We start from the raw sequence: 144,179 nt of genomic DNA on the forward strand, positions 1-144,179 counted from the left end.
CCAAACATATTGGAAGGAACCTTTGTCATCCCATTGCAACCATCTTCTAGTCAAAATATTTCAGCTTTCAAATAAGTCTTAACTTTGCAGCATGCCCAGAAGCCATATTAGCAAAGTTGGGAATCACTTTTACAACAAAATGAGTAAATTTATAAGAACAAATAGAACATGTACAACCCAAAACAGTCCATTCAAAAGCATTACGAATATAGGAATATGTTAACTTGTGGACTATGGGTCTGAGCGTGTTCAATTTTTTTAGTTATAAATTACAACTGCAATGGTACCATAATCTAGATCAATATGGTTAACTACCCATTTGTGCTCTCTTTGCTATGAAATGTATGTTGAAACATTTACTCCATATTGTGGTTATAGGTAATTCAATGGATCCTATTGATGATATAGAAGTTCAAGGAGCTATTTTTAGGAAGGTGAAGGTCATGCACATACTTGTTGTTTTGCTTGCTACCCTTGCAGTATACATAGTAGCATCTTTTGAAGAAGATAGAAGACATAGGCGTAAGCGAAGAAGAGTTGCATGTCCTTTTTATAAGTGTATTATCCATTTCAATAACACATATTTCCATGACCAAATATGCATGAGTAGAGTAGAGCAGCCTTCTTGGTCAAAATTCTAAGGCAACAAGGCACTGTTCAAGATACAATAAACATAACTTTAGAAGAACAACTTGTAATTTTCTTGCATACCCTTGGCCATAATCTAAGGAATCCTAAGATTAGCCACAACTTTGGTCACTCGGGAGAGACAATGAGTTGATACTTCCACAATGTCTTGAAGGCTATCTTAGCACTTCATAAAGATTATCATTTACCCCTTGCTCCAACTACTGCTTTAGAAATTGTTGGGAAGGACCATTTTGATCCTTTCTTCAAGGTAAATATCATAGTGGCATGCATTTATTTGCTAGAGACATAATAATAATAATTATGTATTTGATAATAATATATGTTTTTATAGGATTGTATTTGTTGGTGTAAATACATATTTACTATTTACACTTACTTAAGTTTACTTAGGTTAATGTATTATTTTAATATTTATTTATTAGTCTCCTAGGAGTATGTGCACTCTTGTAAGTTGTCATGTTGACAACACTAGAGTTCGCACCTCATTTATGCACATGGTGTCTACAACACAGAAGTTAGCACAATAATTAAGCACATGGTATCTACAACATCTCCACTTCAGATACACCTTGTCATTCGTACCCTATCATTTAGAATGATGGATAAGCCATGTGCTTAGTTGTCATGCTTATCTGATCTCCTGGTTCATTCTAGAGACATTCTAGGTGCTTCCTAAGAGGCCTTTATATACATGCACACCTAGTGTGTTTGTATATACAATACAGAAGGAATGTATGAGGACATACTCTGATATATTGATCATGCTCCTTTTTGGTCTATAGTTGTGCTTGTATTCGAGTTATTTGATCTTGGGTGGATATTACCTTGAGGCAAATTCTTACATGGTATCAGAGCTCTTGGAGAATCTCTCTTTACATAGTCGTTCGAGACCATCTTCTTGCTTTAACACCTCAATCGAAATCCAGCGTATCGGAGTCATTGGGAGTCTCTATAGCCAAATATGACCTCCCCATTTCGTCTGGAATGTTGATTCGATGAAAATCAGCTATAAAGTTGCCTAGCCTTGGCCAAAGTCGATTGTGAGGCAAATTTTTTTTGCAAACCAGCACCCGAAGGACCGATTTATAGAATTGGTATGATCATTTCAGATCTGTACATTTAATTTTTAGATCTGCATTTTTTTCATCTGCATCTCTGCTATTTTTTTGGATCTGCATTATTTTCCAGAATTTTTTTAGCCATCAGGCCATAGGAGAGATTTTTTGCAGGTGAAGATTGGTGTGTGCTGCTGCAAATCAGATATTTGCATCACATTCAGAAGGTCAAAAAACTTCCAAATCAAATGTTGTTTCATCCAAATCAGGCATTTGAGGCAAAATCTAGGAGCCATCTGATTTTTGGATGCACGACGGCAGCGATTCAGAAAAAATAACAACAGCAACGATTTTTAAACGGCGATATCTCCCTCATACAGACTCCTTTTTGCGAGCAATTATTTTTGTTTTGGGGTAGGATTTCGTGATCTACACATTGGTGTAGGAAGTTTGACATCTCTGTTTCTGATTTTTTCTACAACTTGCAAATCCTAATTTTTGCCACTTAAAATGCTTAGTACCATTTTTTTGAAAGTGCATTTTTTTTGTCTACTTCCCAGATCTACAATTAGATTATAGGTTCTATGGACAGAAATACTACTTTCAAAAATAGGCCCTAAATTGGCTATTATAATTGCACTAAGTATAGAGTGTCTGAATCATACACTAGGGGGGATTCCTTTGATTGTTCTTTGCATTTTGGGGGGGTTACATTGATTAGTCCATCATGGAAGAGGAAGATTTAATTATCTTGACACCACACAACTATCAAGGATGGAGTCAATTGGTTATGCCATATCTTAGTCAGTATAATGCACTACCATATGCGAGAGGGCTTTTATATGATGAGGACACATGTTCCATCATTTGTCGTGCACTCTTTCTATTTATGGATATGGAGGTTATGGATTCACTTGATGACTTGAAGTCAAAAGATTTATATGATGTTTGGATCCATCTTTGGGAGACGTATAGAGATCCACACATTCCTCCATTTTCCAAAGATCTTCTACCTCTAGTTGCAGTTGCATCCTATCTAGATGAGATGACACCTCCAAATGCTCCTATTGCTCCTACTGATCCTATTTCAGCCACAAATGCTTCAGATTCAGTGCAGCAGGACACTTTATGTCTTCCTACTTTACCTTCATGCGACGACTTCCTTCCTACCATTGTAGGCCTATTTATGGAGTCTCACATTGAAGATGTGGGAGACACTATTGATGATATTCATCTTCTTTTTGAGGCAAATTCTTCATCCTTTGCTGCAATGATAGATTCATGTACTTCAACACAACAGGGTACACTATGTCTTCCAGTTCCAGCCTCAGGTGATGACTTCTTGACTAACATTTCAAGTTTGTTCGTGGAGTCACACATAGCCGATTTGGGAGACTTCTTTGATGATATATTGCTTCTCTTTGATGAGGATGATCCTTCTACAGTTGTTGTGAGGGCTCACTCTGACCCTCATGTCCATTCTCTACATGATTAGTCTTTACAAGTTGAAGTGATTGTGGATCCTTTTGTAAAATAGTTGCAGGAGGTCTCTCTATCATTTGAGGAGACTGTTGGTTCTTTGGAACAGGTTCTACATCAATCCTTGCTAGATTTGCACTTCTTCTCAGTAGTTTTGGAAGGAGCGACCATCAGTATTGACACAAGGACACTTGAACAGGTTTCAAAGACACCTTTCATCATCGAGATTCTTCCCACACATAGGGGAAGCATCTCACCAGTGCCTCTACCATTGTTTCTTCCAAAGGGGAGAAACATCATTCAACGGTCATGGATCAGCTTCTACATTGGAGAATGTCTCACTGGTCGGCACCTTACTTTTAGGGGAGGGGGGACTACCTTGTCTTCTTCTTCTTGTCTTTTATGGGGGGGGGACTTTTCCCTCTTAGGGAGTTTTGTCCTTCTCCAATTTCTTTCTTGTATATACTCAATGTATGTTGTAATGCAGGGGTCTTGATTGCTCCATCCATCCATGCATCTTATCTTTTAATCTCTCTTTTTAAGGGAGGGTTCTTCTCATGAGGTTTTCCCTCTTTCTCCGCTTTATGAGAGATTGCATTTCATTATGTACATGGGTACCTAACATGGCCTAGTAGCTAGGACCCATCATGCATTTCATCCTAGTTCTTGTGAACTTAAGTGCATTCCCCTAAGTTGCACTTAAGGTGGAGTGTTGGTGTAAATATGTATTTACTATTTACACTTACTTAAGTTTATTTAGGTTAATGCATTATTTTAATATTTATTTATTAGTCACCTCATTTATGCACATGGTGTCTACAACATAGGAGTTAGCACATTAATTAAGCACATGGTATCTACAACATCTCCACTTGAGATACACCTTGTCATTCTTATCCTATCATCTAGAATGATGAATAAGATGTGTGCTTAGTTGTCATGCTTATCTTATCTCATGGTTCTTTCTAGAGACATTCTAGGTGCTTCCTGAGAGGCCTTTATATATAGGCACTCCTAGTGTGTTTGTATATACAATAAGGAGCAATGTATGAGGACATACTCTGATATATTGATCATACTCTTTTTGGTCTAGAGTTGTGCTTGTGTTCGAGTTCTTCGATCTTGGGTGAATATTGCCCTAAGGCAAATTCTTATAGTATTGGTGCACTTGATGGAACCCATGTGCCAGTTACTATTGATGTGAACAACCAAGCAAAATATTGTGACAAAAAAGGCAAATTGTCACATAATGTTTTGGGTGTTTGTTTGTTTGACTATAAGTTTCAATACGTTCTTGATGGTTGGGAAGGGTCTATTGCATATAGTTCGGTGTTTTCTTTGGCTCTCTCCAAAGTAGATCCTGTTGTGGTTCCCCCTAGTATATTAATTCTTATTTTATATGATTATATGAAATATAGGCTTGTATGCAATAATTTGACTAAAACTCTATTTTGATTTGCTTAGGAAAATTTTATTTAGTTGATGTTGGATACCCAAATGTACCATGATTTCTTGCTCCATATTGTTGTACATGTTACCACCTAAAAGAGTTTTGTAGAGCAAACCCGATCAACAATCCCCAAGAGTTATTTAACCATTGGCACTCCTCTCTTAGGAATGTGATAGAGCATACATTTGGTATTTTGAAGCAATGGTTTACTATCCTCAAGCATGTGACATCCTATAATATCATGACCCAAACGAAGATTGTATTAGCATACACCATACTATACGGTGTTCCATCTAAAGTCAATTTTGAAGAGGATTATGATCGTGCTCTGTTAAATGTGCCAATTCTCAAGACTTATGGCATGAATCAATGAGATAGAGATGATTAGGCAAATTTTTGAGATGAAATAGCTCGAGGGATGTGGGAAGACTACAACTCTTGCACTTAGTTCTACCACAAAATATGAACAATGTTTTGCACATTGTATTAAATATGTATTTGCTTCAAATGGTTGTATGATTCACCCATTATTGGATCTTTACTGTTCTGGCTATATGTGTATTGGACTCTTCAATGAGTTTTTATTGTGGTAGTATTACTTGTAATAGTCCATAACTTTTTTGGTATGTATGAATTTTTTGAAGAATGCACTTCTTTACCAGTACACCGTAACACTCCAAACAGATGTAGAAAACTTCACTTTTTTTGTTGAACATCCATAAATAGAAAGACCATAGTAAATTTATAATCATATAAGATATAATTATGTTACTAACAAACCTACTTATACTAAAATTTGCCAACTTCTAATCTGGACCGTTGACATGATTTTCAACAAAATGAGAAATGTTGTTGCCATTGGTATCATAATTGGAATTTGGAAGGAACCTGAAGAAATATCATTCATTAACAAACAATGTAGCCACACGATATAGTTGTTGCATAGAGTCCAACTAGAAACTAAATTTTGTTGATGGGATTTTTTGGAATTTTGTTTATGTTGAAATTTATGTGTTTAGCTGCTGGCTAATCTAAACTACTGTATAATCTTGTTCAACAATACTACACACTAACAACATTGTGTTTCAAGGAATGTTATAAGAAGACTCTATATTTATTTTTTATTTTTAAGCAACTGAATGGATATTCTCATGCCAGTTTTATGTGCATCCTACAAACAGTCCAAGAGGCTTCTATGTGCATCTTTGTCTTTTCGTACCTGAATAGAGATCACCAATATTTGATATTTGCAAGGGGAGTTGTTTAGACCCTAAACCTAGGTTAGTTAAAGATTTGTAAAGTATATACAATTGCATACTACTTGTAAAACTAGTACTCTTTTAGCAATAGCTGAAGATCTATACATAAGTTAATTCCTTCAATCAACTTCCCAGTGCATTAAAATTCTTAACAAACTTTCTTATCACAAAAAAAATAGTCTTTATTATCACATCAAAAACTAAATTTAATTCACACATAAGAGAATAATATTTGTATCACTCATGAAGAAGTGTGTATGCATCTGAGATTAGTACTTTGCTACAAAACATTCATTTCAACAAATGATTTTAAACTTCTATATGGTTAATACCATTCAATCATTGATAACATTTCAAATTTTGGTTCATCATCCATACACAATTTGTTGGCCACAACAAAAGAATAACATTTTGAACTTATCCATGTGTTGATTACCTCATTAATCTTATCCATTTCTCATTGTCAATCATCCCACAATGTTGCTTTTATCCTCTCAATTTTCTTTCCTTCTTTGGGAATAGTGAAAAAACTACCATAGGCAGTTCTAGTGATTAACTCACAATTATGTCTTGCAAATTGGCATTTCCATTCCAAATCCTAGACAATGAAATCATGTGTGAGGGGAGAGGAAGTGAGCAGTCTTGACACATGTAGGATGTCTTTTCACATTTCTTCACCTATCAGAAAGTTACAGTTACAGCTAAGAATGTGTTCCTCCTGTATATAAATAGATATATTAGTAGTCATTAACAAACAAACAATTAATTACAAGAAGTGTCACCAATCACAATCATATTATCTAACTTATGTTATTTTTTCCTTCATATCAATTTGTCTGGGTACTCTTAGCTATCCTATTAGTTACATTATAGCTTATTAGTGTTCATTAACCTTCTAGGAATTCTTCACAACAACAGTTTATGCATCACTACCCTTGTAGAGATAACTTTCTGGGAGCATTCCTACTTCTGCACCTTCACATGCTCTATAGAGATAATTTTCTAGGAGCATTTTAGTTCTTCTTTTTTTCACTTGTTCATACTTGTTGTATGCATGTAGTTGTCATTTGTTTTGTTTAAGTTCCACTGGCTTTAGCTATTCACCTCAAAATGTTTCTACGTGTATTTATAAGTTAGATGACTCTTGAGAAATTATTCTCCATTATATGTTCAATTTAAGTAGGATTTTGTATAGCTTATTTACATCAATGCTTGCTATTTGATGAGATCATAATAAAGCAAGTCTATGGACTCGAGATTAGTTCTAGTGTTAATTAGAACTGGTTCTTTCATTCTTTATGACTCTTAGTTATAATTTCGATCTTAGGATAAATGTAAAGAATAGTCTTAGTTGTTAAGCAACAAACCGATCAATGATCACATATTGTATGCACACTATTCAGTTTCACACCATGCATCATTTCACCACCATATTATTTGAATGTTCTAATTAATATTGTAGAAAAAGTCTTAGCTGTTAAGCAAAAAACTAATCACAAATCGTCTGCATATTGTTTAGTCTCACACTATGGATCATCTCAACATATTATTTTAAACATCATTTGATGTGTTGCCATATTTTTAGGTCTAGTATTTTGAGGCTGAAAAGCTATTTTGAAGTATCAAAATGATCATATATTTTTCTTACATCATCTATTTTGCATTTCACCTAATTCCAACGAGTTTAGAGAAATGTTTGGTGTCAATTAGAGGTAACTGTAGCTGAGGTCGGAACTTGCATCTGAAGCATCAGATCAACTTTCATAGAATCTACTTTTCAAACAAATAGACATTAGATTAGCTTTCAGACAAATAGACATTAGTAATAATTGAAGTAAAATAATCTAACTTCTTTGGTACTTTGTCCGATAAGCATGTGATTTGCAAGTACATCATTTCAAATTCAAGGCATTGTTTATAAGTCATATGCAAAGATAGGTATTCAATGAGTTTAAATATGAATCTCACCCAATGTTAATACATTCTAATGAATCCCACATGTTGATAGTTCCTCAAAAGTTTTGTAGCTAACAATTGGTGATAATGTCATTCACCAATCTCTTGACAAGCATTGATGAGGAGGTTCGTGTTAATGTTGTTGCTTCCTCACCTAGAAATGTGAAAGTTGTTTGGACATGAGAGATGGAGTGGAAACTGTTAGATTTACTTAATGAGCAAGTCATATTAGGAAGAAAAGGTGAAGGGGGGTTTCATAAAGAAGCTTGGACCAACATCAAAAGGAGACTTAATGTAGATATGAAGAGGAATCTAGTAAGAGATAACTTCACGAATAAACTAAAAACACGGAAGGAAGCTTATTGAATGATGAAAGACTTGAGCAATATGAGTGACTTTGCATGGAATGAAAGTACTCAGTGCATGGACATTGATGATAGTTTATGGGAAGAGTTGTTAAAGGTAATGTACTCTACACAATGTTTGTATGTAAGTAAAATATCTCTTAATCAATTGTAATGAAAGAGGAGATTTAGTGTAGATATGAAGATGAATCTAGTAAGAGATAACTTCAAGAATAAACTAAAAACATGGAAGCAAGCTTATCGAATGAAGAAAGACTTGAAAAATATGAATGACTTTGCATGGAATGAAAGTACTCAGTGCGTGGATGTTGATGATAGTGTATGGGAAGAGTTAAAGGTAATGTACTCTACACAATGTTTGTATGTAAGTAAAATATCTCTTAATCAATTGTAATGAAGGATAATATTTAATTCCTTTATTTTGCCTTCACGTGGCGAAAGGATTTCAAGAACGCCAAAGTGTACAAGTGGCAACCATTCCTCTATTTCAATGATTTAGCAACCATTGTTAGTAATGACATTGATAATGGAATTGTAGCTACAACAACCCAAGAGAATGAAGATGGGCACCTTTTTGATGAGGCAGTTGATCTTGATGATGATGGGGGCTTTAATACGCCTATGGATTGAACTCCTAAATTTGATGAAGAGTTCCTTGGGACTAATAATTCTAGTGCATCTATAAGACAAAATCTTTCCACACTATCATCAAGGAGGCCAAAGAAGAAGGCAAGCATGGTTGCATCTTTATGTTAGGATTAAACCACATACATAAGTAACAATTACATGCCAATATAACCAATAACAAAAAAAATATAGATCACACAGAAAAGAACACAAGGCACCAAGATTTAGCGTGGTTCACCCAAACCCTGGGCTACATCCACCAAATAGCAAGTCCAATATTTTTATGATCCAATGATTACAACCTAATTACAATCTGTAATCCCTTACCGCTCAATATCGCTGCAAGAACCAATTTTGCATCACACCTTCTAAAACAATCCCTAACCCTATGCCCTTTATACAAGTATTTTAACCGCTTTAGGGTTATAATTAATAATTACATGTTGGCCCAAAATGCCGATAAAATAGGGCCCAATTTTTTTTTAAAACCTGATTACAATTCGTAATCCCTTACAGCTCAATACCGCTGCAAGAACCAATTTCGCATCACACCTTCTGAAACAATCCCTAACCCTAGGCCCTTTTATTCAAGCATTTTAACCGCTTTAGAGTTATAATCAATAATTACATGTCGACCCAAAATCTTGATAAAATAGGGCCCAAAATTTTCTTTTAAACCTGATTACAATCTATAATCCCTTACAGCTCAATACTGTTGCAAGAACCAATTTCGTATTACACCTTCTAAAACAATCCCTAACCCTAAGCCTTTTTATACAAGTATTTTAACTGCTTTAGGGTTATAATTAATAATTACATGTCGGCCCAAAATCTCGATAAAATAGGGCTCAATTTTTTTTAAAACCTGATTACAATTCGTAATCCCTTACAGCTCAATACCGCCACAAGAACCAATTTCGCATCACACCTTCTGAAACAATCCCTAACCCTAAACCCTTTTATTCAAGTATTTTAACCACTTTAGGGTTATAATTAATAATTACATGTCGGCCCAAAATCCTGATAAAATAGGGCCCAATTTTTTTTTAAAAACCTGATTACAATCCATAATCCCTTATAGCTCAATACCGTCGCAAGAACCAATTTCGCATCACACCTTCTGAAAAAATCCCTAACCCTAAGCCCTTTTATGCAACTATTTTAACTACTTTAGGGTTATAATTAATAATTACATGTTGGCCCAACATCCCGTTAAAATAGGGCCCAAATTATTTTTTACCCCAAAGAATTTATGAGGTATGTACAGTAATTTCCCGATCAGTCATCACAATCTAACACTTTGGATGTCATATGTGACAGTATCCAAGACATTCGTAAGAGCATGAGGAAGTCTCATATTGTAAATGTTGATAAAGGACAAGATATAGCAACTGCATTTGCAACCCTCAAAGCCATACCTAGAGTTAGTTGGCAAACTATGATTGTGGCTTATGACACTTTTACTTATGAACCTACAAAAGATTGGGGGTTCTTACAAATGAGTAGGAGAAGGAAGAGTATGCCAAATATAAGTTTGGAGGATTTGAATGACTTCTGAGCACAACATTCCATGTTAGATTTGTGTTTCCATTTTCACTTTATCACACTTTTGCAATTGTGGTTGCTTTAACAGTTATGTGCATGAATAGATTTTCATCTGCTACCAATTATATCATTATTATAAATATGAGCAGATTTACATCTAATTCCATTTATATCATTATTGTAAATGTTGTTTCTTCAATTACCAAGTCCTTTTCATTATAATTGCAAAATGTTTATGGTTTTGATTTTGTTGTATGTTTTTGGTTTATAATTGTATAATGTTTATATCATTATTGTAAATGTTGTTTCACTCAAATGTATTATGTGTGTGGCTATAAATCGACTACATGAAATCATGTTGTTTCATCATTTGATTGTTGTTTTGAATGTAGTGCATTCCTTCACTTGTGAAAGAAATCAAACGTTATGATAAAACCAATGGACTATGGATTCAGGTTGAGCTATTAGTCCTCATGTAAAAATATTTCACAACCAACAAAACATATTGTAGTGGATCAAAGTATTAAATAAGGTGATTGAGAATCAATGCTTGTTTATTAATATAAAGTTTCTAAAGACTATGGAATCACTTTTCTTTGTGAGATCTGGAGATTGGATGTTTGGGCGAGCAATCTTGTTTTTATCAAGTCCTTCACCTATCATTTTATCCCGCAATCTCAATGCCTCTAGCAAATTGTTTTGATTAAGTAAAAATAGGTTTTAAAGGACCCGAAACCTTACAACAGCAGAGTTCTAGAAAGTAGCAAGAGAAAAGAACAACAAAGAGAAGAAATCAAAAACAACATGAAACATACCTTAGACAACAAAAAAGAGGTCACAAAAGATAGCGTTGGAAAAGACAACAAAAGTCCAGCAAAGGTACAACAATCGACTAGCTAAGGAGTATTAATCAAATTCACAACTTGGTCCACCAGAGAATACATGGTTTCAGCAACAACTTTCACCTAGTCTTTCTTATTGGTTTCCTCGATCTTCTTCGAATGGGCCCGAGTACGCTTGCTAGGTCCTTAAGAATCAGCCCCAGGGGGAAAATCTTGGCCTTTGTCTGCCTCATTCTTCTTCAGGAAATTAGTCATATTATCCACTAGTTGTTTAAGTTGTTTCTCCATGTTACCCAACCTGGTTTCAAGTTTTGACACCTTCCCTTGGATATTGCTAATGTCCTTGTCCATAACCCTCTGCTTAGCTTCCATCACAGGGATCTTATGCATTAGATTTTTCACTTCTTTCGCATTTCCTATGACCTCCGAAAGCCTATCAATGTGTTGTCCTAAGGTTCTTTCCCCTCTAGCCATTTTGCTCAATTGTTCCATTTCCTTGTTCAACAACACCATTTTATGCTTGAGGATGCCAATGTCCTTTGGATAGAGCTAGGGTTACCAAAAAGGCCTCTAGAGGACCCTGGCCCGCCACCAGCAAAATCACCCCCATCGGATTAGACCCCTGTTCACCATCATCAACATAGTCAGAATCCTCATTCGTCTTATTGACATTTTTATTATCTTGTCGCCGCACAGACTTCCTTCTCCTCTCCAATTATTGAGCCAGGGGCTCATCATCAGAATGAGGAGAAGCCCTCTCATCATGACAGCCCTTGCCCTTTCCTTTGCTACCTCCCCTATTTCCTCCTCAACATTCTTTTTCTTTTTTTTAAAGTGCTGCCACCCGAACCTTTTTTTTGGGCTAACCAAACCCCCTTCGGCCTCATCTTGCATATCAGAGTCATAGCCCTTTTCTTGAATGCTCCCTTCAGTATCTTGATCACCCCCTTTAAGGTTTCTAGGTTTCGAGAATTTTGTTTTATTTGAGCATATGCATAATCAAAACCATTAAACCTTCATGGCAGACATGTTCTCCAATCGGGTCATGTTGGATGGCTTGGGTAGAAATGGAGAGAGATTGCAACAGATAGGAAGGAAAATTCACCCTAATATCATGACGAATATGATTTGCCAGCACAAAGTGGTAACCATACAATTTTGTATATCTACCATCCATAGTTAAATATTCCATAATAACAAAGAACAGAAACCGCCACAGACGAGGCACAAAAGCCAAGTTAAAATAATAATTACCTATCTTAACCAGATGATTTCTTTCCTGTTCAGTCTCAACAAAGTCATCAATCGCCTTATCCGAGATCTTCCTTTCCCTATAAAAATTTGTTCCGTCCAAATCCAAACCAATAGCCTCTGCAATGATCTCTTCTGTGACCTCCATCCTCTAGTTCCCAACCAACATCGAGCCGTCCTTCCAAGATTTAATGAACTGGTGCGTGATAGTAAGGTTGTTACCTTTGAGTCTCTCCATGTAATTGGTAAAATTGCCACGCCTGAGGATGTCCCAAACCTCTGGTTTATTCTTCCATTCCGCACACCTAGGCGGTTCGACCTGTTTCCTCTTTCCCCCCATAATCTCTACTACAGATGCACTGGTTTGCTCGCACTGAAAACCCTCAAACACTCTACGATCACCACTACCTAAGCATGGATAGAAAGAAGCAACCCCCACATTTCTAAAAATAATTGCCCACCTCACTCCAAAGGAGTTAAAAACATAATTCACTGACAACATTGTTAAGGGATATTTGCTGGGATTTCCATTTGTCATACTTAACATGCTCGCAGCCATCAGCAGGTAAAGTGTCATATGAATCCCATATCCCATATGCTCGCGGCCTCTAACAAATTGTTTACACTACAATAGTAGTCAATAATAGTTGTATAAGTGATACAATTCAGAATAAGTCAATGATGTGAACACCCCTGCAACAAAAACACCATCCTAGTAAATTGTGCTTCTCAATCTCTCCACCTCCTATCTTTGTTTTATGATATAAAAAATACATGCATTAGTATGCTATATATATTATAGAGTGTTCAAGCATTTGTGACAATATACAGTTAAGATATAACAAGAATGCACTTAAACTGGTCTAATTCTCTAAAAGACTGCATACTTATTAGACATCAATTTGCAGTTGGAAGTACTTTTACGTATATGCCATATCCAGGCTACAGGAAATGCTTGAAAAGTTATCCTTGTTGTATATGTAGATTCATTTGGTTGAGATAAACTAATAATCATGTGTCAATAGTTGTAAGTCATGAGGTATTTGCATTGCTAGTAGGATTGGACTGAGAAGTCACAACATAGTCATTTGAATACAGATATTATAATAGATTGTACACTTTTGTAGTAATCTCTCATTATATTTGTTCATTATTTATATAAGGTCGATAGATTTGATGACTTTTCCAATGTGTCAATGTGGTGTTGGAACTGTAGCAATGAAGATGTCACGTACAAGGAATAATCCTAAGCATAGGTTTTTATGTTGTCCAGATAAAAGAAAGGTTGTTACTATTCTTTTATATGTTATTATTGTAGCAAGCCCTAATGTAGTTTTGGCATGCAGGGGGACAATCGCTGCAATTTCTTTGAGTAGGTTAAAGATGACTCATCTACATCAACCACATCAAAATCTATAGAAGAAGAAAAGAAGGATTGCAAGTTGTGCGCGGTGCAGGTGACAACTGCTAGAAAGATTGGTTCCATGGCGAAAGCCAAAATCATGTTTCAACTTAGACTTAATTTTGTTCTAGTTTTTATACACACTATTGGTTATGATGATTCTAATTTTAGTAATTAAATGACCATTTTGTTGTTTTGAACTTAATTATGATCATAGAGACTAAATCTTTTATGATTTTGTATATAAACGATGAGCAAATTTTACTATCATGAGTATATTATTGTGCATAACATTTTTATGTTTATATCTATTCGTTTCAAAATGTTAAACAAATTAATTTCTTATTAATTTCATTGAATAAAATAGAAAAAAAAAGTTATTTTCTTTACAATAAATTGAAATAATTAATGCAATATAATAATATATTAAAAATAAATAAAATATATTAAAATATAAACTTAAGTTTATTCCAATTTCAATTTTGTACAATCAAATAGGGGATCAACATATTACCAATCAAATTCTAGGGGAACCAAATAAGATTGGGATTGTCATTTTCTATTCACCCATTTTCCATTCTAATTTTCAATTTCTATGTCGACAAACAAACAGAGCCTTAAAGATTTTTTCCTTTCTTACATCATTCTGTCAAATGTCTCTTTGCGATATGAAAACAATATGATATTGTATATCCATAACATGTAACATGTCTCTTCCTGATTTGAATAGGAGTTTATACTATAAAAGCACCACTATTAAGATATTTCGTAAGTGTCATCTTGCATTTCCAAAACACTGTAAAAACTTTTTTAAAAGGAGCAAAAATTCGGCAGAAGCATCCTCATCCACTCTTATTTTAAAATTCATTTAAAATATACACTGGTGACAAATTTTTGAATTTGAACAAACATATAACCTAATTGGCAAATAATATTAAAATTTATGTTATCCATTTTTCCCGATAAGATCAAAACTTACCTCTCTACTAACCATGTCTTTTTGAGTTTCAACCTCATGGTAGGTTTACAAATATGAACTTCGTGACAATAAGATTCATTGGGCATTCCAGTCAAGTTTTCGAACTTGTGCACTGCCAGATGCAAAGGCTGAGTGGGCTTTGCTTCTAATATTAGCCTTTCTATTTATCATACATATCATTTTGCTAATATCAAGATGCATCAACGTGGATGCAATCAGCTTTTTAAACACCATTGCAACCATTGGACGCAATCAAATATTGAAACCTCTATTATGCTAGTGCTTTATATGGTATTGGACGGAGGCCTCTCAAGAGCTAACCGCCCAAATTTCCCTTTCCGAAAATCATATAAGATACGGAAGGCAGCTTGACTCACATCTCCATTGAACAAACGTTGTGCCAATGCCTTTACATATCTGTAAGAAGGCAGATAAACAATGTGCAAAAATCAGTGGGTGACATAACATTGAACTTAAATATGTTCTGAAATATCAATAAAAAGCTCACATTTCTCCTGAACAACTATCTGCATCTATCTTATAGCGATTTTGAAGAACTCCAACTCCTGCATCAGTCATAACAATGGTAAAAGTTAATTTTTGTTTCTTTCTGAATCAAGATGAAGATTTAGAGAATCAATAAAATAGGAGGGAAATTTATTCTAGAAATGGTATGACAAAAGGAAGATGATATAGGTGTATCCGTCGAAGCATGTGCATAGAATGTCAAAGAAATTTGGAACAGGTTATTGAAAACTGTACGCATAACAAATTAACGTCTGAAAATTGTTTGCCAAAAAAACTGGGAACCAATGGCTGCAAAGTTATATAAATGATCGTAAGTGAGGCAATACCATATCCAATAACTCTATTACTATTTCTCCCCAGATCTGTGCCAGACGATTCTGAAATCGGCACGGTATCAAGACATCACAATCCTTACTGTTGAATGTTAAAAGGATGCAACAAGGATCCTTATGTAGATTTGGGAAAACCAAACTAGGGACTACAGTACACCTTCAATGATGAATTCAGTTTTCTAGTTACTCTCCTCAGATTAAAGAGAATAATCTTACTTGGAGAAAAATGATTTAAAATTATAATATAAATCTAGAATTTCCAATAATCTTGTACAGAAGCAAATGTCATCAAGTGGGATCGCAACTATCGATGCATGTGTTTTCTCATGATGTGAAATTAATATTCCAACATACACTTCTTGTACAATAGAGAGTTTAAATAACTGATGCCCCTGATTTGAAATACAGGGCATGCATCATAATTGTAAAAAAATTTAAAACATTTGTACGGTATTCTGAGTAAGGACGCTTTCTACAACCATTGTAATTGCAGTGCTAGGAGCAAGCTCTTCCTCAACTTCTGTCATTTTCTTCCTTGTAATTAGGATCCCTAATGTTTCTCCTTGCATGTTATACCTTAAATATATTAGTTTTTATTAAACATGCTCTCTGGAGAGGGAAATATACTGGCATTAAATTGCAAATATTCTATTTTGAGTCTTGACATATTTAGCCCAGGGGTGTTATAATTTAGTTACTGAGACCTTACATGTCAGTGTCAAACTAACATGTACTATATATAAATTTAAAATGACTACCATAAATATATGAACTGTGTGTGTGTGTGTGTGTGCATGAGGGGGGAGAGAGAGCGAGAGAGAGACCTGCATTTGGATGCTTCTTCAGAATCTCTACAAGAACTGCAGCTACACCAGGAACAGCATATGATCTTTCTCCTATATCATCGCAAATTGCCAATTTGATTGCAGGAGCCTGATCATTAAACCGCATTGGCAAAATACCAGGGGAATCTAATAAATCTAGGTCTTGACCAATTCGAACCCACCTTTCAGAAAAAAGCAGAAAATAAGTGCAATACAAATAAGTTCACAACTTTTTTTTGCGATTCTGCTATTACATTTCCTTACTGTGTCATTGATTGAATTTTGAATCCCTATTACTTAGAGGTAACACGTACTATCAAAGATAAAGAAACAAAATCTTGGTAATGTGCAATGGTTTAGATAATAGACATGCATGAGAAACAGAAAGCCTATGTAACAAGGAAAAATGTTAACAGAACACTGATGATGCCAGGACCAGTTGAATGAAACACACTTCAATTGCCTGGTGACCCCTGGTCTAGATGCTGCTACACAGATCTTCCGCTTAAGCAGACGATTAATCAATGATGATTTTCCAACATTTGGATACCCAACCACTCCTGCACGGGTCTGCTTTTATCTAAAACACAAACATGCATAAAGAAAACTGTTAGCACCCCTTTTTCTCCACTCTCCCTAAACATATTTATAGTATAATTTTTAATTGTTACTATATTCTCTATTGTCTAAATGTAATTTTATATCTTGCTTAAATCCAATTTTTCTGAGTTCAACAATGAAATTGTCAAATGGGTAATTCAACCATAACATCCACAAAATAGCGATTCACCAAAACCTGTTATGCTCCATCCAAGCTAGCAATTATTTTGAGAGTTTTCCATAGTTACACCACCCTGGGGGACGGGGGGACGGCGAAACGAGGGGACAAGTTTCCGGGACGGGGGGACAGAGGGGCCTTAATTTGGGGACGGCGGGGGGACGGTGGGGGGACGGCGGCAGGGGACAAGAGCTGTGTATATATTTATGCATATGGTATTTAAAAATGTTAGTTATGAAAATATGTATTGCAATATAGGATGTAAAGATGTAAAAGAGTGAATACTTGAAACATTGCATTGAATTGGAACATCGAACATTAAACATAAATAGTCGAATTTGCAAATAGTGAATAGCAGGATGTCCCCCATCCTTGGTGGAGGTGGTGGAATCTAGTGGCACCGCTGGGGACGGGGAGACGGAGTCCCCAAGTCTCTGGTGCATTGAAGTCTCCGAGACGTCGGGCAAAAAGGGGGGGGACGCGTCCCCGTGTTACTATGGAGTTTTCAATACATAAGGTGTAATTCCAATTTCTTCATGCATTTCATAGAACACGCATTGCAGTTGATTGTAAATAAATAGAACATAGAAAAAAATGCAAGAACACACACAAATAGATGAAAGGTAATACATAATTCACCAAAACATGTTATGCTCCATCCAAGCTAGCAATTATTTTGAGAAAGTTTTCAATACGTGTAATTCCAATTTCTTCATGCATTTTGTAGAACACGCATTGCAGTTGATTGTAAATAAATAGAAATAGGAAAAATGAAAGAACACACACAAATAGATGAAAGGTAATACATAATCACTTAAAATTTGGTAAGTCCCTACCGCACGAGGAAGAAGTCCTTTAGCCCTCCTCTTTGCATTAAAATTGTTAGATAATGATTTTGCAACTCTTGCCAACTTCAATGTCCCCTGCACACTTCCATGTTTTCAAATACATTTAATTTATAAAGCACACAAGTCTAGCAGCAACACTAATGGAGAGAAAATTCAAATAAGTCATATTTATTTTGCCAAATGTTATTGACTGCAAATAATTGACCAGAGTAGGTGCAACATAGTAGAATCTAGGTCACTTGCCATTCCAAGCTGGCCATTTGCTAGGACTACAGTTATCCCCTGTTTAGAGAAATACGTAGCCCATTTATTCTTGTCTTCTGTTGAGATCATGTCTACTTTATTCAAAACTATAATTTTCTTCTTATCACCAATCCATAAGTCCATCTGTCCAAATTTGAAATTGTATTAGTCTGCATTGAAGGAATGATCTATAGATTCTATATAATATTTCATAGAAACACTAATTTCCAACCAAACTGATTTCCTAAGTTAAAAATTAAAACCTTGACACGTCTGAAATGTCCAAGTAGCCAGACTTGTCATCTGACTACTGGCATGCCAAACCAGATCTAACAATTAGACTTCACCTCTGGATGTCCAGTTGCCATAGGTATCCTCGCATCACGTACTTCGATGACAACATCCATCAACTTCAGCTGTTGCTTTAGTTCTCTCTCCGCTTTTGCAATATGACCTGGGTACCACTGTAAGGCTAGAGTCATGTTGAGTTTATTTCAATGAAATCCACTCATGAACCTACAAAATAAGAACAGTGGCATCATTTGAGCAATGGTGAAAGTCTTGTTATGATAACTCTACCTGAACTCGTGATGACCTTAGCCAGCGATTGATATCCAGATCGAAGTCTGCCTGTTCAATATCTGACTTAAGAAAACCACTACCAATTGTAGAAACTTTTGAGTCCTCTGATGACCATTCAAGGGCCCTTCCTCCAGCCTGAAAGTAGATTTAAACTTTAATTTTCAATGCAATTCTTTGAACATTATAAATCAACTAATGCCAGTAAACTAAAATTTAAATGCTACTTTGGAAGAAATAGGCAATGAATTCCAAAAAGCAATAATCAGGTCCCAAGAGAAAGCAAGCAGATATAGGCATACCATACAAATACTTTCTATTAAAAATTCAATATGCAACTAAAAATAAATTGCAAATGTAAGATGTATATTTTGGGAAAGATTTCAACTCATTACCACTAGACAAATGAATTTCTAGCCCGACAGAGGCAAGATCATTATTTCAATCAAATTTGACTGCCACTTATCCCTAGTGTTTATAAGGCCTTCAATCTATCTATTTTAGAGCAATAAAAGGCCTCTTATGATTGGGTTCATATTTTCAGACATGGGCACAAAATAACAATTGAACACATTGCCTCACCATCTACAAGCTTTCCAGTCAGAATCGCCTTTGAATTCATCATCATAAATAACATCACCCCCATAGGACCCTGTTTTGTGAGAGGGCATTAGACATTAGCTGTTCATGCGTTTGATCTTGCTATGACGGGCCAATCTTGACAATCTCCATTGCCGAATGGATGACGCACTAGCTTGACATTCCACTTTACCTGTTGATCTGTGTGTATTGGCAAGTGGTCTTATAGTCGACCGTCTAGGAAAGCTTACACAGACCAAGAGGATAATATAAGCAATTTTTGTTTTTGATTTTACAGCAGAGAAAATAAGTCATAGTCCTGAATTCCTTATTAAAATTGTTGTCTGGTATAATGCTATGTGTTGTCTAAAATGTTGTTAATGTCAATCATGTTGTTGGTCATTAGCATGGCTGGGGTAGGTAGTTATGGTCGTGACAGTTCACATCGCACCCCCTCAAAGGTTAAATGTACACTCTCAGATGGAAGAGGGCATCATTATCATTGGTATCATTGTTGTTGTGCTTATCACTTAATGTAAACTCTGATTGATATTAATGGAATTAAGGGCAGTTCTCTGATGTTACCTTGCATTTACATATATATGTCATAATTCTCTATCAGTAGTATGCATTAAACTACCTGTATTGTAGGTGGTAAACATTTGGCATCGTTGCCTCTACAATCTCAAGAAGCAAAAGAGTGTGGATGGCAAATGGAAAGCAATGGGACAACTGATAGCCTATGGTGAGAGTAGCCATCAGAAGCCCGAAGAGGATAACCCAGAATTATTCAAAGGCAAATGGGAGTTGACAACAGACTTCAACTCACTACTTCAGGCATCCATTGAGATCCATGTGTGAAGGGAAGCCACACAAGAAAAAATATCAGAGAATGTTGTGTCAAGTGCCCTTGAAGTAAACCTGGCAATGGATCAACTGATGTACCATCTCCCTCAATTGTTGGCACGAGCATTCCTTGCCCTTCAAAACTTATGCGAGGAACTCATTCAAGGGAATTGACAACAACAAGTACTGCAAGACTACTATTGCCAAAGGGAGGAAGAAGAGAGAGAAAACCTGTTGTAAGGGAAACATGAAGTAAACGCTGAGACAGAAATATGAAATAAGGAGAACACAGTGTTATGATTATGTCCATACGGTTACATATATTGTATACAAATAATAAATGAATACAAGTGTTCTTTTATATCATGTGTTGTTTCCATACATGAGAATAATGCATGACAAACTTTTTAAATCAAGATAGAAGTAGAAAAGAACTTACAAATGGGAGTGAGGCTAGTCAAAGGGCTTTATCACTACAACAATAGACAAAATAGAGGGAGTGTTTGAAGAGACTTGCCGAAGGACTACCGGAAGGGTTAGTGGAAGGAAACCAAACTGGTGCCACTGAAGGTGAAGAAGTCGAAGGAGAGCAGTACGACAGGGAAAAATATCGTCAAGAGCACGATGGACAATGCTAGGAAGGCGACGACGACTTCATAGAAGAGACAAAGAGTCAACTAGAGAAATTAACCCTTACACCGCATGGTAGTCAACACAACCCGTCAAGCTCAAACCCAACCAGTTAAAGGAGAATGGGCACACAAAGGGTTCGTGCTCCAGGAAAACATTTGGCGACATTTGTTGGGGGTTATGGGTCATTCCACCAAGGAATGCCTAGACAACAAAATACAAGGAGCCAACAAGTGCTCTATACATAAGAACAACCGTCTTCCTATGAGGCAAAAAACATTGCACAATAGACAAACAATAATGCATCATCTGACAAATTTTGAAATAACCGAAGTGGAGGGAGAGGAAATAATGACAATAGCAACATGAGTTGGATACAATATGATTCAAAGGAATGGTCAATGATCCAATGTCGGGCATACAACCAGTAGGGTCACTTTGCCCAAGATTGCCAAAAGGGGACACACCATAATGTTCATGCAGATGATGTGGCCCTAGAGATCATGAGGATGCTAATTGTCTAAAAGCTGATGATAACATCCTCAATATCGAGGGAAGCATGGGTGAAGAAAAAGTGTCTACCATCACTTATACCCAAGCTAACCAAGCCACATACCCCGATCTCAATACGGAGAAGCATAGGGTACGATAGGCTAGAGAGGAGATTTAAAAATCAATTAGGGTACGAAAGGATACACATCACAAGGCAGACACTTGTGGGCGGATAGAAGCAGAGAATAATATTTTAAGGCAGATGTTACAAATGGAGGTAGCGGCCAAAATCCAATACCTCATTTCGTACCATGCCTCACTTGAGGACAACACTATTGAGTACCTTCTTCCTACAAACTAAAACCACTGCACCAACCAACATCATACAACCAATGTATGTTATTGGTGGGTCAGCAATGGATCCTATGTTATTGGCAGTAAATAATGACCGACACCCTACAATCGTAGAAATGGGCATCTGTTGGTAAACAATTTATCCCTCACCTTGAATTGGCTTTACCTTGACTCTTTATGCCCAAGGTGATGAGAAACAAACTATCTACAACAAATTGGATTAGTGCAATTTGATGTAACTAATCCCTAAATTTAAGGGTACATCTCCCCTATATGCAAGATGTGCAATGAATTACGTTTTTATTTGATCAAAAGGGTAACCAAGGGTATGTTCTTAACCTGAGAGCAGAAGAGGCTAACCAGGATGCTCATAGACATAAGCAACCTAGGCGAGGTTTTATGTCCAACACAAACTCTACTCCTAAATGCATCTAAGACTACGAGATGCAAGGAGATGTAATGGAAGAAGGACATCTATGGCCCTAAGTGGCTCTCTAACTAGTCAAGGTTACCTAGTGGCAAACTCCCAACACACTTCAATCCTAACTTCACATCACAAATGTAGGATGTTATGCAACTCTGGAAAAGAGCAGAAATAACTATGAAAGATAGCACTCTGACTACCCGTACTATTAACACCGTACTAAAACTCTGATTAGCCCAAATACTAACAGCTTCACAAGTACTTTTCCTACAATTCCAGAAAGACTAATCTACATGCATGTTAGCTTAGTCGAAGGAGACAATGAAAGAAACCTAGGCATGCTAGTTCTAAGTGGAATTATAACATCACATTACCTGGTTACAGACATTAATTTAATCCTTCATTTTATACACCTCTCGATTCTCTCTCAGTAGTCTCTGCTACAGGGGGAGAAAATGCATGAAACTTGCCGATCTTTTCTATTAACTTAGAAAATTACATATATAGGCCCCCTCGTAGGGTTCTTGGCCAGTTGCAAATTCATCAGTTACATAAACAGAGCACTTGAATCACTCAAAAATCCAACAGTCATCGTTGTAATTTAACACATCAAAGAAAGAAAGAAGAAATGATTACAATCCCTCAAAATGGTTCATATTCTTCTCTGATCTATTGGTGCTAAATTCATATAATTTGAAACTCAATGATCACTACAGGTTTGAATCTCATCGTCGATCTTGAATCAACGATCATAATTAAAACATAATAAACCTCTTTATTTCTCCCTTGGCGCTTCTTCGCAACTGTCATTCATACGATGTCTTCTCTAATGCAATGATGCGATCGATTGATTTTCGTTGTTTCGCTATGTTAACTCAAGGTTTCATTTAACCCCTTGCGAATATGCGAACCCCTATTCGCTCTTTCGTAGCCTTCACCCCAGGTTATGATACCCATTGCGACAATGCAATCACTATCTTGGTTTACTGTTCGCAACTGCACCACTTAAACTCAAAATTAACTTTAACTCCTTGAGACCATGCAATAACCGTTTGGCTTAACTATTAACCCTTTCGCTAGGTTGTAACTTAAAAACCTTTAACTGCTTGATTACCCGCGACAATGCGATTGTTTGTTTTAAGGCTTAACTGTTATGATTTCACCAGGCTGCAACTTAAAATCTAAGGTTAATTTTAACACTGCGACGGTGCAGATACATGCTTTCGCTCTGTCACTGCTTTAACTCAGGGTTACTTCTAACCACCTACGACCAAGCAATCACTGGCTTTCGCTGCTTCATCGTGCTAACTCTGGGTTACGTCTAACCACCAATGACCATGCAACTGTTTGTTTTAAGGTTTAATTGTTAACACTTTCGTTGGGTTGCAACTTAAAATGTATTGAATGCTTCTTAGCTAGTGACCTTGCGAAAACTTTTCACCATGACCACTGTCATCTCTCACACTGTCGCAACCTTAACTTCAGGTTACCCTTAACTGCCAGCAACCATGTGATCTTCAGTTTTTGCTACTTCACAACTTTGACTTGTGATTAGCTTAACCTACTTGTGACCCTACGATCATGTGATTCATACACTTTCGCTCTATTGCTGCCTTAACTCTGGGTTAGCTTTAATCACTTGCAACCTTGCGATCTTTAGGTTTTCGCTTCTTGCAACTTAAAAGTCTTCTAAGCCAAAGCCAAGTGCGATCATGAGATCCTTTCAAATTTGGATGTGGATATTGAGATGCGATCTGCGCCGTTGATCTGAGAGCACATTTGGTCTTCGCAACCTTTGACCATTTTCTTCCATACTTTTACATATTTCAATACTTATTCTGCATCAAAGTCAACTAATCATTCTTTAGCTTGTTCACGTGTTTGCAACATGTTCTTTATTCTCAGTCCTTGTGTTCTACACAGCCATTTTGCTCTAGATATGCTCATAATCTTTTCATTCAATTTGCATCATGTTGTCAATGGAACACTTGATCATAGAGCTAGGATTTCTTATGAATAGAACTATTTCTTTCTCTCATTTGGGGAATGTATTAACTTACCCTTCCCATCCTAATCACCTAGCATGATTGAAAATATTTGCATTTGTCTTGTATTCCCACCTAGGTAACTCCAAGGGAAAGATGAGAGAGGAAACCCTAATGGCAACCTATACCAAGACAAGACATGAAACACTGACTTAGCACTTGACTTGAAAGCTTGAAAAATATGGGGAACTGAAATCATGGCAACACTATCCTCGAAACTATTTTGATGGACACCATCATGGACTACAAGTTTGGGGTAAATATCCTTACAGAAGAGACGTGGAAGAAACTTGGAAAACCTACCTTGTGGCTCCTGACCTTCATTATATTGGGTGTCAGCAAATAGGGAATCAAACCCCTCGAGACATAAATGGCCCAACAAGTGACCATAGGAACACAACCGTTTGTGTTAGACTTTGTAGTGATCCGCTAAAAAAGAAGGGATATGACGCCATTCTTGATAAAGGATGGTTACTAATGGCAAAAAGCAATCCCAATAGGAAGAAAAACACTCTCCATGGAAAGCGACACATGGAAGTTTGTTATTGACCTCCATATCTAGATGGCGAGTGAAGAGATTGAACCTTTTCCGACGTCGGAGTCTAACGGAGAGCATGGCAGGTTGGATGAAGGAAGGAATCGAATGGAACCTAACGATGAAGGGTTCTAGAGTTGGGAGTATGTTCAGAGAATGACACGAACTTGATGAATGGACTCTTCCATTGGTAGATGGAAGATTGCAAGCTATTCTACAGTTACAGTTACATTTAGGGGTGGAGGAAATAGAACAAGTGTCAAAAAAAGATGTGTTCCGACCACAGAATGAGGAATACAAGGAGAAGGAAGCCCACGTGAACAGAAGTCTAGCCCACAAATTTGATGCATAAAAACCAATTAAGAATGAAGAATCGTCCTTGCAGGTCATCAACCTTGGGAATGAGGAATATCCACGCAATATACTAGTAGGGGACGATTAGGATCTTGTGCTAAAGAATGCAACATTTAAAATATTTTTGGGTCGCAAGGATCCTACCCTCTCGACAAGTTGGTGCAGAAAGGGGAACCCTATGCTTGAGGGACTGAACAAGATTTCTTGTTTAAAAAATTAAAGACTATATTGGGTGGGGCACCAATGTTGGCATATCCCAACTAGGACAAGGAATTCCACTTGCATGTGAACGCTTCAAATTTTGCAATTGGTGCAACTCTGGCACAGGTGGGTGATCACGACTTAGACTACCCCATTTATTTTGGTGTTAGGTTGTTGTCGAGGGTGAAGAATTATAATATGATGGAGCAAGAGGCCCTCGAAATAATTTACATCATACAAAAGTTCAAGCATTGCCTGTAGGTAATGTCATTCACATTCTATGTGGACTACCAAGCCCTAATTTACCTAGTGGATAAACCAATTATAGGGGGAAAGTGAGAAGGTGGTTGGTATTGCTACAAGAATTCCCCTTCACTATAATCGTGCGGTCCAGGCAGAGCCACATCATTGCAGATCAACTCTCTTGGATCAACACCAAAGAATCACAAGAAGGAGTTAATGATGACTTTCCTAACGCAAACTTATTTCACATTGTCATCTTGCCAAAATGGTATAAGAGTATTGGAGAGTATTTGTCAACCTCATAGCTTAGGGGTGGTGAGATGCTTGAGGAGACAATACAAGTAAACTCATAGCTAAGTAAGTATAATATGGCATTGATGATGCCAATTAGGGTCTCCCTCACCTCTCCACAACACGACCTACCAGCCCCACAAGAGATAGTCAATTTGGATGCTAAGAGCTCACCAACGAGACCAATGCCCGTGGAGTTGGAGCAAATAGATTTTGAGCCCACCAAAGACCTAAAGACTCTAGCTAAGTTGGTCATCTATCCTTCTCAGGAGACACCTGCGATAGTAAGTGTATAGCAGGGCCTCGCACAGAAGCATAGTCGCATGGAGTCTAGAGAGGGTGATGTGGAGTAGTCCCTGCATACGATGGTCGCAAGAGCTAGAAGGGCGATAGGCTCTACTCAGTCATGGACTCAAGAGGAGGTGAGAGAGGAGTTGGGAGAGACTCTTGACATTTGTACGAGTAGGATGTATGGAGGAGTTCAGAGTTTGCTATGAATCTAGGGGGTGGCCTACAACAGAGTCCCTTTCCATGTTAGAGGACTAGGCACTCTCAAAGAGACCAAGAGAGACTCGAGTGGTTGCGTTGGTCAAAGAGATTTAGCAGGTCTTTAGGGAAAGCTACTACACCTTACGGCGCTCAGAGCATGTCATAGACACACGTGAGATAGCTAGAATGGAGCTAGCGACTGAGTTATGGATGGTGAAGGGAGATGTAGCTAGAGAGAGGGAGGCAAGGGCAACAGAGGGCAGCCATACAAGCAGAGGAGGAAGCAGCCATACAAGCAGAGGAGGAAGCCATGTAGATAGAGAGGGATATTTTGTTGCTCAACTAGAGGAAGCTAGGGTAGATAAGGTTGTGATGGAGCCACCCATCGTGAGTTCTATGGCAACGCTCAACCCCAAGGAAACACAATTATTAGAGGCAACTATGGTGGTGAAGAGGAAGATGGAGAGGAAGTTGGTCATAGATCGAGACTTGCAGCTCAAAGCACAACAGGTGTACAAGTTGCAAGCTCGCTTGCCAACAACTCCACCACCACCATCCATGGCTACAACATTAGAGATTCACAATCAGCCTCCCGCATCCCGATTTTGTTCTCTTATGTACAGTATAGTTGTGGGTTTTAACATCATTCCATTTTGATTGTACGTCATCAAGAGATGACTTTCTTTTCAGGGGTATGATGATGTTGAGTATATTGTAATGTGTTGTCTAAAGTTTATGTTAATCATGTCATTAGTCGTTAGCGTGGCTGAGAAGTAGGTAGTTATGGTTGTGACAGTTCACATTGCAACCCCTCAGAGGTTATATGTCCACTCTCTCAGATGGAAGAGGGCATCATTATCATTGGTATCATTGTTGTTGTGTTTATCACTTGGCGTAAACTCTGATTGGTATTTAATGGAATGAAGGGCGGTTCTCTGATGTTACCTTGCATTTACTTATATCTGTTATAATTCTCTGCCAGTAGTATGCATTAAACTACCTATACTGTACGCAGTAAACGAAGACCTCTAAATTACCCAAAATATTTTTCCTACCATCAAAAATCTTATCACATGCAAAGATAAATACAACCTTGTTTATGGTTAAGAAATGAAAACTTGCACCTAAGGCATATCACATGGCATGTTTCATAATCACAGCTTCAAGTCATACAATCTAGTAACAAACAGACTAACCAACCAATCTTCAACTATTCCAAGCACTAGGTACTAAAATAGAGAAAACACTGAGTGAAAGGTAGATGGTTGTAAGTCCATTTTGATTGATTGCCTCGTCAGGGTTTCTTGTGCATTGAAAAATGAGACTTCCTTAAAAGAGTATGGAAACCTTTTATAAATAGACGTCACAATGCTAGACAAAACTTAATAATGTTATCCATTGGTCCAGCTATTTATTTTTGCAGAATGAAGATCCTGGCAACCTAGGTGGTTTGGCTTCACCAAAGCTAACAATGCCTTTCATGAGTATCAAATAAATTCCAAAACAAAAAGTTCCAAACTGGACTTCTTTTATTTATTTAGAAAGGAGATCCACACAACCTTGGTGACTCGGGTTTCCAATGCCTTTCAACACTGTCACGTGCATTCAAAACCATTTTATCTCAAAGCAAGTTCCAAATATGGCAGTTCCATTCAAAATGGTACCATATAAAATAAAAACATATTTTTATTATTATAAATCGATATTTATATTAAACAGGTGAGATTAAGGCTCCTTAAATAGATTTACAAAGACAATGTTGCTAATTGAAACAATCATGAATCGAAGATGAAAATAGAAATTACCTAATGAACTAAGACAACTAAAATGACCATTCAAGAAACATTACATTATTTTAATACCCTACCGTAAACATCATCGTTCTAACAACCCTACAGAGAGCATAATCTGCAGGTCTTTTGGAAAGAAAGCTGGTCTTCTTCAGAACACTCAACTGCTGCTGAGATCCTGAATTCGCAGAATGTTATTACTAAGATAACCACAAACCATCCAACTTGACGTTGGTAAACAAAGGTATCACTCCTTGTAACCAAAGACACCAATATGAATTGGAAACCATGATTGAGTAAAAATCAGCAAACCTTTGTGAAGACCATTCCCTAGCAACTCTAGGTGCGACCAAACAGCTGCAAGAAACCACAATTTTTGTTGGAGAATTTGACAAAACCCCCCAATGAAAAAATTGAAAAAACCCTAAAACCAATAACACCAATCAAGATATTTTTAGGAAAAAAACAGAAATTCCATATATGACTTTTGATAATAAAATTAAAAAACCCGAACATGATTCTTGAGGAGACAAATAGAACAAACCCAACAAAATTTTAGGAGAAAATTCGATCAAAATTCAAAATGAAACATTGAAATATTAGCGAATAGATGGCACAAAAACTGAGACACAGTGAAAGACGCCAACTGATTTATCAGCACAATCTGCTTGGTATTCTTTAACGAGCGAGTAGTTGTTTGGGTTTTGATGTGGTTTTTGAAGTTTGCTAGAATTTTTTAGTGGCTTGAATGATGCAAAATGAAATAGAGTTGTCGAATAACAACTATACTAATGCTGAAAATTAAATTCAAAATTCTGATTTCTTTATTAAAACAAACAAAATGACAAGAAATAACATATTTATTCCATACAGGCTCAAACATGACATACCAGGTGTCCAGAGCTTGCCCGATTGAGTCTCGTATTTAAAGGAATTTCCAGAATATGCTGATATAGGTGCTTCTAGGACCGATCAACAACACCAATGAGTTTGATTATTCCTAAAATGAATTGTCTAACATGATTGCAGGATCTCAACCAAGGTCTATCTTGCTTAAACATTCTTTTTTTTCAGGTCAACTTATATCCCTAGCTATTTTATATTTCTTATTTTTATTGAACTTGTGATTCTAGGGCAAAATTTAGGGCAATCCCAAAAAGAGGGCATTGAAGTTGTTATCTGAAATGCTCCGGAGATTGAACATCTAATTATCATTTAATACTGCCATAGTTTTTAAGATTAAAAACTAACATTTCCTTGTTTAAGCTAGATCAGACTCTAGTATTCAGCCTCCTCCTCTACAATACAGTGTACACCAATTCTCTGATACTGAACCTCCTTATCTGAGATGGGTGAGACTCTAGTACTAACCCTCCTGCATGAGATGGGACCAAAATCTGTATTGAGCATTACTTTCTTTTGTGTATTCATCTGTTTATTGATTGCTACTTTGAATTTTCAAAGAGATCCCATTATAGTGATTTTCCAAACTTGAAAGGAATGAAAATCAAGCACAACTTGTATGTATAGTTTGGTTGATAAAGGCCTTCTATATCGATAATCCTTTAAAGTTGCTTTCTGAATATCTTACACTTCAATACTATCTTAGCATTTTCTCTTCTTGAGCAGGACGTTGGCAGGGGATGAACACAACATTCAGTCCACAGTATATATGATTGATTTGGCTATAAAATAAATAAGGACAGGTTTAATAATTAAAAGTTTCCTAAGAATATTACAGGTGGATAAGCTGCAGTGTGAAAGTAGATAGATTCCAACTCTTCATAAAAATAACAAACACAAAATTCTGCATCAAAATTTTGTAAGCAAACATTTTTCTATGCTTAAATACCAACGTTGATTGTTATTTACTATCTTCCGTTACATATGACCAAGCTATAGTGCTTTTGACTCCCCAAGCAATTCATATGGTTGCTCACACTGACATAAGAAAAAAGCACTAATCATGTACCCTTCATATGAAATAAGGAGCTCACCTTGGCAAGAGAATATCCTGCTCGTGATTTGAAAACATCATCATTTTCAAGCAACATTGTTGTGTTAACTGCAACAAATCAAGGTTGCATAAAACGTTACTTGGTTAAGGAATCTTAGATATAATTGCCTCCTTGATGGATGTTAAATTTATATTGAATGATAAAACAAAAGTAATCTTTAGCTACATAATCCTTGTAAACTTAAATGAATTGACATCTAGTATTAACCAATCTTAGATGGATATATAAAGTTAAAACTCAAATAAGAGATAAGGGAAGCACACTATGTGGTGCCCCAAAACACTTTGACAACTGAGACCCCAGTTAATTTGCAGAAGATTAGTCCCTAGCTCAGCTACATACAAATTAAATGAAACTGGACAGTGAGTTTGGAAAACAACTGCTTTTCATCAGACCCTTCATATGAAAAAGCACAACAAAATTTATAGAGAAACAGTGAAAGAAAGAAAAAAATGTAGGAAGAATCCATATGCATCCAGAATATTCCTTAGAAGTTTATTGATTACACTGGCCTTATAAGGTGTTGTGAAATGTTTCCAGGTATTTTAATTAGGGGAACTCGAAAAATCCTGATGGGGGCTCCCTATGATGTTCCCTGCAAACTCAGGTCCATAGTTTTCTACCAAATCTACAAAATATTGAAAAATTTACCGGACATAGCATAAACCAAGTGAATTTGGAGAAACGGCCTTGATTTATACAAGTTTACAGATTGAAAATTTAATCTTGCCACCGTCTAATCTCTTTAATGGCTATCCCACAGAGGAAGAAAATGGTGCTCTCGACCTAGGCTCCCTCTGCCGTTAGGGCTAGGGTTTCTCCTGCAGCTGTTGTTTCCAGTGCCCATTCTACTTAGGCTGTTGGTTTGGTCAACAATCTGCTGTTGAAGGCAGGTGACAGCGATGATCTGGGCTATCGGATGAAGCAGAAGCCTTTTGGAGGCTTCTAAGTGGGCGAGCCATCCAAAACGGGTGTTCTAAGGTGCCCCACAGCCAGTATTTCAGTAGGTTTGGAGAGTTCCAAGGCGGTCCAAATTCTGGGGTGGGAAAGAGGAATGCCAGTATTCCACGGAAAGGTGTGGAAACACAACACAGGGGTACGCAAGGGGCATTGAACAACTCCCTTGGACAAGTCATGCAACAACTGAGAGGCAGGGGTTCTGGCACGAACAGGGTAGTAGGGTTCCAGGCTGACAGCTTTGAGGGGAAGATCACAAATCCCTCTCTAAGCTGCGTTCAACCAATAAAAGCAGTGTCAATTTCTTTGGATGCATGTGCAAATGAGGAGGTAGTTCACAATGTTTCAATATTTTCTGATTTAGATAGGTCGGTTCAATGGTTTGTGGCCAAGCATGCAAAAGTTGCATGCATGGATATCTAATAACTGGGGACCCCTGCTCACAGGGACAGTTCAGAAATACCCTGCTGCTAAGGTTTTTTTTATTGTTGTGTTTGAAAACTGACAAGACAGACAAATGGTCTTGTGTGATCATTTCTGGTGCTGGAAAGATAGGCATGCTGTAATGCTGAAACCATGGCATCCAGACTTCCGCTCTGACTCAGAAGGCTTTGACAAAGTTCCCTTATGGGTAAGGCTCCCTTACTTTCCATTACATTTATGGTTTGATTCTTGTTTGGAGTCGACTGGGAATGCGTTAGGTGAATTTCTGATGGTAGATGATGGTTCCTCGAACCTGTTGCATTCCACCTTTGCTCAGATTTTAGTAAAAATGAATATTTCAGATGGGTTACCAGCAGAAATTGAGATTAAATCCTCAAAGGGTTGTTGGGTGCAACCCTTAGATTGTGATGGCATTCCGTTTAATTGTAGGAGATGTCACCAAGTGGGACATATGGCTTCAAAATATTCAAAAGAGAGATTCCAAAGGGATGAGCCTTGGTGGAAATATAGTGATTTGCAAAACTATACAGTGGAGAAGCAAGTGGAAGGGGGTGACAAACAAAAGAGTTTCTCCCAGATTGTTCCGGAGTCCCCGATACGGAAGTCTTCAAAGGCAATGTCAAAAGAGCCTCCAAAAGGGTGTTGCAACACTTCCATTGTGGATGGAGAGAAAATTTTGCTGCAAAATGATAATGGTGCTGGTACACCAGAAGGAAAGGAAAAACGCAAGCTACAAGGTTCTGTTGCAGCAGAAGAGACCTCACTTGAAAATGATAATATTCATCAAGAGGATATTTGCACTCAGAATATGACGGTTTGGCAGAAGAAAGCTGCAAGTGTTGAAGATGGATAGGAGGTAGTGAAAAAAAGGAGAAACATGGCATGAAAGAGCCTTTTGACACGATTCTTCAATCTCAGTCTCGGGGTAGGGAAAAGTTGAAGATTTAGCTCTTGCTTCTTTTGTTGAAGTGATTCATGTTTGTTTGAGCTTTCTCCGGGATGGTAGTACCACTTATTACCAATAAAAGAAAATGGTTATCACACTTTCATCTTGTATCACAATTAATTACACAATGCATATACAGTCGATGCCTCTGACGTAGATTTTCAATAGACAAAGAAGATAAACAAAGTCACAGAAAGCAATTACACAAAGAGCCAATAAACCATAATGCATTTGAGATATGAAATATACCATTTTTCTCTGAAGATTCAGAGACACACGTGACCACTCTATATCTTTTTAAAAGAGAAGATGCCTTTGCCAAGCTGTGAAACAAAACATTACATTTAAATTATTGAATTATTCATTCTTTTCTGAAAATATATTTCAACAATTTCATTCCAACTTTATTAAAAGTACCTTACCTGTTCAGTCACATCTAATATTTCCGTGCGTCCCCAAAAAGAACAGAAAGAATTCAGATGTGCTCTAATTAATAAAATTATTAGCTTTCACACGAGGTCTATTTGTGACAAACACAAAAAAGTAGCTGTCTGGCCCTTCAAATTACATGTTTATAATCATCCCGTGACAGTTACAGTACATAAAAGGATCTATCATCTAAAATGGTATCCAACAATACACCTTGATTGATGAAACAGAGAAAAATATTGGATATCAACAAAATATGAAATAAAATATTACATCAGAACTGGCAAATGAGTTTCTCCAATTACTCCTTCCTTTGAAATTTGAGAATATAAATATTAGCAGCTCTTAAATTGAGAAGGAAAATAATTACGTTGTGAAGAGTTACTTTATGGAAACACAATAATTAAACTGGACTGCACTAATCCTAAGAAAATAAAGCACTATAGTCAAATGCTAACAAGTATAATCAACTAAGATCATTGTCAAATTACTCATCTTGGAAGTGTCAAGCAGAAAGCCCTGTAAAGGACTTGGAAGAAAAAATTGACCAACGCACTGTTTTCTATCATCGCCCGTAAGTAATTATTTACCTAACAAATTAGCTTCAAAATGCATTATCTACAACAAAGTTCACTCCAGATTCAAAATACAAGTAGTACCATGTCAAAAAGACAACATATAAATCCCACTGTTTAATATCACTTCTGGTCTGTTTGGAGTAGTCAGAACTGTAAAGGTGAGAAGAAATACATAGAGAAATGCAAAGGTAAGCTGACTACTTCAAGTCGTGAACAGTAGTATAAAAGAGTAAATGAATTCAAACTATTGTATAATAACTTCCCAGAAGCTTCCAACATATTGCAGTTTAATGCAAACAGGGGATATGTGATGAAGTTCCAGGTTGAAATCATCATTGTAAAATAGCTCATAACTTCTACGGACGTGTGCAAAGGTTGTGAAGAAATGATAGTGAATCGTTATCCTACCTTACAGGAAAATATTTCGTAATTCTCATAACATGCAATTTAATATTCCCAAGTACGTCAATATTAATAATGAGATCATTCAATTGTATAATTCGTCAATATTAATAATGAGATCATTCAATTATATAATTCTTTGTAACCTATTTATTTTGCTAATACTGATTGATTTGGCTTTATTTGCAGCTGCAGCTGCATAACAGATGTTTAGAACTATGGTTCTGTAATGTCCCCTTTGAGGATATACTTGATTTTTGCCCCAAAAAACAATTCCAACAATACAACTTATTTACAAATTGTATTCTACAAATTAAGTATAGAATGTAAACATAAAGAAAATTAAAAGTAATTAACATCAAGCATTATGATCATTAATTACCCTAGATGCATCACATCCATTTCATAACATATTTCCAACAGCCAACCATATTAGAAATTTGATGGGAAAGCACAGCAGGACGACCAGAAACTGTACCCCACAAATAAGCCCAAGAGCATAGAATGACCATCAAGTCGATTTGACCCATTTGGCCCACAAGACAACCAACTTGGGGTGGGTTCCTTAATCAGGGGAACCGGTACTACTGCATCTCCCTGCCCTGTTTCCTCACTAATCCCAGAAATGATTGCTTGTAGGAAAATCAAATGAATAATTACTAACCCTAAGATTATTGATAAATTGGCAAGTTAATTAAATAATTTATTTTGTTCTTTACCAGATTTACCAATTAATAGATATTAGATTCAAACATGTAACATTCCAATCACTCCAGCAAAATAATAGTTATAATAGTAAGTATCTATTCAATAATGAAAGACGGAGTTACATTTATAGGTAATTACATTACAGTGTTTCTAGCAAAACAAACATAAGCAAAAGACAAAAATAGAAACTACCTAAACCAAGATGAATATTTAAGAAATGCTACAATATTTTAACACCCTCCCTTAATGGCCATCATTCTAACAAGCCTACAGAAGACAATCTGCAGGTCTTTTGGCAACACAGGCATGGAAGGCTGCTCCCTTCTGGTCATGAATGCATAGAGAAAGCTGCCCCTTTCTCTTCAGAATACTTCTGTAAAATGAATCTGCCATTGATACATCCCTGATTCTGCACAACTTTTAGAAATGACCACGATAACCAAAATCCATCCAACCTGATGTTGGGGAAACAAAACAGTTCCTCCCTGAAGCCAAAGATACCAAGAATAGCTTCTCAAACTAAAGCCACAATTTTGAGGAAATAATCACCAAAACTGTTTGCAGATGAGCAGTATGACCCAAAAACTAATTGTAAGAAACCATGTTTTGCTGAAAACTTTTACAGAAAAGCACTACAACTCAAAACAAACTGCAAGAAGCCACTATTTTTGTGGAAAAAACTGATCAAACCCTCCAAAGATTTCTTTTGGATATATTTTTTTTAAACATGAAACTGACAACACCAATCATGATTTTTTGGAAACAATCAAAAACCCAGAATCGATTTCTAAGGAAAAAATCAAACTGACTACAGTACTTTTGAGAAAAAATGATCAAAACTAGACACGATTTCTGAGGAGAAATATCGTCAAAACCCAGAGACAATTTTTGGGCAAAAAATCATGAAAACCCAGACACTGAAACACCAGCAAGTGGCTGATACAAAATTGAGACATAGATCAGAATAAAAACTTCGTTTTGAGGAAAAATGGTAAAACCCTTGTAGGTAACGATTCTTTGTTAAAAAATTATTCAAAACCCACTATTATTTTTTGAGGGAAATAATTATATCTTGAGTATGTTGAGAATAGTCCAGAGCAATATAAGGTAAATCCAGCATGTGATTAGGAGCCATAAGGAGCTGTCAGGAGAAGATGCAAAACATGATGCAAAATAATCATAACGGTCTAGCAATGGTCCAGAGCCATTCAAGAGTGATCCAGACCCATCAAGATCAGACAAAGAATGCAAAGATGGGAAATATTATAAATCTAATTTCCTAATATTTTCTACGTCTTATAATCAGCTTTTTGGAGGTCTCAGGAGCAGAATTTGGAGTCAGAAGTGTTGCAAGTTATTTATAATGATTACCAAAGGCATGGTTCAAAGGAGCTGAAATTAGACCTCTTCAATACATTTCCAACAGTGCAAACAGTTTCAATTTTCAACTACTGAGTAGAAAGTTATGAGCCCATCAAGTTGGGGTTCCTAAATTTGTACTTTTTTAAATATTTGTAATGCTATTAATTATTTTATTTCCTAAAATCTCTTTAATTTGAAGTTGCTTAGAATCCTAAGACCAAACTCATTTTGGAGCAATGGAGGAGGACTTTTCCTTGCAAACAACTCTTCTATTGTCCATTTTTCTTAACAATACTTGCATGTTTCCACATACCTATTATTGTAATTGAATTAACCATTTTAATTCATATCAGTGGTATCAAAGCAGATACACTCCTGTATATCACATCATACGCACTTTTGTTGGCAAAGTTTGGGATAGGAGACACTCACAACCCATTAATTTATTTTTCAGTGCAGTGCAGCCAATCAAAGATGGTAGATGTAGACCCTTAAAAGCCTTGGCGGAAAAAGCATTCACAAAACAAAGGAGACAAATGATGAGACAGTTCACCCAGATTCTTTGAAATGTTTAGCAAACAAGCACAAAAGAAAAACCACTCGTATTACGGGAAGTGTAATTATTGTGAATGTAACAAAGGAAAACCTTTCAATGGCTCATATTCCGGCGTCAAGCTTCATTTTATGGGGCCTGCTGGCCAAGGATTTGTCATGCATAAAGGCAAAAGTGAGCATGGAATGACTAATGCAGAAATAGATTCATTTGTAAAAGAACAAGAAGCTGTTGTAAATATGTTAAAAGATCCAAAAAAAATTATTAACCTCCATCCGCAAAGAACAAGATGCAAGCACCCACTGAACCAATTGTATCCTCCCAACATCGATTCTTGCAAGTACTTATACTAGGAGAGGAAGAGGAAGAAATGGAAATTACAGCCCACAAAAGAGAGCCATTCCACACCGCATTTAAAATGGAGGCAAGAGACCCTTCTAATGAAGCCATTACACATTGCCTCTGAGCCAATGGTCTTCCTTTCAATTTGGTGAGATCACCATATCGGAAGGAAATGGTGGCAGCCATCAAAGCACCCCCAGCTGTTACATAAATCCCGAGTATGAAAAGGTGTGTACCACTCTATTGCAAAAGGAGAGGACACATAGAAAAAAGGACTTCAACCGACTGAAAATCCTTGAAAAAGTTCGGGTGTATCTATTGTGTTTGATAGTTGGAAAGAAACAAAAAAATTGGCCATTGATTAATGTGATTGTAGTGTCCCCAAAAGGCACAATGTTTTTGAAGGTGGTTGATTGTGAAAGGGAGGTAAAGGATTCCCAATTCATTTCTAGAATTATCATTGAGTCTATTGAGATAGTGGGTAGTGAGAATGTGGTACATGTGGTTACAAACAATGCAAAAAATCACAGGGGTGCAAGTGCTTTGATTGAGGGTCGGTATGATCATATGTTTTGGCCTCCATGCATCATACACTCCCCTAACTTGATCATGCAACAGATTGGCCCTCAAATAGATTGGATGAAGCAAATACATCAAGAGAGGGAGGAGATAAAAATGTTTGTGACGAGCCACCACATGTGACAATCCATTTTTAGATTAGAATCAAAATTGGAGTTGCTGAAGGTAAATTGTGATTAGTAAATTTCATGGGTTTATTTATTTTGAATAAATTTTATGTTAATATTCAATTATCATATGGTTCTTTTCTCTCGGAGCTATTTTTCAACCAGTTATTATTAATATAAATAAATAAATAAAAATATTCAATTATCAAATTGCGTATAACTTTGTCTTTGTTTAATATTTATTGACATATTGTTAACTTGCTTAGGTTGCTGACACCCATTTTGCATCTCATACTATTTTTATGAGACAGCTTGTCAAGGTGCAAGACGCACTGAGCCAAATGGTCATTTCCAGTTAGTGGGGCTATGGAAGGCTTCAAATTCAAAAAGTGCCCAAAAGGTCAAGGCTTTGGTCTTGGATGACAGTTAGTGGCTCATGTGGCATTGTATTGGATATCAGCAAGCCCATCATGACTATGCTCTACTTTTCTGATACAAATACACCTTGCTTGGGGGATGTGTATGATGACACAGACACCATGGTTGAGAAGACAAAATTGTCCATACAAAAACATGAGAATGACCTCCCAACATGTGATGCCTTATTCAATAAGGTGGAAGCAATCATCCATTATTGTTGGGAGAAGATGACTACCCCATTGCACCTCCTTGCATATGCCTTATCTCCGAGGTACTATAGCGGGGAAGTACTTGCTATGCTGGATGGAGTTGTACCACATGCAAATGAAGATGTTGTTAATGGGTGCTATAAAGCTTTTACAGGACTTCCAAGATGAAGAAATGGATGAAAAAGTGAGGCTAGAATTTGGGCTATTTGCTTCGGGACTTGAGCATTCTACATATGCAATAAAGGACCAAAATAAAATGGGAGCTATCACATGGTGGTACATGTATGGTCAACCTTTCAAGTGTTGAAATTTTTAGGATCACTGCAAATATACTAAGCACTACCATTGTATTCGGTATGTGTTTTCCAAATGGCATCGACCTCTTATTTAAATTGAGAATAAGTCATGAAGAGACATGTCCCATGAATGAGACAAGTCTATTTGTCAATATAATAAAATTTAGTCATTGTTATATATATTAATTTCTCTCATATAATAATAAACTTATACATAAACTATATCTCATATATAATTATATATAGGTTTATCCGATAGAAGCTATCAAACATCAACACTCCCTCCTAGCTAGGGAGGATAAACACATGTATTATCTTAAAGTAATATCAAGTAAGAAATATTAAGGATATCTTTGATCTAGAGATATCCATAATTTTGATATCACATTTGATATCAAGAGTATTGGTCTCCTAGAATATCAACATATGATATTCACCAATACTCAATAAGGTTTGATATCACATCCGATATCATAAGTATTGGTCTCCCATATACATGATATTCACCAATTACACAAAAAATACTTGATATCACATATGATATCATGAGTATTGGCCTCCCAGAATATCAATGATATTCACCAAATACTTTTTAAGTAATGGCCTTCTAGAATGTTGAGATGCAAGATATTCACCAAATACTGTAATGGCCTTCCAAAACATCAAGTTGTGTGATATTCACCAAGTACTCTATGAGTAATGGCCTTCCAGAACATCAAGACGCGTGATATTCACCAAGTACTTTGTGTAATGGCCTTTCAGAATATGCATAACATTCACCACGTACTCAAACAAATGTTTATAAGGTATGTGCACACACATTCTCATAATGCTTACCATATAAACATCCACCATGCAAACTATAACTATTATGATCTGCATGGACATCATAAGATATCCATTATAATAGAAAATTAAGTTAATGTAAGATCATCGTCTTTCAATAACTTATGCAATTACAGGTGACATCATTTGGAAGTTGTTGCTTCCTCATGATGTGCACAAGGGGTAAGCCCATTAAACCATATAGTTAAACACATGATACCAAAAGTTTACATGAAGTCAATATTCCCTCTAATTCTAATATGATCAAGATCTTCAAAGATCAACTAAATCATATCCTATATTAGCTCCTTTAGACGGATGTGTCAGATTCCCTCTGAATCTGATATCAATCCTCCTTTTCCTGCAAGAAAATTCTAGGAAAAGATCAAGGCAAATAATTCTTATGTATAAGGGAGAAACTAAAATGAATAGACAATTGTAATGCTCGAGGAAAATAAATACTTATCAACATCCTTGATTGTCCTCGTTATCATTGATGTGGTATGTAACACTGAATTTCTTTCACCCTTCTTATAAAATAATATATTGATCTCATAAAATATCTATAATTTCTTAAATAAACATTATTTATCTATTATTAAGAAATTCACAATGTTCTACACATATAATGTAACCTACATAGTACCATATGTATTTGAATTATAATATCCCACTAAATGAATTTTAGCAACAAGACATACCTCAATACCCACCTTTAATGGGTCGGTGCTTGATGCCACTAATGCCTTCACTTTATAGTTTTTCAATGTTCTATGGTGGCTTGCTTTCACGAGATATCGGACTCAATTCTTAACTATGGCTTAGTGATAATATTAGTTATGCTTATAAGGTTCCTTGCACACTTCTTAGCATAGTGCCTAGTAACCTTTGTTTATATGTCCTTTGCGACCTTGTTATTACATATAATATAATTGCTTAGAGACACGTTACATGTGTTTGGGGTCCAATGCTTATGCCTATTGCCTTTTTCCCTTATGACTATTGTTGTTTCCCCTTGATAGTTATGCGGTCTTCCACATAGGCTTCTTGACCAACCGCTCAGGACTCTAACATGTCTCGATGGCAACATGTGATTTCCATGTTTTTGCCTCATTGACAATAAAGTTGAATACCTAATCAATGGTATGGGTCAACATTTTTTAACTTAATCTTTTCTCTCAATATTCCTCTCATGCCATGTATGACAACTGGTTCATGTCAGATATTAAAAGGTTGCTTATACCCTCCTTTACATAAACTTTAGATATCGTTTTTGTTTTTGGTAACTGTAGATTATCATGTTCATCATTCATTCAACATTATTCCTCCTGTTGTCTTCAGACACTTTTACTTGCCACAGCTCTATTTATGGACCGTTTTACATGTGATCCTTATTGTTGAGTTGTGTTCGAATATGAATATAGGTTACATTACGTTTTACCCGAGTAGAGAGGTTGCCCGTGGATTGGATTTTGCTTTTACACATCTCTTCTCAATTCCTATTCTACTATCAATGCGGGGAATACAGCTATGTCTACATCTTCTTATTGATAATCTCCTTAATTTACATAGATGCCACATGATTTATGAGCGAACATGTTATTTGTTCACCTCCTCAATACCTGCTACTTCTCACTACACGTCATAAACCTCCATGGAAAATATTTCTAATGTGTTGCGGTTGAAACATTTAATCTCAAAGTTCATCCACGAACAAATTATTTTGACTCTTGTGATAACAATTGACCAATTCCTAGAGTTAATATTCCGCCTATCTCTTATCATGTTTTTGCAATACTCATGATATTTGTGTCACGCTAGACTTGTATGTCTATTTGTGGGATCAACCCAAATAATACCGTGCCCTTCTTTATCAATACTCTGTCAAATTTAAAATCCTCCATTTTTGTTGTCTCAATAGTCTCCAATTACTATTCGATGCACAAAAGATGATCGTTTTGAGTGATATGTGAAAACATAGACAATTCACTATGGGTTCACCCTAGCTGGTGCAAACCATATACTTCATTATCCATACATTATTCCGCCCTCTAAATGTGTTCAATTGTATGTAGCTCCTTAGCCGGATGCTGATTGTATACAGTTCATCGATGGGATGTTCCCTCCCTTGTCTAAGACTACAATATTGTCTTCATAATTTTAAATTATTTTTGAAGTCTAACAGGCCTAGTAGGGAACCTACTCTGATACCATGTTGATTTTTTTAGGATTGCTGCAAATGTACTAAGCATTGCCATTTTATTTGGTAGGTGTTTTCCAAATGGCAGCAACCTCTTATTTCAATTAAGAATAAGCCATGAATGAGACATGTCTATTTGTTAATATAATTAAATTTAGTCATCGTTATATATATTAATTTCTCTTCTAAAATAATAAACTTATATATATAAAGTACATCTCATGTATAATTATATATAGGTTTATCCGACAGAAGCTACCAAACACCAACATCAAGAATCCACAACCTCTTGCAATCAAGATCCTATCACAAGTAAGTTTTTAATTTATTTTTTGTTTAATGTTTACCACTTGCATTCTAGAATGTACTGTTTAACAATCTTTAATTTGATTTTCATTTGTATGTTTTGTGAAGCATTATCCAAGTTGCTAGTTCTTTTGCTGCTGAAAGGAATTAGAGCACATACTCGTATATCCATTTAGTGAAGCACATCTGGTTGGGCTCCAAGAAAGCTGAGGACTTGGTCTACATCCACACCAACTTGCATCTTTTGTTCATGTAAGAATGACCAATACAAGGAAGGGGCAGCCAAGCTTTGGGATGTAGCCCCTAAGTGTGCAAATTTGGATGCATCACACTCATAGATGATGATGATGATACCATGACACATGGTGCATCTAGCACAAGTAAAACTATGTTTGGTTAAAATGATCTTGAAGCTGCAGCAGTTGGACGAGATGATGAGAATGTGGATTTTGTTGTGAATCCTTATGATTCAGAATCTGATTAGTTGATTGACTCTTCAATCATGAACTAAATTTTGATTTTGTTTGGAATCTGATTAGTTGATGAATCTTCAATCATGAACTAAGTTTTGATTTTGTTGGAATGTTGAACACGAACAATTGGTTATAACTTATTGTCTATTGAACTTATTTCTGAACTTCAATTTGAATATTTGTCTATGAAGTTTACTGTTTTACATTAAACTATCACATATGAAACATCTTGAATCTTGATCCATGGTGAAGTATCATACTCTCAAACGATTTATTTTGTATATTTCTTGATATATGTATGTGTGTGTGTGTATTTTTAAATATATATATATATATATATAGACACACTTCCTCCTACGTCTGCATCCCAAAAAAAAATCTCCCAACCGTTTCTAAACCTGCTATCAAATCAGCATCTTAGGAAAATAACATTAATTTAGTTAAAGCACAAATCATTGTGACAAGTCTTCCACACAGTAAGAAATGTTAGAACATGATGGCTCTCACTAAGATATGAAGATAGTGATTTCATCAACTCCTAAATGCCCATTGAATAAGGAACAAAGTCAATTTTGGGTTTTCATACAATAATGTGGAGAGCATAAATCATAGGTAATACAACTACCAACAATAATTACATAAATGTGCTTCAAAATAAAGGTTTAGTGTCCCTTAGTCACAATAACAATGATATATTATTGAATACATTCCAAAGCAAGAAGTCATAACATGGAGAGAATATCAACTATGTATAAGTCGATGAACTTGTATAGCAATTAAATAATCAATACGCAAAGTCAAACTATTGCAAACATGAGCAGTTACGAATTAATTAAGGTAACGCATGTGAGAGACTAAACGGCAATATAAACAACATCTATCTATGTGAAGGTAATGATTATTAAAAAGGCCAATCATTAGTCATAAAGATAGCCAAAAGATCACATATAGAAGGATGCAATTAATATAAAGAAATTGGAATACCGCAATTAGCAATGAAGGTGCTTTAGTTCTAAGGAGAAACTAGTAAGTCATGTCTCTTGGCATCATATCGCACAGTCCTTAACATAGGATATAAGAAGGCACTCACTGATTTAGGCATCATTTTGAGGAACTATAGGTAAGATGAGAAAATTACTATTTATTTCTAATATAAGAACAAGAGATCATAAAATATATTTGATACTCTTCATAAGGAAGAGATGAGAAAAGAAATGAATCATTCACATTGCAGGAAGCATTGTGTGACAGAAAATTATGTCATAATGTAACTATGAGTTAATAACTGATTTGCAGAATATTATACCCGAGCTCTATTCAACATCAGGAGCTCATGTATCACTAATATATATATATATATATATAGCCTAATCCTTAATCACTCGCGATAGTCCCTCAAGAGGATAGATTGGTTTTCTAAGGGAGAGGCGGAGTAATTCCTCACAAGGTAGGCGAATCCCAATAAGGGATAAGGACACGTATTTCCAATTTCTATGGGAGAGGCAGAGTAATTCCTCACAAGGTAGGCGAATCCCAAGAAGGGTTTAGTGTCATGTATTTCCGATGCCTTGGGGGAAAGTCTCGAGATGGGTATGAATATGTGTTCCCAGAACAAGTAATTCCCCATCCTTCGTAAGGTTGAGGTTTAGGAGAGAAGTAAGCAATTGTGCCTTACGTATATTCAGAATCAAACATATTATGAATCATTCGTTGTTTCTTAATTCAATTCAATCCAAAAGTGTAGATATGTATGTTACTCTTTGGGAAATGGTCAGCCTCCCAGTAAGGAACATGACAAAGACTAAATTGCCATTTCCAAGCACAATCCAAACCCTATTTGGCAATTTTTAGGGTAAACTAAGTAAAGTCCTTGTTAGGGATATTACAATCAACCCTAAGACTTGGTGATTTACAAGCATAGGTAGGCAGGAATAAAATGTAAAATGGTTACTCTTTCATCATTTGGTTGCAATTGAACTCAATCTAACACTTATAGCCCACCACAATGAGGATGACAGATATAGAAACTGTCTGCAAATAGATTAGATTCACACAATGAGATATTGTGTAAATACAGCGAAGGGAAACATTTTCCGCAGGAGCTATGTATATTCTGCAAAAGTCCTTCCACACCAGTCATACAGTAGCTGTAAAAGTTGTTCCACAACAATCACACTGTTGCAGCAGAAGTTATTCCACAAGTGTCACAAAGTTTCTGCAGAAGCTGTTCCATAGCAATTTTATAGTAGCAACAGTGTGGAGCTAGAGAAAAATGAAGTTCTAATAATGAATCTAATTGTTCCAGCAGAGTATGTTAAAGAAAACAGTAAGTCTGCATTGCTTAAACATCTCATGGCTGCCAAGTTCAATTTGAAGACCCTCCATATGGTATTGATGATATTGATGAAATTGATAAGCTTGCGATGAAGGCATAAAAGCTGAACGTTTTGGATGTGTCTCAAGCAGTTATCCTGTTGCTATTGGTTAAAAATGCTTGAAGGAATGGCAAAAGATATCATAGATAAGGGATCCTTCAACTGACACAATTTATGTACTGTTCATTTGTGGCAGTGTCCAAACGGACAAGCAATCCCTTCCATCAGCTTTAACGTGCCTGTGCATCATCATTATGCCAAATGACATAGCAATACTATAGTTCCATCATCTTTTATGGAGTTGAAAGTGTCACAGTTGTTTATACATAAGCAGAAGAATACATCTCAGACTGAAAGTCAAAGAGTTGGTACTACTCTGGAAATCAATGCCTATAATTAGTTTTGCTGGAGTAACTCATTGGCCTTTTCTCAAATGGAAGTGTCTGTACATAAATAATAATACCAATAATTTACCTGTCACATCTTCTGATTTGTAGCACTTACAAAGCCTGAAGTTTGTATCGTATCTGCCTAAATGTATCAACCTGAATGAGCGAGTAACTTCATGTCTTCAAACTCACAACGTGTCTTACTGAGAGAACTTGGAACTTGGCTACAAGGACGAGTCTGTCATTTATTTACAGCGGCACAAAAAACTTAAGAAGCATGAAATCCTGGTGAATTCTTTTCAATACCACCTTTAGTTTCTTAAATTTGGTGATGAGGTAAATAAAAAGTTGATGTTTCGTTCAAAAGAATATAAGTGGCTTTATGTTAAATCAGTTGAAACAATCCAGATTCTGAACGACATGGAGAGATGGGGATTAGCATTGTGCACACCACAGGACCTATAGGTTCAAATGCTAGAAAATCCATTAAAAATTCAACATGAGATCATAACTAGACTATGAATCTCATCCATAGAAATTTATTCAGTGGTAACTATATAATTCTAAAGCTTCCCTGGAACTCACAAAAGAAGTACACCAAAACTGACCAGCAACTAACTACGTTTCTGACCCAAGTCTTGTTGAACTTCTGGCAAGTACTCGCCAGGTTTTGCCAAACTTGTGGTGAGTACTCACCAAGTCTGTAACAAAAACTAGCCAGCAAGTAAAATTTTATTTCAAATTCTTTTTTGCCTTGCTTTGGATTCAAAAAATATATATAACATTCCTAACTCACAACAGCACCCACTGCAGACCAGACAGGGCCTTACATTCAATTCTTAGCCACTTGATGGAAAATAGGCATTTTACCCAAATTTCTCTGGAACTGTAAAAGAAACCTTTTAATTTAGATGAGAATTGAAGCTAATTTTCAGCCTTTTATAATAAAAAGATCAGGAAAATTTTGACAGAGTCACTTAGGGAACAATAGCCACTAAAATTAATTGCCTATAACCACTTTGTAACTAAAGGGCCAAAACTAAACTGGTGAGTTTATAAAAGTTAAGACAAATGTTCATATTCAAATGGCTACGTAAGGTCCCCTAATTGGAGTTTACTTGTTTCACAAATAAACAACAATTCGCGCTAATAAAATGTTAAAGTGAACTTTGTTGACCATCGACCATTTGAGACTAATGCACAAGGAGTTTAAGATAAGCATTACAACTATCTTGCAACCAATCATAAATTCTTCTCCATAAGAACTTCGAGAGGGCGCCAAAAAAATTCCCCACCCAACTAAACCCTAAAGCATTTAAAATTCACATCATGGAAACTTGCCCTTATCAAACAAGCTGCAGGATGTTCAACTATGTCCAGTTCCATCCCTTGGGGCATCTCACAAGCAGCAAGAATTTCCAACTATAACCAAGTCCATCCCATGGGATGTCTCTATTGGAAAAGTAAAACAGCAGAAACAAAGAGGAGAAAAAAAGAACTTCCAGAATTTTTTTATTGAATAATAGATGCCAATTTATACAATAGCTTGACTCAACAACATTCCTAAATGACTATTAATTAAATTGACAACAAACTACTTCATGATTGACAACACACACAAACTTGACAACTAACTGAAATTTATGGACACCTAACGTAACACATCTACAATAAGAATTTGATTCAAACTAAACTCTGACTCAATCCTAAACTAAACTTGTGTTGCTAACAACTCAACAAGGCTTGCCACATGTGCAACAATTATTATTGACTACCGTTGGAACATTAACTCCAACACCCCCACTTAATGTCACAACTAAAGGAAACATTATCCAAAAATTGTACTTCGAAAACATGTCATACAGGAGTAAGACTTTCTCATAGTTATTCAGCTATCATCGAACTTCAAAACACCATTTAACACACCATCTCCACATGAAATGTCTCATAAAACGATGCCAAGCTTCCAGACTTTTAGATCTCCCTGAACTATTGGACACACCATCTCTACATGGAATGCCTCATAACCCTCATAAAGGTATAGCCTCTCCAATCCTATAGCACCTCAAACTATTCGAGCATACATCTAGCCTCTACCACATCTTTTCTATTTTCAGAGTATAGACTTCTTCAAAATAAAACAAGATCTTCATTTTCAATGCTATCATCATCACTAATAACATCAGCTGATTCAGCATGAACAACTATATACATTGTTGATTCTTTAATTTTACCTTTGAGAAGGTAATTTGCACGAATTTTACAATTCATTACAATATGTCTTACCTTTTTACAATAGAAGCATTCAATTTCATTCTTACCATACATTCTCTTTCCCATATTGTTCTTAGAGTATATTGTATGAATGAATTGAGTATTTTCTCTTGAATCTCCTATAATTGTTCTCTTTTCTTCAGCCAAGAGTGCTGAAATCACATCTTCTTAAGTCTGTGATGACATTTGACTGAGAGTAAAAATAGCATTGCTATATTTTGAAGCCAAACTATTTAGCAAGATAGCTTTAGCATGATCTTTATCAATTACAACACCAACTTCAACAAGTTGTTTAATTAGAGATCTCAAACTACTAATTTGGTTAGAAATAGTAATTTCATCAGACATTTGAAAACTAAACAGTTGCAACTTTAAAGAAAATGTTACATTTGCTGTTTTTGCTCCAAACAACTTAGTTAGTCCATCCCAAATTTGTTTAGATGATTTCTCTAAATCAACATGATGTAGTTATGAATCTGAAAGAGCAAGACCAATAATAGACTTAGTTTTCTCATCTCTACTTTCCCAATCAATCTTCTTTTTAGCATCTGTAGGTACTATTTCAGTGCCATTAACTATGCCCCACAAACTTTTATTCATCAGCTGCATTTGCATTTTCACTTTCCATGTATGACAATTTTGACCATTATATTTTTCTACAAGCATATCCATTTTCAGAATTTCTAAAATAAAAATATGAAGATACCTTCCACTGTTGCACAACAACAAAATCTGCAATAGCACGAGACTTATATTCTCACAGCCGCAACTTCTTTTGCAATGAAGATGGCTCTGATAACATATTGGAAAAGTAAAACAGCAGAAACAAAGAGGACAAAGAAAGAATTTCCAGCTTTTTTTTATTGAATAATAGATGCCAATTTATACAATAGCTTGACTCAAAAACATTCCTAAATGACTGCTAATTAAATTGACAACAAACTACTTCATGATTGACAACACACAAAATTGACAGCTAACTGAAATTTATGGACACCTAATGTAACACATCTACAATAAGAATTTGATTCAAACTAAAACTCTTTGACTCAATCCTAAACTAAACTTGTGTTGCCAGCAGCTCAACAAGGCTTGCCACATGTGCAACTATTATTATTGACTACCATCGGAACATTAACTCCAACAGCCTCTGAGCCCACAAGAGGTGAAAATGTCCAACTATAACCAATTTCATCCCTTAGGGTGGCATACTTAGTTCAGGGAAGCCAGTAAACGACATATCCATATCTTACTTCCTCCAATGCGTATCATATATGTCAGCATAATAAATCCGTAAACATATCATCCAAATTACCATATGCATCAAGTATAATAAATGCATAACCATATCACCCAAATTATATAATATTGTTGACAATATTAGCATTGTAGTAAATTGAAGCAAAGATTTTACAAGTAAATCCAATATGAAAATTGTTGATAAATCATATTATAATGTTTTGGTGTTATATATATATATATATATATATATATATATATATATATATATATATATATATATATATATATATATATATATATATATATAAACCTTCATAAAACTAATATCAAAATCACAGATTATCATCAGTTGTTTGCAAGTGATTACATATCGGGCATGTCATGATCAACAGATTGTGTTTCGGCAGTATTATGTATCTGCCACCCAAACTAATCATCGGCAGGGTATGTGGCATGAGCCATGTAGGGTAATGCCCCTACATGAGTATGCCTTCTCATAGTATATTTATACTTGCTATTCAAGACTGAAATATCATCAATAAAACTGCAAATGCATATTCTCAGTCTGCAACATTAACAGTCCACTTTCAGATTTATACATCTGCTATCAATATAACAGTAACACAAGCAAAAGACGAACACTTATCATATCAGAATTATATTGTATTCAATCAAATATTTGCAGGAATAATTATTTCAATCTCCACCAATTCCAATCTATATAAACTTTACATGGTATCAGTGCCAAATTGGTAGAGAGATTACTAAACTAATTTCTTAATATTAAAAGGTGACATCATGTCAAACAATGTTGTTGAGGACAGGCTTGAAGGGGCAACAAACTTCTTCTCATGGAAAATTCGAATTATAACTATCCTTGAAGAATTAGAATTAGAATCATTCATTGAATTAGACATATCAATACCTGAAGATGAGGCAGAAAAGACCACTTGGAAAAGGCGAAATAACAAAGCCAGAAAGATCATTGTTGATTTAGTAAAAGATCATATTCTCCCTTCCATATCAAACCTCAAGAAAGCATTTGAAGTATTTAAAAAACAATTAGGACACATTTGAGATCAACAACTCAAGTAGATTGTTTACATTAAAAAATCAACTTATTAGCATAAAAATGAATAAAGGAGAGTCAATCTCATCCTACTTTGGAAGACCTAGGGAGTCGATACCAGCTTTTAATCAACTGAAAAATGATTGTACCTCAGAAGAATGAAGACTAATTTCTAGAGGGATCATTTCAGATCAAGAGGGAGAAAATAAAGCTCTTTTCTTAGTCTTTAATAACAAAGGAAAGAAAAAGAAATAGTAATTACAAAATAAATGATTTCTCCGAGGTTTAATTTTATAAGTGTGAGAAATTTGGATGTACCTTCAGAAATTGTCATGAAAGGGAAAAATTTCTAGCTTCTTTAGCTGAAATAAAAAAGCATGAAAATTGTTATTTTACTCAACTCTATCAAGTGAGATGAAATCTAACAAAAATGTGTGGATCATTGACAATGGTGCATCTCGTCACATAACAGGATTCAGAGATAAGTTTGAACTTTTGGAAATTATCTCAATGAAGGAGTCGGCATTGGAGATAACTCCACCTATCCAGTAAAAGGAATTGGGACCTGTTCTATACAACTAAGAACTGGGGTTACTCTAAAATTGAAAGATGTCCTTTTCGTAACTGCCATAAAAAGGAACCTAGTATCCATCTCTGAACTTCTCGATGAAGGATATCAAGTCACATTTAATGAAGACAAAGTTTTACACTAGCCTAAAAGTACTAATCTAAAGCAAGCTATCACCATAGGGATTAGAGATGGAACCCTTTACAAACTATGTAACATTCAAAAGCAAGCCCTAAGTCATGAAATAACAAATTCAAATGAAATATGGCATAGAAGGCTCATATATATTGGATTCAGTACACTACCAAAGATAACAAACATCACCACCGAAATACCTAACTTAAATTCAAATTATATAGGCATTTGTAAAGGATGTGCTCTAAGGAAGAATGTAAAGAGACCTTTCCTCCTAGGGAACACATGTCTAAAGTAGTCCTGGACCTAATCAACACTGATTTATGTGGACCTATGCCAACAATTTCCCTAGGAGGATTCTCATACTACATAATCTTCATTGATGATTTTTCTAAAAAAACTTGGATATATTTTCTAAAAGTCAAAGAATCAAATGAGGTTCTATTAAAATTTAAAGAGTTCAAAGCAATTGTGGAAAATCAAATGTCAAAAAGAATAAAAACTCTAAGATCAAACAATGGAGGTGAATATTCCTCTGAAATTTTCAAATATTTCTGCACCTCTGTTGGGATTAAGAGGGAGTATATTGTACTTTATAATCCTCAACAGAATGGGGTAGCAAAAAGAAAAAATGGAACCATTTTTAAAACAGCAAAAGCCATGCTTCATGATCAAAATTTACACTTCTCATTTCGAGCGAAGGCTACTAATACTGCTGTATATATTCAAAACAAATGTCCACACTCAATCCTAGAAAACATTACTCCAGAAGAAGTTTTTACAGGAATTAAACTTGATCTAAGTCCTCTCAGAATATTTGGTTGCCCAGTTTACATTCACATACCTAAAGAAAAGAGAACAAAGTTAGAACCATCCAGGAAGAAAGGAATATTTGTTGGGTACTATGAGAACTGCAAAAGTTATAGAGTCTATGTACCTAGGCAGAGATCAGTTGAAATCAGAAAAGATGTCAAATTTAAAGAAAACACTGCTTTAAAGCTATCAACAAGTACAGAAGATGAGCCCATCACAAAATTAGATGAAGATCTGCAAACTGAAAATCAGAGGGAGAACATATCAAAACAAAATGAATTATTACCAGATGAAGAAAACAGAGACATTTCTAATATCAAGAAAAGGCCATTATGGGCAAGGAAAATGATTGAAGAGAATAATGTTGAGCCAAATGAAACCCCCAGGGAGAACAAGAAAACCAAAAATAAATCTTGCTACACTACACTAGTAACTGAGCTAACAAAAACTGAACCATCAACTGTTGAAGAAGCCCTATCTTGTCAAGCATGGAAAGATGATATGGTCAAAGAATATCAATCCATTCTACAAAACGATGTTTGGGATACTATACCTAAACCAAAAGACAAATTAGCTGTCTCATTAGAATGGTTATACAAAATCAAGTATACCTTAAATGGTAGTATTGAAAAACATAAAGCAAGATTTATTGCTCGAGGATTCTCTCAAAAAACTTTTGCTCTAGTTGCTTGATACACTTTAGTAAGGACAATTATTGAAATTGCAACATCCAAAGGATGGACGATACATCAAATGGATGTCAAGACCGCATTTCTAAATAGTGTCCTAAATGAAGAAGTATATATCGAACAACCTCAAGGTTTTCTTATAAAAGACAAGAATCTATATGTCGGTAAACTAAAGAAAGCTCTTTATGGTCTTAAACAAGCAAGCTATGAAAGGATAGATATCTACCTCTCCAAACTAGGATAATCCAAAAATGAAGCTGATCCTAACATATATTTCAAAACATCTAACGGTGACATGTTAAATCTTGTTTTATATGTTGATGATCTATTGATAACAAGTGAAGATTACTTAATTGAAAGATGCAAACAAGATCTTATAGCTGAATTTGAAATGAAGGATCTATGTCTACTACACTATTTTTTGGGTCTAGAAGTATGTCAAAAGAAAGATCAACAAATTCTAAATCAAGGGAAGTAAAACCCAAGCATTTTGACTAGATTTGGGATGATGGACAGCAAACCTCTAGCAACTCCGATGGAAACAAATCTACACAAGCTAAAAGAAGAAGTTGTAAATTCAAAGTCTATTGACACCACTCTCTACAAACAGATCATTGGATTACTTATGTATCTAATAAATACTAGGCCTGATATATGCTATGCTACAAATGTTTTAAGTCATTTCATGTGTGAACCAAAGAAGATTCATTTGATGGCTGCTAAACATATCTTGAGATATCTATGTGACACTATTGGTCTTGGTTTGAAGTACAAAAATGTTGAGATCAAACTTGAAGGATATATAGATTTTGATTGGGCTAGATGTTCCATAAACCGCAAAAGTACTACAATATGTTGCTTCAATCTTGGATCAGCTATGATATCTTGGTTCAGCAAAAAGCAACCAACAGTTGCTTTAAGTTCCACCAACGCTGAATATATGGCAGCCTCCAAGGGAGTTCGCAAAGTAATACGGCTGACAAAGCTCTTATTTGACCTCTTTGGAAAGCAACTAAGTCCCACAAAAATTCATTGTGATAACAAGAGCTGCATCAAACTTTCTGTGAATCTTGTCTTCCACAATCGATCTAAGCACATCAAGACTCCTTACCACTACATAAGAGACATGATTAATAGAAATGTTATCAAGCTGATTTATATTAGCATTAATGAGCAAAATGCTGACATTTTCACCAAGCCTCTTGTAAGGTTGAAAATAGAGTATTTCAAAGGTAAACTTGGTATGAAAAATTTGTAGATACATTTGTAAGTTAACATATTCATGAACAATTGAAATTTAGATTGTTTATAAACTTGTATAATGAAAGGTGGCAACCTTTCACTTGTGTTAGATCACTATTGTCAGGTGACGACCTTATTAATAGTTGATCAATCTCCTAATCATTAAATGTGTAGGAGCAAAAGTGTTATCATGGTTCTTTGGGCCAGATTTTGCTAGACACCTTGATAACCTTCATGGGTCTTCAAGCCAGATTTTGCTGGACAAGATGAAAATAATTGTTATGGTTCTTTGGACCAGATTTTGCCGGACATCATAACTTAATAGACCACATTTAAGGTTGTGTTTAATCTTGTATTACATCTGCTTCAAATTCCCTCCTTGCTAATGAGGGAGTGTTGAGAATATTAGCATTGTAGTAAATTGAAGCAAAGATTTTACAAGTAAATCCAATATAAAAATTGTTGATAAATCATATTGTAATGATTTGGTTAAATATATACTCATTTATGTATATATAAAAACCTTTATAAAACTAATATCAAAATCACTGATTATCATCGATTGTTTGCAAGTGATTACATATCGGGCATGTCATGATCAACAGATTGTGTTTTGGCAGTATTATGTATCTGCCAACCAAACTAATCATCGGCAGAGTATAATCAAAAGGCATGACCACGTAGGGTCATGACTCTACGTGGCATGAGCCACATAGGGTCATGCCCCTACATGAGCATGCCTTCTCATAGTATATTTAGACTTGCTATTCAAGACTGAAATATCATCAATAAAACTGGAAATGCATACTCTCAGTCTGCAACATTAACTATATAATATCTTCTCACAGTCCACTTTCAGATTTATACATCTGCTATCGATACAACAGTAACACTTGAAAAGAAGAACACTTATCATATCAGAATTATATTGTATTCAATCAAATATTTGCAGGAATGATTATTTCAATCTCCACTAATTTCAATCTATATAAACTTCACAAATATCACATGCATTGAACATAATTATACCCTCTCATGCATACCAGTCTTTAAACAGAATTTCTGACATAAGCTGTTGTATATTAAATGCATAACCATAACACCCAAATCGTATAATATTGCATGCATCGGGCATAATTACACCCATTCATGCAAACAGAATTTCTGCCATAAGCTGTTGTATATCTGAATCTGATTCCCTTGTATCAGAATACTCTCTTAGATTGATTTGCTTATATCTGATTTGTCCTTGATTGATCTTTTCGTATATTAGCAAATTAAGTTACCAGTTCAGATTGGAGCTATCTATCTATCTATCTATCTATACGTACGCGCGCGTGTGTGTATGTGTATATATATTTATATATACACACATATATATGTGTGTATATGTATGTATGTATGCAGCTGCAAATAAGTTCATACACCAATATGCTAATATAAATAGTAAAGCAGCATAACAAAGTACACCATCATATATATTAATCTTTTGATCCAAATGACATATGTTTTATCTTTTTGGCCTTTTTTTATTTTTTAATGGTCTATTTTAGGGTCAGAGGATTGAATTGACTAAAGTATACCAGAAACACATTTAAATGGTCAAAAAAAATTGTTGGCCAAATTCAGTCTGGGTCCTACTGCAGATTTGCACATTCACCATAAAAATTTGTAACAGGTTCGTCTGACAGAACTTGGGCAGACTTTGAATGTCTGTGGCAGACTTTTGCAAGAACCAAACCTGAACAAGACATTAGGATTTCCAGGGAAGAATTTGGCAACATACTTAGTGAATGGTAATTGAACGATTGTTGATTTGATGATAGATCAGTGATGACTGAATGATAGTTCATCTGATGATTGTTGAATGATTATTAAATGATGTTGATTTGATTACTGTATTGTTTGTTTTCTAAAAGAGTCACAACCCTTCATAATTTCTGCCCTTAAAGAGAGTCACAACCGTTTATAATCACCGCCTTTCACAACCCTTCATCATTTCTGTTCTTAGTGAGAGTCACAACCTTTTATAACCCTTTGTAAAAGTCAAAATACTTCATTATTTCTCTTTCAAAACTTCAAAAGAGTCACTTCCTTATTTTCTTCCTAATCCTTTCTTCTTCCATTAATCCTTCCTTAATTTTTGTGTTCGATATTTTCTTCCTTCCTCCACATCTCCTTTCAAGTAAACTCTCTTCCCTTTTATATCATATATTGGAAGAGTCCCAACTCTTCATTGAATTCCATAGTTCCTCCCAACCTCCCCATCTGCTTTCAAATAAACCCTTTTTAGTTCATATGTTGAAGATGTCACTACTCTTCACTGAATGCCTTTCTACTTTTCATTAAACTTAGTTAACTTATAATTTTACAGGCTAATATTTTGTCAAGAAAATTTGATAGAAAATAAAAGTTTTCTCGACCATAGCTTCGAATGGAACTTTTTTATTTTTAACTCAAAGGTGGCAACCGCAATACTCAAAGGGAATCTGATTAATCCTCTGGGCCGCATTCACGCCCAAGAATGCTCCTCTATCAATTCGGAAGAAGTAAAATGGGTTTCAAACATGCATTCGTTTTCCGTGCCTTTGAACGGCTCAACAAACTGGTCTCCACCCCGGAGCTGACTTCGACTTGATTTTACCAGCTTCAAAAATAAATAAAGAAATCCAAGATACCGAGAATCCAAACCACAAAATACTAACAGCAGGCGAGTTTGACAATAGGGTTATGGTATAGGATATTTTGTATCCAGAGATTTTTGTCAATTGTTGGAAAATCAAAAGTATAACATAGATTTTTCTTTGGCTTTTTTCTTCAAGCGTATAAAAGCAGGGGAAACTTTTTTGCAATACCAGTTCCTCTGTAGATTCTTGACTAATCCAATAACAAGTTATTTTGCATTACTAGTGATTTGAAATAAGAAATTTGAAAAATAGAAATAAAAAACGTAGCCTAGGTTAGAGAAATGCCTGTGAAATTTCCTGAATTGAGTGTTAGTTGCAGGAATCGTACGGGTCGGCAGAGAAAGAGAAGACAGATTTGAGACCGCCATAGATTTTTCTTATTTGTTTCGGTCGGTTGGCCGCTTAATAATATTGATGATCTATCGTCAGTCGGAAGAGTGTACGTATTCCTACATTATCCATGGTTTTTTATTATTATGAATTTTTGTTTTTTATGAAAATGAAGATTATAAGGGGACTTTAAATACGAATATGTCGATTGGCTCATGATCCATTGTCAAAGTTAAAAAGGTTTATTAAGGGATTGAGTATCTTGTGGGTTCTATAGGCCATGCTAAATTTTAAGAAAGCATCCTCTAAAAAAAATATAAAATATTGGCAAAAAAATAAAAATTATTTATATTGGTGAATCTCTCAATTTTTTATTTTATGATTGATATTGATCATTATTTTCAAATCATAATTTTTTTAATAAAATATTGATAATCTCAATAATTATAAGAAGTTCATTAATCACGATGGAATATTACAAATCAAAATTGAATATTTTTTTACCTCATGGAATATTATGAGGATCGTTACATATACTTTAAATCAATAGTGAAACCTAAATATTGGTGATATATCCTTAAAGTAACTAATAATTATGATAACTATTGGTCAGTACAATTTAATTTTTTCAATAATATATAATATTTAGGTGACTCAAATCTAATCGTGTATCAAATATTGTGGCAAATATTTGAGTTTAAATTTTTCAATAAATTAAATTATTGAGGGATTTTAAATATTCTAGAACTAAATTTTATAAAACTATGGCAATTTAGGTTGTATCAAATCTTAAATTATTAGCCAAATTACTAGCTAAAAAATTCTAAAATTAGCCAATTTGTGAATATTAGCCACTAAAGAATACCTTGTTATAGGTTGCTTTGGCCTTGGGAACGTTATTAAAATCGTTCATTCATTCATTCAATATAGGAAAAAAGATAGGTAGCAAAATAGATATCTTTTAGTCCTTAGTCTTAATTAAGGAGGTTTGGCCTATGATTGATGTTTATATATAAATAGTAATAATAGTGTATAATTATGAATGTATTTATTACCATGCTATATTATTTTAGGTTTGTCAAAAATTTATAATAATTGTATGGATATTAGTCAAGAAAGGTGTGTAAAGTAAATTAGAGAAAATTTTGGTTTGTTTATTGCAAAAATTTGTGTAGTACATGAGGCTCATTAATATTGCTTGTGTAGCAAGGATCTCGATGAAGAAGTGGTACCTTCGAAATTTTGTGTACATCTACTTACAAGAATGCAATCATAATTAAAACAAAATCATTGAATTAGGTAGTTAATTAAATTCCATAGCAACAAACTCATGTTATGTTTGTAATAGGGAGGCAGGTATAGAGACAAATTGTAGCTCTTGTATTGATAATAATTGATAAAATTCATGAGCCAATTCATCCTACATTTAATATCAATTTGGAGTCATAGATGGGTGAAAGGTATTGTGGTTGTATGCATAAGGATGAAGATAGCATGCCAAGTGGGGATGGGTGCAACTAGAACACACAGAATGAAACCTACAACAAACCAAAACAAAATTGGTAACAGAAAATAATCAACTATTAAAATGAAGTATTCTAAAAACTAGAAAATATTACAGAACATGAAAATTTAATCTATAATATAATATTGTAGAAAATGAATAACAAACCACACAAATATAAATTTATAATTTAATTTGATCAAATATGAATTAAAGATAATTATTTATTAATATAATAAGTCTATATAAGAAATAAAATTAAAATAACAACGCACATAAATCTAAGAGATCAAATTTTTAGAATCCATTATATTACAATAATTGGTTTTTAGATTAGATTGTGTTAAGATTTGTACTCTCTCTCGTCCTAATGATGTATCACGTAGTGTGATTCAAAACTTTGATAGTAAAAATTTTAACACAATCTAATCCAAAAACCAATCACTACAACACACAAAATAAAACACACATCTAAACTAAAACAAATCACTAGTCATTTTGAGAAGTGGATCTTACCTCCTCAGTATGCCTAGTGAGGGAAATAAATGATCCTCTATGTTGCTTTGATAAGAATAATGTTATTTCATTTGTAACTTGTAAACAATATAGAGTTTAGAAGGAATGTTGGTATAGGAAATTTTGTAGCTAGAAAATAAGAAATAAAAGATTGCATTTTCCTCCAAATAACATTTCAACCATAGGTACTTCCTTCCAATGAGAAAGTAATTTTCTTTGTCTTTATATGGCTAACTATATATTAAAAATATGTATGTTACAATAACAACCAAAACAAGTAATGTCTAGTTGTCAACACTCCTCCTTATATGGTGGATGTTCATAAATTTAATATAGCCCATTATAATAGCAAATAAAATAGGCATATTTCAAATAACTATTAAGATGAGCATTTCCTTCCACACATCTAGAAATGTAAGAGTCAAAGGTATATAAGAATGAGTCATGCAATCACATAAATAGTTGTTTTCATATGAATCAACTCCTACCCAAGTTGTGACAGGATGTTCCTATAAAATAAGTGACATGAGGTTCTTGTAAAATAGGCATAGACCTGTAAAATAGGTGTCAAAAAGATCTATATCCACAAACTAGCATGTTGACAAACGACATAATGCAACAATGCTTTCTAATAAAGATGGTCAATAATTTTTATTTCATATTATACTCAAAACTACATTAAATAAATCTTCTTAATATTTAATCGCATGCAACATGAAAGAGAAAAATGGTATAATATTGGAAACAAATGACTTATGGAAATGGGTGCAAAGGTATAAGAAAATAGCTAAAAGATGGTATAAAATGGGATGTAATTGGCTCTCATCATTTTCCCCCAATTTAACATATTCTAAGTCCTCACGTGATCATTTTAACCAAGATCCCTTTGAGCTAAATTGGTAGCTTTTTAAAATTATGGATTGGGTCCTACTTTTTACCCTTTAACTTTTATAGCTCATGTAGAATTTCATTGCACTTTCAATTTTGCATCTTTAATTTTAACATTCATACCTCCATCATTGTATTTCCATTGCGTTCTCTCTCTTTTCTTTTCTTTTTTAATAGCATTATGTTTCTAAAATGGTAGATTCCTTTTTATTTTAAAAAAACTCAATATGCATGAGTTTCATCAAAATGAGTGAAATGATAGGTAATACAAATTATTAGGAAGGGTGAAATAGGGTACATAAACCATGGAATTGAAATATGAAGGAGGAAATAATAGGTTTTGGGATGGTATGATCAAGGATAAAGGATAATGGGTGAAAATATATGTAGTAAGCATAGTGTACCTCCCCCCAACTGAAAGTGTTGACTACCCTTGGGAAAGAAAAAGATGAAAGGTAGGGATATTGCATATATGATCAATATAATAAGAAATATTAATATAATTTAAGAGATAAAATAATGAAAAATAAAATTGATTGTGTTACCAATATGCATGTCCATTGAACCAAAAATGTTGACTAGAATTGTAATTGCATAAAATTCACCATTAGAAGGAAATAATTAGAGCACGTTGAAGGGAGTTGGATCTATTTTCCAATGCATCTTGATTGAATGTGTAGCGCATACTCTAAGTGATCAAAATCATGGTGATCGCCATAAATAAAAGCACAACCACACAATGAAGAAACAAGCAATGCTGGAGAGATTGAGTGAAAAAGAGCCAAAGCAGCAACTGAATGTCCCTCAAAAATGGTTAGCTCAACTTAATTATTGCATTTTTTCATTTATTTTTATTTTTACTTTGATCATGATAAGTGACCACTGGCAAGCTAGTTTTTAATCACTTACCGCTTAATGGTGTTATAGAAATAGTTTTCACCACTAAGAATTTGTTTTGCAGTCAATGTCCACCAAAAACTAGTTTTCAAATATTTACTAGCTAACAACACATGAATGTTTTCATTATTGGATATTTTTTCATTTCTTTTTTTAGCAATTTCTGAATAACTACATAGAATCGCCAAAGGAAAAAAAACTTGTATGAATGATGAAGAATGACAGCATCCAAACTTGAATTTTTTTCCACATCCCCACAAAAGGCACCATTGAAACTAGATTGCATAATGAAATTAAAATGATGACTAAGAACTATCCGAATAGGGTTGGTAATACAAAACTACTTTTCCACGTATAAATATTGATCAATGTATCTCATGTCACCAAATATGGAGTCTTCTTGCAGAACTTTGAAATCTATACTTCATGCCCAAGACAAGGTGGAAAAGTGAAAGACCAACTATAGTTGCCAATATATCCATAAAATTGTAGGTAAGTGGAGACTCGTCTCAAGGAAAGAGTGTGATACAATATGCTCGAGGTCCTTATGACTTTAAATAATCTTTGAATGTGTAGATCTAGAAAAGGCCAGTATAAGATTGATGAATCTCATAAAACAATTTGTGTGCCATTCTCCACCTGATATATCATCCAAAAAGATAAGTCATGTTCATGAATGGTGAATATATTATGCCAACATCTTCTTTTGCTATTGAAAATAGAGGCATAATGGAAACTTAGATGCTTCGGATAGCTAGCAAGGCCAACAAAATGTTATCGAACTATGATATAGATAAGCATCAACAAATAGATCAATGCAACAATATCATCTCACCATAATAAAAGACATGTAACCATACTTTCAAGACCAAGCATATGAAGTATGGTAAAGCAATATCATCCATTCAATAACTCTAACATTACGTATGCAATTTAATTTTGCAAATCATAGGTAGAGTTATCAAGGGTGGAAGCACAAACCTGTGTCACCTTTCATGATATCTGTAGGGGTTTCATCCAAAAGGGTTTCGGCCGTAACCTTTTCGATTGTACAGACGTGGTGCTTTCTCGCACTGACGTGGCAGAAGGGGGTTATGGCCGAAACCCTTTTGGTTGAAAGGGTTTTGGCCGTAACCCCCCTAGATTTATAAACACCCAAAAATGGCTCTCGGCTGTCATTTTCATTGTTGCATTTCACTGTTGCGGCTATCAAGCAGTTAGGGTGTTTCAGTCATAACAAGTAGGTGCATTTTTTGTTTTTTGTTTTTTTTATTTTTAAATGTTTTTTAGTTATTACATGATAATATTAATTAAATGAATTTTTTTTAAGTGTTTTAATAATTAAATTAATTATATTTTAAGTGTTTTTTTAGTAGTTGATAATATTTTAGTGTTATATTCTAAACTTTCTTCTTCATCACTTTTAGATTTAATGGCCTTTGATTTCTTACCCCTTTTCTTGAGTGAAAGCTTGGCTTCAAATGCAAACTCAACACCTTTGAAACCAGGGACATAGCTATCATAGTTATCCAACTCAAAGCTACCAATCTTCCAACTAAAGCATCCAAAGTTATTTTTCTAATTGGATCACATCTCATCTCTTGAATATAAGACACTCTAATTGCATAGATAGGAAGAAGGGTTTTGGATACTTTGCTTACAAATTTTTTTTCATCAATGTCTCCTCTAGATGCTTTGATTGTGCTCACACTTGCTTTAATTCTCTCAACATGTTTTGCGATGTTTTCATCTTCTCTCATCTTCATCTGATCTAAGACTTTCAGCTTTAGCTCCTTACATTATCATCTCCTCCATATATGTCTTTCAATTTGATCCACATATCATAAGCTATAGTACAATTTTTGACTTCATCAAATTTAGCATAATTAAGAGCAGAAGCAATGTCAATCATCGTGATGTTATGATTTTTCTTTTCAACAATATCTTCAATTGATAATGTTCTTGTAGCAGTCTTGTATTCATTATCAAGATACTTACAACTTGAATCACTGATAGTTGCCAAATGTAGCCTCATTAGTCCTTACTAGCCTGCAAAGTTGTCTCGGTTCAACTTGGGAATCTCTCTTCTGTAAGACATCTTGATCTTTAGCTTTGGTCCTTAAAACCTTCTCTACAAACAACAAATGCTCTAATATTGATTTGTTGGAAATATAAGAGGAGTAACTGAGAGGGGAGGGGTGAATCAATAACCACCTAAATAAATCATAGATCCCTTAGATGTTAGTACAAAAAAAACTCTGTGAAAAGTCAACTTTGTTGATGCTTGACAAACACACAGACAAAATCTTGTAACTTGGTAAATACTGAAATAACTCGGTAAATGTTTAACATGAAAATTTTAAGATATTATCTATGATTAATATTACTCTAACACACTTGCATGCATAAGAGAAATATCACGAACACACTTGACACCAAAATTTAACGTGGAAATCCAATTTAGGAAAAACCACCAATTGCAACTAGTTACTGATTTTCACTCTTTTGAAGTGAGTCGTGTTAGGAGCCAACCCTTTTAGAAGTTACAAAACACACTATTAGGTGTGATCCTGATAGAGGATTAAATCACCTTGTTAGGAGTAGTCTTGTTAGAGGTCTTTAGACAATTCAATAGAAATGCCACCTTGCTAGAGGATTTACAAATAATTATTAAGCCAACTCTATTAAGAGATTTAGATCACTACTACAATGGTTAGAGAGTAACAATGAGATGACCTAATTTTTTATGCAACTAAATTGTTGATTATAGATCTCCATTCTGGCTTGTATATTTGATCCTTCTTGATTGAATGTATCTTTGCATCACAACAAGGACATTCTGCTTATCCTTCTAATTTGCTTCCTCTTGGCATCATAAAATCTTCAATTATGTTCCACTATACATATTCTTCTAATCCTCAACTTGACCTAACATATGTATCTTTCATATTGTCAAGTTAGCTTGAATACAATTTAGAATAATTAATATTCATCTTCTCAGTCAGCTAGAACCAAGAGACAAATTAATTGAACTCAATATGCCAAAACAAAGAAATCGTTTGTTAGCCAACCCTGCTTAGTAGACATTAACTCATAAATTATTTTTCTATGTTAACCAAGTGAAATTGGTTAACACTACACATTCACAAAGTTCCTTTAGTAATCGAGTGAGCTCGGTTAACACTGGTTCCATCCAACATTTCCTTCATTAACTAAGTGATATCGGTTAGCACTCAACTTTCACAAAGTTTCCTTTGACGGCCGAGTGAACTCGGTAGATACTATCTTCTGAACTAGGCAAACTCTGGAATGCTTGTCAAACATTGGAAAATATTTTCAATGCCTGAGTGAGCTCGACATGCATTACTGATAATGATATGACATTTTATGTAATATCAAAGACAATACACAATTAATCAAATTATATCCAATAGTTGTATGAGAAAGACAAAAGGCAAAAAGGCAAGAGTTGAGTGGGATAAGGCTTGATAGGTTAGCCAAGGGAGCATTTGTAAAGGTTGGAAGCATGGCATGGGATGTGTGGATTCTTGCTTATTCACATGAATTACTTGGTAGTGGCTATGGCATTGAAGGCTTCCATGGTTGTATTGCAATGATATTTTTTGTTGAATAATACATGGTGATGGATGCTTTTGGAGGCTAGGTTTTTCCCTTAACAAGGATTTCCCAAGGTATATCTTGTGTCACAATTTTTTTTGGGTATGTTGTTTATTCTCTTGCATGTGGATTTCGATTGCATATATTTTTTAGATCTATTATGGGTTATGTGGAAACACTTATATTCTTTGTTGCTAGTTTCCTTACAAGTGGTATCAGAGCTATGGTTTTATTGTTGTAACGTTAGATTGAATCCATGAGAATGCATCAGAGGATAAAATAAAGGGCAAGATATATGAGTTGTTTATCATAGATATGAGGGTTTTGAATTTCTTGTTATGATGTGATGTTGGTAGATTTTGGGCATTTGAAATTGTTGGTCAATTGGATTTTTTAGATGTTTCATTTAAATGAGACTTTTAGGGGGTAGCTTGCAGAAATGACCTCTTGGGGAAAAAAGAAACCTCACCATTGGATCTCAGTCGATATTTTCATAAGTTTTGATATTTATTATGCTCTAGTTTGTGTTAGAAATAGATAATATTGAGAGGGTGTTTGGGGAGGGGGTGTGAATCAATATTCTACAAACTTTTGCCCACAACTAGATATTGTTAATTACTTTATATCTTGCATATGAAAGTAAACTAATGATGCTGAACAATAAATATAACCATACACATAGAGAGCTCATAACACCATTGTTTGTTAACTCTGGAAACCTTAGCCAAGGAAAACCCCAGTGGGGATGATACCCACTAGATGATTAACTAAACAATAGGATCATGTTAAGGATATTGACCCTGTTAGGAGTCTATGAAGTACACATAGTGTCTCAAGTCCTTTTTAGAGGACTAGGCCTTGTTAGAAGCCTCAACCATGTTATGAGTTGCTACAACTCTGTTCAGAGTTGGTAGATTAATTACATTGTATGCAAGAAGAGTCCACTACCCTAACATGCAATTATACAATTTAGTTCCTTCACAAGATAGATATACATACAATACTTGCTTGCTGCTATAACACACACTTTCTTTGATCTTACATCAGATTTAGCATCATATAAGGTTCACAGATAGTTCTCATAATACTTTTCATCTCACATCTAATCATGCAACTTTCACAATATCTGCACATAACATACATTCATTGCACAACACACTTTCACATAGACACTCTATCTGCATAACAGAAGATCTTTAATTATATCTTGCGCATTCACAAATTGTTGCTCAATCATCTTACATGTCTTCACACACTTGAAATAATATCCACATAGTCATCTTAACATGTCTTAGTAATTATTTTGAAATCAAAATAATTCCTAAAGTTGTACAACTCCATTTTCTGCTATGCTCTGTTCTATACTATTAAATACTAGCATAGTAAAATTTACTGTAACTTGTGCCATACTAACTGTACACATGTGCATTGGTACATGTCATCATGACAATGTTACAAACCTTTTCTCAATTGCACATAAGCTAACTCGTTGCACACCGTCCATACTATTAAGATTTGTTCATTGTACTACTGCAAACTGTCTCATACTTAGACAATTTTCTGTCTCTGAATGCATAAATGAAATGTTGAGTATATATTACCATAAATGATAACCATCAAGACATATAACTGATCATATTTCCAAAAATCTCCCCCTTTGGCATTGATGGCAACATTTGGGAAAATTGGCCAAGTCCCAAAATGATGTCACACACAAATAAGATAACTATACACAAATTGCCTTCAAAGCATAACAATTTTATTCATGTTTTGATGGATCATTGCATACCTTATCACTCCTTTACATTGATACATACATAATCTCCCCTTTATATATACATTTACATCTATACTATTTTCCTCTAATCATACTCCCCCTTTGACATCAATAGCAAAGGTGTCAACAAAAAAAACTTGTACCACAAAAACTTGTTACCTGTTATTAATTAGCTTGTCATTTTGGATATGCAGTATACAAAATAAATCTTTAGTATATCAAATTCCTTCTTCTAGTTGTCTTTGATTGTATCTAATATACTAATGAGTGTGAAAAGTGCATAGGATACCACTTCAACTACGGTTAAGTTAGTATAGGCAAAATTGTCATAGGAATTCTATGTTGAAAAAAATTCCTCCAATTGCCTTTGTAAAATTACACCCTTGGGTGCCAGATATTCTCTACAAATAAAGAATCTTCTTATTACCTTCTCCTTGTCAAATTCAATGCTTTTGACAACATTGTGGATCTTCTCAATCTCATTCTCAGAATCTTCAATTCTGATATCTGGTTGCTACAATCTTATAGTGAGTGACTGAAGCTCACTCATATGGCCTTTGATCTTTGCATCAAAATTAGATAAGTATAGGAAATTGCACATTGTCCATACAAATTCTTACCTTCAACAATTCACTATCTCAATTCCTTGATGTTTCCATCAAGTACCTTTAAATCATTGTGCACATTAGTACACAATATGTTGAATAGGCTTGCATCATGATTATTCTATGCTTGCGCTACTACTACTTCAACTAAGGTTGTGAATTCCCCATCAAAGATCTTCACTAACTCTTTTGCCTTGGCTTGCAAGTCTTTATTAGCTATAGATGTGAAAACTATCTTCTGTATGCATTCCAAGACTTTAGCAAGGGTCTTCTCCAAAGACTTTATAGATTTTTTTTTCTCAAACAATTTGCTCAAGGTGCCCAATAGCTCTTTTTGGTCTTCATCATCAAATGGAATAGGTACTATTGCTAATGTTTTAGCTACTAATACTACTGAAGATTCACTAGTCTTTATCTATTCCTCTACATTCTTCTTTTCCTTAGCCTCTTTCTTCTTCTTCTATTCTTCTTCTATCTTTTTCTTTTCTTCTTCTTCTATCTTTTTATTTTCTTCTTCTTTTTGCTTCTTCTCCTTTTCCTCTTTCCTCTTCTTTTCCTATTCTTCTTTCATCTTCTTTCATCTTCTTTCCTTTTCTTTTCTTCATGTTCCTTTCTCTTCTTTTCTTCTTCTTCCTTCTTTTTCTCTTCCTCTTCATCATCAAAACTAGTATACGCAGTGATATTGCCAACAATATTTGCCTCATACGCTACAAATGGATTCTCCTTTGTGTCCACAATTATATGCATACTATCCACTTGCACAGATTCAATACCCATAACAATATGAGGTGGAGATAGTGCTTGTTGTGTTTTCTCTACTTCTTCCTCTTCCCTGGAAGGTGAATCTACCTATACATATACTAGGTTGTCAACCTCTGCTTGTGCACTCGCCTTAGGCACTAAGGACATTTACTTTACTATAGCCTCCTCTGTTTATTGCCTAACCTCTCCATAATTGCCTCCCATTAGAAGAATTGCTCTTCTTTTATTCCTCAACAAGGGCTGAATACCCTTCAAAATTTTGTCTAATTCCTCTTTAGATCCAACATCACAATACTTATTTATGGATATGATCTTCATATTCAATTCTTCTTCTACTACCCTTCTCTTTCTATTGATCAACCTATTGTATAGGTCTTCAGGAATCTTATTTTGAATGTTATCAAATCTCTTATTCCTCTGAATCCTATTTCTTATTATGGAATTCTCTAATTTTCTCCTATCCATACTACTATACATGCTATAAAATTTATTCAACTGAACAAAAATGTCATCATTTATAATTTGTATATTCAGATTCTCTACCTTTGGTTTCCATGCTTTCTTACCTATGACTCTCCTGGCTTTTTATGTATCTTTCTCAATAGGTTTATCTTCATCATTATCATCTAAGCTTTTAGAACTGCTCACTTGCATGGTTTTCCTCCTTTAGCCAAGCCCACTATTGATTTGTTGTACTCTTTTCTTTGCTCGAGGTGCAGGTTCTTGCTTAATCTTTACTAGTCTCCCTAACTTCTTTTGTGCCGTAGGTGCTTCCACTTCTAATTGCCTTATTGCTTGCTCATATCTTGCTCAAGTATATGTTGCACTTGCGCAACTACTACATATGGTGCAATGGGAGCTTGTGCACATGATTGTGCCACTGTTACTCCTTCTGGGGGTCTTGCAACTATAATAGGTGTTGTTGCCAATACTTTTGTCTATCCACTAGCCTTTATCTCCAGTGCAATTCTCTTTATCTCATTGAATTCCTGTCTACTCATGTCAGATTCCTTGAGTATGGAATCTATCTCCTTCTCTATTTTCTTTTTACTCTCCTTGCTGTAGATCTTAGGCTCTACAATCCTTAATCATTCATCATATGTCCCCCATCTAGGACATTCTATATCTTTCTCAGACTCAAGTATGATCTGCGCATACCCTTCAATTAGTTTTGTGCTCATCTCATAGCCCATAGGATCAATGAACTTCACTCTAGGTATCACTACTTCCATGCATGTGTTATCAATTTCCACCATGAAGCACAAGTCATCCTTATACCTTTCTACCATAGAGGGAGGTGTTGGTGTTTTTAAACTACTAAGCAACAAAATACTTGATACCAAGATGATGAAGAAACATGTAGTCTAAGGGCTAGCTATTACCTATGCTCAACTAAGAAGTTCTTAAATCTGGACCCAACTTCAACAAAACCACAAGGATTTTCTACTCTTTAGGTCCTGCAAAACCAAGGTAGGTGCACCTGAGGGATAAAAGGATATAAAACTAGATACTATCTTCACATTTCACTCATTTACTAATACTCTCTCACAATATTCATCCCCTCTAGCAGATATTTGGTCATAATTCTTCTCAGATTTACATATAATTCTGGGTAACAATAGCTAACCAAAACACAGAGATTAAATGCAACCAAGTACTAACCAACTATGATATTCTTCATACATTAAAGTAAAATTGATTTGATTTTTTTAGATTTTTGCTTGATGCTTATCCATTATCTCTTCATATGCAAACTGAAATAACAGATCAGTGCCTCATCTATTGGATTCAAAGTCTACCCAACTATTTTGACCTAATTGATTGCATTACAATCATTATTATCAACAATATACCCTAAAACTCGTTATTATGTGTATCCTTCTTATTGGTTGGAAATCCTATCATATCATTGAAGCATTCACTTAATTCATTGAACTAAAAACAATAGTAAATTGATATACAACCTATCCTAGTTGCATTAAATTGAACAAGCTTTGCCCATAGAATCTCAAGATAACCAGTTAATAACAATGGAGACAAGATTTAGAGAAAATAGATATGGTGATAGTTCATCTTTGTATTAATTTTCTTTGAAAATTATATAACATTGGAGTAAAAATCATAACAACTCAGGACAAGACAACATGATATTTGAATGCTAATGTATTCTTAGACTTGCAGAGAAAATGCATCACAAAAATTCACATCAAGAAAACTAAACCAAATGTAAACCTGGCCAACACTAAAATTACATAATAGTTCGGGGGTTTTTTCTAGCCTTGGGATCTTATTTATATAGCATGAGATGAAACAAGCTTCAAGCTTAGAGAACAATAACAGTTGAGATATTTACAAAAGGTTACTGTCACAAGAGACAAAATTTGGTGCAACAGAAAAATTTACATCATTAATATTCTTTTTGTGGGACCACTTCTACTGTGGCTTCTTTGTTGTTAAGGAGTTTATAATTGGCCTTAATACAATTGTCATTCCTTGGAGTGTGTGACCATTGGACTTGATTGTGATGGACCAGGTTCTATTATTTGAAAACTAAGTTTAACTCATGGTTCTCCATCCAGGTCATCATGTACTGACAAGCTAATAGTTACACTTGATTCTTCTACTGCCAAGTCATTAGTTTGAACCTCTATGCTTGTTACTCCAATTGATTGTTTATCTTTCTTTTCTTATGCTTTAACTGATGCATAAATTATCTATAGCTCATCTTGGCCACCTCATCTTCATCATTTTCACCGAGTACTAATTGTTTTTAATGTGCAAAATCTGCCATCTACTTGTCAAAAAGTGTGTCATTTAGCCAATTAAAACTCGATATTTCACATTGCTTCATTAAAACCATATTCTTCTAATTTATTTATTTCAACAAATTCCTCTTTAAGAGAATCAAATAATATTTAAACTTTAACAACTTCCTCATTTTTTTTTGCCCACCATGCATGCCCCTTTTCATTTATGATCCTATTAATTTTAAGGCATAACAAATCATCCAATTCTTTGGCCCATTCTTCTTTATCTTTTAATTTATCTATTTTCTTGAGTGCATGGGGGAAAAGCTCAAATTTTTCACCAAGATATTTTCAGAGGTAGTTTATGATTCTCTTTTGCACTGCAACCCTCTTATCATCAAAATTAGAGAGATCATTAGTCATGTCAAAATGTTTTTTTTTTCTATTTGCTCACAAGACAAACTAATGACTGAAAAACATAAAAGAGTGACATCCCTGTTCCTACTATTCCATTTATTCACAATTGGCTTCAAAGACACCTCACTACTTTTTATCTCATTCCATATATTCATTATCTCTACCAATTTCTCATAAAAAGTAGGCCCACCAATCTTATCTACCAGATACATGATTTTTTTTTCTTATTCTGCCCTCATATTGGATATTCAACTCCACATGTTATACCCAAAGTTTGCCTTTTTCCTCTTCAAAATCCTCAACTATATAAAATTGTGGTCTTTATGGGAGTATTTGGTTGCTCTATGAAGGAAGTTGACTTAAAGGGCTCAATTGGAGGACAAGGATAACTAATCCTAGGTTGCTAGATTGTCCTTGATACCCTACCGTCTTATTTTCAAGCTCAATTCTCTTTTGTACTTCTTTGTTGTAAGCATCTACAACCTTTTCATATTTTTCCTATAATTCCATTTTTTTTCTTTTTCTCCTTCCTGGCTATAGCTAATGTAAGATTAGTTGTTTCAACATTTAACTCTGAGCCTCGTCATTTGGAGTATCTTCCACCCTCTTAACAATCAAGTCTGGATCACATGCAGGTGGGAAACTGGTTGGGGGGAATATGGCTGGCGGTATTGACCCTGGGGGAACGATAGAGGTTGCTGAGAAGTTTACGAGGTCAGAATCTTTTTTTGAGGTGGACAATGGAAATTCTTCGGGCGAAACTAAACTTTTGTGTGGGGTCCGTGTCCCACCTTTGGGATCTCATTTTGCCTCTCATGTGTCAGGACAGGATCTCGAGAAGGAAAAAGAAAACGTTGTCTCTTTCAAGGAAAAGACTTTTGGAGGACAGAAGCAAGGGATCTTGGAAGGAAAATCCTGGTCATCCCTATTTGGCAAGAAACCAACTGGAAAGTCTCTCTTTCCACTGGTGACTGTGAAGACCTATTGGGAGAAATGTGAGTGTAAAGACTTTATCCCAGACCCTTTAGTTGATTTTTCTGTGTCTTCCATGGATTTCACTCTAGCGGGCAAATTTTTAGGCACTAGATCTGATATTGAAACTCTTAGAAAGATGGTGGAAAGAAAATGGGTTATTAGAGGAGAGGTAGATGTTGCCACCATGATGAATGGCTTTTTTTCATTTATCTTCAACTATAAAGAAGATATGGATAGAGTTCTTTGTGGAGGACTGTGGTCTTTTGGCAAAAGTTCTCTTACCATTAAAAAATGGGAACCTAATATGGATCTTTCAGACTCATTCTTCTTAACCACTCCCATTTGGGCCAGACTCCCTGGACTCCCTCTTGAATTTTAGCATGAAGATATCTTTAAAGGTATTGCTAGTTCCTTTGGTGAACTAGTGGCTATGGATAATGCTACGGCTTCTAGATCCAAACTTCATTGTGCCAGACTTTTTGTTAACGTGGCAGACTTGAATCACCTCCCAGATAAGGTGGATCTAATCTCCAAGTTGGGTAAAAGAACTCAAAAAATCTTGTTTGAAGATTTGCCTAATTCTTGTTATGCTTGTAAGAAACAGGGGCATTTGGTTAAGAACTGTCCCTCTAAAAGTAAAAAATAGGATAGCAGTGGGTTGGAAAGGAAAAAGAACAAGATTCAGCACAAAAAAGTTTGGAAACCCAAGGAAGGCCAATGCCAAGAACAAAAAAGCTATGAAAAACTTCAAACACAACAGGCTGAGGTAGAGAAAGAGCTCGCTTCTGAGGAAGACAACTCTGAGAAAGAAGGTACCGGTTTACAATCTGAAACCAGTTTACCTGAAAAAGAATTGGAAAATTAGGCAAATATCTCTAAAAAAATTGTTATTTACTAGAGGTTAGATGAACAATGGGAAGATATTGATGACAAAACTGTGCTTGAGGATGGTGAAATCTTGGTTGATATTGGAAATTTACCAGAGGAAGGAGTATTTCTTTCTTCTCAATCTAGGGAGATTCAGATGCAAACCCAGATAGAAAATGACCCTTCCATGGTGGAACCTCCTCCCCTGGATGATGTGAAAGAAAATGGCTCAATTCATAAACCTATCCAAAGGAAAAGGGTTGAAAAAAAGAACAATACCAAGGGGGTAGAGACTAGAAGCAGCAAAATAGATCAACATAGCAAGGGTAAACCTCCTGTTTCTAATCCGAAAAAAACTGGGAAAAAAATAGATCAACACATTAAGGTAAAACTGGATGTTGGATCCTCGAGTAATCCTAGAAGAAGATCTACGAAGAAAACTAGAGAGTTAGAAAGTATGCAAAATATTGCTAATGGTAGGCAGACAACTATTCTGGATTTTTCTCCTAAAAAATGGATATGAAGATCATAACCTGGAATATTAGGGGGTTGAACAATACTCATAAACTGGACATTGTTAGGAATATTGTTAGAGAACAAAAGCCTGATTTTCTCCTGCTTCAAGAGACTAAGATGAATAAAGAGAAAGCAGAATAGATTAAAGCTTTTAATAACTATTCTTTAAATGTTAGCAGTTTAGAAGGAGCATCAGGAGGAACTTTGATGTTATGGAAGAAGAATTGTTTCTCTGGAACAATTTTGTTTGCTAGTAAACACCTTATGATAGCCAAAATTTCTAGTTTTGACTAGAAGGAAGAGTGGTATCTTGTGAATATTAATGCTCCTAACTCAAAGCTTTCAAGGAAAAAGGTCTGGGATTTTATTCCTAACTTTAAAAGCAAAAACTATTTTGACCGGTGGATCATCATGGGAGATTTTAATGTCCCTCTTTATGACCACAAGAAAATGGGAGGCAATGCAACTCAGTTGGAAGGAAGATTGGATCTAAGGGAATTCATCAATTACGAGGGCTTAATGGACTTGGACCTTCATGGTATCTAGTACACGTGGAGCAACAAGAGAATTGGTAATGAATGTATTCAGGCTAGGCTTGACCATGCTCTTATTTCTCCTGATTGGACTAAATACTTCATTTGTAAACTGCAGGCTTGTCAGAAAATTGGTTCGGATCATTTCCCTCTTATATTCACTGTTGAAAAGATTAATCTCAAGAAGAATTTTCCTTTTAGATTTGAGAAGATGTGGATGCAACATGCTCTATTTGAAACTAAATTGAAAGAATGGTGGAATATAGAGTTTGAATGTACTGCCCTCTTTAGAATTGCTTCCAAGCTAAAAAATGTTAAAAGGGAAGTCAAAAAATGGAACAAGAATAGCTTTGGGAACATTTTTGAGAACAAATCTACTGTTAAGGAGGATATTCTTAATATTTAGGAAAAAATACAGAAGGAAGGTTATACCTCTGATCTCCTCCTTGAAGAGAATGAAAAGCTTGTCCAATACCATGACATCATTACTAAAGAAGAAATCTTTTGGAGACAGAGATCCCGATTGTTATGGTTGAGAGAAGGGGATAAAAATACTAAGTTTTTCCATCTTTCCACTCTGAAGCATAGGGCCAAAAATCGCATTTCACATCTTAAAATGGGTGATGTGAAAATTGTTGATGACAAGGCTATCATGAATGAGATGGTGACCTTTTTCTCTTCCCTTATGATGGTTGATCTAACATTAATGTGGAAAGTCATGTTGAACTCCTCAAAGTGATTCCACCACTAATTACTAAGGATCAGAATAAAATGTTATGTTCAATTCCTAAGGACGAAGAAATTCTCAAGGCTGTTAGCTTGCTGGGAGGAGATAAAGCCCCTAGCCCTGATGGATTCCCCATGTTCTTCTTCTAGAAGCTTTGGAAAGTGGTTGGTAAAGATGTTTGTGATGCTGTTAAGGAATTCTATGGGGCTAAACAACTGCTCAAAGAACTCAACTCCACTTTTCTGTGCCTTATTCCTAAGAAAGTTGGGGTTGATTCTCTTGATCAATTTCGCCTGATCAGCCTTTATAACTCTTTCTATAAAATTATTTCCAAAGTTCTCACTTCCAAATTTGTTTAGGTGATCCCGTTGATTATTGCAGATCAACAGAATGGTTTTGTCCCTGGTAGAAAAATCCTTAGCTCTATCATCTCTACTCATGAGAATATTCATTCCTTGTCTTGTTCTAACAATTAGGGTTTTATTATGAAAGTGGACATTGCTAAGGCCTATGATAGAGTGGATTGGTCTTTCCTTTGTAATATTTTGCTTACTTTTGGCTTTGATCATAAGGTTGTGGGTCTGATCCGCCAATTGGTTTCTACTGTCTCTATTGCAGTCTTGGTTAATGGTAGCTCCTCTCCCTTCTTTTTTTATTCTCGAGGGCTGAGAAAAGGATATCCTTTATCCCCCATCCTTTTTGTTATTATGGCTAATTGTTTGGGGAGATTTATTGGGGACTTGGTCCAAAGAGGTTTGCTCAAGGGCTTACAACCTTCTTCTCAACCATTAACTTGCTCCCATGGACAATTTGTTGATGATACTATCTTCATGGGTAAGGCTGAAGTGAAGGAAGCTAGGATTTTAAAGCAGGCTATTAACTTATATTCTGCTACTTCCGGACAAGGGGTAAACTGGAGCAAAAGTGTTGTGTTCTTCATTAACATCCCTATCCACAGACAAGTTAAGATTGCTAAAATCTTGGTATGTTCTATAGGTTCTCTCCCTTCTTCTTACTTGGGGCTCCCCCTAGGCTTGAAGGTCCCTGATGCTTTCTGGGAAGATCTTATTAACAAATTCAGCAAAAAGTTGGCAGGATGGAAAGGTATTCTTCTAAGCTAAGCTGGTAAGTTAACTCTTCTCAAAGCCTGTCTCCAGAGCATTCCTACTTATGCTTTAAGTCTTTTCAGAATTCCTTTTAAATTTGCTGAGACAATTGATAAAATTCAAAGAAACTTCTTATGGTCTGGCTTAGAGGATAAAAGGAGAATGCCTTTAATTTCTTGGGATCAAGTTTGTAAACCTCGCAGTGAAGGGGGATTAGGAATTCAAAAACCAGTAGTTTGAATAAAGCCCTTCTAGCCAAACAGGGGTGGAGAGTGTACCATGACAATAAAGAGTGGAGTTCCATTTGGAAAAATAAGTATCTCTTCAATGCTTACTCCCTTCCTGATTTCCTTGAATCTCCTAATGTTATTCACTCTTCCTCCATATGGGCAGCTCAGGGGACCAAGAAAACTTTAAAAAAAGGATGTGCCTGGAAAGTTGGTAATGGATTTAAAGTGAATTTTTGGGAAGATATCTGGCTTATGGATCACCCTTTGACTGAAGATTTTAATGAGAAGGCCTTAATTGATTGATGTAAGCAAAGATTTGGCCTTCTTGCTTGTCATTACTAATAGAATGATTCATGGGTGAATTTAACTGATGTAAGTCATGGATTCAGTAATATCCAATTATCCCTTAATGTTGTTTCTCTTTACCCTTGTCTGGAGGATGAGATTATCTAGTTTGCTAACCCTAGTGGGAAATTCAAAATCTCTTCTATCTTTGCTTCTAAGGATAAGAATAATCAACCTCTTTGGACTCAAGCTTGGATTAAGGGTCTCACTCCAAAAATTAACATTTTCTTTTGGACTCTTCTCCAAAACAAAATTTTGACTCTTGACAACTTGCAAAAAAGAGGTATTAATTTGGTTAACAGGTGTTCTTTATGTAGAAAGGGATATGAAGATAGAGATCATATGTTTTTGAGTTGTTCTTTTTCCCAGGAAGTCTGGGCAAAGATTTTGAATTTTTGGGGCATGACATGGGTACATCAAAAAAATGTGGATCTTGCTTTCAAGAGTTGGAGATGCCCCTCAAAGGATCCTGATGCTCAATTTCTTTGGAAACTAACCCTCCCCCATCTTTGGTGGGGCATATGGAAAGAAAGAAATAATAGGATATTCAGAAATAAAGATCTTCCAGGTTGGGTGCTTGGTCAAAACATTATCAGAGCCTTCAAGGAGAATTTTTTGTCCCAGAGGGAGTCTGCTCAGGCCTTCCAACTTGATCAGCCTTTAAGATCTCAAGGATCTAAGTTGAAAATTGATAATCCTAGATCGATTATAAAATGGCTTGTTCCTCCTAATGGATGGATCAAAGGAAATTTTGACGGAGTAGCCAAGGGTAACCCGAGAAGAGCAGGATGTGGAGGTGTTCTTAGAGATCATATGGGAAATGTATTTGATGTTGTTGCTATCCCTATTGGCCACTCAAATAGTCATATTGCTGAAGCTACTCCTGCCCTTTATACTACTATTTTAGCTGTTGATTTGGGGTACTCCATATTATGGTTGGAAGGTGATTCTCTGAATATTATAAATATTCTTAATAATAAAAATACTACCTCTTGGTCTATAGAGGCAATGATTATGAAAATAAAAACCCTATTTCAAAATTTTAAAAAGGTGGTCATTTCCCATACTTATAGAGAAGCCAACAGGGTTGCTGATTGGATAGCTAATCACACAGTACAAATGGGGCAAAAGATGAGGTGGCTCGATGACTTACACAAACATGTGGACCTTAAAGTGATTATTAATTATGATGTTATACATTCCAGAATGGGAAAGATTTGCTTGGATTAAAAATTTAATGATTTGCGGGAGTGGCCTTACGATTGTTAGTTTAGCATTCCCAAGGAGGTACACTCATGTGAAGGCTATGTGCTCTCTGCACGTATCCTCAAAAAGGCATCCTGATATCGTGTCACTAAAAATTGGTCTTACTTCTACCTCTCTGTTATTGATATATGGGTGTCGTTGGTTTTTTGTTTGCTCTGCAATATGGGAGGTGAACCGAGGAAGCAAGAACCCAAAAAATGTGATGATTGGAAGGCTAGGTAGGACGTTTGGAAGATTCTCCAAAAAGGGAAGGTGGTTAGCTACATGGAGCGGTTGCATGGATTCAAACCCCATGTCACCACTGCCTTCTTCAAAAACTAGGTAGATGAAAAAGTTACTCTACATGGTGTGTTTGTTAAGCTAACTGAGGAATTCATTGCCGAAGTCACTGGTCTTCCCATGAAAGGTATCACTTTTTTGAAACAGACCAATATATCCAATGTGGCCTACAAAAAATTCCCAAAGACGGAAGAAGAGGAGCTGCAATTGGAAAAGAATGGTGACTTCTATGATGTGCAACAGATAAAAGGTATTTGGCATGATGTGCTTGGTTGTATTCACGAATATTTCATCCTTGATGGAAGAAATAAAAGGGTGCACAAATTCCACGTTGTCTTCCTTAACCATTTGAGGTAGAAGGACAAAATTTCCTTCCCTTTCTATTTGTAGTTTTTTTTGCTCCAAAGTTTGAATGCCCATAAAAAGAAACTGTCTCATCCCATATTGCATGAAGGTCTGATTTTACTCATTGAGGGTTTTTGTAAAAATAAATCCATTGCTTTGTTCTCGTCCACTGGCAAACATAAGAGTCCTAATCCTATTAAAGAAAAAATGGATGAGAGTGTTAAAAAGAAAATAAAGGCTAAATTGAAACCCTCCAGTTCTTAAAAAAAAATTGAGGAAGAGGATATTGAGGTGGAGAGCACTAATGGATCAGATAAGGATGCCCCTGAGGAAGAGGAAGGGATGGATGCTGGGGAGTTTAGCTCTAACCTGGATGGTTACCTAGATTCAAAAGACAATAATGAGGATGGGAGAGAGGAAGATACTACTGAGGTGAATTCGGAATAGAGAAAGTCTGAAAATGAGGACACTCATATCGTGTATGGGGGAGGTGATAAAGAGAAAGAAATTGATGATTTAGCCATTTTGAGTGAGGAGGAAAACATGGGGAAAGCTTACACTCCTCTTAAGGAGACTGAGGGACATGATAAGGATGGCCAGAGCCACCATATTCAAGTGGAGCCTGGTGAGGTGGAGCCGTTGGATGGGGGGATTCATATTGATAAAAATGGCCCTGTTCTACACAACACTACTGATGATGCGGGTGACTCCCTGGTGAGGGAAACTAAACTCTCCTTCCTTCACTCTGCTAAATAAAAAGTTGACTCTTTCCTTCAGGTTGACTCCTGGTTATATAATGAAATAATGGGGCTGAAGAAGAAAGTGGATACCTTGCAACATAACTAGGAGGTTGACTGGGCTATTATTCAACACATGGAGGTGAAAATGGGAGATATCCCAAAAAAACTAAAGGATTATGAGCAGAATCTTGGACTGCTCATCAGGGAAAGTGGAACAAAAATGGAGCAAGTTACCTCAACCATCTGTGCAGTTGTGGTGACTTTGGGTAAAAGAGTTAATGAAGGAACTATATCTTCAGAGGGCCCAAGCAAGAGGACAAGACAGAGTTTGAGAAAAAAAGCTTTGATAACTGTTGCTTCTTCGGTTGCTAACTCCATCTAGGACACAACTAAGATTGGAAAGGAGGGTATGAAGATGATTACAGAATTGCAATAGTTTCATTGATCTTCTTTTTTGGTCAGGTTCCTGTGTAGGTCCTGTTTGTTGGCTGGTTTTTTTGGTTCCTTTGTTTGGTCCTATTTTCTGAATTTTAGTTTTTAACTTGTACTATAGGTTCCAGGTCCTTGTAAAACTTGGGTATTTTAGCTGGAGTTTATTCGTGGTTTCAGGTCCCTGTAAAACCTTATTTTGATGCTACTTTTCAGTAGGTTTATGGGCTCTTTCTTGTTGGATGGCTTGTTTTTTCCTTTTTTGAGGATGTGTAAGGGTTTCAGGGTCCCTTCAAAACTTGTTTTTACCGTAATCTAAAACAATCAACTCTCCAATCATTCTGGTATCATCAAGCTGAGAAAGACTATTTATGGATCCTCTTCTCAAAGACCAAATTACCAAGGTAGCATGATCTTCACTGAACTTAGCCCCTCTAAGTCCTTTTCTCACCTTTTCTTCAAAACTTATCTTCTTGTTGAAAATATTAAAAACCACGACATCTATAATATCCCAATTTGGTAAAAGCAAAACCCTAGATGATTTTATCATTCTTCTTCCCTCTTCAGGGGTCAAACTTCTAAACTCTTGCAACATTTCATCCTTTATTTGATCTTGTATGGCTACCTCTTCTATTTTTGGATTCTCTTCCTTTCCTCTTATTACACCTTTCTTCAAATTGTTCAATATTTGTTCTCCATGCAAATTGGTAAAAAGCTCTTGATTTGATGAAACTGTCATCTGAAAGAAATTCATGACTAGCTTGTTCTACCATTGGGTCTAATTCCTTTCCTCTATAATTCACAATAGTTAGCTCAAGGCTAGGCATGGGAAGTTCCTAAGGATTTCCTTCCTTAATTCTACAACACTAATAAACACTCCCTCTTAGGATCCTAATTGTTTCATTTGTTCTTTAGTAAGTTTTTCATCTTCTAAATGCAATGGATATTGAGTGGGTGTGTATTCTTCTATTTGGGACACTTGCTTTTCTTCTATATTTTGCCTCTTAGGCCTTGGCTCTTCAAGCCTCTCTTCCAAAGTAGCACTAGTTGACCCAACTATTTGCTTCCCCTTATCAGATGTATGCTCTTTGTTCTTGATAATGTTATAGCCAAGCCCCCTTCGAATGACCAATTGCCCTGATCCTACCGCAGGGGTAAAAGATAACTTTTTCATTACTTCTCTTGCCTTATCAGGATAAGAATTGATGAAAAGGGTCTTCTTTTCATTCATAGTTTCCACAATCTCTGGAAAGGTGATCATCAACATGTTCAACTTGTCTGGTGTTGCCTTTATATTTTTCAAAGGACTATAATCTTTATCAAAACAATTAATGACTTCTAAGACCCTAGAATAAACTCTCCATCTCTCTTTTTTAATCTCTTTTTCTTGGAGAGAGAATTCATTTCTTATTACATCTCCAAGAAAATAGGGTTGATGCTTTTGAGTACTAGTCTTAGCCCTTTGTTTGAATATTTCAAAAAATCCTTCACTATCATTAAAATGAGCATGGGGGATAGCCATTTTGTATTGGTCTAAATTTTTATATAGAAATAACCAACCACCCTTTGTACTTATGAACTGATGAGCAATTGTACAAGATGGGAAAATAGAGCCTCTAGACCTACCAGTCAATTATGCTTCCTCCAAACCACCTATTTACCATAACATCTTAGTTATTCCCACCTTAAGAGGTACTTGGTAGGAAAACACATGCGGAGTTCCTTGGAATCCATATACTTTGAAAACTATTGACATTGGATATGGTATGATGTCTGCCCAATTATGGGAAACTTTCAAACTAGTAGGGTTATCCATAGGCTTGATGAAATCTAGGAATGCCTTAGGTATCCTAGGGTTATCTTTTAAGAATAGGCTTCTCAATCTAGATGCAAAATATCTATCAAACCTTACAAAACTGGCCTTCTATGCATCCCAAGTCATATTTGCACTCCACAATTGAACTGGCAAAGATTCTCCATCATATTCTCTTGTCAATACCATTTCCTTTTGAAAGAAAGTAACCCCTTATATAAAAACATATTCATCAATAGAGAGAAGAAACTAATTTTTTTTTTGAAGTTTTCCCTTTGCAATTCCAATTAGACCTATGTGAATTTCTTCTGCTAGAAAAGATGCAAAATCAAGATAATATCCACACCAAAATAAGAGATTTATACCATCATATGCATAAACCTTATTGGTACAAATTCTTTCTCATCTTCACCAAACACCTTGCACAAAGTCATATAGATATCAATAGCCCTAGAATTGAAAAACTATTTCTTGAAAGGCTCTTTAGTTGATGCTTTGAAAAAAGTAAATTTCTAATTGTGGCCAAGTATCCTCTTAGTGACCCTTGCCTAAATTGATCCTTGCAAGACAAGTATTCTTTCTCCAATCCCTAGAAATCAATGACCTCATGATAATATGTGGTCGGGTCCATTCCAAAGACTTCTTATATTTCTTCTGCAGTAATTCTCATCAAGCATTCCCTATCTATTCTCCTCACCATCCTAACCAATGGGTCATAATTTTGGGCTACAGCTATGAGGAGGTTTGAATCCATAAAAACTCCAGTAACTACTAACTTACCTAAGTCAAAATTCCAAAAAAATTTATGGGTAGCAAACAACTTCCTCTCTGAAAACCACTTTTTAAATAATTGTAACCCTCTTTTAGAAGTTATGACATCCCTAGACCAATTTCCCTTGTCAAATAAACCATTTGCAACTTAAACCCTAGGGTTTACAGGAACTAATTTCTTTATTTGGGCAGATTCATTAGTTGATTCACTTAATTGCTCTAGAAAATCATCATGAATATTTTTACTAGCATATTCTACCTTCCCAAAGAAACCCTTTTTTGGAGGAATACTGGAACAATAATGAGGAGAGACCAAAATTCTTTTAATTATATGTGGACAAAGATACTTACTTGGCTTTCTTACTTCTTCTCTGAATGTTACAATGAATCATCGATGTAGAAAAAATTTACAATTCAACTAGGCAAAAAAATAGGTTCTTGAATAGGTCTTGGCTCTAGGAAATCAAAAAATATATTTGTATGAGGAATTTCTCAATTTTTTGCACTACATTCCTTGTTTTATTTTGCATGAGGAGCTTTAATTTTGTAAATAGTCATCAATTTTAGAAGAATCCGATGATTAAGAAATAAAATGCCTTCTAACTTGGCTTCAACCTTCCCAGTTAGTAGTCAATCCAATTGAGTTTTAACACGTGAGCCCTTTCTTTCCTCATTGGCAACTTACATGGCACTCATTTATGTATCTAGACATGTGTCAGGTTGTAACTATGTCACCAAGGATCAAAAACTTGTAACTTTCATTGGCGACAAAGTGATCACCATCGATCTTCAAAGATCTAATATTGCAGACAAACATTTTATCCCTATAAAGTATATTCCTTATAGCAAATGGAAATTTGACATATGGACAACCTTTGATGACCTAGAACTTGCAACATTTTTTGCAAGGGTTGGTCCCGCCACATATCTACGTGGTGGGTTCTCATTATGTCGCCAAGCATAAAAACCTTGTAACTTCCTTTGGCAATAAAGTGGGGCTCGTCGATTTTCCATCTGATCTACAACATAGAAATCACTCTTGATAACTTACTCCTCTTGAATGGTTCCCATGGATAGGTGTCACCTTGTTGCTATGTCACCAAGAGTAAAGACCTTGCAACTCTTGTTGTTGACATAGAAACAACCCTTGATCTTAAGGAAGATCAAGGGTCATCATACTTAACCAATTTTTCAAACTTAATACGTAAACTTGCAAAATATTAAGATAAAAGCTTGGGCTAAAAACTTTTATAGGACCTTAGGGCAATGTTGGGTAATGTAAATAAGATTTAAAAGTACCTTGAAAAAAGAAGAAAAGCATTAAAATGATTTTTCCTATGCACTTCCTTTTTAAAAAGAAACACACCATGCAAACCTAACTCAAAGGCCCTCTAGGGCAAGATTTAATTGTTGGAAAAATAACATTAACAAAATTAGGGATTTTTTTGAGGTCAACAACGATTTACAAAACCCTAATTCTTGAAAAGGAACTAGAATTTTCACTGAGGATGTATTAGAAAATTTTATGTGGAAAACTAGGCCAAAAAGAGGTATCATATACCTTAATTTCATCTTAGACTAAAAATTCTTCATCATCCTGTCAATATCATTGTCTCTGAAATTCTCAAGTTTAGATCTATAGCTTTGAGTTACAATCTTCATTGTGCACTCGTTGCTATCCCAATTTATCACTCCAGGAAACTTCTTAGTAACATAAAAGAACAAATGAGTCAATGTGACTCAACTATAAATATCGTGCTCTTAGTTTTATTTATCTTTGTAATGTTATCCAATAGTTGCACTCTAACTATGTCGAACAAATTTACTTTTCTCCTTCCAACGACCATCACATATGTTGTATAAGGAATCTAGTTGGTACAAAGTTTACCCTTGATCCATGATTCAACTTGTACCCTAAGATTTTGGTCAACAATTTGACTTCTTTATCCTGAATAGGATCAACCTTCATATTCCTTCTATAGAACTTGGTTTCTAGGTTTGTCTCCACTAATTTTCTGACACTTTTTTCATTAACAAGATTACAATATTTATTGCTAAATCCTTTAACCTTATGGATTAGGTCATTGTTAATGACAATCTACACACCACCTAACCAGAACATATCATCATGTATTTTTCTCAATATAATTTGGGTCCACTTGTGATTGTCAAATTCTGTGCAAAACATATACTTTACCAAATCCAAATCTTCAAGGTGCCCATACTTAGACTTTAGGGATAAGTCATTATTACACATGACTTCTAAGTCCTTGTGAATTTCCTCATTACCTATGCTCTCAATTTTTCAATGTATATAACTCCTTACATCTTCTACATGTAACACATTTTTCAGAACTTACAAAAATGTGCCTACAGGATCATCTAATAAAGAAATAAATGGGTATTCCTTGAACTCATACCTTGGTTTGTCACTAACATCATGCACTCTTTGACTAGCCATTCCTTTATAACTATAAATGCTTCAAGAAACTGGATTTGATACTCCGTAAAATACCTCAAATTCACAATTTCAGGGCTTCTGCAACTTTTGTCTTCACAAACTTACTTCGCACTTCAATTATTGTCAAATCACTATTCAATTTTCTCAAGGCTCTTTGCATGAACAAATGGTACATCAAATCCTTCTTGTGATCCTTAAATCATTTCAAATCATACTACACAATAAATGTGTATCTACTACAAACTTAGAATACTGTATCTGTTTACCAGTGACCTTGATCTTACAATTCCTACTTATTGGAATCACATCAAGACTTGTGCACTGAATCATAGCTTTCTCTCTATGTCTTCTACCTTTTGTTAAATGCACAATCTCTAACTCACTCTCTAACATCAATTTTGACCACTGATGCTCTGCAACTTTTGTAATAGCTTAATTTAGATAGGTTGAGTCACAAACAATCTATGACTTCAACTTTCCATCATGTGCATCAAAGAATTGCTCTTCCAATATTGTGTGTGAACTCTCTGGATTACTAGCCTTCACAAATGCTTCTTTGAATTCCTCAACATGTTCCTTGACTACTTCTTTTTGATTGTTGTTGCCTCCATTTTCATTCCTTCTATCATTCCTATTGTTGTTTCTTATGTGATTAGGGTTCCTATAGAAGTTCCCTTTGTCTATTCTATATAATCTTGTTATGTGTCCAAAGTTATTGCATAACTGACATACAGGTGCATTTCTCTTCTGATTGTTCGCATTCTAATTTTCAAGATCTCTGTAATTCCTTGCAATATGTCCAGGATTGTTACATTTGTAACAAACAAACTACTTTTTCCTAGCATCATGTTTCTCTCCATCACTAGATCTGCTTATAGATCTACTTCTTCCATTACATGTAGGGTTAGCATTCCTAAACATTCTACTATTCTTATTATCATAAAAAAACTTTGGTTTCTTACATTCTACTACCTTATGTCCATAACCATGACAATTACAACAACAGAAGTTAGTAATAGGTTTAAAAGACTTACTTGTACAATCTCTCTTTATATGGCCAATTTTATTGCATATGTAGCATCTGCCTTTGAATTCATGTCTTACCTCTTTAGGTAATTCATCTTTCTTAGGTTCTTCAACTTGCTCTATATTCCTAGGTTAATCAAATTTCTCTATCAAATTAATTTTCTCAACTTCATTAGACCATTTGAACTTTTCTTTAGGAAATTTTGTTATAGGATCCAGTTCTATCCTAATCTCATCTTTCTTTCCCAACTTCTCTTCAAGAAGATATCCAAGGCTTGTCTTGGCATAAGAAGGTCTTTGATGAAATATTTGTTCATCAATTTTCTCAGAACTTCTGTAAAGTTTCTCTAACTATTGTTTAGTTTGTGTCAACTCTCCTTTCACGATGATGTTGTATTTTTCTAGCTTTGCATGCTCTATCTTAATAGAATCTAATTCAGATGTCATTTCACTTAACTGGGATCTAAGGTTTGCATTCTTAGATTTTAGATCTCATTCACTCTTATTGTCACTAGTCTTAAGACTCAACTTTACTTCAACAATTTTCAGCTCATGTTTCAAGATCTCATTCTCTTTCTTGATATTTTCTGTATCATCATTACTACTAATCTGTGTAAAAGGTTCCTTGCCAAATTTAAGATCATTAGTTTCACCTTTCAGTTTACCAATGTAAACTTTTGCATCTCTGTATCTATCTTTCAGGTTATCTCTTTCTTCAGTAAGAAGGTCAATCTATTCAAGGGATTCTTCTTCAACTATTCCATATTCATTGGTACCTTACTTAAGTTGTTAAGCCTCTTCAAAGTAATTTTGCTCTGATACCAATTGTTAGAAATAGATAATATTGAGGGGGGCTAAATTGGTATTCTACAAACTTTTGACCATAACTGAATATTGTTAATTACTTTATATCTTGCATATGAAAGTAAACTAACAATGCTAAATAGTAAATATAACCATACACATAGATAAATTGTAACACCATTATTCATTAACTAGGGAAACCCTAGCCAAGGGAAAACTCCAGTGGGGATAATACCCACTAGATGATTCACTAAATAATAGGATCTTGTTAAGGATATTGACTCTATTAGGAGTCGATGAAGTACATATAGTGTCTCGAGTCCTTGTTAGAGAACTAGGCCTTGTTAGAAGCCTCAAACCTATTAGGAGTTGGTAGATCAATTGCAATTTATACAAGAAGAGCCCACTGCCCTAGTGTGCAATTATTCAATTCCTTTGCAAGATAGATATAAATACAATACTTGCTTGCTATTGTAACTCACATTTTCTCTGATCTTACATTAGATTTTGCATCATATAAGGCTTGCAGATGGTTCTCATAGTAGTTCACATGTCATATCTAATTATGAAACTTCCACAATATCTGTGCATAACATACTTTCACTATGCAACACACTTTCACATACACACTCTATCTACACAACATAAGATCTTTACTTATATCTTGCTCATTCAAAAATTGTACTCAGTAGTCTTACATGTCTTAACACACTTGAAATAATATCCACATAATCAGCTTAACATGGCTTAGTAATTATTTTGAAATTAAAATAATTCCTAAAGTCATACAACTCTGTTTTCTGCTATGTTTTGTTTTGTACTGTTAAATACCAACATAGTTAAACTTACTATAACTTGCATCGTACTGATTGTACACATATGTGCTATGGTACATGTCATCATGACAATGTTAAAAACCTTTCCTCAACTACACATAAGCTAACTCTTTGTGCATCGTCTGTACTGTTAAGATCTATTCATTGTACTCCTGCAAACTGTCTCATACTTAGATAATTTTTTTGTCTTTGAATGCATAAATGAAATGCGCCATAAATGACAACCATCAAGACATCTAACTGACCATATTGCCAAAAGGTTGGTCATGTTGATATCAAAATACAAAAGTTTTTAGTTTCAGTCCCTAATGGGCATCAAATTTAATCCCGTCGAATTTTTTGTCAAAAAAAAGTGAAAAATCGTAGTGAAAATGGTTAAAAAGACTATTTTAGTAAAATGGTCATAACGTTCTCTTAGGATATTAGATTTTGGACTTCTTATAGGTGTTGGAAAGATAATTCAAAGCACTACAACTTGGTGTAGGTTTTATATTCTGACTTTGACATTTTTTAAAGTTTTAAGAGCTTAAAAATAAGATGTTATTTATTTTGAGTACAGATTAGGGCATAACTTGGGCATATAGAGTCAGATTTTGGACTTCAAGTAGTCAACATAAAGCTCTTGGAGAGCTGTATTGATTGGTTTAGATTTTTTTAAGGTTTGGCACAATTTATTTGGTGATATATTGATCTAAACAATGTATGATATATATTGACTATAGTAACATTGTGAGTTGATGACATTGTATTATTTGGAGATTTGGATTTGATGTCATTGCATACTCAGCTCATATCTCAGATTGGTCTCATGATGATATAGTTATTAGTGTTTGGTTTGGATATGCATGATGGCTTGTTTGGTCTATAAGTTGTGCTGTGTTGTAAGTGGTCTATACTTTTAGGATACATTTATGGCTTGGTTTTGAATTGTCTTTGCCCATTGATCTTTCATTAGTGATGCATATTCAGATTGGTGGCTTGGATTTGGGTTGTTTATGCCACAAGTCACATGATGTGCTAATTTTTCTTCATGTAGAAGAGATGAGATGTTGTTACCAGGTATGGTCATAGTGGAGGATTTTGGTTGACTATTTTATTCTGACAGGTTACAAACTTTGAGAGTTAGATGCTTGGTTCATGGATGTGATCATGGTGTCATGGATTTTGGCATGACATGATTGGATATATAGGTACATTCTTGATGTTCATTGGTTTGGATTCTTAGTTTGGTTATGGTGGCATATCTTCTTGGTTGAGGATCATGATTATTTGGTTCCTTTTGAGGAGCTCATGATGTGCACTTTGAGTTCTTTGATGGTTTGATGCCTTGGTTATTCTCATGGTTAGAGGATGGTTTTTCATCATGATGTCATGGATAGATTAGATATACAATTTAGTGGGAGCTTGTGACAATGATGAGGTGATAGTGCAGGATTAGTTCCTGGTTTGATTTGTATCTTCTTGGTTTGAAGATCTTGGTTTCACTTGGTAATAACACTTTGGTTGTGTGAGTGTAGACCTGGAAGATCTTCATGTAGGAGATGGATTTTATGATGCCATGGATGACTTGATACCACACTTGAGTGGGAGTTATTGGCATTGATATAATGATTGAGTATTTACAGATGTTGGAGGTTTGTCTTAGATCCTGTTACTACAGAAGCATCTTTGACATTTGCATGGTGCACTTGTTATCTTCATGGTGTGTGGAGATGGTTCTTCATGGTATATGGAGATGTTTTTCTTCATGGTGTGTGGAAAGATAGTTACATCTTGAAGACTAATGGGGTTCTTGGTAAAGGTTTGGTTTATGCTTTCATTTGACATGTTATCCTTGGCGTGAGGATAGTTTCATTATTATGTCATGGTATACTCTTGATACACATTTAGAGTTTTGACATGTTAAAGCATGTTCATATGGAGCATGTTATCTATTTGGTTGAGATGGTTTAGATCATGTTGCCATGTCTATGTTCCTAAGGCCATGGTTGGAACTTTGACATTGATCTTGGTTTAGTTTCTTGGTATTGAGTACATTGATCATTTGTTGGATACTTCATGATATTGCTATGTTGTATTTGGAGTTGGCATGAATTGATTATTTATAGGTACTCATGGATACTTAGAGATGGTGGTGATAATAATTTCTCTTGGATTAGAGATGTGTTTATTGGTACAATTGATGGTTTCAACAGGAAGTCCGAGGGGCATTCACTTGATATGGACTTGAGACGAGATTGTTCTTAGATGAGTCTTGGTTGTAGGTTTGGATATCTTGATGAGCATTCTCATTCCCCACTCTTGGTTTACTTAGTGGTTTGCTACTTGAGAGGTATAGCCCATTGTTTCTCTTAGGTGCATTATAGTTATGTTTATCTTTCATGGATATGGATTTTGAGCTATGGTATATGAGTTAGTTTTGGAGGGTTCATTTGAGATATGGTTTAGCATTGGTTATCTCCATGTGCATATATTGTTATAATGGTTGAGTTTGGGAGATAGTTTTATATTGGGAATATTCCCTGGATTAGGAATGGTTTTAGAGTTTGATCTTCTTATGAGGGGCTTACATCCATGATTAGATATATGGTATGGTTTGGGTGTTGTTGAGGCTTCTTGGTTGGGGTTTTATGGAGGAGATCATACTTGCACAATTTACATCTAGAGATGTGTATAGAAGGACATGATACATGTTATGATTTGCATGGTTTCTCTTCGATCTTGGTTATCTTCTTGGATGTTTAGTTTTTCTTAGATTGGGTTTAAGATTAGTTGGAGATTGCGATCACTAGTTTGTGTTCATGTATGTCATGTGAGAGATGACATGATTATCCCTTTATCTCTTTTCTTTTTTGGTTGTGGAGAACTTGGGAGACTGTTGGAGATTTTTTATGAGAGTTATTCTTGTAGGTTATTAGTTAATATGTTGTGGATATCCTTGAGACTACATGGATTCTTTTCTTTGAGATGTTGTGAGTGGATTGGTTATAGATTTGGCATTATCTTTTGTAGTGGGGGCTTCTTGGTATATATGTGATAGGTATTTCTCTTGAGGCTTGTGATTGCAGGTTACAGATTGGATATGTTGATGATGTGAGATTTTCTTGGTATACCTTTGGAGGTATGGATAGTTGGATGGCTTAGCACTTGATGTGGGTGTCATTTCAGCTATGTATATTTGACAACTAAAGATACATATGATTACCTTTGGATCAGGTTTTTTGTGCTTCACATTTTAGTTCATACATGATTCTACGATCTTCCAATGTGACAAGTTGAGTGCCTTTCTCTTTGGATGGCTTCTATGTATGTCCAGTGGTAGTGACATAATAGAAAGTGGCTTCATTCATGTTTGAGATGTTGGATACTTTGATTTTGTTGCAGATACCAGGATGGAGCACATGGTGTACTTTGATCCATGATGGTGGATGTGCTGGGAGGGATTGTTTCCTTGTTTATTTATGTGGCTATGGATTGGCCCTATGCATTGTATATAACAAGTAGGAGATTGTTAAAATAATGGGTGTTGCATACATTACATGGTATTTTTATATTGTATTATTTTATTTTATTATGTAATGTTGCACCTAGATGGATGTGCAACATGTAAAGATTTCCGTGAGATATACTTGATGAGTTATATTGTAACATTGTGATAATATTTGATGTAATTATTTAATATTGGAGAAAAGAAATCAATGTCCAATATTAAATGTGGGGTCAATGGTGTTGAATCTAAGACTAGGTTTTGACTATTTCGTGTCAACACACTTAAGATGTTTACTAAGTTCATGTCGAGCTAGTAACACATGCCGAGTAAAAAATGTATAGATGCTGAGTAAACAATTGATTCCAAGTAAGTTCAAGTGCCAAGCCAGACAAAACTACAATAGGTGTCGAGTGAACTTTAGGTGTCAAGCAATCTTCAGGTGCCGAGTGAAGTTTAAGTGCCGAGCAAAGTATAGGTGTCGAATCACTATAGAAGCCGAGTGGAATAGAATTTCTATAGGATCTGAGTGAGCCAATTTTTCTATATGAGTCAGGCATTAGAGGTAATAAGTGTCGAGTAACACAAATTGGACATAGTTGCTTGTAATTGCACAAACACCTATGTAAACCATTTTTTGAGCCAACATACAAGAATCTCGAAGGATATTAAGGATAAGAATGAATCTTTTGCATTACCTATGCAATCAGCATGCAACCAATAAGAAAAATGGAGAAGGCATGCAACAATTAAGAAACGAGCATGAATTGAGCGAGAAATGAAGAATGAATATGGATCGTAGATTCATACCTAACCCTAAGTCTTTGAAATCTTTAAAAGGAGGATGAAACCCCATTGTATGCATGGATGAATGAAGTGTGTGGGTGAACTATAGAAAAATTCATAAGGGCTAGAGACTTAGTGAAGAACAGAGTAGCATTGTAGAATCCAATTGTTGAGGAATAGAGCATCAGACCATTGTAGAGTGACATATCAGATCAGTCAAGGATCAGAGTGATAGAGTAGAACAAGGATCTGGAATCAACAATTGAAGATTGCAAAGCTATCAGGTCAAAGATTTGTAAATCCCTTAATAGGGTGGCATTCCAAGTGAATGTTCAAAATTCTTTTAACCAGGCGTACTTTTAGTAGGGTAGTGAAATCCTTTAACCAGGTCACATTTGACAGAGTGTAAAAGTCTCTAACAGGACATGCCTTTCACAAGGTAGACCATTGCAAGTGGTCAAACATTGTAAACTTGAATAGTTACACATTGTTGCAGTGATATTTTGTGGGTGTCATCCCCACCCCAGTTTTACTTTCTTATTTTGGAAGGTTTCTGGTTACCAAATTTGTGTGTTGTCTATTTTCATGCATATCTTTACTTTCAAGTTCAGTAGATAGATTGAATGCATGTGAATGATTTTAGTTAAAAGAATTTGAAAAGGTAAAAGATAGTTAGTTCTAATTCACCCCCCCCCCCCCCACCCCCCCTTCCCTTTAGAAGTTTATCTTCCCACTTTTTAATTCCAACAATTGGTATCAAAGACTAGTTCTCACAAGAAGGAGCCTTATAGCTTGGAGAAAAGATCTGGAAATGGAAGTCTACAAACTTGGGAAGATCATAGAGAATCAGGCCATTGACATACAACTTTCTTTACATGCTTTGGAAGAAGCTAGAGGAGAAGTGAGAAAATCCTTAAAAAGAAGAAAAGAAATTGCCATAGCTGAGAATGACACACAATACAAGGAGATTGACACCTCAAATCTGTTTTCAAATGGAGATTCCAAAGAATTTGATGCAGCAATAGCAGACCTGATGGAGAAGAATATAGCTCAAGCAAAAGAAATCAAAATACTCAAGCTTGAACAAGAATCACAAGCCATAATGTTTTGTGAAGTTACTAAACAGAAGAAAAAAGCCATTGAAGACAAGGCCATGCTAGAAGAAGACAAGAGAAACTTTACCAATAGATTGGAAGAAAAGTCAATTGAGTTTGAAAGAATTTTCAACATGCAGCTAGACACCTTAAGCCAGATGATGAATGCACATCATGAGCTAAATATGAAGGATATTGAGATCTCTACACTAAAGATGCAAAATGACCGAAAAAGAGAGAAGGAGATTGCAGAGAGCTTCAAAAAACCCAATGAGGCCATCAAGTACTTTGAGCAACTACTTAAATCACCAAGGGCTAGTAATGATACTTCAGGACTTGGTTACAGTAGCACTGAACAAGGACAGTCCTCAAAAATTGCAGAAGAAAGGAGTAACAAAGTTAAGAACACTAAAACTACCTTTCATTTCTGTGGTAAAAAGGGACATACTTCTAATGTATGCAAGAGAAAGAATGCCCATCAGCAGGATAAACCTAAGAATGCAAGTTATTGTCATAAGTGCAAAAAAAAGGACATCAAGCACATCAATGCATGACTAGGACTATTAGAACACCAAAAATTGAAGGTCACTACTACAATTTCAAGAAGTATGGACATAGAGCATTTAAGTGCAGGTCAAAGCCTATGTGGCCATCAAATCAGGTAATAAGGGAAGGTAACCATGGTCATCACTACAATTGGGACTAAAACACTAGGTATAGCTATCATTACTGTCAGGAGTATGGAAAAATTCTTGAAAATTGCATAAGGACACATTTCAGAGGGAATTACAATAGATGGTTGAGCCAAACTACATGTTTCAATTGCTTGAAGACTAGTCATATTAGTAGGAATTGCCCAAAAAAGTCAAAGGCACCCAAGTTAGAAGTCAACAAAGGGAAAGAGAAGGTAGATGTTGAACACATCAGAGGAGAAATGAACAAAACATGGAAGAAGAAAGATGAGGTTAGCACATCAAATGAAGGGATCACTTCACCTAACAAGTCAAGTGATCACACTTCATCAAACTAAACAGATAGAAGACATGAGGGACTAATTTACTAAGCTTTATCATACATCAGTTCCTAAATAAGATAGTACTAAAAATAAGAGATCAACATGATCAGAGATGCAAAGTTGAAATTCAAAGTTTACACTAGTATTGCTGAGCCATCCTTAATTGCCGAGTGATTGGTCATAGCTGAGTTGACAATGGAAGTTGAGTAAAGAGGAAATTTAGTTGGAGCCAAGTGATGGAAAGCCAATGGAAGCTGAGTTATGCTAAAATCCTTAAGGAGCCGAGTGTACAGTTGTATACGCACTAAGCATTTAATGCTATGTTTTGAAGAGTATAAGGTCAATTTTTCAATCATTTCTCATCATTCAAGCATACATCAAGAACAAGAAGAGCACAGAAGTGATTGATGAACATAAATTGAAGCTTTTGCATCGATTTCAACAAAGAACAAGCACCATTTTCATCGATCTAAGGTATTCCTCAAGTGTCGAGTTGTGCAGTTATAAAGTTTAAATATCTTTTGATACCCTAGATTTGTAATATGGCTTCCAATTCTAAAAAACATAAGGAAAAGGAAGGTTTCGAGGTTCAGTTAGTTAGAAATGAGGTTAAACAACCAGATTTTAGGCTGATTCCAAAAGTTGCATATAAGAATGACCCCGCCGACACACTATCCATGATTCTACCCAAAGTCGTGATGGTGCAAGATGTTAGGAAATGTTACAATTGAAAGGTAGGAGCAATAGGAGACATGGAGATTCATCAAGCATATGATAAACTGTGTGAAAATGGAGTGCTAAAGGAAGAATTTCAAATAGTTGAAAGAAAGGGCTTAACCCGTCCCCTAGTTTTCCCCATAGTTTTAAAAATTGAATGGATAAGAATTGTCCTAAGTAGGATACATAATGGTTGTTTATGGTTAGAAGGAGTACCAATCAAGATAATGAAGAGAATCATGCATAGGGTTATAGGTTTTTCAACCCTAGATCGGTACAAGACCTTGCGAAGTGATTCTAAGGAAGCTATTGAAAAGAACACCAGGGCAAAATGAAACAAAAGGGGCATGACCATTGATACAATCATAGATCCCCTTCTAAATTTTGCAGTAAGAATCATATCTCACAAGTTCTATCAATAAAACAGATTGAATAGTGTTTTATGCATTGCTGTGGATATGGCCTACAAAATTGTCAAGAAAGATCATACATATGATCTAGTAGAATTGTTATTATAACAGATCATGGATAATCTAGGAGCAATAAGAAGATCAAAAGGTGCTCAGTGTAAGTTTGGATCAGTTCTAATCTGTATACTTTTCTATGTTTTGGAAGAATTTCCCTCTTTTGGCAAAGTAAATTGGAAATCAGATAAGTTAGCTATTACTCAAATCAATGAGTACATTGAGAAAATGGGAGACAACTTTGAATCTCTAATGACTAGTTACTTTGAGGATTTCAAGAAATCCATGAAGAAAAGACTAAGGATACCAGTTTCCCTAGTGGAACAACACATCAATGATATTTATTTCTTAGTTGATATTGATTATACTTATATCCAAGCAACAATTCCAAGGACTAGATGGCTAAGACCATTAGGATATGAGCTAAACATTGATGAAGCATCAACAATGAGCACAACATTGCTTGTAGAGGAAAATTGACAAGGATGCACCACATTTTGGAACATATGATGTGGTGAGATCCAAAGTGGATATGGAGTTGAAGACTGCCTCCACTTTAAAGAAGAAAGATAAGCTTGTGAAGAAGTTGAAAGCAAATTTTGGACAAGGCACTGTAGAAGAAGTAGAAGGTGAAGTTGTTGATGATGAGGAAGAGGATGATGATGATGATGAAAAGGAACATCAACCTCTTGCATTGACACAAGGCTTAGGTGAGGATGAAGAAAAGGAAGAAGGTGCCGAGGAAGAACTAGCTCAAGTCAAGCCCAAGAAGAGAAAGGCCAAAACTCAGCCTATAGCCCAACCTAAAGCAAAGAAGGTCACAAAGACAACCCAAGCCAAGCCAACTGTACCAATAACAAGAGCCACCATAAGAGCTTGAAGTCAAAAGGCCAAGGAACAAGACAAAGAAAAGAAGAAGACTACTAAGCAGACTATTTCTATGCAAAAGAGACCAAGGAGAAAATATGTTGCACAACCAGAGTCAAATGATGAGGAAAGGACAGAGTTTGAATATATCAACCAATTTAGAGTGGTAAGCCATGCTCCTAAGTTAAATATTAATAAAATTTCTGATAATGTTAGGAAAAATACAATTTTTTCTGGATTGAAATATATTGATTTTAATAAATTGAATAGAGAAGATTAGAATAAAATTGAAGAATTAGTATATGCCATGATGGAAGAATTCAAGAACACTTCTCTTGAATTAGAAAATACAATGCCTAAGGAATTATATGAAATTGTTGAAAATAAGTGGCATTATTGTTTTAAAATGGGAAAAGAGATAAGAGAATCCACATTGGCCTAAGTCATGCCAGAATTGATTAAAGTTCAAATCATTAAGGCAAACAAGAAACATTGGAGCAAGTTTGCACCAAAATATAGATCCTTCAGCATCTTGTAGAAACAAATTGAAGATGTTGTCGAGAAATCCACATGAATGTGGAAGTTGATATATGGCTTGACTACTGTCAAGGATGGAGAAGAAGACCCCTTTGAGGAATAGAACACTAAAAAGGATAAAGATGTAAATAAAAATGAGGCTAGTAAGAAAGAAGAAGAAAGAGAACAAGAAAAGGATGAAGGAGAAAAATAAATAGAAAAAGAGATAGTGGAGACACATGGTGAAGAGGAGCAACAAATTGAGCAAAGTGTGCAAGATACACAATTGCACCTCCTAGTCCTCCACATACAACACCTACAATTATAGTCATTGTAAAGTATGTTCCCGACACTTTAGATCAAAACATCAACCCTTTAACTATAGAGGATCTCAAGAAGATCCTTCACCAATCAACATTACAAGCACAACTTTGCACAAACCTAGTTATGGTGAGTGTTGATGAGCTATAGAAAGTTGTTGCAGCAATAACAAGAGAGAAGGAAACTACACAAGAACTATCAACACAATGTCCCACAACTACAATAGATCAACCTAAAGAGCAAGATATACAAGACAAAATTGCTAAGGTTAACTCTACAATAAATGTGATAACTATTGTTGAGGAGCCAACAGAGGAATCAACAGGACAAGATGTTCTTGCAACACAAACCCAAGGTGCACCTCCTCAAATTTTCATCATTGATCAAGGCAATAAAGGAGAGGAGAAAGAAATGGAGAAAAACCCTAAGGAGTAGGAGGCAATACAACAATTGGTAAACTTGCCTAGCTCAGGAAATCCTCTAAAGCAGTTGAGCATTGATGCAATTCCATTGCAAATCTCTACACCAGGCTCAAGCTCTACTAAGGTTACAAGGGTACTTCACTATGGAGACCCTACATTAGATGAAGAAATAGTCATGCCAAGCTATGACTCAAGGACAATGAACCAGCAAAAGATATATGAAGTACAAGAGGCACTATAAAAGAGGAAAAGACAAGAGATACTCAGAAATGAGTATAAGTAGAAGCAAGCACTGGTAGAAATAAAAGAAATATTTCTTGATGCATTCAACTTCTAGACACTTGATGAAACCAAGTCTATATTGGAAAATCTGACAGATATTGTATAACAGGTGACTAATGAGGACTAGGAAACCAATGTGAAACTCATGGAATGGTCTGAGAAGAAATTTGAAGGAAAAGTTAATGAGAAAATATCTAGTGAAATAGCACTTTCATAGGTTGAATTAGCGAAGAAGATTGAAAAAATAAAGAAAGTACTTGAGAATGTATTCTCATTATACAAAAAGTTGTGTGATTTTTCATACTTTACATAGGAAACAAGCCAAAGAATAATGAGCTTGGAGCGAAATCTAAAGATTTCCAACACTCAACTCCCAAAAGATCCAACTCAGAGTGAGAAGAATTTTTCTCAAATGCTTCACACACAAAAAGAATTAGCTATGTTGACAGCTGAAGAGGCCAATATTAAGGCCAAATTGATGCAGATATAATCCTCCATAACTCCACATTTGGAAGCACTTCACAAGGAGCAGGCTTATGCTAAGAATGTACTAAAGAAAGACCCAAATCTTTCTACTTTGGAAGGACTTGTTTATCTTGCAACAAAGACAACTATCCAACATAAATCATTGGAAATTGCTTTAGACAATTGGGATGCATCTCTCAAGATGATTATGGAGGTCAATAAAACATTTTTTGAAAAATATGGTCTTAATCCTTAGAACCCTTTGACATAAGTGTCAAAAAGGGGGAGATATAGATAAGGGGGAGAAATAATTAAGAGGGAGATATAATGTTTTGGGGGAGTTGTAAATAAGAATGGAAGGAAACACAAATACAAAGTACAAGGTATACATATACATCAACTTAGGGGGAGCATGAGAATTTTGGTTATAGTTATAGGAATAGAAATGGAACATCAACTCAGGGGGAGTTAAAAAACTTTTGAGGTATATATATATAGTTTTCATAGAATTTTGAGAAGTTTTGAAGTTTTGTATATATGTTGAACTGTATGAATATTTTACTTGAGGAGATTAGACTTTGATATACTACTAAGTGTTTTTGACACTCATGTCAGAGGGGGATATTGTTGAACCTAAGATTAGGTGTTGACTATTTCGTGTCAACACACTTAAGGTGTTTACTAAGTTCATGCCAAGCTAGTAACACATGCTAAGTAAAAAATGTATAGATGTTGAGTAAACAGTTGATGTCGAGTAAGTTCAAGTGCCAAGCTAGACAAAACTACAATAGGTGCCAAGTGAACTTCAGGTGCTGAGTGAAGTTTAAGTGCCAAGCAAAGTATAGGTACTGAGTCACTATAGAAGCCGAGTGGAACATAATTGCTATAGGAACCGAGTTAGCCAATTTTTCTACATGAACCGAGCATCAGGGTTAACAAGTGTCGAATAATATAGATTGGACATAGTTGTTTGTGATTGCACAAACACCTATGTAAACCATTTTTTGAGTGGACATAAAAGAATCTCGAAGGATATTAAGGATAAGAACAAATCTTTTGCATTACCTATGCAATCAACATGCAACCAGTAATAAAAATGGAGAAGGCATGCAACCAATAAGAAAAGAGCATGCATTGAGTAGGAAATGAAGAATAAATATGGATCATAGATTCATACCTAACCCCAAGTCTTCGAAATCTTTAAAAGGGGGATGAAACCCCATTATATGCATAAATGAATGAAGTGTGTGGGTGAACTATAGAAAAATTCATAAGGGTTAGAAACTTAGTAAAGAATAGAGTAGCATTGCAGAATCCAGCCATTGAGCAATAGAGTATCAGAACATTGTAGAGTGGCATATCAGATTAGGCAATGATTAGAGTGACATAGTAGAACAAGGATCTAGAATCAACAATTGAAGATTGCAAAGCTATAAAGTCAAAGATTTTCTAATACTGTCTAGCAATTGTATTAGATATGAAAGTCCTATGGACTTAGGTTGGCCTAGCAACCATTTGTAAATCCTTTAACAGGGTGGCATTCCGAGTGAATGTTCAGAAGTCCTTTAACTAGGCCTACTTTTAGTAGGGTAGTGAAATCTTTTAACCAAGTCACTTTTGACAGAGTGTAAAAGTATTTAACATGACATGCCTTTCACAAGGCAGACCATTGGAAGTGGTCAAACATTGTAACCTTGAATAGTTACACATTGTTGTAGTGATATTTTGTGGGTGTCATCCCCACCCCAGTTTTACCTTCTCATTTTGGAGGGTTTCTAGGTTACCAAATTTGTGTGTTGTCTATTTTCATGCATGTCTTTACTTTCAAGTTTAGTAGATAGATTGAATGCATGTGAATGATTTTAGTTAAAAGAGTTTGAAAAGGTAAAATTTAGTTACTTTTGATTCACACCCCCCCTCTTAGAAGTTTATCTTCCCACTTGTTAATTCCAACAAATGGGTTAGGCAACACATAGTTTTAGCACACAATTTATTTAATACCACTTGCTAGTTTTGTGGGACTTGCTACTATATAAGCAACCAAAAGGGTAGTTGTTGTATGAGATAGACAAAAGAAAGAAAGGCAAGAGTCGAGTGTGACAAGACTTGACATGTTAGCCAAGGGAGCATTTGTGATGGTTGGAAGCATGGCATGGAATGTGTAGATTCATGCTTGTTCACATGGATTGTTTGGTAGTAGCTATGGCATTGAAGGCTTCCATGGTTTTATTGCAATGCTATTTTTTGTTGAATAATACATGGTGATGGATGCTTTTGGAGGCTAGGTTTTTCCCTCAATGAGGGTTTCCCAGGGTATATCTTATGTCACAATTTTTTGTGGGTATGTTGTCTATTCTCTTGTATGTAGATTTCAATTGCATATATATATCAGATCTATTATGGGTTATATGGAAACAATTATATTATTTGTTGCTAGTTTTCTTACACTAACATCATGACTTCTTTTAAAGTGTGGGTGTAAACCCATATTTACAGTATGTACGTCTGCATAAAGAGCATCTTCAAAATCTAGATTAAATCGAACATAAGTTGGCACTAGGCAATGTGAATGTTGCAAAGATTTTGATAAGTGATTTAATCACATGGGGTGGTCTCATGGGGTAGAACTATGACTACTTTGAGATGAGAAATTTGAACATTTTCAATGGGTGGGGAGCTTGCCTCAATGGATCGATCTACGACATTGAGCTTCTCTTTGATGACACAAGCACACCCTATGGATGGTATTGTAATTATGTCGAAGTCACCTCAACTAGGTCTCACATTTCCTATGACTAGAAAAAATTCCATGTAAATTAGTGCATGGCTACCGAATTTTCTACCATATCAACTTTCTTTTTCTCCAACTTGTATGCTTCTTCTGCCACTTTCATTGAGATTATGTGAGTTTTGGTGTTTCTGGTGTGCTGCCGATCTAATGTTTTAAATAATTTTATTTCAGTGGGTTGTAAGCATAATAATATGATGCTCAAACTATAAATAATTCTTTTAAGAACTAACCTAATATAAATGTCTTCTCCTGATCCATTTTCTTTACGTACATAATCAATGCAAGCTTTATATGTGTGCTAGGAGACAACATGACATTTTGTTTCAACAACACAGTCAAAACAATATATTTGACCCATTAAACCATACAACAATCAGGAGTAATTATGGAAGCTATATGATTTATATTGGTCATGTTTGTTACATATGATTTAAGGATAGGCTAGGATTGGGTGCAGAAGAGTGTATGCATATACAAACATTAACCTTCAAATAGTTTGTTCCTTATGTAGATAGCTAGTTATCAAGTTTGATACATAGTAATGTGACATTAGGGAGATTTTAATTTTATTTAAGGCCATTTAAAGCAATGAATCTCTTTGAGTTGGGGGACTAAAATTTTTCTTATACATATGGAAATCAAACTCCTTTTAGACTTCAATGTGTAGTAAATTGATGCACAACTATAGACTAATTTTCATTATCTAGAAATGGATTTTGATGTACTATACCTATTGGACTTTGAGGAAATGTTTGGTGGCTCACTATTATAGAACTGGAATCATATGGAAATGGATTTTTTTTGCATTTTATTAAAATTGGTAAAAAATTTATAATTGATCTTATTTTGAATAATAGACATGCATATGAATTATTTAAGTACTTACATAATGGAAATGGGTGTTGTTTATCATGATTACGTTAAATGTGTTTTGAGTTGGAAATAGATTATGAGGATTTTTTTTTAGTTTTTTAAATGAGAATTTAGTTCTTGATGTAATTGTCTTATGTATTGATATATTAACATGATGTACCAACTGTTGTTGGAAGTCTTATTAGGAAAGTAAGATACTGATATGGGGGGGGGGGGGAGGAGGGGTGAATCAGGATCTATAAAACTTCAAACTCATTGAAACAAATCAAATGCATTTACTATAAACCCATTTCATGTCAGCATCATGAATCATATCACCATTAATAGATGAATGTCTATTTATCCATCACATGCATAAATATGAAATTAAATGTAAACACATAATACAAAAGATTTGATTACCTAAAAACCTTCCAAGGTGAAGGTAAAACAAGGGTGGGGATGTCATCCACAAATCTTCACAACTACAACAATAAGGTGTGCATGTTAATGCTATAAAGTTTGATCACTTCTGATGATCTATCCTATAAGGGGTCTACCCCACTTTAAGATCTTACTAGACTTATTCAATCTACCTTGATTAAAGGATTTAAACTCACAACTAAGTAAGCACTATGTTAGTAGATTTGAATAGGCTTGTTAGGAACACTTTTTCAAGAGACTTACCCTTATTCACTTGCTAGAATGTATCATTACTTGATCCTTCGGTTAGCATATTGATGCTATATTACATATCATCTCTTTTTAGTTTTGATATGATCTCCTTATCTAATATGCTTCATTATTTCCTTCATTACTAGGTTGTTCTATCCGATCTCTACTTTTGTTCATCAAACATTGCCTTCCTTCACTCGTAAAATTATCTCTTCATTCTCTCTTAATCCTTCTCATACAATCTCATTGATTTAGGGTTATGTTTTTCCTTAAATAAACACATAGAGAAGGTTCTAGATCATAATAAATGATCCAGATTTCTCCCTTTTGTCACTTGGTCCTTCCATTTTTTTAATTGGTTGATCACCTTGCATAGCGATTAATGACCTCTTAAAATATGCATAAACAACTCCTTAGTTGTCTCTAAAATCTTAAAATTGCATGCATAAGTTGGCTAAAATGGTTTGCATAAGTGTTTGTGTCATCACAAAAATAGCCAAAACTGATTTACTTAGCACTTGAATACCCTGATACTCACTCACAACTAATATTCATGTTGTCCCTCATCTTCTATATGCTTGGCATTGTCTATATGACTTGACATGAACTAACTTTTCTTTGCTTAGCATCTACTAACTTCTAATCATTATTCGACATATACTGGCACTTGGTCCATATCGAGGTGCTTAGTAACCTAAGACTTGCTCGACTGAGACTAAAATATAAACAAGTCCATAATCATTCAACCTTTATTGGGTGGCTTGGTTGTAGTGATGACCAACCAACTATGCCTAGGAAATGACTAAGTGTTTGACACTAATAGGAAACATAACGTAGAGATCAAGAATCTCCCCCTTTGACATTAGTGACAAAAATACTTTGTCATTACTTATCATTACATTCCAAATTACAAACTAGCACTCCCCTTAGATTGTGCCTCTATCTTCATAAAGAATTCACTACTTACATCATATGTACATGTCTACAAAAATGAGTAATATTAAATTGTCATACCTTTGATCTTTCATCTATTTTCCCCTTTGAATATATGAAATGATTAGTATCTCCCCTTTGTATATTATTTTCTCTATTTTTCCCCCTTATTTTTGTCACCTGTGGCTTTGGGGTTTTTGGGGCCAAATTGTATATACTTATCCAAAAATGATTTATATATCTTCAAAATGATATCCAATGCATGATCTGAACTAGATTTGATAAATTCCAAAACTTGTATCTTGATCTCTAGCTTAGTAGTTAGATCCACTAAACTGTGTGTTGGAGAGAGATGCAGATCTCTCTAAACTAAATAGTTTGCATCTGTCAGTTCTTTCTGCATCACCTCCAAATGAGGTATCAACATATATTGAATAGAAATCAATTTTTCTCATATTTTTTAATCTTTAGCCATGAACTTGAATAATTTCCCTTGTGCAAAGGTCAATCTATCAAAATGAATAGGGCTTGAACTTGCATCCATGCTCAAAGAATATCTGGTTGACTTCAAATTTGACTTAAATTTTTCAATAGACTTTTGATTTTTCAAGGTGAATAAATCAACATCACAAAGCTTCTCATGCAAAGAATAGATATTTTGTATAACTTCCTCTAAAGTATGTACAAGGGTGGAAAATTCAACTTGTTCAATAACAATTTATGTCAAAACTTTCTCCAAAATTTTGGTCTCAAATTCCTTCTCAAACCACCTCATGATTTTTTCATTTGCCTCAATATCATCATTATTGACATTCTCAACAATATGAACTCATTGTTCTATAATATATGTCTTCTTTTTAACATTATGAATCTCAAATGCATAAACCAAAATATATTTTGTTTCATGCAATACATGCCTTTGTCAATTTGCTCTTCGTAGCTCCTCTTGCTTTGTCTTCCTCTTCAATAATTCTTGCAATATTTGCATTTGATCAAATATTATTGTATCAGGGTCATACTTAGGAATTACAATGACCTCATCTAATGTCACTAGCTTTCTAGGCAACTTGACCTTCTTCTTCATTTTCTTTGATCTAGGTGTCCTGACACTTAGCAATGTGATTTCCAATGGTGTAATTTTAGCACTCAACCTTAGCATCTCTTGGGTTGTTGTTGCAATCTCCTTTTGAGTAGGTATTACCTATTGTACAAGTGTAGTAGTTGATGTTTTAGATAGTGTAGAGGTCACTATACTCGACAGTTGAACTAATGCTTATACTTCCACTTGCTCTTTAGGTTCTTGAGCTTCCTCAGTATTTTGTGGCTCAACCTCCTTTTCTCCCTAATGTGAGGTCTTGAGGCATCAGTTGCAGATTGGTCTTCTTTCTATTTTTCTTCTCCTTCTTCTTTTTCAATTACAAGGTTTACCTATTGCAAGAATGAATGCTAATGATATTCCTATGGGGGAGTATTGTAGATATGTTACTATGATGATATGTTACATTCATGATTGAGTTTGTTATTGATGTCAACATAGTAGTTTTCTATGGTGTCTAATAGAAGAACATTAGAAATATCAAGTTGGTATGGATGGCTAGTTGAGTATTATAACTATATGAGGTTATGGGAGATACTTTTGCGTATCTAGTGTATGTAATTAATGTTAGAAGAAGAAATGATAAGTCTAGAAGAAGTTATGTAAGTTTTGGTGATGTTTGTTCTAAGATAGAGTTTACAGAGGCATGTTCTGGTAAACTTATTATATCTCTTAGCAAAGTTGATATTCTAATGATCAAGGTTGAGTATATGAAGAAGACATGTTGATGATCATGTGGCTAAGTTTGATTGTCATAATATTGCATGTACAGAAATTTATTCAAGTTGGAAGGTGGAAGATTAATGTTATTGCTAAGTGTAACGTGTTCTTAATGTGGTCCTATAATAATTAATTGAGAAGGTCTAACAATTGACTCGAGGAATTGTTTTGAGGACGCGGTATAAAGGAAAGACATTTTCCTTTATCAAGCATGACATGAATTATATTGATGTGAAGAGATTATAAGCAATAGTAAGAGTGGAATGCAAAATTTGGGCAAAGCAGTGTGCACGTAAAGGAAACTTCATTGCCAAGGTTTTGTTGAGTGATCCGAGGTTTGATATTTGGATCCAAGGTTCATGACTTGGTATACAATGTCTAATAGTGATTGGTTTAGTTGACAGAACAAAGTAAAGAAGAACATAATAGTACACTACATGTTTGAGCAATGAGCTCTTCTTGTAGTTGAAATTGCATGTTTGGGCAGTGGGCACTTCTTGCATACATTGTACCACAACTACTAACAGGGTTGGTACAACTCCTAATAGGGATTCAAAATCTCTTAATAGGGACTCTATGTACTAAATGTTGTAATAGACTCTTAACATGGTTCCATCCTCTAACAAGGAATATTTATATTAGTACACCATCTTGTGGGCATCATTCCCATCAGGGTTTTCCCTCTAATCAAGGTTTTCCCTAGTTAACATATCCAGTTTTATTGTTTATGTGCATCTTATTATGGTTCCTACTTACTTTGGTTGAATGGTTAAGTTTTTTTAAAGAAGGTAAATGTTTTAATTGTCAGATAACTGACTCACCCCCCACACCCTCACTCTTAGTTATCTTGGTGGACTATTGTTTCTAACAATTGGTATCAGAGCATTAGGTCCTTGAAGATAAAGTTTAACAACTTTGGGAGATCCATGGCGAACATGTTCAAGAAAGATAGTCCAAAGTTTGATGGAACAAGTTATGATAGCTAGAAGGAAAAGATGAAGACACATTTGTTGTATATGGGTATAGGATATTGGATCTTGACAAAATTAGTGAAGATAATCATTGCTAAAAAAGGATTTAGAAACTTTTACCGAGTTAGAAAGAAATATTTTTATCTGTGACATGGGAGTTAGAGAAGCACTATTGACTACACTTATTGAAATTAAGTACAATCAGGTAAAATCACTTGCTACTTCACATTTGATTTGGAAAGCTTTGGAAAATAGTTTTGAAGGTGATGCACATTCTAAGAAGTTGAGGCTACAAAGTTGAATTTGTGCATTTCAAGATGCTAAAATGATGGAAGATGAATTTATAAGAACATATATAGGTAGGATATCATAAATTACTATAGGTATCAAATCTCAAGGAGGAACCAAAGAAGATTATGAGGTTATATGGAAGATATTGAAGACTCTAACACCACAATTTAAGTCAACAGTTCAGATGATACAATTGTTGATATCTTGTAACAAAGATTTCACAAAGGAGTTATTTCTTGGAAGACTTGAAGTAGTTGAGAATGAGGTTAGATAGTCTGGAGAATTGACCAAAACAGAAACAACTTTTAGTGCCCTAAATATTTTACATAATATATCAAGAAATACAAGTGCTAGAGGAGATTTTGCTAGCAACAACATATCTGAGGAGGACAGAAAGATTGAAGGAGTAGCCCTTCTAGTAAAAAGAGAAAAGGTAAGAAAATATTTAAGTGTTGGACTTGTGATGAATATGGTCATTATGCATCTAAGTGTCCTAAAAGAGAGAAAAAGTATAAGGTAAATTACAAGTCTAGAAAAGTTAGAGAGTGTTTGTATGCAAATAAAGACAATGATTCCGATGAACAAGAAGTAATTTCTAGTGATGATGAAATTAGATTTATGGAAATTAAAGAAGAAAGTCCAGAGAAAGTAGCTCTAGTGTCATAGGTTGAGAAAAAATATGATTGGATAATTGACAATGGTTGTTGACATCATATGACTGGTGATATGAACAAGTTTGTTAACTTCAAAAGTTAGGATGGAGGCATTGTCAGAGTTGGAAACAATGCAACGTGCCAAGGTAAAGGTATTGGATCTATAACTCTTGATGGTAAAACTAAAACTGAGGATGTATACTTTGTTGATGGTTTAAAGCACAATATTTCAAGTGTTAAACAACTAGTGGACAAAGGTTATCAATTATAGTTCATAGAGAAGACATGCATGATCAAAGACAAAGATGGAAAGGTAATTGGAACAAACACCAGATCTAGAGGTAATGTATTTTAGTTGAATCCTACTAAAATGACATGTTTGGTTGCAAAGGTAGATGACAATTGGTTATGGCATAAGAGATTTTGTCATATAAACTTTGACAATATTGTGAAGACTAGTGAAATGTTTACAGTTAGAGATTTGCCAAAGATTTTAAAGCCTACTAACACAATTTGCAAGGAGTGTGTTTCGGCAAAGCATAACATAACTTCTTTTCCTAGCAAGAATTTTACCACTACAACAAAATTGGAGATTGTACACACAGATCTCAATGGTCCTACAAAGACTAAAGTATTCTATGGTGAAAGGTATTTTATGATTCTAGTTGATGACTTTTCTAGAATAATGGGGTTGCATTTCTTAAAGAGAAATCTAAGGCATTTGATAAGTTTAAGATATTCAAGAATAGAGTTTAGAATGAATCTAGTATGAAGATTAAATGTTTAAGATTAGATAGAGGAGGATAATTTACTTCAAATGAGTTTAACATGTTTTGTGAAGAAAATGGAAATAAAAGACAGTTATTAGCTCTGTGAACCCCTCAACAGAATGACATTGCAAAGAGAAGGAACAAGTCAGTTATAGAAGCTGCTAGAGCTATGTTAGCAGAGAATGATGTATCCAAGATGTTTTGGAGAGAAGCTATGAATATAATACTCTACATTATGAAAAAAGTACAAGTTAGGAAAGACACAAACAAGACCCTTATGAATTGTTAAGAGTACAAGTTCGGAAAGACACAAACAAGACCCTTATGAATTGTTAAGAGTACAAGTTCGGAAAGACACAAACAAGACCCTTATGAACTGTGGTTTGGTCACTCACCTACAGTTAAGTATTATAGAATTTTTGCCAGTAAGTGTTATATCAAAAGAGATGATGATATTGTTAAGTTTGATGCTAGAAGTGATAAAGGTAAGTTTCTTGGTTATTCATTGAAAAGCAAGGCTTATAGATGTTATAATCAAAGAACTGACTATTATGGAAAGTAAAAATGTAAGAATTGATGAGAAATTTAGGATACAAGAGAGAAATAGTTGATTACAATTTAGATGATGATGTTGTTACTAAGCCAAGGAATGATGAAGTATTTCTTGAGACTAACAATGGCTTGTAGAATATAAGTATCGCCTTTGGCTTTTGTTTTCTCTGTAGGTTTTTTCTTGTTGGCTTTTTGCCTGTCCTTTGTTCTGGCCTTTCTTTTGGCTGTTGTTTTGTTGCTAGGAATTTTCTATCCTTTTTTTATCTAAGAACTATTAGGTTTCAAGATCCCTACAAAACCTATTTTTCTTAATAAAAAATAATGACTTGTGGAATGAAGGAAAGCTAAGGCACAAACAAAGCTCGAAACCTTCAACAGAGCCAAGAGTTGAGATAACAACTGCAACTTTAGGAAAGAGTATGATAAAGAATTACCCATTTGAGTAGATCATTGAAAGCAAAGACAAATGTATGATGACAAGAAGCAAAGTAAATGAAGAAATATGCTCAATATCTCAAGTTCAGCCTAAGAATGTAGATAAAGCATGTAAAGATGATTATTGGAAACAAGCCATGAAAGAGGAATTGGATCAGATAGTAAAGAATGAGACATGGGAATTGGTCCCTAGACTAGCAGACAATAATGTGATAGGAACTAAATGGGTATTCAAAAAAAAATTTGAATGAATAAGGTGAAGTTGTAAGAAACAAAGCAAGATTGGTATGTAAAGGTTACTCATAGCAAAAAGGGATAGACTACGAGGAGACTTATGCTCCAGTGGCTAGAATAGAAGCAGTAAGATTATTATTAGCCTATGCATCATAAAATAAATTGAAAGTGTATCAGATGGATGTCAAGTCAAACTTTCTAAATGGAGAACTTGAAGAAGAAGCGTACATTGAGCAGCCTGAAGGATGACCTTTCACAGATGACAAGGACATAGTATGCAGACTGAGAAAAGCATACAGATTGAGGAAAGCATTGTATGGCTTGAAGCAAGCACCCAGAACCTAGTATGCAAGGTTGGAAAAACATTTGACAAAGCTTGGATATAACAAAGGTATGGTAGACAATAATTTATACAGGAAAGAAATTGATGATGGTTTGATGATTTTGGTGATATTTGTTGATGATATCATATTTGGAGGAAATGATGAAGAAAGTGAGAAGTTTGTTGATGAGATGAAGAAAGAATTTGAAATGAGTATGATAGGAGAAATGAAATATTTTCTAAGATTGCAGATTGTACAGAATAAAGAAAGAATCTTTATTTCTCAGACTAAGTACTTGAAGGATTTATTGAAAAGGTTTGGTTTGAAAACATGCAAACCCATTGGAACACCATTGATAACTGGACACAAGTTATCTACAAAGGATGAGACACCTACTATTGAGCAGAAAAAGTAAAAATCTATGATTGGAGGATTGCAATATCTGACTCACACAAGGCCAGACATAGCAAATGTCGTGGGAATTGTTGCAAGAGTCAAAGATAATCCTAGAGAAGCACATTATGCAGAAGTCAAAAGCATATTTAGATATCTGAAAGGAACATCTAAGTTTGGATTGTGGTATGTTAGATCTAATTATTTTACTGTAAGTGCTTATAATAATGCTAATTGGGCAGGCAGTATGGATGAAAAAAAGAGCACCAGTGGCGGAGCCTTCTTTCTTGGAGGAAGATTGGTTTCTTGGCTAAGTAAGAAGTAGGATTGTACATCACAAAGTATAATGGAAGTAGAGTATTTTGCAGTAGAAAAAAATTGTAATCAAGTCATTTGGATGAAGCAGATGCTAGAGGATATACGGATAGAAATTAGTGAACTTGTTGTTATACATTGTGAAAACACAAGCACGATAAATAAATCTAAGAATCCAGTATTGCATTCTAAGACTGAGCATATTTCTATTAAGTATTACATGTTGAGAGAGAAATTTGTAGAAAAGGAAATCAAATTGGAGTATGTGAGCACTAAAGAGAAGATTGCAAATATATTCACTAAGCCTCTTCCCAAAGAGACTTTTAAGTATTTGCAACGTATGCTTGGTGTTATGACCCTTCCTACATCAGAGTAGAAGATGAAAGAGTGCATCAGTCCAATGTAATAGAGCACAATTGTTGTTTAGATTGAATGCTAATGCTTCCTATATGGGGGATCATCTAGGATTATTGTTGAATGTCATTTTGAATAGTGTCTTTGGACACTCGAGCTAAGTAAGAATTAGAGTTTGATGCAGAAAAGGTGGTTGTTGAAACCTTTGACATTGATGTCAATGGGGGAGATGTTCGACATGAAAAAAACATGGAAAAATGGTATGTATGACAGTTGGATAAGTTTGACATGAGTACAACATGGAATGATAGAAAGCACATTGAGGTATATCAATGGGGGAGAATGATTGATGAAGAGGATTTGAAAAGATGAATAGTCTTATGTTGGTATTCTTGGAACTAGATGTTTTTCATCTATATTTCCATCAATGCCAAAGGGAGAGATTTTTACAAGCATGAATGCTGATGATAATCCTATTGGGGAGTATTGTAGATATGTTAGTATGATGATATGTTACATTCATGATTGAGTTTGTCATTGATGTCAACATAGCAGTTTTACGTGGTATCTGATAGAAGAAAAACAAAAAGGTCAAGATGGTATGAACAAATAGTTGAGTATTATAATTATATGAGGTTATGGGAGATACTGATGTGTATCTAGTGTATGAAATTAACATTAGAAGAAGAAATGATAAGTCTAGAAGAAGTTATGTAAGTTTTGGTGATGTCTGTTCTGAGATAGAGTTTATAGAGGCATGTTTTGGTAAACTTGTTATATCTCTTAGTAGATTTGATATTTTGAGGATCAAGGTTGAGGTAATGAAGAAGACATGTTGATGATGACATGGATAAGTTCACTCATCACAATATTGTGTGTACGAAAATTTATTCAAGTTGCAAGGCAAAAGATTAATGTTATTGCTAAGTGTAACGTGTTCTTAATGTGGTCCTATAATAATTAACTAAGAAGGTCTAACAACTGACTTAGGGAATTATTTTGAGGACTTGGTATAAAGGAAGGACATTTTCCTTTGTCAAGAATGACATGAATTATATTGATGCGAAGAGATTGTAAGCAACAGTAAGAGCATAATGTAAAGTTGAGCATAATAGTGCAGAGGTGAAGGAAACTTCATTGCTGAAATTTTATTGAGTGATCTAAGGTTTGATATTTGGATCTAAGGTTCATGACTTAGTCTACAAGGTTTGACAGTGATTAGTTCAGTTGACAAAACAAAGGAAAGAAGAACATAATAGTAAATTGTATGTTCGAGCAATGAGCTCTTCTTGTAGTTGAAATTGCATGTTTGGGTAGTGGACTCTTCTTGCATACATTGTACCACAACTCGTAACAAGGTTGAAATATTAAATTTGCATGAGCACTAAATTGATGAATGATAGAGAATTGTATGAGGTAGCATTAATGAATGCTTCATTTTTTACTTCTTCCTCAGCTAAGACATTAATATTTGTCTTTGTTTCATCAAGAATATCTTCTATATTAATAACACCATGTTGTTCATTTTCCTCTAACTTTCTTCTTATTTTATCTTCCACATTATCTGGCTCATCATAATCTTCCTAATTGTCCAATTCCATTGTTTTTGCCTCCTTCTCTTATTTTGTTGTTGGAACCAACAACCCAAATGCATTCTTCCAAACTAATGTGCTCTCTTGGACTACATTTTCTATTTTATTTTTAAAAGTTTTATAAGCCCTTGTCTTGGGCACAAAATTTTTAGAAAAATCCCTTAGGGTTGTAGACATATGTCTTCCCTAAATCTGGCATAGTCTGAGCTAATGTAATTTCTATGATTTTTCTTTTAGTAAACAATGCCCATTTCCACTTTGTGTCCATCTTATTGTGTAATTTCCCAAGGATTACATTTCCTAACTCTATAGGCATGTACTTAAACCTTATCATCATATCTAGCACTGCTTGCTCTACCTTTTCTTTATCTATCTTCCCCAAAGAATCATATTTAACTTTCTTAAATCCTAAATTTTTTGCTAAATTTATGATATTTTCACACACCTTATCAATATCTTTAGGAGGTTTCCTAGGAACAATTTGAAACTAGCTTATATCATTTGACTAGTTTATTTCTCCTTCATCCTCTTAATCACCAAGCATAACAACAATTTTCCTCCTCGGCTTCTTCTTTTGACCTGCTCAGTCCCTTTGTTGACTTGTTTCCTCTTTGGTGTGCCTTTTACCTTAACTAGCTTGGTTATCTTAGTTGTCTCTTTCTTTGTCTCAACCACTATAGAAGATGTTGTTGTAGATCCTAGTCTTGTGACTCTTCTCTGAGGTGTAGAGGTAGGAGGTGTAACACTTTTCTTCAGATTCCTCTTTACCTTAGGATCTACAATAACAATTTTCTTCTCCTTTTTTGCCTTGGGCTTTGCAACCACTAAATCTTTACTTTTTAATTCATCGTTTTCATCATCCTCATCAATCTCCTCATCTTTCCTTTTGCCTTATGTTATCTGTAGGGGTCCCTCTTTAAGTTTTCCTTCAAGGTCTATAATCATTTTATTCATTTTCCTATCCATCTTGGGCACTTTGGTTTGCATTAACTTTTTTATCTTAGTAGTTTCATAGGTATTGAATGGCTCAACATTCTTATCTATCTCTTTAGACAACAAGATTGTCATAGTTGTAGATATCTCATCTACATTCACCTCATATTGCATAGATCTTAACCATGCAACCCTTGGTAATACAACTTGTGCATAGGTATAGTCAGTATCTACAATGAAATAAATGCCATCATAATAGTGGTCAACAAATGACTTAGGAATCCTCATTCCATTCTTCATTTTGCCTTTAAACTACTCAGAGAATCCATCCAAAATAGCTTCAAATTTTTCTCCTAATTGCTTAATAAAATCATTAATTTTCTCATTTATTGGTTTTATCATATCCCACACAACTTGTCCAATAGTAGGGAATGAATTTTGCACATAGAAAAATATACGCATTAGGAGTGATTTGAACATACATGAAGTATTTTTAGTCTTCCTTATGGCTCCAAGATTCTCAGCTAATTGTATCATTTATAGCTTGACCAAGTTGCAACTGTGGTCCTTCTTCACAATCTTATATCCCAAGTATATTGCAATGCATGACATGTTATTTAGTTGGCTCAACTGATAGAATTTGTGCATATTCAAACAAACTACAAACTCAATAACAAGATTAGTGATACCATCTATAGATAGTCATGGGTCATTCTATTTTGCCTTTGTATGTTCTTTGATAACATTCATGGCCAAGCAATGCATTATCTTTACTCAATCCAAGGTAGGATACCCTGCCACTCAATGAATTATTACCTTGCCTATTTTCACTAGCCCATTCTCCAACCACATTTTCATTTCATGTACCCTACTTAACACAACCTTTATCTACATAACCTTGAAAACCTTGGGAAAAATTAGGGCAGGGGTAAGCCCTTTCTTTGCAACAATCCTATTCTCTACTTTTAGTACTCCATTTTCACACAAGTTTTCATATGCATTCCTCACTTCAAAATATCCAATCTCCCCAAGATTGCACATATAGCTTGAGCAAACATCATGCACCTTGATAACTCTGGGAGGAATCAATGACAATGCACTTGATGTGTCTCCAATCATCGCGACCTCTAGATATTCTCTAAATTTTGGTGAATTGATCATTACTTACAATTTGTAGATTGTTGTCTTTAAAAAATTCCTTTCCACTACCAGATGTAGATGAAGCTATTTTGAAATAAGGTTTGGAAATAATTCAACAATTTCACAAAAACAACTGAACTTAGTTCACAAACTTTACTTCTCTTTGCAATTTGTTGATGACGTTGTAGAATCACATAAACTTTTGCATAAATCATTCTTTGAATCACTCTGTAGTCTCTCTAATCACCTCGTGAATAAAAATGATCTTCAAAATTTGATATATTCCTTCAAATGGTCAAATTAGGTCTTCGATAAATGCTTCATACTATGGTGTGTGCCATACAGTTGTCTTGGCCTCAACATAAAACTCGATTCTCAATAGCTTACTTCCATCACTTGGTCATGACCACCATTCGATCTTCATTACCATTTCCATGCTTTTCTCTATCAACATATCAACTCGATCTTAATGGGAGCCTAGTCCATATAGAGATACTCGATCACTAGAGTCATTAATATTGATACTTGACATCTATTATGTATATGATCTCTTTGCTTGGTTCTTGCCTCAAATATGTCCTAGTGCATCATGATTCATGCAAATATGGTCTTTTGACATATTTTATGTCGAGAAATGGTATATAATGTAACATTGAAATGCACAATTCCTTATATTATTTGCTTAGTTACAAGTAGAGTGATTACCTAATCTATTGGATAGGGTGATGTCATCTTCAATTGTTTTACTATTGCTTTATTCTTCCTTCTTTCTCCAGGTTTGATTCATATCATTCCTTGTTTTTTTGCATCAAATTTTTCTTTTTCCTTGTTTTGTTCATTGTTAGGTGTTTGTGCTCAAGTCCTACAACTCTTGCTTACATGTCAAATCTTGTGACAACTATAGAGAACTAACCTTCCACTCATCCAACTCTTAGATTTACCTTTGAAATGTGTCTTTATGCAATTGACTACCCCATGATCATACTCACCACATTAATGATAGTTAATACATGTGTTGTAACCCCACTTCTATGAATTACCTTAGGTGTGTAATGCCCTGCCAGGGAACCCAAAAGAAATTAGCCTAAAGTTTCACTAAGTTTGCCAAACATTTAAAAAAAGATAATAACAATAAGAGATAATATAGTGGAAGCAATAACTCACATACATACAACCATCATAAACATATTACATCTCTTAAGGGTCCCATGATGTTGAAAAACACACACACACACACACACACACACACACAAGTTCTATTAATACTAAATTTGATACACAACAAATCCACATTAAAGAATTATTACAACTTGTACAATTCCAATTCAATAATATATAATTATATAAGATCCCACTTGGAAAAATTAGAATGCATAATCATCACTGTAAAAGTCACAGGATATGAAAAGCTCAAAGAATATACATCAAGAATATAATACATCATCCCATAAGATCTCTGATAATCAATTACAATACAAAAAAATATAACCATCCAATGGAAATATAAGATCAAAAAGAAAGGAACAATTGCACAAGTACATCCAACTATTAGATCTAATGGTATAAGAAACACTACCACATGACCTCGTGGAACCTAAATGGCCCACTCCCACCATGTTGAGGAGATTATCTCAAGTCCCAAATAGATAAAAATCCACAATTCATAACCAACATCTAGGTCAAGGAAATCTTGATAGCAATCTATCTCAAAGGTACCAAGATACAAGTAACATCTAAACCTAGAGGCAACAAAGACACGTAAGAAATCTACCATGCAAGTGGGCAAGTGTCATCGCATGAGCCAACTCTAAGGTTACCTTGGTAGCCTCTCTGGACTCCGTCCCCATATTGTCCCTATGCCACATCTATAATGTCTACCCCTAGTTGACTTTTCAAATTTGTTTTGCCAGATTCTTATAGGCCTGTTCTATGATTGTGTATTGTGATTATTAGTATTTGGTTACCAGATTGATTAGAGGTTATTTAATACTCAGTTGAGTTATGTGATAAGCTACTTGAGTTATTCAATTATTTCATATGTTCATGATTATTTCGATGATGATATATATATGTTCATATAGTGATTCAGTTATTTCACGATGTTAGATAGATGGATTAATCATATGCAGTTTCTATGGTTACTTACCCCATACTTGCATGTGTATGGTGTATGTGTCTATTTTACTTTATGTATGACATTTTTGATGTGATTGAGAGAGGGATTCGTAGTCACCTGCTAGTCAAGATCTACATGATGCACCACTCCCCGCAATTGCCTATTTAGCTTAGATTATATGTCTATGTACCTACATAGATTTTATGTAGATTACATGTACCAGGCATTGACTTCCCTGAATTGCCAGAATGAGCGTATCCTATCGTAATATCTCAATAGTATAAGTGGGGAGATAATTCGAGTCTGAATCCTAACCTAAGCCAATTGTCCTAGAAAGTAGGACAAGTATCTGAGTTGTTTACCTATCTAGATTTGACAAGTGGCATGAATTTGTGATTTTGACCTTGGAGTTTGATTTTGTGCTTTGTCCTTTAGTTGTATGTGGATTTTTGGGTCTGGTGTGATTTTTAGTTATAACTAAATCAAATTAAAAGATAATTTATTGATTTAATTTAATGAAAATTTTATAAAGAAAATTCAATATTTAATTATATTTAATTAATTGAGAAATTAATTAAATAAAGAAAATAAATTTAAAAGATTTTATTAAAGTTTTAATTATGGCAGATTCATATTTATTTAATTTAATGATAATTATTTAGGAGTTTTATTTTAATAATAGTCTCTAAATAATATTATTAGTTAAATGAATAAATATTTGATTTAAAAACATCTCTTGATTTAATAAGAGAGAGAAAACATTAATTTAATAAAGTTTATTTTAATTAAATTGCATAAAGCTTGTGCATGAAATTAGAATAATAAAATAATTAAGGCAAAAAGGGGTTTTGTGTGATTGCACAATCAAAGCCCTAATATGAGGAAAAGCTCTTTATTAGGAAATCAAAGCTCATTTCTCCATACACGGGTTGGGAGGAGCCAATTTCCAAAAGAGGATTTTCGAAAGAGAATGAAAATTTTTGTGTGTTTTGTGTGTTCATTATTTAGCATCAGATCCAAGTAGGATCTCATGAGTTTTGCATAGTAGTTCTTGCATTTAAAATATCTGTCTTCTCCGTGTTTGTTGTGTTTCTGTTTTCATAATGCCTCTGGGTTGAAACCTTTGTTTGAGAAACCTTGGTATATGAATTGAGAATTTGAAACCCTTATTTGTATCTTTATTGTTCTCTATTTTCAAAGACATCTGTAAACGAAAAAAAATTTTGAAACCCTTTTTTTTTTGTTCTTCATTTTCAAAAGCATATGTGAACAAATTTATTATTTAAAACCCTCATTTGATTGATTTGGTAATTCATACATTGAATTGGTTAAGAAATCTATGTTTTTGGGGTAGTGTTTGGAAAGGATAACTAGATTCAATTTATTATTTTGATTGTATCAATTTTTGTTGCCTATCAGATCCATATGGGAAATTAATTATATATATAAATAGTATTGTAACTTTTCCAATTAAAATGTGGACTGACATTTTAATAGGGGCTTATTGTGTTTTATTTTGTATAAAATAAATAAATAAATGCAATTTGGGTGGGAAGGGGCCACCACCTCCCCCCCCTCCCCATTCTTCTTATTTTTCCTTGTGACCCACAGGCTGAGGCTGTCAAGGATAGCCACGATTGTCTTGGTTGCGCTACAATTGCCTTGGGCAACGTAGTGGCTGCCTTGGCAGCTATGGCTGCCAAAGCCTTAAAGGCTTACCTTTTTTTTTAATAATAATCTTTAAAAAAAAAAAAAAAAAAATTTAATATGATTTTGTTATTTTATAATTTTTAAAAAAAATATTGTTTTAATTTTTATATTAATAAATATTAATAATAGTTTTTAAATAAATTTTATTATAATATTAAATTTAGTAATTAGGAAATTGTAATATTTTATTGTTAATCTAATAAGTTATTATTTTAATAATTGTTATTTATTTTTATAATGATTATTAGAATATTTGGATACAAGGTTATTGTTATTTATTGTTTTTTTTTAGTTTGGAGAATTTTTAATGGTGATTGGTGTTGTTAAATTGATAGTTCATTTTTATAAAATAATAGGGTTTTATATTTAAAGGACTTCTATATGAATTGTTAAGTCCTTTTGAGATTTTGTAAACTCAAAAACCCTTAAGAAGTATAATACTTTGAAAAGACGAGAACTAAAACCCTGATTGGAATTGAAAACATTATCAACTGTAATACTTGGAAATAGAAACATAAATCCTATGCTTATATATCGAATCTTGTGCTTGAAAATGAAATGGAAACTTGAAAACCTTTAGTGAAAATTGAACTGTTGTGTTTTCAAAACCTAATGTATTGAGAAAATTACTTTTGTATGTATTGTATGTGATTTTTGGTTTATTGAATGTTGGGTATGGGTTTGACTTACTGCTTTGACCTGTCAGGATGTTTACCAGAGTCTTGGGGAGTTTGTTCTATGATGATGTTATGTATTTGATCTTTTATACTTGATCATTGTGATGTAGTCACATGTCTTCTTTGATGAGTTTGATCTATTGGTTGTTATTGCTTTCCAGTTTCTCTTGTGTAGAAATGAAGTGAATGGTGTGACTTTTTTGGTGTAACCTTTGAGTCTTTGATTAGTTATCTTTGGATTGCTTTCCAGGTGCTTGTATAGGATTGAGGTGATTATGTGATTTGCTTTTGGTGATGCCATGTTATGTCATGGTTTGGTATATGTCTACTTGATTTTGGTTTAGTCCTGTTAGGATGATTGTATTGGTGAAATATGTGATTTTGATCAGTGATATTTCAATACTTTCCAGTTGCTTGTTTAAGAACTAATGTGTGGTTTATGGTCATATGAGACCTTCTGCTTTTGTTGAGCTTAGGGTAGGTTATTTATATGTCATGTTGGGAAGTGGCTTACAATGCAAACTAGAGCCCTAAGTGGATGCTTGGGTAACCCATTGTAGGTTGTTTTAATAAGTGATAACATTTCATTAACTGGGTTTAAAATGAATTAATAAGATATCGGTGCCACATAAAGTCACTAGGGGGATGGAGCCTTGAGAGACTACCAGGGCAATCTTAGAGTTGACTTGTTAGTATTCCTTGTTTGTACAAAAGGATATTGATGCTGCATAGAAACACTAGGGGGATAGAGTCTAGTGAGGCTACCAGGGTAACCTTAGAGTTGGCTCATGTGATGAAACTTGCCCACTTGCATTGTATATTTCCTACGTGTCTATGTTGTCTCTGGGATTAGATGATACTTGTGTCTTGGTAACCTTTCAAATAGTTTTCTTTCAAGTGTTTCCTTGACCTAGATGTAGGTGTTGACTTGTGTTTTGATATTCGTATGGGACCTGAGTTTATCTCCTTAGTGTAGTGGGAGTGGACCATTTAGGTTCCATGAGGTTGAGTGGTAGTGTATTTTTCTTATACCATTGAGATTTGACCATTGGATGTCATTGCTGGATGTGCCTGTGCACTTGATCCTTTCTTTCTGATCTTATATTTATGTTGGATGGTTATATCTCGTTATAGTGTACTTGATTTATCATAGATTTATGAGATGATGTATTATATATATGTTGTATATTCTTTTAGCCTTTCATACCCTGTGACTTGTACCACAGATGATCGTGCATTCTAATTATTGCCAAGTGGCATCTTGTAATTGTATATTATTTATATGGATTCATACTTGTAGTTATTCTTTGATGTGGATTTGTTATATATTGGATTTAGTATTAATTAAACTTAAATATGATTCAATGTTATAGAACCCTTAGGAGATGTAATCTATTTATGATTTTTTTATGTATGTGAGTTATTGCTTCCTCTGATTTATCTCTAGTTGTTATTGCTTTTGCTATGTTATCTGTTGATGTTATTTTCTATAAAAAATGTTTGACAAACTTAGTGAAACTTAAGGTTAATTTCTTTCAGGTTCCTTGATGAGGGGTTACATCATCAGTATCCTTTTGTACAAAAAAGGAATACTAACGAAGCAAGGTCACAATCAAGCATCCTCTCTACTGCCATCCTAGCATGTACTAGTACTTAGAGCATGGGTGAGGAAAAACATTGACTCTTATTATTTCATTTTACTCTCATTTATTGAAATGTTATCACTTATTAAAATAACCTATAATGGGTTACCCAGGCAGCCTCTTTAGGGCCCCTTCCTCCATTGCAAGCCACTTCCCAATATACACATAGATTACCTACCCTAAGCTCATGAAAAGTACAACTCATAAGATCACATTTTTCACCTGAGTCCTTCACAAGCAACTAGAAAGCACCTACAGATCAAATACAGTATTCACCTCAATCCTTTACAAGCAATTGGAAAGCACCTAAAGACTAAACATAATAGTCACCTTAGTCCTATACAAACAACTGGAAAGCACCACAAGATAACCGATTGAAAACTCAAAGGTTACAACAAGAAAGTCACAATAATCACCTTGGTTCTATAAAAGCAACTGAAAAGTACTAACAACACTGATCAAAACTCATCATAGAAACATGCAACACATCACCATGGTCGGGTATAAAAGATTATATACATAATGTCACCATAGAACAAAAATCCCCAAGCCTCTAGTGAACATCCTAACTATTCAACATACCAAATCAAATCCAAAACCCCAACATGAAATACAACATACATCTCATAAAGAAATTTAATAAGTATTTTTCACAGTTCATTTGGTTTTAAAAATCACCAAGGTTTGATATAAAAATAGGATTTTCAATTTTCTTTTTTTTTCAAGTGTCATAGATACTAAGGTTTTCAAATTTTCAAAGGACATAAAATTTCCCTGGTATTTAGAAGTTATTTTCATATAAAACTGAACCATCAAGCAAAACCTGAGTTTATTAAAATAATTATTTTCATAAATACAATTATCAAATTTACTTTTCAAAAGCATTTCAATAATTAAAAATCTTCAATTCAAATATTATTAAAGTTCACAATAATAAATTAATTTATTAATGATAATAATTATTTATTTATTAATAATTTACATTAAATTATTAATAAAATAATTACTAATCTATTAATAAAATACTAATAATTATTATTATTAACATTTATAATACTTAATATTTAATAAAAAAATATTTAATAATTTGGCTAATTCTACTATTATATACCAAGGGCTCATGTTTCATTTATTCTAGTTCCACCTGGCCCTATGCCCACTAGAGTGATTGCCATTGATAATTTCCTCTCCACTATTACCCTCCTTAACCCCCTTCATCTAGAGTTTGCGGGTGGTAGTTATGCCCCTACTCCACAACCTTCACCCAACCAAACCCTAGTCAATAGCAAGAAGAACAAATCCCAAGTTCCAAAGCTAGTTGCCAATAAAATACCAAAATTGGAAAGAGGGTGGAGGTGGAGATTGGAGACTTGGATGAAGAGATACATGGGAACAAAAGAAGATCATGTAGGCTTGCCAAGATCAAGGTTAGATTCAAACAAATGGCTAGATGCTTACAGGAGGTTGAGGAAGATACTAATTCAGAGGAGAATGCTAAGATTTTAGGGGATGGTAAGGAGGATTCTAAGGATGATACTGACTATAAAGATGAGGGGAAGTGGGATAAAATTTTTGATGGCACTTGGGATTTTGAAGTGGAGAACCCTACCAAGGACCCATCCCAAGACACCACTAACATTTCTACCACTTTCACCTTGTTATTCATTGATAACCAGGAAGACCCCAAATTTGATAAAGCTACCCCCAACACTATTTCTTCCCCCATAAGGAATTATGGTATGGAAATCTTAAGGGATCACACTAACATTCTGAATGTGTAGGATAAGAGGAAGTCATCGGTGAACTACACCAAGGCAATAAATTTAAGTAATGCAAAGGAGGTACTTGTTACTCCTAGGAACTAAAGGATCGATATAATGCATTAGAGGAAGGCTTCACCTTATTCTCCAAGGTCACTCTAAAGGTGGCCCATGTGACAATGACCACCCTCTAGCTTTTGGCTCAAGAGAAGGAGGGAGAGGGCCTTAGTAATGAAGATTCAAAGCTACTCTATAACTTCCTTGTGGAGGACTAGGCCAAAGTTCTTTTAGCTAGGAAAAACAAGCAGAAGGTTGCCAGTTAGTGGGCCTTTGTTCCTGTGCCTAGGGTTTTTTTGTGGGTTCTCTGCTAGTTGCTTCTTTATGTCTAGTTCATGATATGGGTCATGGGTGGTACGATGCACTAACCACCCATATGTCTTTTGTTAAGTTGTTAACATTTGTTAGTGTTAAGTGCATGAACCTTAGTACTTTTATTTTTTTGTTAAACTTGGATATGGGTCGTGGGTGGTACGATGCACTAACCACCCATATGTCTTTTGTTAAGTTGTTAACATTTGTTAGTGTTAAGTGCATGAACCTTAGTACTTTTATTAATTGTTATGATGCTACTTCTATTTTTGATGTAAATCATTAAGGGGTTAGTTTGGTTGTTTGTTGGTTTTTTGTTGGTAGTATCACCACAGTTGTAAAGGGCCAACCCCCTTGTTTTGGCTACTTTTATATCAAAAACAAAATATTTAATTATTATTAATATTTAATTTATATAAAATAAAACTATATTAAAATTTACATATATTAGAAATATTAATAAAAAATAAAAAACTTAAAAAAAACAACTTACCATCATTTGTTTTATAGCCTGTAGGCTTGTTGTCATGGCAGCTCCGTTGATACAGCATCAGGGTAATGCCTATGGTAGTAGAGTCTGTCGTGTGATAGTCTTTAAAAGCCCATCGACAACTCTACAACCATATAGGCAAGGAGAAGGAGAGGGTATTTGGAATATAAGAGGAGTAACTAAGAGAGGAGGGGTGAATCAATTACTACAAAAATAAATCCTAGATCCCTTAGATGTCCATACAAAACATAAAATCTATTGTTACTCAATTGACACACATGCACTCAGTTAACACTAACAATATGTTGTGACTAGACAAATATTGAACATGTTGATCTTAAGATATTAACTGTGATTAACTTCAATTAACTTAGTTGCAAACACATTAAAAAAAATAACATGAACACAAGTGACACCAAGATTTTAACATGGAAACCCCATTTGGGAAAAAGCCACCAATTGCAGCTAGTTACTATTTTTCACTCTTCTGAAGTGAGCTGTGTTAGGAGGCAACCCTATTAATGGTTACAAAACACACTGTTAGGTGAGACCCTGTTAGAGGATTTAATCACCCTATTAGGAGTGGCCTTGTTAGAGGTCTTTAGACACTTCAATCTATAAATGCCACCTTGTTAAAGGATTTAGAAAATAACTGTTAGGCCAACTCTGTAAGGAAATTTGATACACTGCTACAATGGTTAGAGAGTAACAATGATATGACCTGATTGTTAATGCAAACTTATCTTTGCTAATTTTAGATCTCAATTTTGGCTTCAATACTTGATCCTTCTTGATCGAATGTATCTTTGCAGCTCCTTAAGGATATTTTGTTTATCCTTCCAATTTGCTTCCAATTCGCTTCTTCTAAGCATCTTCTTATCTTCCACACATTCTCACACACATTCAATCCTCAACTTAACCTTATACTTATACCATATGTGTTTTCAAGACAACTTGAATACACCTTAGAATAATTAATATTCATTCCTTTAGTTGGGTAGAACCAACAAACAAATCCATTAAACTCAATATGTCAAAACAAGAAAATCCTTTGTTAACCAACCCTTCTTGATAGACACTAACACTGAAATGATTTTCCTATGTTAACCAAGTGAACTCGATTAACACTACATCTTCACAAAATTCCTTTGGTAACCAAGTGAGCTCAATTAACACTAATTCCATCCACCTTTTCCTTTGTTAATAGAGTGAGCTTGGTTAACACTCAACTTCTGTGAACTTCTCTTTGATGCTTGAGTGAACTTGGTAAACACTATCTTCTGAACTTGGAAAATACTAGAATGCTTGGAAAACACAGAAAACTCTTTTCATTTCCCAAGTGAGCTTGACATACACTGAATGATAAAGATATGACATTTTGTGTAACATCAAAGACAATATACAATTGATCAATTATTTTCAACAATCTCTCTCTTTAAAATTGATGACAACACAACATGTCATAATACAATGAAATTTTAGAGAAAAATAATAGTAAGGATAATATCCTTAGTTTCATTTTGATTCTCATCCATGAGAACTCCCTTTATTAGTGTGAACTCCTTTTGACTTCAATTTTTCCCTCTGACTTCAATTTCACCCTCTATTAGAAAACTCTCCAAGTTTTCTCTATCTTCAACATCTTCTTCTGATATAAAACTCTCCCTCTTTGATATCAGATCGAGTTCTTTTTTTGACATCTTCCAACAAAATTTATGAGATACAATATACTCTCCCTCTTAAGAAAATTTTGTGATATGACATAGCAAACTCTCCCTCTTTGGCATCTTATGCCAAAGACAATATTCAATATTTAATATTCATGTACCTGTTTTACAGATTCATATGCAATATGCCCTTTCATTACTACATCAACTTGACTGATCTTCAATATGATCTAGTTGATGCATCACTAAACTTCATTTAGTGAGCTTTAGATAGGGGAATAACCCCTAGCTTACCTCTTAGATACAAAAATGAATCCTCAGGTAATGGCTTGGTGAACATGTCTGCAATTTGTTCTTTAGTATTCACATATTCCAATCTCACCTTTTTGTCTTGCACCAATCCTCTCAAAAAATGATATTTTATTGCAATTTTCTTGGTCTTAGCATGCATCATAGGATTCTTTCATACATTAATTACACTGGTGTTATCATAGAAGATAACCACTGGATCCTTTACTTCTAGCTGCATACCTGCCAATAGTTGTTTAAACCAAACAACATTGGAATAATTAACTACCGCTACAACATACTCTGCCACTATTGTAGACTAAAAGATGCAATTTTACTTCTTACTTGTCCAAGACACCAGTCTCTTACCAAGAAAGAACACTCCACCATTGGTGCTCTTCCTATCATCAACACTTCCTACCTAATCTGCATTAGTGAAGGCTTTCAAATATAAGTTGTCTCATTTCTTGTACCATAATCCATAGTCTTCAATAGCCTTTAGATACCTCATGATTCTCTTTATTGCCATCATATGTTTTTCTTTAGGACTAGCTAAAAAAAATTCCACCATATCAACTACAAGAGCAATATCAGGCCTAATATGTATGAGATACTACAATTTTACAATCATTGATTTGTATGTGGTCTGATCTACCTCCTTGGAATTATCATTTTTGGAAAGCTTATGTCCAGTAGACATAGATGTTCCAATTGGTCTTGAATCCTCCATTCCAAACTTCTTTAGTATCTCCTTAATATATTTAGATTGAGTAATGTAGATACCATCTTTCTTCTATTGAATCTACAAGCCAACAAAGAATTTGATCTCTCCAAACATTGTCATCTCAAATTCCTTACTCATTTCCTCTAAAAAATATTTGCACAAATCATCATTTCTAGTAAACAATGTATCATCCACAACTATTTCTGCCAACACAATCTTCTTGTCTAGTCCTTCTTTGATATATAGGATGTTATTATTATTTGTTCTTTAAAAACTAGTCTTCATCAAGTAATTATGAAGTCTTTCATACCAAGCTCTGGGAGCTTTCTTGAGACCATACAATGCTTTGTGTAGTTTACAAACCATATCCCTTTTGCTCAGATCTACAAAACCTTTTGGTTTCTCTATGTAGACTTCTTCAAGAATTCCATTCAAGAATGCATACTTGACATCCATCTAATATACTTTAAATCTTTTATATGAATCATAAGCAAGTAAGGTCCTAACACCTTCTAATCTTGCAACATGAGCAAAATTTTCACCATAGTCAATACCTTCCTCTTGAGAATAACCTTTACATACTAACCTTTCTTTTTTCCTTGAAACTTATCCATCTTCATTCAACTTATTTTTGAAAAACTCACTATGCGCCAATTACATTCTTATCCTTGTGTCTAGGAATAAGAATCTAGGTCTTATTCCTTTATATCTATTCTATCTCTTCATTCATTACTTCAATCCAATTTTCATTATCCAAAGCATCTTTAATTATTCTAGGTTCAAATTTAGTAAGAAAACATGTACCTTTCTATTTTTTCCTTGTTACTGTACCATCTGACTTGTCTCCAATGATTTGCTCAGGTGCATGGTGCCTTCTAACATGTTTTGCTAATATAGGTACTTTAGATTTAAAACTTGTTCCACTTGCCTCACCATGGTCTTTTGCATCATTCTCAGGTCACACTGTCTGTAACTCGGGTCCTTCAGATTCAAACTTACGTTGCACTGGCTGCAACTCAAGTGCTTCTAGATATTTTGGGGACTCAAAAGGTGAAGTCTGCTAACTTCCAACTAGATTAGGCAATGTATCAGGTTAAAAGTAAATAAACTTTTTGTAGTCTTCAATTTCTTTGCTACTCTCTTCTTCACTCTTTTTTGCAAACTCATCAATCTTCATATGTGCACTTTCTATGATCTTATGAGTGGTTATATTCAAACATTTGTATGCTTTACTTCTGCTGGAGTATCCTAGGAATATGCCTTCATCACTCTTGACATCAAATTTACCTTTCCTAGTCTCCTTCAGGATATAGCATTTGCTACCAAATACTTTAAAGTAACTTACATTGTGTTTGTAGCCATACCATAGTTCATAAGAAGTCTGATTTGAGTATTTCTTTAGCTATACTCTGTACTGATTTCTTCCTTCCAATATTTGATTGCAACATTCTTTTCTATCATCATGGTTCAAGTGCATAATCCATGACTGATCTGTTCCTTTTTTCTGCTATACCATTTTGTTGGGGTGTTCCAAGTAGAGACCCTTGTCTTTTGATTCCTTTCTCAGTGTATAATTCATTGAATTCATTGGAGATGAATTCTCCTCCTCTACTTAACCTCAAAAAATTTAGTTTCTTTCTTGTTTCCTTCTGAACTCTGGCTAGATACCAATTGAACTTTTGAAAAAATTCAGACTTATCTTTCAGATACATTACTGTCATCATCATAGAATAATCATCAACAAACAAAATAAAGTAGTTATCTCCACTATATCTCTCAACGCTAATAGGTCTACAAAGTTATGTATGAACCAACTCTAAGACTTCTTCAAAATGATAGTTCTTGCTCTTGAAAATTGTCTTGCTCATCTTATCAATTTGAAAATTCTTGCATAGACCCATATTAGGTTTCCTCATACTAGGAATACCTCTTACTCTTTTGATTTTTCTTATCTTGATCAGGTTATCAAAGTTCACATGACACAACCTTTTATGCCATAATCAACTTTCTTCTACTTGAGCAATGAAACATGAATTTTCACTAAGATTTAGGTAGAATAAGTTGCCTTTTGTTTGGTTACCAGACCCAACTAGATTTCCTTTTCCCTCTAGCATATTGGCCTTCCCATTCATGAGCTCTACCTTGAATCCAATGTTTTTCAACTATGATACACTCAGTAGATTATGCTTCAGTCCTTCAACCCCATAAGCTTTGTCATTGTAAGAATTTTCCTTAGGGCAAAATCACCCAAGATCAAGGAACTCAAGCACAAGCACAGAATAGACCAATAAAGTATGATTAGAATAACAATATGAAATTGTATTCATGTAATGTCATGTACATACACACTAGGATTGTCTGTATATAAAGGCCTCTAAGATGCATCTAGAATGGTTCTAGAATGAGCTAGGAGATAAGGATGACAACTAAGCACACATCCACCAGAAGTGGGTTATCCTCCATTATAGATGAGAGGATAAGTATGACAAGGTGTATCTCATGTAAAGATGTTGTAGACACCATGTGCTTAAATTTGGTGCTAACTCTTGTGTTGTAGAAACCATGTGCATAAAAGAGTTGCTAACTCTTGTGTTGTTAACAAGACAACTCATAAGAGTACGCATACTCCTAGGTGTCAAACTAATAAACAATAAAATAATGCCTTAACCTAAGTAAACTTAAGTAAAGTGTAAATAGTGAATACTTATTTACATCAATACCCCCCTTAAGTGCAACTTAGGGGAATGCACTTAAGCTCACAAAAACTAGGATGAAAATGCATGATGGGTCCCAACTACTAGGCCATGTTAGGTACCCATGTACAGAAGCACTAACATCTCTCATAAAGTAGAGAAAGAGGGAAAACCTCATGGGAAAAACCCTCCCCCAAAAAGAGAGATGAAAAACAAGATGCATGGATGGATAGAGTAATCAAGAACCCCCCATTACGACATACAAATAGAGAAGTATGAGAAGGACAAAACCCCATAAGAGGAAAAAGTACCCCCCATAAGAGAAGAAGAAGAAAGGAGACAAGGTAGTCCCCCCCCCGCCTAAATGTAGAATGTTGATCAGTGATAGCTGCTCCAATGTAGAAGCTGATCCATGACTACGGAATAATGTTCCTGCCCTTTGGAAGAAACAATGTCATAGGTACACTTCCCCAATGTGTAGAAAGAATCCTGAAGATGAATGGTGTCTCTAAAACCTCTCAACTGTCCCTATGTCGATACTAATGGTTGCCCCTTCCAACACTACTAAAAAGAACAAGTGTAGATCTAGAAGGGATGGATGTAGAACATGTCCCAAAGAACCAACTATCTCCTTAAATGATAAAGAGACCTCCTGCAACTGTTGTACATAAGGATCTACAATCATATCGACCTCGTAAGATTGATCATGTAGAGAATGGAAAAGAGGGTCATAGTATTCCCTCACAACAATTGAAGAAGGAACATCCTCATCAAAGAGAAGATGTATATCATCAATGATGTATCCCAAATCTGCTATGTGGTACTCCATAGACAAGACTAAAATGTCTGTCAAGAAGTCATCCCCTGATGCTAGAACTGGAAGAGAAGGTGTACTTTGTTGTGCTGAAATACATGGACCTATCATTATAGCAATGTATGCATGTGGAATGTGCTGACGGCATGACCTCTTTTTGCATTTTTCAATAGGATCCCACATATCTGAATTTGTTGAATCATTATCATCTGTGTCACTATCAGTATCCAAAATGTATGAAGTATGGAGAGGATTAGAGGATATGCTTGGTGAACTTTCTTCAAAGTGAACATTCCTCTCTATAAAAATTTGATGTGTCTCAAGATCCATAAGTCTATATGCCTTAACACTATCTTCAGATCCGATGAAAGTACAAGGCCTAAGTGGTGGTGCCTTGCATTCCTTGGAAGATATGTTTGCCCATGTTGGACAACTAAAGACTTTGAAGTGTCTCACAACTAGTTTTCTACCGTACCGTACCTCAAAAGGAGTCTTTCCATCTAAGATATTATGAGGAGATCTATTAAGTATGTGATTGGTGCTACTGATAGCTTCAAGTTTAAGTGTTGGATCAAGACATTGAGCTTGAATCATGCAACTTGCCATAGACTTAAGAGTTCAAATCTTCAATGCTGCAACATCTATCTTTTGCAGATTGAATGCTAGCAGATTCTAAAGATCAATATCCTCAAGTTTACAAAATTATTTAAGTCTTGTGTTCACATATCTACTTTTATTGTCCATCTGAAGAACCTTGATGGCTTTCCTTGATTGCTTTTCAACATGAATCTTGAAAGTTAGAAACTTATCAAACACTTAATTCCTGTGATCAAGAAAGTAGACCCTTGTGTAGCATGCAAACTCATCAATGAAAGTGAGAACATAGTGAACCTTGCTAACTGATGTCATTTCAAAAAGATGTACTAGAACTGTGTGAACCAATTGAAGAACAATTGATTCTCTTGAAGACTTCTCTTTATCAAACTTCTCCTCTAGATGCATATCCAATGAACAAGTTGAACATTCACCCTTAGAAAAGTTGATTGTAGGTAGACATTTGACCATATTGTTTGACTAAGTTGATGAAGATAGCAAAAGGCAAGATGTCCATACCGCTCATGCCATAATTTGCTTTGTGATTGAGATAGTGTCAACAAGGCATGTGAAGGAGATTTAGGCAAAAAGTGGGAGAAGGAATAAAGCCTTGTGTCATGATTGACTTTACCCACTACAACCAATGAATCATCTTTGAGATTTTGCACCATTACTAGATCAGGAAGGAACTCAACTTTATTGCCATCTCCATAGTGAGTGCTTTGGTAGATTGAAAGGAGATTAGAGCTAAGATTAGGAACATAGATAATGTCTTTGAACTCTCCATTATCCATCTCCACATTTCCTTTCCCTTCAACTTCTATTTTTGTATCATCTCCTAAAAAGATGTGAGGTACCTTTGACTGCTTTAATGAAGAAAAGTCTCCTTTTGAAGAACCCATATGATATGAGGCACCTAAATCAAGAATTGATTCTCCTGAAGAACTTGAACTGACCATAAGAGCTTGTCTTTTTCCCTTTAAAGTGGGTGGAGTTGAATCATTGGAAGCATTTGGCACATTGATTTTGTTCTTATTGAGTAGGTTTTCCAACTCATCAATTTTCTTAGTCTTGCAATGATGCTCATCATGTTTCAATTTTTTGCAATATGCACAAATTTTTTTATCCTTCTTGTCATTGTTTCCCTTCTTGTTGGAAGAAGAATTGCCTTGTTGTGAGGAGGAAGATTGTTGTGTCTTTGATTGTGATTTTTGTTTCCACTACTTTTTCTTGCTGTTGGTAGAACTTTTTCCACTTTGACTTGATTGGTTCTCATTACTGGCCACCAATGCCTTGGTCTTTGATGACGCAAGAATTCCCATATCTATCAACTTGGATTGTTCTAGCATCAACATTTATGAAAATGCATCAAATGTAGGCTTAGTGAAAGCACTTCCCATGGTCAACCTATGAGTGTTGCAACTCGAAACAAAGGAAGCATACTTTGAAGGTAGCCTCTTTAAGATGTGATGAATCAATCGATCATCCTTCATGGGATTACCACAATCTATAAGTAGTCCTCTCAATTCATTGGCTTTGTTGATATAATCTTGAATTGTTTCAAAATTCTTAGGATCCAATACAAGTAGATCATCCTCAATTTGGAAACCCTTTTCCTCATCCAGCTTACCATACAACCCTGCAAGTTTGTCCCAAGCAGCCTTGGCTTCCTTAAGGCTAGAAATGTGAAAGAAGAGATCTCTATGAACACAACTCCTAATAATTCATAAAGCCTGATTGTCTTTAATTTTCCAATCAATTAGTGTTGTAGCATTAGTGGATTTGGTAACTATACGATCAACATATAGATTTAAACCTTTTTCCATTAATCTATTGCATACAATATCTTTCCATGTAGTATAATTATGTGAAATTAGAAGTGGAGCTTTAGGTGAACCTATGATGCAAAAAATGAAAGAGAACAAGAGAGAAAGAGAGACACAAGAACACAATATACACCCCCCCTATTCACTCAATCAAAGAACCACCCAAAAAATGATGCTTTTGGCACTTTATATGTAGTACGTTTACAATAGGCCACTTGTCAAAATGGACAAAAGTGGGATTTTGATTTTTCTATTTACAACTACCTTTTGAGGATCAAATCTAGCACTAAGCACTGTAGCTCAGATGTACAACAATTTTGAAGAGTAATCAAAGCAATAGATGCAAAAAATGACCTAATTTTCAAAGTGATATTTTTATCCACACAAGCCTATAATCTGGTTGTAGATATGGAAAGTAGACACAAAATTAAGCACTTTAAAAAAAAATAGAACCTATTTTGGAGTTCAGATGAGCCCGTACAGAGCGTTTGAAGTTGCAAAATGCGAGATTGGACAAGTATAGTCGCCAATAAATGTAATTTTTAACAAATCCATGTACCAAAATAGAAAAGAATAGCACCACTGAAAAGTTTAGGAAATTTTACCCAAAATAAAAAAAATTGCATCTAATTTGGAGTTTGGATGACTAAGTTATGGCCTCCCAAAGTTAGATTGTCTGATCAAAACTAAATTCGGAGAGGGGTCTAGGCAGCAAACTGCGAGGTTAAATTTGACAGTCAAATGGTTGTTGCTGCAAAGCAAACTAGGCTATAGATGATAGTCAAATGACCATCAATTTTAACATAGCAAAATGATGATGTCAACAAAAAATTGACCTCTTTGATAATGTGGCAGTGATGTCATCACTAACTAGGTAGTGTACAGCCGTACATATAGGGCCACATGGAAGGTACAATGGCTTGTGTGGTGGATGATGTATAGGTATTTGATGACTAGTTCTAGGGCTGATGTGTTAACCTGCAAAGGTGGCACTGCGCTAGCATGCCACGTGGATGGAAAGGTTGCTTGCAGACATGGAGCACTATGCTGTTGGTGGTGGGTGGTTTGCAATGTGATGCATGGAAGAGTTTGGAATGGATGTGTGGAAAAGTCAACATTACAAGAAGCTCATTGTGGGTCACTAGCATTGCAACAATGGTGCCGAGAATGTCTTTTTTGGTGATCGAGACATGATATCGGTGGCAGGAGTTTGGTAGCAACTAGTTTATGTAAATGCCTAGAAGTGTGTAATGGTCGTGAGAGAGAAAATTTAATGGCTAAGGTAAATTCACCAGTGGGAAGGCTGAAAAAGGTCTATCAGAGGTCTTTAATAGCAGTGCTAGAGTTGTTGGTGGTCACCAAGAGTGGAGAGCTGGCTATGAGTGAGAAAAATTAGTCCCACATTCGTAGATAGAATGACTTCTACGATGTTAAAAAACAAGAACCTGCAATGAATAAGTAAAGTGTCTTGCCGCCAGGTGCTACCGGTTGAAGCCGGATGAAGCCTGATGTCAAAATTTGGTAAGGAAATTACCATCAATTTAAAAATGGAATATGTCGAACTCTAACAGGATATTCCCTACACTGTGACAAAATATTCCCTACATGATCCTTGATTTCACCACCCGGTTCTTGCAACAAAAATAGTAGATAAAATAAAATTAACAGATCCAAAAAATAACTTAAGCAGATTTGAAAATAATCATATTGGATTTGTAAATCAGGCCTTTAGGTGCCTGTTTGCAAATTTTTTTGCCTCAAATTCAAGTATAGCCCAACATAGGCAAATTTATAGTCAATTTTCACCGAATTGACGTTATGGATGTAATGGTGAGGTCTACTTTGGCTCTAGATGCTCCCAATGACTATGATACTCTAGATCTAAGTCAAGGTCCTCTGCGAGGTGAAGTAAGAGAATGGTCTCCAATGGCTATATGAAGAGAATCTCCCTCAGCTTTGATACCGTGTAAGAATTTGCCTTAGGAAAAAATCACCCAAGATCAACGAACTCAAGCACAAGCACATAATAGACCAATAAAGTATGATCAGAATAACAATATGAAATTGTATTCATGTAATGTTATGTACATACACACTACGAGTGCCTATATATAAAGGCCTCTAAGATGCATCTAGAATGGTTCTAGAATGAGCTAGGAGATAAGCATGATAGCTAAGCACACCTCCACTAGAAGTGAATTATCCTCTATTGTAGATGAGAGGATAAGTACAAGGTGTATCTTGTGTAGAGATGTTGTAGACACTATGTGCTTAAATTAGTTGCTAGCTCTTGTGTTGTAGACACCATGTGCATAAAATAGTTGCTAACTTATGTGTTGTCAACAAGACAACTCATAAGAGTGTGTATACTCCTAGGTGTCAAACTAACAAGTAATAAAATAATGCATTAACCTATGTAAACTTAAGTAATGTGTAAATAGTGAATACTTATTTACAACAACCTTGAATCCAATATTTTTCAAATGTGTCACACTCATTAGATTATGCTTCAGTCCTTCAACCCAATAAGCATTGTCACATCTAAGTTCATTGGTTAGAGAAATACAACCTTTTTTCTTTTATGCAACATGGTTCATTGTTTCCAAATCTTACACTTCCACCATCATGGTGTTCCATATGTTCAAACTTTGTTTTATCACCAGTCTATGATGAGAACAACCACTATCAATAATCCATGTATCATTTTTCCTAACATGAGAGATAAGTGCCATTTATCTTCATCATCATCAGATTCATCTGTTATAACAATGTAAACCATTTGATCATCATCACTACTATCTGAATCCTTAGGCATGAAACATGACTTCTTATCTTTGTCCTTGTAATCCTTGTAGCTTTTGAAATCCTTCTTGCCTTTATACTTGTTCTTCTTCTTTTCATCTCTATCTTCTTTGTTTGGACACCTTGCAACAATGTGACCAAATTCTTCACAAGAAAAATAGATTAGAGAAATTTTACCTTTGTACTTTCCTTTGCCTTTGGGATATATTCTTGCAAGCAGTGCTTCAATGGCTTCAAGATCACTATCAAAATTGTCTTCCTCTTCACTTTTAGATTTTTAGACTTTGTAACTTTTTTCTTAAGTGACAACTTGGCTTGAAATGCAGATTCAAGATTGCTAGAACGAGGAACATAGTTATCATAGTTATCTAGCTTAAATGTTGTCAATCTTCCCACCAGGACATCCAAGGTTATCTTATTATTTGGATCACATCTCATCTCTTGAATAGCTAACTCTCTAATTGCATAGATAGGAGCAATGGTTCTGAATACCTTGCTTACTATTATGACATCACCAATTTTGCCTCCAAAAGGCTTTTATTGCACAGACACTAGCTTTGATTCTCTCAACATATTTTGAAATGTTTTCATCCTCTGTCATCTTCATATGATCAAATAGACCTCTCAAGCTTTCTGCCTTGGATCTTATCATATTATCATCAACTCCAGATATATATATCCTTTAGTTTCATCCACATCTCATGAGTAGTAGCACACCCTTTGACCTCATCAAATTCAACATAGTTAAGAGTGGATACAATGCCAATCATCATAATGTTATGATTCTTCTTTTCAAAAACATCCTCGGTAGTCAATGTTTTAGTAGGAGCCTTATACTAAGTATTCAAATATTTTAGACCTAAATCACTAGTGGTTGCTAGATGTTGCTTCATAAGTTCCTTCCATGACTCAAAGTTATCTTTGTTCAACTTGGGAATCTCTCTTTTGTAAGGCATCCTGATCTTTAGCTTAGGTCCTTGAAACCTTCTCTGCAAGCACCAAAAGATCTGATACCAATTGTTGGAAATATAAGAGGAGTAACTAAGAGGGGAGGAGTGAATCAGTTACTACAAAATTAAATCCTAGATCCCTTAATTGTCAATACAAAATATAATTTTTTTGAAACTTTTGTTACTCAGTTAACACACAGTCACTTGTTTAACACTAAAAAATATGTTGTAACTCAAAAAATACTAAACATGTAGATATTAAGATATTAAATATGATTAAACTTATTTAATTTAGTTGCATAGACATAAAATAAATAGCATGAACACAAGTGACACCAAGATTTTAACATGGAAACTCAATTTGAGAAAAACCACCAATTGCAACTAGTTACTATTTTTCACTCTTCTAAAGTGAACCCTGTTAGGGACCAACCTTGTTAAAGGTTACAAAACACACTGCTAGGTGTGACCCTATTACAAAATTTAATAACCCTATTATGAGTGACCTTGTTAGAGGTCTTTAGACACTTCAATCTAGAAATGCCACCTTGTTAGAAGATTTGGCAAATAGTTGTTAAGCCAACTCTGTTAGAAGATTTGATACACTACTAAAATTATTAGAGAGTAATAATGATATGACTTGATTATTGATGCAAACTTATCTTTGCTAATTTTAGATCTCAATTCTGGCTTTGGTACTTGATCCTTCTTGATTGAATGTATCTTTGCAAGTTCTCAAGGATATTTCGCTTATCCTTCCAATTCGCTTCTTCTAAGAATCTTTGCAAACTTCCTTTGGTAATGGAGTGAGCTTGGTTAACACTGGTTCCATCCACCTTTTCCTTTGTTAATTGAGTGAGCTCGATTAACACTCAACTTCTATGAACTTCTCTGTGATGCCCGAGTGAACTCGATAGACACTGTCTTCTGAACTTGGCAAACATTGGAATGCTCAACAAACAGGAAACTGTCTTGATTGCCCAAGTGAGCTCGACATACATTAACTAGAAAAGACATGACAAGTTTTGTAAAATCAAAGACAATATACAATTGATCAATTATTTTCTATAGAGGGGAGTGGGGGTGGCGGGTGGTGGCCCTACCTCCCTTTTAATTTTTAATTTTTTTATAAATATTTAAAACGTAATCAATTCCAACACCCCCAGTTAACAATGCAATTTTCTCATTTTCAATGTACCAACTATGAAATAAGATAAAAATTATATTTACCGTGGCAATATTTTTTTCATTAATATATTTTTTAACAACTTTTCTCAGCTTAAATCAAATTGGAAAATGAATACCAAATCTATCAAATTGTAAGATTCAATTTCTAATATTCCTTTACAAACTCCATCCAAATCTAATCAATCAAATAAGGGTTTCAACTAAATTCATTCACAGATGTTTTCAAGAAATGAAGCATTGTAAATTAAAACATGAGGATTTTAACCCGAATATACTCTGAAAACAAATCCATTTAGACACGGAGAAGACAAAGATTTCAAAGAAAGAAACTATTACGTGAAACTCATAAGATCCCACCTGGATCTGATGCTAAATGTTCAAATGCTTACATCTCACAAGCAAATTCCCTTTCTTTCGAAACCTACTTCCGATAAATTTTCTCCTTCAAACCTGTGTGTGGAGAAATTAGCTCTATTTTTTTAATAAACAACTTTCTCCCTTTAGGGTTTCAGTTTTGCAATCACGCAAAACCTTTTCTTTTATTATTTAATTATATTTTAATTTCATGTGCAACCTATTTACAGTTTAGTCAAATAAACTTTATTAAATTAATTCCTTCTCTCTCTTATTAATTCAAAATACAATTTTATTAAAATATTTATTAATTTAACTAATAATGATATTTAGAATTTATTATAAAAATGAAACTCCTAAATAAATTATTATTAAATTAAATAATACAATTACGCCAAAATTAGAACTTTAATTAAATCTGTAAATTTAATTCTTTTATTTAATTAGTTTCTCAATTAATTAAATATCATTTTTTCTTTATAAAATTTTCATTAAATTAAATCATTAAATTATCTTTTAATTTGATTTAATTATAACTGAAAATCCCTAGATCCACAAAAATAAATAAGAAAACCCAACTAAAAGATAAAGCACAGATTCAAACTCTAGGGTCAAAATCATGAATCACGTCACTTGACAAATTTGGAAAGGTAAATAACTCATATACTTGTCCTACTTTCTAGGACAATTGGCTTAGGGTTAGGATTTTGACTCAAGAACTATCTCACCTCTTTTACCATTGAGATACTGCGATAGGGCATGCTCATCCTGAAAATTTAGGGAAGTCGATGCTCGATACCTACAATTTACATAAAATCTAAGCATGTACATATACATATTATCTAAACTAAACATGCAATGGAAGAGTAGTGCATCATGTAGATCCTGACTAGAAGGTGAATACAACTCCTTCAACTACATTAAAAATGTCAAACATAAAGTACAACATACAAGTACACTATACACATGCAAGTATGGGGTAGGTAACCATAGAAACTGCATGTAAATCATCCATCTAACTATCATCATGAAATAACTGAAATAACTATATGAAAATGCATGTATCATCATCGAAAGAATAACCATGAACACATGAAATAACTAACAATCAAGTAGCTCATTACATAAATCAATTGAGTATAAAATAACATCCAAATAAAATTTGGTAACCAATTAACACTAATCATAAATCTGGCCTAAAATAATTTGACAATTAAACATGAAAAGTAAACTAGGGGTAGGCTTTACGTCCCCCCCCCCCCCCCCCCCCGCTAGACTTTAGTTTACTCATGGAAGCCTACAAGAAAGTTAAAAACTCTAGCACTCACTATGCAGGTCCCATTGGACCCTTTCACCCTGTAGGAGGATAAGACTCTATTGAAAACACCCTCTGAGATCCACCCATAGCTACAATCATGGGTTCTAAAGTTGTAGATCTTTGATTTGAGAACTGTGATTTCCATTGAGGACAATGGGATGACTTGTGTCCACGTTGTCTGCATGAAGAAAATTCTCCATCAAAACTCTTATGTACTCTATGTGCACTAGACTACTAAAAACTACCCCCACTAGCAAAAGAATGAGTACTCTGTGATGGTTGATCATATTGGTTCTTCTTATTATGCTGAGAGTATTGAGAATCCCTAAAGTGTGAACCACCACCATCACTCTATGTTGGAGGATAAAACCCTCCCTATTGCTACTATTGATTGTCTCTAGAAGAAGGAGGCTTCCTACTAATACACACTCAATTATTACCTTTGGACCCTGATGCTGCAGGTGCTTCCACAAAACCTCCATGTCCCAAGGAAACACTTTTCTCTACAAGGATAGCCTAATGTATCACATCCTTCAGGGTTTTAGGTTGGGAAAATTTTACACCCCCAATAAGATGGTTGTTCAGACCCCAAATGAACTATTGAACCACTATTGGTGAATTTTCCACCATGTAGCCCCAAAGAGCTCTAGGTGGTTAATGGAAAACCTTGCTTTGACATTGGAGTCAAAGTCCTATATCAAAAAACATCTATCTTATGTAGTTAACCATTGCTCTACCACATATCATGTACCAACCCCATTGAAAGGTTTGATCTTGGACCTCTATAGGTCCTTCATCTGATTGGCCTTAGCTGACCTCTATCTATCACCATGGAGGTCTCTATGAGGACTCATGGACCTTCGCCTCTCCTCATTCCCAACATGATGTGGCCCCTCCTATTCAATACCCCTTGGAGGAGGTAGGCGCTCTAAGATCATCCTCATCATCTATCTCAAATTAGTTTCCTCTAAGTCAACATGCTCTTCTCTATGGTTCTCTTCCCTATTTTCCCCCTGAACAAGACTCTCTCCATGAGTCAGAAGGGGAATTTCATATCCACCTCTCCTACAATCTCTACCTCTACCTGCAATACAACCCCTAACAATGGATCTAGTCTCAGACACCATCCTCCTACAACACCCAAGCAAGAACAACAAAAATGCTCACAAAGTCAACAAAGGCATACCACCTTAAAGAACAATCATAAGAAAACATGTTTGAAATCCAACTTTAGAGTTATTCAAGTTTTTCCTTTTTCTATGTTTCAAGTATTCAAGTTTGATGTTTCCAAGTGTTCAATTTTTAATACATATATATAACAATTTAAGTTTCGTTTCAATTTAACTAGTTGACATCTAGCAGCATTCCAATATACCCAGAGCTCCCAATGTAGAAACTCAAGCTCCGATGATATATGTAACACCCTGCCAAGGAACCCAAAATAAATTAACCTAAAGTTTCACTAAGTTTTCCAAATATATTTATTAAAGATAATAACAAAAAAAGATAATATAGCAGAAGCAATAACTCACATACATACAACCATCATAGATATATTACATCTCTTAAGGGTTCCATGATGTTGAATCACACACACACACACATACACACACACACACACACACACACATATAAAATTTATTAATACTCAGTTCGATACACAACATATCCACATCAAATAATTGTTACAAGTACAATTGTAATTCAATTATACATAATTGTATAAGATGCCACTTGGAAAAATTAGAATGCATAATCATCCACTATACAAGTCACAGGGTATACAAAGCTCAAAGAACATACATCAAGAATATAATACATCATCTGATAAGATATCCAATAATCAAATACAAGGCAACAAAATATAACCATTCAACATAAATATAAGATCAAAAAAGAAAGGAATAATTGCACAAGTACATCTAGCAATGACATCTAGTTGTCAGATCTCAACGGTATAAGAAACACTACCACCTGACCTCGTGGAGCCTAAATGGCCCACTGCAACTGTGTTGAGTATAAAATATATAGTCCCAAACGGATAGCAATCCACAAGTCATAACCAACATGTAGGTTAAAGAAATCTTGATAGCAATCAATCTCAAAGGTACTAAGACACAAGTAACATCTAAACACAAAGGCAACAAAGAACACATAGGAAATCTACTATGCAAGTGGGCAAGCCTCATCGCATGAGCCAACTCTAAGGTTACCATGACATCCTCTCTAGATTTTGACCCCGTAGTGTTGCTATGTGGCATTAGTATCCTTTCATATAGACAAGGCATACTAACAAAGCAAAATCACAACCAAGCATCCTCGCTAAGCCCATCCTATCCTGTACTAGCACTCAAGGAATGGGCAAGCAATAAACTAACTCTTATTAATTCATTTTACTCTCATTTAATGAAATATTATCACTTATTAGAACAACTTACAATGGGTTACGTAGACGACCTCTTTAGGGATCCGACCTCCATTGCAAGCCACTTCCTAACATACACATAGATAACCTACCCTAATCTCATGAAAAGTACATATCATAAGATCACAATTTTTACCCCAGTCCTTCACAATAAACTGGAAAGAACCTACAGATCAAACACAATATTCACCTCAATTCTTTACAAACAACTGGAAAGCAGTTAAAGACCAAATACAATAATCACCTCAATCCTATACAAGCAACTGGAAAGCACCAAAAGATAACCAATTGAAAACTCAAAAGTTACAAAAATCACCTCAGTTCTATACAAGCAACTGGAAAACATTAACAACACTAATAAAAACTCATCATAGAAACAAGTGACACATCACCATGGTTGGGTATAAAATATCATATACATAACATCATCATAGAACAAAAACCTGCAAGCCTATGGTGAACATCTTGACTGGTCAACGTACTAAGTCAAACCTGAAACCCCAACATGAAATACAACATACATCTCATCAAGATATTTAACAATTATTTTTCAAAGTTCATTTGGTTTTTAAAATCACCAAGCTTCAATATAAAAATAGAATTTTCAATTTTCTTTCATTTTCAAGTGTCATAAATACTAAGGTTTTTGAATTTTCAAAGGACATAAAAGTTTCCCTAGTATTTAGAAGTTATTTTCATATAAAATAGAACTATCAAGCAAAACTCGAGCTTATTAAAATAATTATTTTCCAAATATAATTATCAAATTTATTTTCCAAAAATATTTTAATAATTAGAAATCTTCAATTTAAATATTATTAAAACTAATAATAATCAATTAATTTATTAATGATAATAATTATTTATTTATTAATAATTTATATTAAATCATTAATAAAATAATTACTAATCTATTAATAAAATATTAATTATTATTATTAATATTTAATATTTAATTAAAAAATTGATAGGTAACATTTATTTGTATTGATTAAAATGACGATTCTTACAATAGTGTGTCATACTATAAAGAGGACACTATAAAAGTCCTCATATAACCCCCATTTACAAAAATTGAATGCATACTAGTAACAAAAAGGAATTAACACCTTTATAATACTCATAACCCATTACATTAAGTGAAATCAAAAACTAGTAGAGCCACCAAACATCTAGAACAAGACCCTGCCAACTCAAACCTTGAACCAGGTTGCAGCTTCCTCCTTGGTGAAATTTGGAATGGAGAGGTTGTCTTCCATGGAGCGTCACTGCCTTCTAGAACCACTTGTTTCCACCTCCCCTACCAGAGACACGTCAACCCACATCCCTACTCGTATGGACACCCCAACAAATTTGCTTCTTCCCTTGCCCAGCTAGTGTTATGACGGTTCTCCAGGTGGTCACACACTCTTCCTTGGTGTCATCTTCATAAAACCCTTCTTCCCATCATCCAAGACCCAAATTTTTTCTTGCAGAAATTTGACCACCTTCCTCCATCCTTCAACAACTTTTGGCACATGAACCTATCAAGGGTTATCAACAACCACACAACCAAAGGTTGGAACAAGGAATCACCACCTCCAATCTACCTCCACAGTTCCTGCCCCATTTCCAACCCTACCCCCAACTCAGCCCTATCAATGACCTTATTGATTCCCAATAGCCATTGTGTGTCGATACATACAATGATGACCCTTCAAATTTCCTCTTTTTTCTCACCGACGAGCAGTGCTAGAGCCACAAAGAGGGATACAATGTCCACATTGTTCCTCCTTCTCCAATAGGAGTCCAAATAATCTAGGCCAAACATATCCATAACACCGCTCATGAATTCTTAGTCTTCGATGAGAAATACATTCTTTAGTCACCTCACTAAAATTTTGCCTTCATATGCCTAGGTTTGGGTTTCTAACTCTAATGCAAAGTTGGCCTCCATTTTTAAAACTCTACTCAATTGCTTGCACAAAAGGAGACCCCTCCCTACTTCAAAACTTGATGCATGTAGATCCTATGTCACACACAGAGGATTGCTTGCTCATGAGTGTCCTTGATAGCGAGGGTTACTAATTGAAAATCACTCCTTCAAAAAGGATGCGAGTGGACATAATGCCACTTAAGACACAACATCCTGAACCAAAATTAAAAAACCCAAAGTCTTCAAAAATGTCGTTCTGGTTCCCAAAGGGGGCATTCACTCCCAAGTTGGCCAATTTATTTGCCACCTTATTTGCCTCCCTGTAGACATGGGATATCTTGAAGTCCTCAAAATTTGTCAAGAGACACTTTATCTAGCTAATGTGCTTATCAAGATGCCATGACTCCAATTTGCCTTTCTTTATCCCATTAATGATAATCTATGAACCTCCTTCCAGATGCACTCGCCTGATACCTAGCTTGACTCCTAACATTAGAGCCTACTTTTTTGCTTCACATTCTGCCATATTGTTGGTCCCATCCCTTAGTCTTTTAGCAACAAGAGCTATAAAGTTGCCTTGATGATCCTGTCTGATACATCTGCATCCAAATATGCTTGGATTTCCTCAGTCAACCCCATCAAAATTTATTTTTATCCCTCCTTCCTATGGTGGTTACCAAAAACACATTTCCTTTCTTTGTCAAGGATTAACCCTTGAAGGCCCATTAACAAGCAAAATGTTTAAGAATTGTTAATATTTAATATATAAAAAATAAAACTATATTAAAATTTGCATTTATTAAAAATATTAATAAAATTTTAAAAACTTTAAAAAAGCAACTTACCATCATTTATTTTATAGGTCATAGGTTTGTTGTCGTGGTAGTTCTACTGACACAGTAGCAGGGTACTGCCTACTACAATATAATCTATCATGTGGTAGGCTTTAAAAGCCCACCGATAGCTCTGTAAATGTATATGAAAGGAGAAGGAGAGGTGGGTGGGGGATGGTGGCCCTGCCTCCCATTTTTTATATTAATTTTTTATTATTTAAAACAAAATAAATTCCAACACCCCCATTAAAAATGCAATTTTCTTGATTTACCAATTATGAAATAAGATAAAAATTATCATAGTAAATATTATTTACTATAGTAATAATTTATTTTTATTAATATATTTTTTTACGACTTTTCTCATCGTAGATCTAATTGAAAAATGAATACCAAATCTATCCAATTGGAAGATTTAATTTTTGATATTCCTTTTCAAACCCCATATGATTCCAATCAATCAAAAAGGGTTTCAACTAAATTCATTCACACATGTTTTCAAGAAATGAAGAGCAATAAATTTCAACATGAGGGTTTCAACCCAAATATATTATAAAAACAAATCCTTTCAGACATGGAGAAGACAGAGATTTCAAAGAAAGAAACTACTATGTGAAACTCATAAGATCCTATTAGAAATTCTTTAGAATAACTGAGAGGGGGGGGTGAATCAGTTATTCAAGGTCCAAATGTCCTATTCAAACTTTCTCACTAAGTGTAGTGAGCCCATTCAACCATTCATTCATCCAAGCTTTAAATATTCAATTCAGCAAGTTACTGTAAATCAACGTGCAAGCATAACACATAAAAGATCAACACATAACATAGTGATTTACATGAAAACCCAATTTGGAAAAAATCACCAATAACATCCTACTCAATTCTCACTCTTCTAAAGTGATGCCTTGTGAAAGGCCTACCCTATTAAAGGCTTACAACACATTGTTAAATATGACCTTGTTAGAGGATTTAACCACCTTGTTAGAAGTGGGCCTAGCTAGAGGACTTTAGAACATTCACTTGGAATGCCACCGTATTAAAGGATTTACAAATGTCTATTAAACCAACCTAGGTCCATAGGATTTCCATATCTAATACAATTGCCAGAGAGTATTAGAAAATCTTTGACCTGATTACAACATATAACTTAACTTGCAGATCTCAAATCACTCTTCAGCTCTTCACATTTTCTGGCTTTCAGTGTTTGTAGCTCTGACAACTTGCCCTCCTTTCAAGCTTTGTCTCCATAAGTCTTCATGCCCAATGTACCAGTGCAATCATCTCTTCTTGACCATTGTAGAAGCAGACCCTCTGTGCTCTTCCAAATCCTAGATGCCTTCTCCTTGACACCTTTCTAATCACTTTGCAATTTTGGCACTTCAACTGCAACAACAACATTTGCTTCTTGGTTTGTGACTCCTTAAATAGAAGTCTTGGAGTTCCTTTTCCCACTCGATTCTTTCTTCCTTTGATTTCAATTTTTATGGATTAGGTAGGATCCATTGTATCTAACCCATATTTTGTTTCCTCTAGAAATGTTTTGAATAATCCTTTTGAATTCACCCAAAAATGGCTTACATAGAATTCTGTGCCACCAGCTCATCATCCTTATCCTCCAACTAGTTCACAAAATTCAGGGCAATTACTTAGTCAACTCAAATTTGGCGAATCTTCGTCATTTAAAATAATGCAGAAGCTCAACATTATTAAAACACTCGTGCTCAACACATACTGAGTTACTCGACATCAACTACAGTTTTACTCATGCTCAGCACCTGAAGTTCACTCGACACCAACTAAGATTTTTTGATGCTTGGCACCTGATACTTTGCTCAGCACTTGAACTTCACTCGGCACCTAAAGATCACTCGGCACACACTAGATTTTCCTTTTGTTCGATGCCCACTAATGAACTTAGTTTAAGCTTTGCACTCAACCTTGTTACAACTTGTTCCTCCAATGTTTCTAAGTGTGGCCAAACTCTATGTCTTTGAGTATGTTATCAATACATCATTTAACCATTGTCTTAACTGATCACTGCAATTCATTATGACATTATAACTCAACTTTTTCCTGAGGTGCTCTTGTTACACCTTGTTGATCAAATCCTCTTCATCAATCAACTAACTGATAGTACTTGGATCTTATAAGCAATTGTCATTCCTACAAATAGTAGGTCTAAAATCAATGACAAAACAATGATTGAAAATAATCTGTTAACAATAATCTCCCTCTTTGATCTTCAATATTCTTCTCATGATGATCTTTTCAATCAAATTTCCAATAGATCCTACCTATATCTAATGCTAAATGTTTAGATTCTCAGATCTCACAAGAAAATTCCCTTTCTTTTGAAACCCTCTTCCCGAAAATTGTCTCCTCCAAACCTTTGTGTGGAGAAATGAGCTCTAATTTCTTAATAAAGAGCTTTCTCCCTTTAGGGTTTATGTTTTTCAATCACGTAGAACCTTTTCTTTTATTGTTTTATTATATTTTAGTTTCATGTGCAACCATTTTGCATTTTAATTAAA

At 34.8% G+C, this 144,179-nt stretch overlaps 1 protein-coding gene across 1 annotated transcript; it reads right to left on the reverse strand.

Annotated features, from left to right (window-relative positions):
* Window positions 1-14,708: 14,708 nt before the first annotated feature.
* Window positions 14,709-56,374, reverse strand: LOC149528177 (DAR GTPase 3, chloroplastic-like). Its single transcript, XM_089808708.1, has 11 exons — window positions 56,189-56,374; window positions 32,881-32,954; window positions 30,264-30,331; window positions 18,994-19,131; window positions 18,762-18,878; window positions 18,415-18,558; window positions 18,160-18,246; window positions 17,000-17,115; window positions 16,546-16,727; window positions 15,370-15,427; window positions 14,709-15,278 (listed from the first exon to the last, which is right to left on the reverse strand). The coding sequence occupies exons 1-11, from the start codon at window positions 56,269-56,271 to the stop codon at window positions 15,146-15,148; spliced, it is 1,200 nt and encodes a 399-aa protein (XP_089664834.1). The 5' UTR covers window positions 56,272-56,374; the 3' UTR covers window positions 14,709-15,145.
* Between the last annotated feature and the right edge of the window lie 87,805 nt (window positions 56,375-144,179).

Source organism: Cupressus sempervirens, chromosome 11 (assembly GCF_028749045.1).
Source record: "Cupressus sempervirens isolate cs-2001-9-10 chromosome 11, ASM2874904v1, whole genome shotgun sequence".
In the NCBI taxonomy this organism is placed as follows: Eukaryota; Viridiplantae; Streptophyta; class Pinopsida; order Cupressales; family Cupressaceae; genus Cupressus; species Cupressus sempervirens.

What these genes read in the sequence shown, in the direction of transcription:
- LOC149528177 (XM_089808708.1), bottom strand. Translation starts at nt 56,271, where the DNA reads ATGGCGGTCTCAAATCTGTCTTCTCTTTCTCTGCCGACCCGTACGATT. An exon ending in TAAGGTCATCACGAGTTCAG is followed by an intron (nt 18,879 to 18,993) that starts GTAGAGTTATCA and finishes CTAGCCTTACAG; the next exon opens with TGGTACCCAGGTCATATTGC. An exon ending in CAAATGGCCAGCTTGGAATG is followed by an intron (nt 18,247 to 18,414) that starts GCAAGTGACCTA and finishes GGAAGTGTGCAG; the next exon opens with GGGACATTGAAGTTGGCAAG.